The sequence below is a fragment of the Medicago truncatula genome, chromosome 2 (assembly GCF_003473485.1).
Source record: "Medicago truncatula cultivar Jemalong A17 chromosome 2, MtrunA17r5.0-ANR, whole genome shotgun sequence".
Taxonomy (NCBI): domain Eukaryota; kingdom Viridiplantae; phylum Streptophyta; class Magnoliopsida; order Fabales; family Fabaceae; genus Medicago; species Medicago truncatula.
Genome location: NC_053043.1, coordinates 36,784,652 through 36,893,683, shown reverse-complemented (window position 1 = coordinate 36,893,683; position 109,032 = coordinate 36,784,652). Strand labels below are relative to the sequence as shown.

Sequence of the window (109,032 nt, the reverse complement as noted above, 5' to 3'; positions counted from 1 at the left end):
TATTTTTTATTTTTTTGGTGTTTGCTGTTGATGCACCTGTGATCTGACATTATACTTTTTGGTGGTGATTATTTTTTGTATACCGTGCGGGATGAATCACCACATATAATTTAAATATTTCATTTTGGCTTGTTCAAAAAAAAAAAATATGTTCAAGAAGTCACACATAAATAGATAGAGAAGAAAAATAAAATAAAGGGTTAACAATTGTCTTTAGGGCACTTAAGGACACTTGTTATGAATTTGAAAATGGAAACAACTGATAACTTTATGTAAAAAAAGTTATTATATATATATATATATATATATATATATATATATATATATATATATATATATATATACAGTGACTGGTGAAGTTTAGCATGGGAAAGGCTAATTTTTCCCACCATGAAAAAGTTAGTTTTTAACTATTAGATCAAACCAAGAACACATCCTTACCATACTCCCTCATCATTAGATTTTGTAATTTTATTATTTTAAAACCATTTTTTAAAAACAAAAAATATATTTTGAAATTAAAATAAACATTTAAAAATAAAAAATAAACTTAATTTTGGAAATTAATTTTTCAATTTTTTTTTTGAGCAAGTTTTTTTCAAAAAACTTAATTAAATCTTCGAAAATCATAATTAAATTTTTTGAAAACAAGTTTATTTCAAAAAGTTTATTTATATTTTTTAAAATTTTGGAAAATTAATTTCCATATTTTTAAATTTATTTTTTATTTTTATATGTTTATTTTAATTTCGAAATATATATATTTTTTTTAAAATGGTTTTAAAATAATAAAATTACAAAATCTAGTGATGAGGGAGTATGGTAAGGATGTGTTCTTGGTTTGATCTAATGGTTAAAAACTAACTTTCCCATGGTGGGAAAAATTAGCCTTTCCCATGCTAAACTTCACCACAGTGACTACCATCACCCCGAAAAATTTATGAGGGTTCGATTATTTTAGATGCTAAAAACACGGGTGGAGTAAAAATCAGAAAGGGGTCTGCTACATTTACAAATCACTCTGGTGATGTTTTCATGGAGATTATTTTCGTTAGAAGTAGCATTAGTCGAAGATAAAATTTTTACTTTAAATTTTGATCAAGTATTCTAAGGACACTAGTTACCATTTAAAATAAATAAATAAAATATTCGGTGTTGACAAGTAATCACGACTCATGGTTGTTTTTTTTATCTAAATGGGCCATAACTGGAAAATCACCGACCACAAAATTCCAATTTAACCATCTGAGTTAGCCAGCTTATAGAGACAAGACCATAAATAGACCGAGAGCAATTTATGGGGTGTCACATGTTTTGTATGTGAGAATGATATGAACCTCCGCAGAAGATACTTTATAATTGATGAAGTATCGATATCTGATATGTATTCAGCACTGACATTTGTTCGATACGCTATGATACGAACCAGAAGTGTATATGGTTATTAAATTATTTAAAAAAAATATTGTCCAATACATTTAAAATAAGCCCAAGGTACAATTGTGGGAACCGATGCGTATGAGATACATGATTTTTCTTATTTCTTTTTGGTTTAATTACATTTTTGGTCCTCTAACTATTTAGTTGGTATCGGATTGGTCCTCTAACTAAAAATTGATTTATTTTGTTCCTCTAAGTTTCTCACCGTTACTACATTTAGTCATTTCTGTTAGTTTTATTCAAATAAACGTTCGGGTTTGTGTTATATGGGTACCTGATCCAGGGAAGATAAATGTCCTTGATGCTATCAATTTGGCAATCCCAGCTTGGACGATAGATGTTCGAAAAGAAACAATAGCGAATTGCTTCCGACACTGTAAAATTCGTTCAGCTAGTGACGTTGTAGGAAATTTGGATGAATCCACTTTTGATGAAGAAACTCAAGACCTCCAGACTATGATCAATCAATGTGGCTATCGTAATAAGATGGATATCGACAATCTAATGAACTACCCAGGTGAAAATGAAGCATGTTCGGAGGTTCAGAGTTTAGAAGATATTGTGCGTACTATCATTGAGAACAATGCAGAGGATGACGACGAAGATGATACGGTGTCTTTGGAGCCTGTTACGCGAAAGGAAGCACTTATGGCGTCGAACACTCTTCGATCACAACTTTATGATACAATACAAAAATACAACACCTCAGCTATTGGATGCAATAAGAAAAGTTAGAGATGAGCTCCAAATAGACTTGAACTTTAAAGGAAAACAAACAACTATTGAATCATATTTCAACAAAGTGTAATATTTTTTTTTCAATTTCTATGAATTATTAATTTATGATTTTCTTGGGACCGAAAATTATAAAGGTGTTATACCCCGTTTTTGGACCTAAAAATACTGGGCCCAATTTCATTTCAAACTTTGTCGATTATCAAATTTCAACTGCACAGTTCAAATTGTCTCTGCCTCGCAGTATTTTCAATCACAATTTTACCTATGTTTTTCTTGCATAAAACCTTTCGAAATGTCTTTACTTGTCTTGTAAGTCATTCAAAAGTGTCTCTGAATCATTACATTGCTTTTTCTACAGTTTATTTCAAAATTTGCAAAAAGTCATACAGAAGGGTATTTTGGTCATTTCCTGCAGTGGGACCCATTTTCATCCTTGTGACTGTCTCTGAGTCTTTTCAGATTACTTTTAAACATTTCATCAGTAAACTTTGTTAAAATTCATTTCAAACTTGCATCTGAGTCAATGTCAAGTCAATTTGATTCAGTTTAGGTCGTTTTTAGCCCTAGGGGCATTTTGGTCATTTCACATGAAATTTTGGCATGGGGAGGTTACTTTGAAGTACCTCATTTAAGCCATTGGTTCGTTTTAGTCCGTTTTGTCAGTTTTATTTTTGCTTCACTTTACGTTTGGTCAAATTACGTTTTTTATTCAATTTTATTTTTTTTTTTATTACATTTTGGTCCCTCAATTGAGGTCCCAAAATTACATGTCAGTCCAGTTTCTTTTCCAATTTTCATTTTAGTCCTTTTTTGGTCAATTACAGTTTAGTCCTTAAGTGTTGTTTTTTGCAGAAAAGTCCATTTTTTGTACAAGGCCGTGTCACTCTTTTTTTCAGGTCCAGGTGTCACTTTCTCATTTGTTCAGAGGCACACATGTCATGCTATAAAAGGTGCACAGTGCCACGCAGAGCCACGAACACACGCCAACTCACCAAAACAGAATTCAACTTTCTCTCTCTTTTCTGTTAGATCAAAACAGAATCAACAAAAAGCTTCAAAGATTCAGCAATGGCAGAAACCCTAACCGCCTCAATCCACCATTGATTTCCACCAAATCAACACAAAATCACCAAATTCAACAGAATTCAACAAAGTTTCTTTGATTACGCGTTGGTTCTCAGAGATTCGATACGGAATCATCATCACAGAATCAATTTCCTCGCAATTCAAAGTGCGAGTTCATCACTGAAACGCGACGAACTCAAGCACTGATCACGAGGAAACAGTGAAGAGAAAGGAGAGGGAAGAAGCTAGGTTTAAACCGGTGAAGAAGATGAAGATTCACGTGCAAAAATACTGATTTATTTTCAGTAGCTCAATAACAAAATCATCAAAAACGCAGCAAGTAGATCACGGTTTTCTGAAGAGGATTAACCAGAATCTCCATTAAAACCTCAGGTATAACTTCAAACACTTCGTTTTTCTCATAAAGATCATAAAGAAGTTCAATCACTGGAAAACGATGTAGAACTTAGTGATAAAAAAACGTTTTGGTTTAAGAAAATTCGAAAACCAAAAACACCTTTGAAACCGAAACTGAAATCAATAAGATCTACATCGTAAACAAAAACGTGTCCTCTCAGTTTTTCCTCATCAAGAACAGTGGCGAGACCAACGTGATGTGAATTTGTACGAATCAAAACGTTTCAATTCGAAAAGGATAAAAAAAAACCTCAAAACAGTTTCACGTCGCGTCAAAGTTCTAGATCCACATCGTTTAAAGCCTTTGTTCACTTCATCTCTTTCGGAAAATATCAATCCAAGTGAATCAACGAAGATCTGTGCCCAATCCATGGAATTTTATCAAAAAACGAAAACTCAACTTTCTGAAACCGTAAAAGAAAACATCAGATCTGCGTTGATTCACGATTCAAATGCGAAAACGGATTATGGATTCATGTTTAGAAGAAGGAGGCGAAGGATTTGATGCAAGTTTGGTTGGATTCTGGGCGCTGGTTCACCGGAGAAGATGAAGCTTCCGGCGAACCACCTAGGTTTCCGCCGTGGCTTCATCAACTCCGGTGAGGAAGACTGATGAGAGAAGAGAGGAGGTTCTTGTATGAAGAGAGAGAAAGGATTTGTAAAATGAAAAAAAACCGGTGCTCTCTTGTTTTTATAAGCTAGTGAACCGAACCGGTCCAAGACCGGTCCAGTCCCTTTGTTCCTGGCCGTTTGATCTAGGGTTTCAGAACCCTGGATCAATCGTACGTCCCCTGTGCATCCGGATCTTTTGAGGATTGGGCTTGAGTTTGGGTTTAGTTTTCTTTCACGTTTTTTTGCTTTTTTGCTACTTGCACCATACTTGCCTGCTGTTTGCACCTCTGTTCATGTTAATTTTTATCAATAAATTCCAAGAAATTTACTACGTCATTTTACTATTTTTCTTGATAATTTTCAGTGGTATTTTACTTGGAAAAGTTGATAAAAATTTTAGTGTTGTTTTGTCAAGGGTTTTTACTATTTTGAGTCACTTTTCTCGCATTTTTACCCGTTACCTCGTATGCATAATGTTTGTATTCGTCATGTTTGATTTGCATACTATTTCATATGAATTCTGCTACTGCTTGCTATGCGTATGTCACTGTTTTGATGTGTTAGGTTTTATTCTTGCATCATACGCATTATTCATCACATGTTTCCGGCTTATTTTCATCGTCACTCTATCGTCTTATGCCATACTTTCTTCCATCACTTTATGCCATATTCTTCTTTTACCATTTTCTACTAACATTTCCTTTCATGTTGATCACTTCATAGCACTTCATTATCTTCACTATTGTCTTCTTTAGTTTAGTTTTCTCTTTTACAAATTGTAATTCATTTGGTGATGTAATATTTTACCATTGGTTTGTAGCTTGGCAAAGGGGCCATAGAATGTATTTAGGCAATGTTGTAATATGGACTATGGACACTATGACGCACCGACACGCACACACTCACCTTAGATGTATGCATAGGATTGTATGGTTAAATAAGCGTTTAGGTTTTAAACACTTAGAGAAAATCCATCTTTTTCCAAAAAAAACAATTGAACTTCACTTCAAAATTTTCATAATAAATATGAAGTCAACACTTCATTTTTTTTTCCTTTCCTTTTTTTCTTAAGAAAAATTCAATTCATCTTAACCATTTAGACTTTCTTTTCAATCACTAATCAAACCTCACTTTTTTGCTAAATCTAACGCTCATGAAGCCTCCCAATCTCCTTCTTCAAAACTTCTTTTCAAAACTTAAAATCAAACAATTAAAATAAAAAACAAGTTTTTTAGTAAGAACTACGAACGGTTTTGATCCCTTAAAAGGGTACGTAGGCAATGAGTCAAAACTCATCCAAGCCGAAATAAAATCAAATTCTACTTCTTCTCACCCCCATTCTTAACTAATCATACCTTCTTTTTTACAAATAAGCGATAAAAATAAAGCGTAGAAATCAACTTAGGAGAGCGGCTCTTATGGAGTACCATAATCGCTCCGGGTGCCTAACACCTTCCCGTAGCGAAAACGACCCCCGAACTTAGAATCTAAGGGTTTTTCTCAATTTTGCCCTTCCCAAGAAAAAATAGAGAATATCAACGGTCAAAAGGTTCAAGTCCAATTAATGGCTTGGCACCCAAAAACCATGATAACAGAAATGGCGACTTCACTGGGGATTTTTTTTAGCGGGTCACGCCTAGTTTTCCTTAGTTTATATTTACACTTTATTTTATTGCTTACATATGTGAATACTTGTTTACTTTCATTTGACGTGTGGGGTGAGAATATCAAAAGTCCTATACCCGGGCTGAGTGAACTTATGTTTAGGTAGAGATATAATCGACAATTCGATCCGGGGGTTGCCTCGTGTATTGGATTATGCGATCAATCTCACATAGCTGAGGCATTTTGAAGGTGATATTGTCGGCGTGTGTTGTCATGCTTAGGCACTTCACTTTCAATTGTTCGACGAAGCTATGAACCGTAGTTACCAAACCCATCCTAGCCTTTTTAGGACGTAGTGCGGTGGCTAAATTGAGTGTTGTCTCAAACTTTAGTCGTCACGCGATACTACACTCAAACTAGATCTTCTCACAAATAATCATGGAACGGGTGTCGTCCTGTACTACCATGATATATGTGAGAGAGGTTGCAGTTTGAGAACTGTGTTAGAACCTTGGTTACTACTATCCAAAGCCTTAGTTCACCGGACGCCATGTCCATCCGTGGCCCCGTTACTTTGAACCTCAACCCACATTGTAACTAAACAACACAATCATGCATACATGCATTCATGCATAAACATTTTTCATGCATTCATCAAAGGGCTTAAACAAATAGAAATTTTTTGTAAATAATCACAGGTATGAAGAAGACTAAGTGCTACAAGTTCAAGGAAGTGGATTTGGTTAGTTTGAGAGAGTTGGCACTCAAGGTCAAGAGTCAAACAGGGTTCCGACTCCGGTATGGGGGATTGCTTACCTTGCTCCGAACCGATGTGGAAGAGAAACTAGTGCACACTCTAGTGCAATTTTATGATCCGAACTTCCGTTGCTTCACTTTCCCGGACTTCCAGTTGGTTCCTACTCTCGAGGCTTACTCCAATCTAGTGGGTTTACCTATAGCCGAGAAGACGCCTTTCACCGGTCCCGGGACTTCTCTTACTCCTCTGGTTATTGCAAAGGATCTCTACCTCAAGACTTCCGACGTCTCCAACCATCTTATTACCAAGTCTCACATCCGGGGGTTCACTTCGAAGTATCTTCTTGATCAGGCTAATCTCAACACTACTCGTCAGGATACACTCGAGGCTATCCTTGCTTTGCTTATCTACGGGCTCATTCTCTTTCCGAACCTCGACAACTTCGTGGACATGAATGCTATCGAGATCTTTCATTCCAAGAACCCGGTTCCTACTTTGCTAGCGGATACCTACCACGCCATCCATGACAGGACTCTCAAGGGCCGTGGGTATATTCTTTGCTGCACATCTCTTTTGTATAGGTGGTTTATTTCGCACCTTCCGAGTTCCTTCCATGACAACTCGGAAAACTGGTCCTACTCGCAGCGGATTATGGCCCTCACTCCTAACGAGGTCGTCTGGCTCACTCCGGCCGCTCAGGTGAAGGAGATTATCATGGGTTGTGGAGACTTTCTCAATGTACCTCTTCTTGGTACTCGTGGAGGAATCAACTACAATCCCGAGCTTGCTATGAGACAGTTTGGTTTCCCTATGAAGTCGAAGCCCATCAATCTTGCTACATCTCCAGAGTTCTTCTTCTATGCGAATGCTCCTACCGGACAAAGGAAAGCTTTCATGGATGCTTGGTCCAAGGTTCGAAGGAAGAGTGTGAAGCATCTAGGTGTGAGATCCGGTGTCGCTCATGAGGCTTATACTCAGTGGGTGATAGATCGAGCTGAGGAGATTGGTATGCCTTATCCAGCTATGAGATACGTGTCTTCATCCACTCCGTCTATGCCTCTGCCTCTACTCCCCGCGACTCAGGATATGTATCAGGAGCATCTAGCTATGGAGAGTCGTGAGAAGCAAGTGTGGAAAGCTCGGTACAATCAAGCCGAGAATCTAATCATGACTTTGGATGGTAGAGATGAGCAGAAGACTCATGAGAATCTAATGTTGAAGAAAGAGCTAGCTAAGGCCCGGAGGGAATTGGAAGAGAAAGATGAGCTGCTTATGAGGGACTCCAAGAGAGCTCGAGGACGACGAGACTTCTTTGCCAGATACTGTGATTCAGATTCCGAGTCCGATGATTTTCCGACTACTTCCTATGCTTGAGAGCTTCATTTGTTTATCTTGTTGAAATTTCAAAGTCTTCCTTTTGAAAATGCTATGTAGTTTTGATTATTTGCAAAATTTCTAATTTGTTTAAAAATCCTTCGATGAAAAAATGAGTCTTTTGCATTTGCATTTGCATATCATGCATCATATGCATCATGCATTGGTCACAAAGGCTTCCAAGTGCTTACTATCTCCTGGTTCCTCTGCCGCAGTGTGAAAAGTGGCTCGTGCTCAGAGAGTTTACGAACCAGATAGAATTGATCGAACCAGAGAATACAGAAGAAAGAAAAGGGCTATGGAAGAAGAGAACGCTCAGCTTCGCACCGAGTTAGCCTCTCTAAAGGAGGAATTGGCTAAAGCTAATGACGTCATGACTGCTCTACTAGCTGCTCAAGAGCAATCAGCTACAGCTATCCCTACAACCACAGCTGCACCAGTAACTACAAGCGTGCTCCCTACCACTTCTGCAGACAATCGCTTTACTATGCCAGTGGGGTTTCCGTATGGGCTTCCACCGTTCTTCACTCCCATTGCTACAGCAAGCACCTCGGGCACTGCTAACAATGTTCTGATTCCTGCAACAAATGCCGCCTCCATCATTGCTACTTTGCCACAAACAACAGCAGCTGTCACTGAGCCTCTGGTACACATTCTGCCTCAAGGTATTAACATCAACACACAGCACAGAAGCATCCCCGTAACCAAGACTATGGAAGAGATGATGGAGGAACTTGCTAAAGAACTCCGTCACGAAATCCAGGCCAATCGAGGGAGTGCAGACTCTGTCAAAACTCAAGACCTTTGCTTAGTGTCAAAAGTGGATGTTCCTAAAAAGTTCAAGATTCCGGACTTCGACCGGTACAACGGGCTAACTTGTCCTCAAAATCACATCATCAAATACGTCCGGAAGATGGGCAATTACAAAGACAATGATTCCCTTATGATCCACTGTTTTCAGGATAGTCTGATGGAGGATGCCGCAGAGTGGTATACTAGTTTGAGTAAGAATGACATCCATACCTTTGATGAGCTAGCCACCGCTTTCAAGAGCCATTATGGGTTTAACACTCGACTGAGGCCAAATAGGGAGTTTCTCAGGTCCCTATCTCAGAAGAAGGAGGAAAGTTTCCGTGAATATGCGCAAAGATGGAGAGGGGCAGCCGCCCGTATTACTCCTGCTTTAGATGAAGAAGAAATGACCCAGACATTCTTAAAGACCTTGAAGAAAGATTATGTTGAGAGGATGATCATCGCTGCCCCGAACAACTTTTCGGAGATGGTCACTATGGGAACCCGTCTTGAGGAAGCAGTCAGGGATGGGATCATTGTGTTTGAGAAAGCTGAATCTTCTACGAGTGCATCGAAGAGATATGGTAATGGACACCACAAGAAGAAAGAAACGGAAGTGGGGATGGTGTCAGCTGGAGCCGGTCAATCAATGGCTACTGTTGCTCCTATCAATGCAGCTCAAATGCCTCCGTCATACCCATATATGCCGTATTCTCAGCATCCGTTCTTCCCACCGTTTTATCATCAGTACCCTTTGCCGCCGGGCCAGCCTCAAGTGCCCGTCAATGCGATTGCCCAACAGATGAAACAACAGATGCCGGTTCAACAACAACAACAAAATCAGCAAGCTAGGCCTACTTTCCCTCCGATACCGATGTTATATGCTGAGTTGCTTCCAACTTTACTCCAGAGAGGGCATTGTACAACTAGACAAGGTAAGCCCCCACCTGATCCGTTGCCTCCAAGGTTCAGGTCTGATCTCAAATGTGACTTTCATCAAGGTGCCTTGGGTCATGACGTCGAGGGGTGTTATGCTTTGAAGTATATCGTGAAGAAGCTCATCGATCAAGGGAAGCTGACTTTTGAGAATAATGTCCCACATGTCCTCGACAATCCGCTACCAAATCATGCCGCTGTGAATATGATCGAAGTGTGTGAAGAAGCTCCGAGACTTGATGTCCGCAACGTCGCAACTCCTCTGGTACCTCTACACATCAAGCTGTGCAAAGCTTCTCTGTTCAATCATGATCATGCCAAGTGTCTGGGATGTCTCCGTGATCCTTTGGGTTGTTATACTGTTCAAGAAGACATCCAAAGCTTGATGAATGATAATCTTCTGACTGTCAGTGATGTTTGCGTGATTGTGCCGGTTTTTCACGATCCGCCTGTCAAGAGTACACCTTTGAAGAAGAATGCTGAGCCTTTGGTGATAAGGTTGCCAGGACCAATTCCTTATGTTTCGGATAAGGCTGTTCCATACAAATACAATGCTACTATGATAGAAAATGGAGTAGAGGTGCCTCTAGCCTCCTTTGCCACAGTAAGCAATATTGCCGAAGGGACTTCTGCAGCGCTAAGAAGCGGGAAAGTTCGTCCGCCGTTATTTCAGAAGAAGGTAGCTACACCGACCATTCCACCAGTTGAAGAAGCAACTCCAACCGTTGTTTCACCCATTGCTACAGATGTGAACCAGTCAGGCAAATCTATAGAGGATTCGAATTTAGATGAGATTCTGAGGATAATAAAGAGGAGCGACTACAAGATCGTTGATCAGTTGCTGCAGACTCCTTCGAAGATATCTGTCTTGTCATTACTCTTGAGCTCTGAGGCTCACAGGAATACCTTATTGAAAGTGCTGGAGCAGGCATATGTTGACCACGAAGTTACGGTAGATCGTTTCGGTGGCATAGTGGGAAATATTACTGCTTGTAACAATCTCTGGTTTAGTGAAGAAGAATTGCCGGAAGCGGGAAAGAGTCACAATCTGGCTTTACACATCTCGGTGAATTGTAAATCAGACATGATATCAAATGTGTTGGTGGATACCGGTTCCTCTCTCAATGTAATGCCCAAGACAACTCTAGATCAGTTGAGCTACCGTGGGACCCCGTTGAGGAGAAGTACTTTCTTGGTTAAAGCTTTTGACGGATCTCGAAAGAATGTGCTGGGGGAGATAGACTTGCCGATAACAATTGGCCCTGAGAATTTCTTGGTTACCTTCCAAGTGATGGACATTAATGCATCCTACAGTTGCCTGTTGGGAAGACCGTGGATACACGATGCAGGTGCGGTTACTTCCACCTTACATCAGAAGTTGAAATTTGTGAAGAATGGAAAACTCGTTACAATCCATGGTGAAGAAGCGTACTTAGTCAGCCAATTGTCTTCTTTTTCTTGTATTGAAGCAGGGTCTGCTGAAGGGACTGCTTTCCAAGGTTTGACCATTGAAGGTGCAGAGTCAAAGGAAGCTGGGGCTGCTATGGCTTCATTGAAGGATGCTCAGAGAGCCATTCAAGAAGGTCAGACTGCCGGCTGGGGCAAGGTGATACAGCTCTGTGAGAACAAGCGTAAAGAAGGTCTCGGGTTCTCCCCGTCATCAAAGGTTTCCTCGGGAGTCTTCCACAGTGCAGGGTTTGTTAATGCTATCTCTGAAGAAGCCACTGGATCTGGTCTCAGGCCTGTATTTGTTACACCAGGAGGCATTGCGACAAATTGGGATGCCATTGACATTCCTTCAATCATGCATGTTTCTGAGTAATGTGTCTTGTTGCTTAAATGCTTTGTTTTCAAAATAACAATCCTCTCGCTCTGCCCAAAGCGAGAGTGATATTTTCTGTAAGGGCATGTTTGTTTCGGCATTGCCGTTGATTAATAAAATTTTGTCGTTTCTTCCACGACTACTCTTTTAGTGCTTTTTCCCTTGGAAACAATGGTAATGCCAGAAAAAACCAAAACGTCTGTATTTTCTTATTAATTTCAAAAATCTGCATGAAAAAAAAAAAAACTCTTTCTAAAACCATCCAATCATTATATGCAGGTTGAACCATAATAAACCCGTTGAACACAGTAATCCTACGATTCCTCCAAATTTTGATTTCCCTGTGTATGAAGCCGAGGATGAGGAAGGTGATGATATACCATATGAGATTACTCGGTTACTTGAGCAAGAAAAGAAAGCCATTCAGCCTCACCAGGAAGAGATTGAGCTTATCAACATAGGTACCGAGGAAAACAAGCGAGAAATCAAGATTGGTGCTACTCTAGAGGAAGGGGTTAAAAAGAAGATCATCCAACTCCTCCGGGAATATCCGGATATTTTTGCATGGTCCTATGAAGATATGCCAGGTCTAGACCCTATGATCGTGGAGCATCGGATCCCTACCAAGCCCGAATGTCCTCCCGTCAGACAGAAATTGAGAAGGACTCGTCCTGATATGGCTCTCAAGATTAAGAGCGAGGTTCAAAAGCAAATTGATGCGGGTTTCCTCATGACAGTTGAGTACCCTGAATGGGTTGCCAATATTGTGCCTGTGCCAAAGAAGGATGGTAAAGTCCGGATGTGTGTTGACTTCAGGGACTTGAACAAAGCCAGTCCAAAAGACAACTTTCCGTTACCTCATATCGATGTGCTTGTTGATAATACTGCTCAGTCTAAGGTGTTCTCCTTCATGGACGGTTTCTCCGGTTATAATCAGATCAAGATGTCTCCTGAAGATAGAGAAAAGACATCTTTTATCACTCCATGGGGTACTTTCTGCTACAAAGTGATGCCATTCGGTCTAATCAATGCTGGTGCTACCTACCAAAGGGGAATGACCACTCTGTTTCATGACATGATTCACAAAGAAGTTGAGGTATATGTGGATGACATGATTGTGAAGTCAGCAGATGAGGAACAGCATGTTGAATATTTAACAAAGATGTTCGAAAGGTTAAGAAAATACAAGCTGCGATTGAATCCCAACAAATGTACATTCGGTGTCAGGTCCGGAAAGTTATTAGGCTTCATTGTCGGCCAAAAGGGCATTGAAGTCGATCCTGATAAAGTCCGGGCCATCCGAGAAATGCCAGCTCCACGGACAGAGAAGCAAGTCAGAGGTTTCTTGGGACGTTTGAATTACATCTCCCGATTCATATCTCATATGACTGCAACCTGCGGGCCGATCTTCAAGCTACTTAGAAAGAACCAGCCTGTTGTATGGAATGATGAATGCCAAGAAGCTTTTGATAGCATCAAGAATTACCTGCTGGAACCACCTATCCTTGTCCCTCCCGTGGAAGGAAGACCTTTGATTATGTATTTGGCAGTATTTGATGAATCCATGGGATGTGTACTTGGTCAACAAGATGAAACTGGAAAGAAAGAGCATGCTATCTACTATCTAAGCAAGAAGTTCACCGATTGTGAAACTCGGTATACAATGCTTGAGAAGACTTGTTGTGCTTTAGCTTGGGCTGCCAAACGCCTACGTCATTATTTGGTGAATCATACAACTTGGTTGATATCCAGAATGGATCCGATAAAGTATATCTTCGAGAAAGCTGCTGTCACTGGAAAGATTGCACGCTGGCAGATGCTTTTGTCAGAATATGATATTGTGTTCAAAACTCAAAAGGCAATCAAAGGTAGCATTCTTGCCGATCACCTTGCTTACCAACCTCTTGATGATTACCAACCAATTGAATTCGATTTCCCCGATGAAGAGATCATGTATTTGAAATCCAAAGACTGCGACGAACCGTTGATTAATGAAGGTCCAGATCCCAATGGCAAGTGGGGTTTAGTCTTTGATGGTGCTGTCAATGCTTATGGCAAAGGAATTGGGGCAGTCATTGTATCCCCGCAAGGGCATCACATTCCCTTTACCGCCCGAATTCTGTTCGAATGTACCAACAACATGGCTGAGTATGAAGCATGTATCTTCGGGATCGAGGAAGCAATTGACATGAGAATCAAACACCTCGACATCTATGGAGATTCTGCGCTCGTCATCAATCAGATAAAGGGTGAATGGGAGACCCACCATGCTAAGTTGATTCCTTATCGTGATTATGCGAGACGTTTGCTGACATATTTTACAAAGGTTGAGCTGCATCATATTCCTCGTGATGAGAACCAAATGGCTGATGCTCTTGCTACTCTATCCTCCATGTTTCGAGTAAACCATTGGAATGATGTGCCAATAATTAAAGTGCAACGCCTTGAAAGACCTTCGCATGTGTTTGCTATTGGGGATGTGATCGATCAGGCTGGTGAAAATGTGGTTGACTATAGACCCTGGTACTATGACATCAAGCAGTTCTTACTGAGCCGTGAGTATCCGCCAGGTGCTTCCAAACAAGACAAGAAGACCTTGAGAAGATTGGCCAGTAGATTTCTGTTAGATGGAGATATTCTGTACAAGAGGAACTATGACATGGTATTGTTAAGATGTGTTGATGAACATGAAGCAGAGCAGTTAATGCATGATGTACATGACGGTACCTTCGGGACCCATGCTACAGGGCATACTATGTCAAGAAAGTTGTTACGAGCAGGTTATTACTGGATGGCTATGGAGCATGATTGCTACCAGTACGCCAGAAAATGCCACAAATGTCAAATCTATGCTGATAAGATCCATGTGCCTCCGCATGCTCTCAATGTTATGTCATCCCCATGGCCGTTCTCAATGTGGGGCATTGACATGATCGGAAGAATTGAACCGAAGGCTTCAAATGGTCATCGTTTCATCTTGGTGGCAATTGACTACTTTACCAAATGGGTTGAAGCAGCATCTTATACCAATGTGACCAAGCAAGTGGTAGCTAAATTCATCAAGAACAATATCATCTGTCGATATGGTGTTCCCAGCAAGATTATTACCGACAATGGTACCAACCTGAATAACAATGTGGTGCAAGCTCTTTGTGAAGAATTCAAAATTGAGCATCATAACTCTTCTCCCTATAGACCTCAGATGAATGGTGCAGTTGAGGCCGCCAACAAGAATATCAAGAGGATTGTCCAGAAGATGGTAACCACTTACAAGGACTGGCATGAGATGTTACCCTATGCTCTGCATGGCTACCGCACTACTGTGCGCAGTTCAACCGGGGCAACCCCTTTCTCTCTTGTATATGGTATGGAAGCAGTTCTTCCTTTGGAAGTGGAGATCCCGTCTCTCCGTGTGATCATGGAAGCAAAGATATCAGAGGCTGAATGGTGCCAAAGCCGGTATGATCAGTTGAATTTGATTGAGGAAAAACGTATGGATGCCATGGCTCGTGGACAGTCATATCAAGCAAGAATGAAGACTGCCTTTGACAAGAAAGTCCATCCTCGAGAATTCAAGGTAGGGGAACTTGTATTGAAAAGGAGGATAAGCCAGCAACCCGACCCAAGGGGCAAGTGGACGCCTAACTATGAAGGTCCTTATGTTGTCAAGAAGGCCTTCTCCGGTGGTGCTTTAATCCTTACACACATGGATGGTGTGGAACTTCCAAATCCAGTGAATGCCGATATAGTCAAGAAATACTTTGCCTAGAAATGTGAAAAGAACAGCGTGGTAGGTCGAAAACCCGAAAGGGCGGCCTAGGCAAAAATGCGCTTCCCGGTGGATCGAAAACCCGAAAGGGCGGTCCAGGCAAAAATAAGGGACAAAAAAAACAAATATGAAAAAGCTCGCTGAGATTGTTCGCAACTCAGGCAAAAATGAGCGTCTCGATGAATCGAAAACCCGGAAGGGCGGTTCATGCAAAAATGAGATTGAAGCAAAAGGCAAGTAACTATATCTGGCTAACCACCGTCCCCTTGGGGCATCTGCAGCTGTTAATGACCATCTTCATCAAAAGCTCCTACACTTGCGAATTCAAAGTTTCCAGGAAATGTAATGATTGCTGTGTTCAATGTACCACCAACCAATAAAATTACCATTTTCCAAGCTTTGTGAATCCGTGGAGTCATGCCTTCGGCTGACCACCACTCTTATACATCAATTTGAGCTTGTGCTTTTGTTTAAAACTCTGTTTTCTTTCTACTTTCAAAGCTATATACAAAACATTTTCTTTCTATTTTGGTAATGACAATGCTTGAAACAAACATTTTGAAAATTGAAAACTTTTTGTCTATTTTGAAAAGCAAACCTGAGCAACAGGGTACATTCAAATGAAACATGCATGAGTGAGAGTATGTTGATGTCTATTTCAATACGTGTTACAAGCAGGTTCTCCTCCAGGATAGTCTGTGGTCAATGGCAAGAATGAAAAAACAGAATGAAAATGCATGAAAATGAAAAGGCTCGCTAAGTTGAAAACCCGGAAGGGCGGCTTAGGCAAGAATGAGCACCCCGCTGGATTGAAAACCCGAAAGGGCAGTTCAGGCAAAAATGGGGCATTGAAAAGAATTTATTTCCCCGGTGGATCGAAAACCCGAAAGGGCGATCCAGGCAAAAATGGGATGCAAAAAATGATGAATGAAAATGAGAATATAACATGCAAAAGCATTGACCACAGATGCAATGTCTACAACATACCCAGCGCTGAAATGCCCAGCACAACGGCGTTTTCCCCAGTCGGGTCTTCCAAGATTCTATCCCCAGCAAGATGCATAGCTACCTGCCCTCAGCCATGGTTCCGAAACGTCTCCCAACGACGTCATCTCCAAAGAGGATTTCCAAGAATGTGTAATATAGCACGAGCCACTACGTGCCCAATACTCTAATGTCTTGTCTTCCCCGTGAAGTCGTGCCTACAAAATGCCCACAGTCATGCATTACAAGCATTCATACATGCATAATCATGCATATTACGTGCCCATGCATTTAATGAAACTGTTATATCATCCATGCATATCGCATTTCCAATGTCAACATCAGTCTCAATTCAATACTCATGTCAGGTTCTCTGTCAAAACCTTGTGAGCCAATAATATCGGTCAATTTCTACCTTTCAAATCAAATCGATGTCAAGTCAATCTCAATCTATATTTGGTCAAATAAAAACCAATCCCCAGTGAATATGTTTCTGTTTGGTCAAGTGGCTAGTTCAAGTCCAAGAACAGCTTGTACCTATCAATTTGCTTATGTTATCGGTCGAGTGCCCAGCTCAATCCAAGAGCAGCTTGTACCTGTCAATATGTTTCCGTTTGGTCAAGTGCCTAGCTCAATCCAAGAGCGGCTTGTACCTATCTATCTGTTTGTCTCCGGTGGAGTAACCAGTTCGCATCCAAGAACAAGCTCGCACCTGTCTATTTGCCTTGCTTTCAGTCGAGTCACCAGTTCGAATTCATAAGAACAACTCGTACTTGCCAATTTTCCCTTTTTTCCAGTCGAGTCACCAGTTCGAATCCATAAGAACAACTCGCACTTTCCAATATCCCCAAGTGAGTCACCAGTTCGAATCCATAAGAACAACTCATGTTTGTCCAAGTAACCTCTATCCCCTGTGAAGTGACCAGTTCGAATCCATAAGAACAACTCGCAGTTGTCTGTTTGTTTCATCCCCGGTCAAGTGGCTAGTTCGAATCCAAGAACAGCTTGTACCTGTCCAACTTGTTTCTAGTTTCCCGTTACTCTGCTATTCACTATCTTTGTCAATGTCTATCAATCCCGCAATGGATACGACATATTTTGTTAATTCCAATCCCCATGAGGTCTTGCATTCATAATCCAAATGATGCATGGCATGCATATTATTTGAAAATGGGTAGGCGTATTTTTACGTCCAAACACAGTGCAAATGCTAATATTTAAGTATCTTCGTCCTGTCAAGCCAAAGACTCCGTCTCTTGACTCTCCAGACAAAGAAACTTAAATAGGGGCAGCTGTTATACCCCGTTTTTGGACCTAAAAATACTGGGCCCAATTTCATTTCAAACTTTGTCGATTATCAAATTTCAACTGCACAGTTCAAATTGTCTCTGCCTCGCAGTATTTTCAATCACAATTTTACCTATGTTTTTCTTGCATAAAACCTTTCGAAATGTCTTTACTTGTCTTGTAAGTCATTCAAAAGTGTCTCTGAATCATTACATTGCTTTTTCTACAGTTTATTTCAAAATTTGCAAAAAGTCATACAGAAGGGTATTTTGGTCATTTCCTGCAGTGGGACCCATTTTCATCCTTGTGACTGTCTCTGAGTCTTTTCAGATTACTTTTAAACATTTCATCAGTAAACTTTGTTAAAATTCATTTCAAACTTGCATCTGAGTCAATGTCAAGTCAATTTGATTCAGTTTAGGTCGTTTTTAGCCCTAGGGGCATTTTGGTCATTTCACATGAAATTTTGGCATGGGGAGGTTACTTTGAAGTACCTCATTTAAGCCATTGGTTCGTTTTAGTCCGTTTTGTCAGTTTTATTTTTGCTTCACTTTACGTTTGGTCAAATTACGTTTTTTATTCAATTTTATTTTTTTTTTTATTACATTTTGGTCCCTCAATTGAGGTCCCAAAATTACATGTCAGTCCAGTTTCTTTTCCAATTTTCATTTTAGTCCTTTTTTGGTCAATTACAGTTTAGTCCTTAAGTGTTGTTTTTTGCAGAAAAGTCCATTTTTTGTACAAGGCCGTGTCACTCTTTTTTTCAGGTCCAGGTGTCACTTTCTCATTTGTTCAGAGGCACACATGTCATGCTATAAAAGGTGCACAGTGCCACGCAGAGCCACGAACACACGCCAACTCACCAAAACAGAATTCAACTTTCTCTCTCTTTTCTGTTAGATCAAAACAGAATCAACAAAAAGCTTCAAAGATTCAGCAATGGCAGAAACCCTAACCGCCTCAATCCACCATTGATTTCCACCAAATCAACACAAAATCACCAAATTCAACAGAATTCAACAAAGTTTCTTTGATTACGCGTTGGTTCTCAGAGATTCGATACGGAATCATCATCACAGAATCAATTTCCTCGCAATTCAAAGTGCGAGTTCATCACTGAAACGCGACGAACTCAAGCACTGATCACGAGGAAACAGTGAAGAGAAAGGAGAGGGAAGAAGCTAGGTTTAAACCGGTGAAGAAGATGAAGATTCACGTGCAAAAATACTGATTTATTTTCAGTAGCTCAATAACAAAATCATCAAAAACGCAGCAAGTAGATCACGGTTTTCTGAAGAGGATTAACCAGAATCTCCATTAAAACCTCAGGTATAACTTCAAACACTTCGTTTTTCTCATAAAGATCATAAAGAAGTTCAATCACTGGAAAACGATGTAGAACTTAGTGATAAAAAAACGTTTTGGTTTAAGAAAATTCGAAAACCAAAAACACCTTTGAAACCGAAACTGAAATCAATAAGATCTACATCGTAAACAAAAACGTGTCCTCTCAGTTTTTCCTCATCAAGAACAGTGGCGAGACCAACGTGATGTGAATCTGTACGAATCAAAACGTTTCAATTCGAAAAGGATAAAAAAAAACCTCAAAACAGTTTCACGTCGCGTCAAAGTTCTAGATCCACATCGTTTAAAGCCTTTGTTCACTTCATCTCTTTCGGAAAATATCAATCCAAGTGAATCAACGAAGATCTGTGCCCAATCCATGGAATTTTATCAAAAAACGAAAACTCAACTTTCTGAAACCGTAAAAGAAAACATCAGATCTGCGTTGATTCACGATTCAAATGCGAAAACGGATTATGGATTCATGTTTAGAAGAAGGAGGCGAAGGATTTGATGCAAGTTTGGTTGGATTCTGGGCGCTGGTTCACCGGAGAAGATGAAGCTTCCGGCGAACCACCTAGGTTTCCGCCGTGGCTTCATCAACTCCGGTGAGGAAGACTGATGAGAGAAGAGAGGAGGTTCTTGTATGAAGAGAGAGAAAGGATTTGTAAAATGAAAAAAAACCGGTGCTCTCTTGTTTTTATAAGCTAGTGAACCGGACCGGTCCAAGACCGGTCCAGTCCCTTTGTTCCTGGCCGTTTGATCTAGGGTTTCAGAACCCTGGATCAATCGTACGTCCCCTGTGCATCCGGATCTTTTGAGGATTGGGCTTGAGTTTGGGTTTAGTTTTCTTTCACGTTTTTTTGCTTTTTTGCTACTTGCACCATACTTGCCTGCTGTTTGCACCTCTGTTCATGTTAATTTTTATCAATAAATTCCAAGAAATTTACTACGTCATTTTACTATTTTTCTTGATAATTTTCAGTGGTATTTTACTTGGAAAAGTTGATAAAAATTTTAGTGTTGTTTTGTCAAGGGTTTTTACTATTTTGAGTCACTTTTCTCGCATTTTTACCCGTTACCTCGTATGCATAATGTTTGTATTCGTCATGTTTGATTTGCATACTATTTCATATGAATTCTGCTACTGCTTGCTATGCGTATGTCACTGTTTTGATGTGTTAGGTTTTATTCTTGCATCATACGCATTATTCATCACATGTTTCCGGCTTATTTTCATCGTCACTCTATCGTCTTATGCCATACTTTCTTCCATCACTTTATGCCATATTCTTCTTTTACCATTTTCTACTAACATTTCCTTTCATGTTGATCACTTCATAGCACTTCATTATCTTCACTATTGTCTTCTTTAGTTTAGTTTTCTCTTTTACAAATTGTAATTCATTTGGTGATGTAATATTTTACCATTGGTTTGTAGCTTGGCAAAGGGGCCATAGAATGTATTTAGGCAATGTTGTAATATGGACTATGGACACTATGACGCACCGACACGCACACACTCACCTTAGATGTATGCATAGGATTGTATGGTTAAATAAGCGTTTAGGTTTTAAACACTTAGAGAAAATCCATCTTTTTCCAAAAAAAACAATTGAACTTCACTTCAAAATTTTCATAATAAATATGAAGTCAACACTTCATTTTTTTTTCCTTTCCTTTTTTTCTTAAGAAAAATTCAATTCATCTTAACCATTTAGACTTTCTTTTCAATCACTAATCAAACCTCACTTTTTTGCTAAATCTAACGCTCATGAAGCCTCCCAATCTCCTTCTTCAAAACTTCTTTTCAAAACTTAAAATCAAACAATTAAAATAAAAAACAAGTTTTTTAGTAAGAACTACGAACGGTTTTGATCCCTTAAAAGGGTACGTAGGCAATGAGTCAAAACTCATCCAAGCCGAAATAAAATCAAATTCTACTTCTTCTCACCCCCATTCTTAACTAATCATACCTTCTTTTTTACAAATAAGCGATAAAAATAAAGCGTAGAAATCAACTTAGGAGAGCGGCTCTTATGGAGTACCATAATCGCTCCGGGTGCCTAACACCTTCCCGTAGCGAAAACGACCCCCGAACTTAGAATCTAAGGGTTTTTCTCAATTTTGCCCTTCCCAAGAAAAAATAGAGAATATCAACGGTCAAAAGGTTCAAGTCCAATTAATGGCTTGGCACCCAAAAACCATGATAACAAAAGGGATCTCCCAAAAAATTATTATCTTATTATTTTATCGAATTATTCAATTTTTTACACTGGCCCAAGTTGGGACCGGACAAATTTATTATTTTAGAGAGTTTATTAATTTACCGAGTATTAATTTAAAGAGTTTCTACTGTACATCGAATCAATACTGCTGATTTTTATGAAAAATAGAAAACTTTTAAGTTATTTTGTATGGATGATAAGTTGAATTTGTAATCTCCTTATCAACTCAATCTGTATTTTTTTTTCAAGTAGTTAAGTGACTAGAATTCTCCTTTTTTAAGGTGAATAAGCGCAGTCGGCATTTTTTTTTTTTGTCCAGTAGTCTAGTGAATAAGCAGGATATCCGGAATTCGAACTCCGACCCCTGCATATAACAATACATGACCCTACCAACTAAGCTATGCTCACGGTGACACTCAATTGTATATTATTCCATCCCCAAAACAACTACTTTAGGTTTCATTTTTTTAATTTCTCATTCTGACAATAAAATAAGATACAGCATTATTATGAAAAATTGAATTAATAATATTATTATGTTTTACAAAATTAAGAAATATTGATTATCATTTGCAAAAATAACTTGACTACTATACATTTGAAGAAGAAAAAAAATCCAATCTTATCCTTTCTTCTACGTAGATAGTTATATTTTGATGGAAACTTTTGACGAGAAGAAGGATCCCTAAGAACCCTTGAAGTGCAAGTTGTTGATTTCACCAGAATAATTATAATAATATTTAAACAGAATATAAATTATAATTGTAATTATACTGCATATTTGTTTACTCCTTGACAAAATAATAATATTGGTTTGATCTTGATTAACAGAACATAAACATATTATAAAATAATGAAAATACCATAAAAGAGATGACCAAAAACTCAAACAATGGCGACAAAAATGATAGATGTTTACAACAACTTAACAAGAATGAGAAACTAAACAGTAAAAGTAAAATATCTCGTGAAGAAGGTGAAAAATATGTGATCGATTTTTCGTTCTAATGCAGAGACGACTCAAGGGTAAGGTTGCTAAATCTCTTGCTTTAGGTCATTAACAGAAATTATTTCTTGTTAGATTTTATAAACAAAAAGGCTTGATATATGCAGATAAAAAATGTCGCATAATTGAAAAAAAATTTAGACCTCACATACTATTAAAGGTTATTGGATCATCCCTGATATGATGACATTAGCTACTAAAATTAGGATTGAGAAACCAAGTGATTTGTATTTAGGTGATTAATTAATTTCATAAAAAAATGAATCGTTTGAAAGAGAAACGAATTCGATTCTTAAGTTGAACAATTTTCTGGTTAAACCATGCTTATCTCGTTATCGAACTCCACGTTACCAGGGCTATTTTCTATGAGTACAGGAGGATAAACGTAAACAAAAATACTAAAAACAAAAAAAGAAAAAAAGTAAATTGGGGTTGAGATAGCACTGTTTCAAACAAAAAAGGTTTGATGTTCTGTTTGGCTACTGTGTATGCGGCGCCCTCTTTCGTAAGTTGTTATTACTGGGAAAATCAGATTATTAGGTAGAAGCTATTCCCTTCCAAAAAAGGTAGAGGCTATTCATCATTACTAGCTAGTAATAGTATATACATTTAGCATGATCAGTTAATTATTAAGATAAAAATATTACATCAAAACATAATGATTTTTTCATATATAAGGTTGAAATTGAGTTTTTTTTTATAATTTTCAATATTGTTCATGTTGTTGTGGATGGTTCTTATTTTAATGAGATTTGTCTATTTTGTTTCATTGATAATTTATATAAAACGATAAAAATGATAAAATAGTGTAAAAAGTTAATAGTGTTTTATCCCCTTGAAAATTGTTTAAAGGGTTAATCGTACTTTATGACTAATTAGTGGAGGATTAAATTGACCGATAAAAATAATCCAAAAATTGATGTATTCCCGTTACATATTGGTAAAAATTTATAATTTTGTTAAGGTAGTTATGAAAAAACATCATTTTTTGAAAAGTTTCTTGATAATTAATGCATTAGAATATATATATATGGGACATATCAATTGAGAATGGATAAGTTATGTGAGAATGATAGGAATAATTATCAACCTTTGGATTAAAATGAATGGTTAAGATTAAAAGGCTCCAATTTAATACTACAGTACCTCTCCCTCTTCAATCTCTCTATCGTCTAATACCTTTTCTCCTTCCCAGTTTCACTCGACCCAAATACCAGATCTGTGTTTTCTATTTCGAAGGCTGGAACTCGAATCAATGGCTGCACACTTTATTAACATAATTAATTGACCCAATTTTCTTCTATTTTACGATTTAACGCAGTCTTTAAGAGGAAAAGGAATAATTTATGAATCAATTGAAGTGGCTAATAACAAAGCGTCCGAATTTGAGAGAGTTTTATGATAAAGATGAGAAGGAAAGAAATAAAAGAAGTCAAGGGTGAAGAATTAGAAAGGAAAATTAGAAACGAAAAAGAAGAAAGGGAGAAGAACCAAGAAGAGATCACGGGTGAGAGAAGAAGAAAGGTCAGAACACGTGGGTTTTTGGATGTTTTCACCTTAAATTGGAGCCTTTTAATCTTAACCATTCATTTTAATCTAAAGGTTGATAATTATTCTTATCATTCTCACATAACTTATCCATTCTCACTTGATATGCCCCTTATATATATATATATATATATATATATATATATATATATATATATATATATATATATATATTACTTCTCAGCACCACCGAAACCAATCCTCCTAGTGGCCTTAACGCCGCGTCGGTGGTGGTCAGTTAGGTTAGGATGATCGCATCAGCCCCCTGTTAAGTCTAGTTTTTTTTTTTTTACCTTTATCATTTAAAAATTGCAACAAACTAGATGAGTATATTTATATTGTATTTTTTTTTTTGTTATATTGTCGGTGTCATCAAATAGACAAATAAGATTAGTTTGGTTTATTATAATTTGAAAGTAACAAGCATTTATATTTTTACTTTTTATCAAAACCAAAATTTCATTAAAAACACAATTCATAATTTTCAAGTATTAGCGCAGTAAAAAAAGCGAAAAGACGGGCACGTGAGTGAATTTTCAAGAAGAAGAAGAAGAAGAAAGTCAACCCTAATTTTTTATATTGTCGGTTCCTAGCATTTTAGCATTGACATTTAGATTGTTGGTGTAAACTTTTGACCAATGTTAATTATAGATTTTCAAGAAGAGGAAAGATTTTTCTTGGTGAATAAATCATCCCTAAAAGAGTATTACAACCATTACAAACATTTTTTCTTGGTGAAAAAGTTTGTGAGAATCTAACCATAGACGACCAAACTAATCTCCTGAGGAACAACAAATGAACCCGACTGTCAACATGAAAACTTATCCACGAGGAAAAAATTCATAGAGGAATCATCACAACAATGTGGAAGTGTACCCGTTACTTGCAAAAAATATTATCCTTAAAATGATAATAATCTAAAAACTATTTTTTAAAATAAAATAAATAGACTTAAAATCAATAAATTAAATAAATAACTAGGGCAAACACAAAAAAACAAGTACATAAAAAATTATCACACCAGAAAAACACATATAATACTAATATATCACAAAATTAATAAGATAAGATAATAAGAAATTTAGGGTGTTAGACTGCCAACCCTAAATTTTTGTTAGTGTCAGATTTTAGCTTGTTTAGCATCGACTTTTATAGATTGTTAGCGTAAATTCTTGATAATTGTTAATTAAAGGTTTTCATGAAGTTGATAGAGGCAACATAATTTCAACATCGTTGCCATTCAATTCTAATTCATATTTCCATTAAAGTTTATGGCCTAAAATGATTTTTTTTTTCTCTCAATTATGCTGCAAAAAAGGTCAAATTGTTCTTGTCTATTAGTATACACGACTATGGCTTTACATTTTCCATGTGTCAGCTTTAATAATTAACTATTTGATTTTCTACTCAATTCAATATTAATGATCAATGTTTTGTCTAAAAAAAAAATTAATGATCAATGTTTTAAGTATTTTCCAAGACTGTGCAACATGCAGCTATATCCCATGCTTACCACAGTTATTTTGATATTATTCCTAGTTGTACTGCAACTATTATTATGAATGAAATATCAGAGTTTTCTTACGTAAAAAAAAATTCCATTTCTCATATAAAAGAAACACCATTTAATATTTTTTTTAGGAAAATACTTTGAAAATTTTTGAATACTCTCAAGCAATGACTTAACCATCTGAACCAACCGACCCTAACTCAAATGAAAGTCTAATTGCACACATGTGGTATTAGACTTTAATTCATCTACCTAACTAATTAATATTTCCACTACTTGCCATAGAAAATATACAATTTTTTTTTTTGATAAGGCCAAGAGAAAAGTTAGGCATCAGGAAGAAACTGAAGCATGTAGAAAATATACAATATCATACACTATAAATACTAAGCCATACATAGCTACAACATAAACATAGTCCAAAATCTCCTTTTAAAATTCACTTATACACACAACCATGACAACAAGAATGATCAAAATCACAAGCCTTAGCCTTATGTTATGGCTTTTCATGACCATACCAACATCAGCACAACCTGAAAATGAAGAAGTTCTCGACTTAACAGGTCGTCCTCTTGAGAGTGGCCGAAAGTATTACATAAGATCAGATGTATCCGATTTTGGAGGTCGTATCACTTTGGTAAATAAAAACGGTTCATGCCCTTTATATGTGGGTCAAGAAACTACTGATTTTGGACAAGGGTTATCTGTTATTTTAACTCCTTTAGAAAATGATGATACGGTTGTTAAGGTGAATAGGGATTTTAAGGTGAAATTTTCATCTTCTTCAAGTTGTGGACAATCTACGGAATGGAAATTGGGTGATAGGGACAATAGGAGTGGAAGGAGGCTTATTATAGCGGGGAGTGATGGTAATTCATTTAGAATTTTGAAGATTTCATTTGGAATTGAAGGTGTTATAGGTAATTATAATATTAGGTTTTGTCCCTCAGATACGGTTAATTGCGGTACGGTTGGTAATTTGCGTGAAAATGGTAAGATTTTATTGGCTTTGGATGATCGTAATGTTCTAAGGGTTGGGTTTGAGAGAGCATAGTATGTTCGTAGGGTAAGTTCTACATCATCGATCAATATTTAAAAATTGTCTAAATTGTCAATGAAGAAATCGTCTTCATAACATCAATCATCATTGAAGTTTTAGATGATTTTATAATATTGATCTATATTAGGTGTAGAACTTTACTTCTATTTATGTTTGTCTTTGTAATATTAATAATTGGAGCTACCCATAATAATTAGTTGGAGGATAGAAAGATGCATATGTCTTTTCTTTCTCTTATACTATAAACTATAGCTCCATAAAATGTTATGAATAAATGATTAATAATACTATTTCATAAGCAAAAATATTGTTACCCACTACTACATAGACTAATTAATAACACTCTAGCAATGTTGTTTACATGTGTAAATCATTTGATTAAGTTGTTATATTTATTGTAATACATAGACTATTATTTTTTTTACTTTTTATTGGTCTATTTATTCATTTATTATATATCTCTCTGATTAATATAAGTGCAAAATAATTGATGAAATAATAGTTTATATAATTATAATAAAAGTAGTTAATGTAACTTTGAAAATTTCAAACAAGAAGAAATTATATTTTTTTCTCAAAATTTGACATAAAATGAAAAGAGGAGTACATTTGTAGTGAAATCTTTAAAGCAGGGGAGCTTACCATTATATGTGCCTTGTGATTTAACAATTTTTATTTGATTTTTATTTTTTTGGTTTTTCAATTAAAAATATATTCAAATATTTAAATTACCACTCGATGTGCCCCTTGATTGTAACTAAGACGGGTTTTTATTGAAGAGGGGTGTTATTGGTAGCATGAGTTTGGATTTCCTTGAAGAAGGTGTGTTGCGAAAATTCAAATTTCATGTTTAAATCAACAAGAACAAAGAGATATTGCATTTTACATGCAGGGGTCAGGGTTCGAATCCCGGACACTCCACTTCTCCACAATTAAATTGTGTGAACTCTAACCATTAGGCTACTTAACAAAAAAAATAAAATAAAGAGAGGAGCAAAAAAACCAAGACAATCAAACTAAACGGTCCAAAAAACAACAGATTCAACATAGTACAAATCTAGCAACCCATGTGTATAATTAATCAACACAATCAAACCAAAACATAAAGATAAACATAGTAGATGAACAAACACACACCAATATTGATTATCTATTTTGGTTTAAATTGACTTACGTATGAGAAAGAGTAGCTCTCTAATCCATTATCAATAAGTCTTTACAAAATATATAAAAGTGTACTTACAAGAAATTAGCTTCATTTTATCCAAAAACAAATCATAACTTCTAACATTTTCCCAATCTCTTCGCACAAACAAGAACGTTACCAACGTGATCAAGAAATTGTTCCCAAGAGCAATCTCCAATTTATCTCATTTCTTCTCAACTCACTCAATGATAATCACTCTTCAAATATAGTTATACAGATACATGGAATATAGAATTAATGCATTCACAAGCATGAAGATAACACCACAAACGTTTAGGAAGTTCACACATATCTTCCGGGCCAGTGACGGATCCAGAAATTTTGATAAGTGGGGTCAAGTTATATCATAAAAATTTATATAAAACATTATACAAGCGTAAGCGTGCGAAAATTATACTAGTTATATTTATAATTACCCTAAAATGTTGATTTGTTTAAAATATTTGTCCATTTCTAATAGAGTATAAAAAATATAACCATAATTAAAATTTTTTCACCACCAACATAGGTCAATTACAACCTTTTTCAACAAATATAAGAATAATTTATATTATAATACTAGTTTTATGGTCTTGCCAACGATATGCTCTAAGATAATTGGTTAAAGAATTCATAAAAGAAAATTTTGTCTAAAAAATAAGTGTTATTTGTATAGATATAATAATTATAACAACTTTTTATAAAAAAATAAAAAATAAAAATATTTCTTTTGATTTATTAACTAGTGCTCTTAGAACACTCATTAGGATCCTTCTTAGTTTTGTAATTTTTTGTAGTGTAATAAATTATTAAAGAGGGGTCAAACTAGACATATATTTAATTTTGGGTTAAAAATGCAATACACAAGTGAAGGCAAGTGGGGTCACTTGACCCCATTGCCCCCACATTGTATCCGTGCCTGTTCCGGGCAATCATCCTGGTCTACGCATGGAATATAACCTGGATATAAAAAAATTTAAAAAAAATTATATTAGAACGTGGTGCAATATTTTGTATAAGATAAATTAAATATTTGAAAATAGCATGGAAAATGACTTACCACTTTCGGTTGAAAAAAAAAATACATAAAGAAAGATGATGAATGCATAAAATAAATATGGAATTTGATCCATATTTTTTCTCCTTTGCATGTATTAAGTAGAAAAATGTTTGATCACTTTATAAGAATTTTTTTTCTTCATGTCCGGTCAACTTCAGCTAAATAGTTGTTAGCATTTAGGAGTTGCAAAAAACCATTCATAAAAATGGATTTATTATTGAATGCCTCTAAGGTACGTCAATGTGTTGTGTTTGTGTCTTTCGCTCACTATGTTCATCACTTTAATTTCAAGGATCTTGTTAACGAGTGTCTCCAGGGCACTCTTTAAGCATGCTAAATTAAATTTATTCTTTAAAAATGTTAAAGTTTTCAATTTCTAATACACTGATAACACAAATTTTGATGATAAAAAAAAAAGTTACTATTTAAGGTCCTTAAGGTTGTTTTTCTTTTGTCTTGAAAATATATCATTCTTAACTGTGTGATACTTGCAGGATGAAATTGAAAGAAAGAAAAAAAAGTAACCACGATTGTACAAACATATAAAAAATTTCATTCCTTTTTTTTTCAACAAAAATTATTTTCATCAACCAATGGTTATTCCCAAATCAGATCTAAAAATGTTGCTTTGTCTAGAACACAACCGATGACATGGGGGAGCGGTGGTGTCTGGTGCTGAAATGGGAGAGAAAAAAGGGATAAATTTGAGTTGGAATTTGGTTATAAAGAAATTTAGATTGAAGGTGAATTAGATATTTTGTTCTGGATTCTTTAAGAAGATTTGAGATTCTAAATTTTATTCATAAATATCTGGATTTTTTTTTTCTAGTTTAAGGAAAGAGGAGATGAAGATGATGATGATCAAGAAGATGACTACTCATATGATTTCTGGGTTTTTAATATTTAATATAATGAAAATTAACAAAAATACAATTATCCTACATGGCTTGCCATCTAATCAGTTTTTTTTAATGAAAAATGAAAAAAAGGATTAATTTGTAGAAGTTTATAAAGATAAAGGACCTAAGTGGAAAAAAGAAAGAAGATAAAGGACTGATATGTTATAATTAAATAAGATAAAGGACTTGTAGTGTAATTTTTCCCCACACACACACACACATATATATATATATTTCACTTTTAACATTTAATAATAGACAACAAAAATATATTAAAAGAAAAATAAAAAAGATGAATGGTAAAAAAAAACTATTTGCAGAAATAATGCAACAATGAGGTGATCGATAACTCATTTATATAAAAATTTAAATTACTGTAGGATAATTTTTTTTTATTGACAAAATTATTGCTAACACTATAATTCAAAACTGAAACTTTATGATTAATTTTTATTCATAAAAGAATTCAACTTGTATAAAATACTTGCAGTTAAATTAAAGATTTACATCAAATTATAAAATAGTTGAAAAGTTTTAAGAGAAAGAAGCCTATTAAGAAAACTAGAAGAAAGGTAGGAAACAAAGGAAGTGATAGGGTGTCAGAGACGAAAGTTGAGAAAGACAAACCACATGTCTTAGAAGAAGGCAAAACCTTAGGTGGGTAGATAGGAGTAGATGAGCATCCAGAAAAATGAAAATTTTCAAGATCTCATCAAAGCTCTAGAAAAGTTTACGGTTAATATGCTCATAAAAGAAATGGTCGAAAAAAGCCCTTGTTGTATGAAATTCTTGTAAGAGATCCTGAAGCTGGTCGAGGAGGCTTCTAAGGAGGGATTTATTTCTCTAACAAAAACATGTTGTGTGGTTCAAGATTTTCAGATACCAAAAGAAGGAGATCCTGGATGCTTTAACTTTGTAGGAGAAGCTTTATGTGATCTAGGGGCAAATCGCAATCTGATGCTGCTATCCAGTTTTAATTGGATCGAGGGTCTAACATTACGTCCTTGTTTTATGAATGTCAGTCTTGAAGAAGGCAGGAAAACAGAACTTGTAAGCATGGTCATAAACATGATGATTGGCATTGATGGATTTCAATTCGAAATACATGTTATTGTTGCACATGATAAAGGAAAGCAAGACTGCCCATTGATTGTAGGAAGGTCATTCTTGGCAATTTGAAGATTTAATGAAACAAGTTCAACATATTGAAGTTGTGCTGTCTAAGTAGTCTGAAACAACTCGTGAATTGTATCGAAGGCAGTTGACGGCTTCCCTTGATTGCCTTCACTTTCTATTGAAGCAAGGATTGCCTTTTCGTGGTCATACTGAAAAAATAGAATCTTCTAATTAATAGAACTTTCTTGAAATGTTTAGATGGTATGCTTACAAAAAAAGAAAGTGAAGCGAGTTGTATTGAAAAATGCTCTTGAAAATGATAAAATGAGTTCTCCATCCATTCAAAAGAAAATTGTTAATGTTGCCTCTTTGAAAACCACCAAAGCTATTATTGATGACCTTGGTGATGAATTGTTTGCTATTCTTGTTGATGAATCACGAGACATATCTAATACTGAAGAAATGGTTGTTGTTTTGCGTTATGTTAACAAGAATGGAAGTATTGTTGAACAATTTTTGGGTATTGTTCATGTTAAACTTACAACAGCCATATCATTAAAAATGGCCATAGATGAACTATTTTGCAAATTACATGTACTTACAACTTCAAGAATTCGTGGACAAGGTTATGATGGTGCTAGCAACATGCAAGGGAAATTTTATGTTCTCAAAACTTTGATCTTAAAGGAAAGTCCTGTGCATTTTACGTCCACTGTTTTGCTCATCAATTACAACTTGCATTGATTGCTGTTTCCAAAGATCACCTTCTAGTTAATTCCCTTTTTAGAAAAATATCCACTTTATTAAATGTTGTTTGAGGATCTTGCAAACAGACTGACATGGTTCACGAAAGACAAAGAATCAATGTTAAGAAAGAATTTGAAGATGGAGAAATTGTTAGTGGAAGAGGTTTGAATCAAGAAAGAAAAATGGATGATACTCGTTGGAGTTCTCACTTTGGAACTTTAGTGAATTTGATATTGATGTATAGTTCTGTAATTGATGTTCTTAATATGTTGAAAGATGATGTTTTAGTTAAATATGGAAGAGGTGAAGCAAATGGTCTTTTACTTTTAATGAATAATTTTGATTTTGCAATCACATTACATTTGATGAAAAAAGTCTTGGGTATTTCAAATTATTTGTGACAATCATTGTAGAGAAAAGATCAAGACATTGTCAATGCTATGAACTTGGTTAACATTACAAAAGAGTTGTTACAAACTCTGATAGATGGGAACATTTATTGGAGGAGGTAACTTTATTTTGCAATAAGCATGACATTAGCATTCCAAGCATGGATGATATATACTTCCGTGGACAATCAAAACGTGGAGGTAATGTTGAATCTATCACAATAGAATTATTACTGCATTGAATTATTTTATACTGCTATGAACATGCAGCTTCAAGAACTTAATAATCGTTTTATTGAGAAAAATAGTCGATTTCTTATTTGCATGGAGTGTTTGTGCCCAACCAACTTGTTCTCTAATTTTGACAAGGCAAAGTTGATTGAATTTGCCAAGTTTTATCCAAGTGAATTTGTCCAACCTCATTGGTATTCCTTGATATGAAGATTGTGAAGAGAATATTGCGTAATCAAATGAGGGGTGAATTTATGAACGATTGTCTTATGACTTACATTGAGAGAGATGTGTTCAAAAAAGTTGATAATGAATTGATTATTCAATAAATTTCAGAACAAGAAACCTCGTAAGCAATTATAGAATATGCATATGAAGTATTTTGAGTGTTAGGAAACATGATATCCAAGGATGAAGGAGAGAAAAGCTTATGAAATTGTTCTATTGATAGTAAAATGTGATATTACAAATGAGAAAATTATTCCACTAATGGGGTTATTACAAGTATATATACTACTACAAACTAGTATTTATAATATTGAGTACAATGTAATTTTTTAGTTGTTGAATATATATAATTATAATTATTAGTAATTAAAGTTCACAGATATGAACCTCCTGATCCAGGTTCATGGCAACGCCACCAGAGCTAATAGTCAGCGTGGGTCGAAATGTGATCGTCAGATCCAAATCCAAAAACCAAGAACCATGACTTACTCGGTAAGTAACCACCAAGACACATGTTCAACTCTTTCCAAGACAAGACTTTGATTATAAATGAGAGTTTTGGTTTATCCATTAATTTCCAATAACACTATTTATTGTCGCGCGCCAAACGTCGTTATATGGTTATTTATTTATGTCCACACAAAACGACACGGTGGATGAAAACGTTTGCTTTATCCATTCAATCATTTCCACATATTCCACTACTTTACTTCTTATGCTACTTTCTTCATTTCTTCTCATTCTTTCAACAAAGTTTCCATTTTCTCTTTTCCCAAAAAGAAATCCCATTTTTCACATCAATTCCATTCTTATACATCATGCTTTCAACAATTTCTTGAGGTAAAGTGGTAAACCATTACTCTAACTTCCCATTTTGCTTCTTTCATAAACATTTAAGGTTAGATAACACTGCAAAACAGAACCATGTTATTTATATAGCATTTTATTCCATAAAATGTGACTATAGTTTATCATCCTTATAATTAATCAATACTTTTTCACTAGCAACATTAAGTTAGTAACACTGCTAATATGTTACTAAAAAGTGACAAATTTTTCATTTTTATTTTTTATAGTTCATGGAAGGTGTAGAAGCAAAATCTTCATCTGGGTATGGTAAGCCTCCATGGATATTTAGAGGAAGGTAAGTTTGAATTTTATACTTTATATTATGTTATGTTATTCATGTTGATATTTTACTAACTAGTTTTGTTATGTGTTTATCAGTGCCTTGTATCAACTCCATCTTGTGAAAGCAGAGAAAGCAAGAGCATGTATTCCAAAAGAATTCAAATTGGTTGAAGCTTTTGGGTATGTACTTTTACTCATTGAAGTTGCTTCAAAATTCATAATTTTTATATAAATTTCTTATTGTTCTCTTAAGGTTTGATTTTGAAACCTTGAATTGATGAATGTACTGATTATTTCCAGATATACTCTTGGTGGATTTTTTCTAGCTAGTTATGATGATAGTCCAGTCGGTGCCTTTGATGAGGTTCTGTTTTTCACTCTTTACATTTTTGTTCCCACTTTTCTTAAATACTAGTTTAACAAATACTCCCTCCAGTCTTATTTACAAGAGACAATTTACTTTTTAGATACATTAAATAATTTATGTATTTGGTTTAAGTTCTTGACTAGATACATATATTATTCAATGTATAATATATCTAAAAAGTCAATTTTCTCTTGTCAATAGGACCGGAGGGAGTATTATATAGTATCCTCATGTCTCAAATGTTAAAAAGAAAATAGTAAAATAAAATTGATGTATATGGTTCAAATTTTTAAACAAATGCGTCAATTTTGTTTAACTTATTTATTTAACTTATATTTGAGACTTAAGTCATGGAAACAGCCTCTTGTGTAAAAATAGGGTAAGGGTGCGTACAATATACCAAATGGTAAGATCCTTTCCCAAACCCTGCGTATGCGGAAGCTTCGGTGCACCGGATTATCTTTTTTTATATTTGAGACTGGAGTAGTACTTGCAAAATTCTTGAAAAATTGTTAATACTATATTTGGTTTATTTATTTATTTTTTGTATGCTGAAATTAGAAATTTGTGTCGGTAGCAGCTTGTTGTGATTGCAGGACTTGTTTGGAACCGCCCAACATCATGCGCGTATGTTCTATCTTTTCATTTCTATTTTTGCATTATTATATCATTTTTATTTTATTTTATTTCATTATTTAATTTAGTAATTAAAAAAGATGGAGAAGAATGAGTTAAATAGGATTGTAATGCATGATGGTTGCCCATGTCATTGAACAAATACATTTCAAAACTCAAAAGATCTTAGTACTCTTTTTTAACTTCTTAACTAGTGCTTCGGAAGTACCGGTTAACATGACCATTTCTTTTATAATAGATACCAAAGAGAGTATCTTATTTGCCAATGGCCATTAATTTGCCAACACATTCGGATACTGTTCACGAATTTGCTTTTCGCTGAATCTATTATTTCCGTTTAATAAATGGTGGATATTGTCTATAATATATATCAGATACATCATTTATTGAGTGAATTTTGAAATAAATTTTCTCTTGTAAGAAAGATAAGAGCATCCTACATGATATTCTCCATTTATTTTAAGGAAATGAAGAAGATTGCTATCTAGTTTTCCACATGAGTTGATGTTGTTGCATGTTAGTTGCCCAATCAAAATTGGTTTTGGATTGATCAAATGGATAAGTTCCACCAAGCCTACATAGTGGATAACAAATCTTATCTCATTCAAGTTCCAATGCTTCACTAGTGCTACAACTTTATATTCAAGTAGCACACACTTTGGTATCAATTCAAATTTTTGTATTGTATGCATGCCTTTTGTAGGACTAAATATTTCTAGAGTATTATCAAGGCATAATCTTTAAATTCCTATTTATATCAAGTTTTCTATGATTTTCAAAGTTCAGCAAAACATTGATAATCAAAGCTATAACATTTGAATAAAATACATAGCCAGATACACCGTATTTGATATAAGAACTTAGTAAGAATATAAAACATTTTCTTAACAAAAAAAAAGATATAAAACATTTAATAAATTTTTCTCTTATTTGATAATATAAAACCTAGATCCATCCATAATGAGTACATCACTTTTTAACGATTTTGTCATCTAAAAATTTATTTTATCTTTTCATTTTTGACAAAATATTTCTTTTTTGTTGATATTGACAAGTTTTTAATGATCATGGGAAAAAATATACACCAATTTTTAATACAATCTTTTTAAATTCAGATACATTGATTCTACCTGGCCATTGCACCTGGTTGAGTTATTATATTTTGGTTAAGGTTATTAAGTAGATTTAAGCACTTTTCTAAATAGTTGTTGTAACATTGTAAAATCATAGTGGCCATAAACTTTTTTAGCTATTGGAATATGCTATTTTGTCTTCTTCTCTTTTTCTTTCCACCATATAACTTTTTTGGAAATTATTTTTTTATAATACTTTCAATCCAAATCATTGCATAAGATTAAGCATTTCAATCAGTCAAGATTTTATTTTTATTTATCATATTTCCAGTGGCAGCTACAATTGGAAACTTATGTGTAATTTTTTTCCCCTTGCTATATAAGTATTTTATTTTAGAGACTTATATCTATTTATTTTTTCTGAAAAGATGGGCAACAAGGGTGTACGTGAACAACAATGAGGCTTGCTCTCATGGAAGAAAGGTGAGAGAAAAATAATTTATGGATGCATCCAAACAAGTATTATCAATTGTTAATTTTTTTTGTTGAATTCTACATTAAACTGAAGGGAGATTATAAAGTTTAATAAATGTCTCAAAATAATCCATTGATGATGATAGATTTTCCAAATATTTGTGTTGGGTGTTGTAACTAGCATTTTTTTTTTCTACAGGATGTGGGGCTTCCAAGTCAAGTGGCTAGATTTTCCAAGGTATTTTCTTTAACAAGTGCATCATTGCATTTAACCTTTTGAGGTTGATAAATTTTCAGTAAGGCTTTGTTTGCGAGTATAGAGAAGAATGGAGGAAGAGTACTTGAAAGAAATAGACGATTTTGAGAGAGGAGGATTCTAGGGGGTTTATTTTTCTTCATAAAACAAAATACCCTTTATTTGGGGGATCTCAAAAGTTAAATTTGCGAAGATTTTAAATGGTTTATATAATTTCTTCAAATTCAATCTATGTTTTTATTACAATTCTTAAAATTAAAATATATTAATGTTAAGAATTAATTTATCATGCTCTAAAAGAATATCCTTTCAAACAATGTAAAATAGCCTTCCATTTTCCTCTATATTTCTAGCCCTCTAAAGCCCTCTCCTCCAAGGCAGTGGGAGTCGAGATCTTAGGCAAGATTAGAGAGGGATCACTAGATTGTAATACGGATTGTAAGATCCTACTAAATTTAAAAATATTATGATCCTAGTATCCTACCAAAAATATGCATATGAATCAACATAATTTACTAGAAAAAAACTTCAAATACCATTTAACACTTGACAGAAACTGAAATTTAGAATCATAATATTCATAAAACAACTTTAGAATAATATTCATAAAACAACTGAAACAATCAAAACCGTTGCATATCACACCAAACAATTCTTTAAACCCCAAAACAATAGCAAATGACAGTTACAAACATTGAAAAACTCCCAATGCAGCCACCAGACTAGAACAGGAAAACAAACAAGCTTCAAAACATAATAACTTAATCATAATTCTCTCAATTCCCAAACAATTCATGTTGGAGAAGGTCATAATCACTTAAGGGATCATCATTTCCTCCATTTTCATTGTCTTCTCCATTATCTCCATCTTCACTTTCATCTTCCAATTCATCTTCGCCTAAATATTCCTCATCCTCTTCAATTTAATGTTGATTCACTTATACGAAGTCTCCATCCAAAATTTTAGTGCCACCATCTTCTGCACTTTCATTCATAACCCAATCATCATCGGAACCAAGGCCATCAAACTTCATTTCAGGTGTTCTTCTCCCTTTCTTTTTCTTGGCCAATCTTGAATTAGCGGTGACAAATACAACGTCATTCATCGGCTTTTGCTTCAAACTGTTCCTTCTTTTTGTATGAACATTGAACAATAAATTTATAGAAATTAAGGCAAGCAAGATGAAAACATTTTACAATTTAATTATAAGTTTTTGAAGATTTACCACCTCGAATGCGCTCCAGTTTCGTTCACACCCTGAGGAACGACTAGTCAAGCTTAGTATGTGAATGGAAAACCTTTGGAGCTCTGGATACTCAAACCCACGGAATCCCACCAATCTGCTGGTGTAGATTTTCAAGTGTTAGATTTTGGCACATCCGCATACTAAGCTAGACCTGCAGTTCCTCAGGGTGTGAACGAAACTGGAGTGCATTTGAGATGATAAGACTTAAAAAAATTATAATTCAATTGTGAAAGTAAAATGTTTTCATCCTGTTTGCCTTAATTTCTTTTCAATTATTGTTCCTGATGCATACAAAAAGAAGGAACCGTTTGAAGCAGAAAACCATGAATGACGTTATATTTTTCATGGCTAATTCGAGATTGGCTAAGAAAACGTTAGGAAGAGGAACACTTGAAATGGAGTTTGATGACCCTTGGTTTTGATGATAATTGGATTATGAGTGAAAATGTAGAAGATATTGGCACTGAAATTTTGGACGAGGACTTTGCTGAAGTGAATCAATATCAAATTGAGGAGGATGAGGATGCCATTCTTGTTCATAATTGAGAAGATAAACATTACGGAGGTAGAGATGAATGTGTAGGCAGAGATGAATTGGAAGATGAAGAAGATAATAAAATGGAGGAAATGATGATCCCCTGAGTAATTATGACCTACTCCAACATGAAGTGTTTGGGAATTGAGAGAATTATAATTAAGTTTTAATGTTTTGTCATGGAGTTGTTTCAGTTATGTTTTGAAGTTTTTTAAGTGTTTTATTTTCTTTCTGTTATAGGTGTTATTTGCCAATGTTTTGCGTCTCTTAAGATGTTTTTAGGTGTAATATGTTACTATTTTAAGTGTTAGAGTTGTTTTATGAATATTATGATCCTAAATTTCAGTTTTTGTTTAGTAATTTAAGTGTTATTTGGAATTATTGTTCTAGTCAATTATGTTGATTCATATGCATATGTATGAATAGATATGCAATATATAAAGTTTAAATTTGGTAGGATCTTATGATCCGTGTTACGATCCCCTGATTCACAATCTAGTGACCCCTCCCCGATCTTGCCCAGGATCTCGACTCTGACTACCTTGGTTTCTACCATCTAATTAAAAATGAAAACAAACATGGCATGTGTTATATATAAACCATTTTTGTAAGGTCTTCTAAATAATTGATTATGTCATAAGATAAACTCCATTTAACTCTTCCAAACACCTTCTACGACAAGAAAATGTCCAAATTCTCTTAAGTCTAGACTATATACTTGGCATTCATATAATTGAAATGGTTTTAGCAGACTATTTCAGCAGTCTCAAGACAATCAAGAGGCTGGAATGGATTTTCAAATATGGTTCAAATAGGTTCCGAGTTCCGCAGTCCCAATGATCATCTAAATGTTCAAGTAACTGAAATCAAATCTCTGGATGCAGCAGATCCTTGTCATATAAGTCTCACAAGTGCTGGTAAGTGAAATTTGATTTGGATGATTCGTCATACATCTTTTGTTATAATGCTTATGCCATTGTCTCTTGTGGTTTAGTTAATTTCAGAATGACTTATTTCATACCTTTGTTTCAGTTTTCATAGTTATGCTTTATACGGTGCTTTAGCCCTGTTTTTGTAAGATGTGGAGATTAACAAATTGATAAAAATGTTATAGGGACTAAAAACAAACTAAAACATTTTAGGAATGGAATAATAATGCTTCATAAAATTGTTTTTCATTGTGTTTTATTCATGTTGCTTCCCTTCTAAATGTAATGACATAAGGTTTTACTGATTACAAGCATGTTGATAGCAGTTCCTGATTTGAGGTTCGACCGTTGGATGGGGCCAACAATTAAAATGTCACTTCCAAGTTTTAGGTAAATCATTTCACTGACTCATCTTTCGACATTCTGCTACAAGTGTCTTCAATTATCAAATAGTAATAATCATTTTCTTTGAAAATTGCAGTGGAGGCACAGAGTTTAATCCTAACCTCCTTAAGTACTCTTGCCAGATTGAATGCAGGTTTAGCCCCTACTTACAATAACACTGTGAACCGATGATGAATTTGGATTGCGTTCAGTCATAATCCTATGAATTCAAGCAGTCAGCCACATCGGTGGCGGTTGGATCAAAATCGGATGATAAAAAAAATCTTGGTGTTGAAATTTGGACCGTCTGATCTTGATCTAACGATCACTAATGTGACTGACTACATGACTGCACACAATCCAAACATTGCGTACATATTTGCAACTGGTATGGCTGTAATCGCATTCACGAATTGTTGCAAATACCTCCAAAACTTTCATATTACGGCCAGGATTTTAAAGAAAACCCAGTGCTTCTAACCTGTGCCGCGGCACAATGGATTTTAATATCACCAAAATTGCAATGTAACTTCGATTGAGGCCACATTGGCCACATTTGAACACGATTCTCTGCACTGCCATGGATTGTCACATGACCGTTATTTAAAATTCTGATTACGTCCACCATATAGTTTTGACTACAAATTCGGACCATGATTTAAAACTTTCAATATTGCATAGAATACTATTCACATTATGTGTTATTTGACATATTAAAATAGGGTGCAAGCAGTGAAGCCTTTGAAGGTTTCAAGATCATTCCCTTTAACAAATGTTGATGACAAAGATCAACAATCTTTACAAGACTATGAAGGAAGTATCCATATGACTAAAGATCATGAAAAACAAAACTTCAGCACCTATGTGATGTTATCAAAACCTATATTAGCACTCAAGTTTGATCAAATGAAGATGCAGGTAGAAGCTCCTATTGTTCTTTACCATTGCCCTAATTCTTTAGAACCTACTACTTTTAGCTCTGTTCCATAAACAATATTACTAATGTAGTAAGCCTTCTTGCTTATGAATGTAATTCTTCAGAAATAGATGCATCATGTATGCACATTCATTCTTGAATTTTTGAGTCAATCACTATTTTGATCCTTAGAACATACTACCTCCGTCCCTAAATATAGGAGTCTTTTGCCAAAATTGCGGAGATTAAGAAAGTTGGTTGTAGTATTAAATTTGTATATAATTACTATTGTTTTTACAATTTTATCCTTAAGAGAGAGAGTTAATTTATATTTTCAATATAATATTTATTGTTGATTGAAGAAAAAAATGCAAAATAAATAAGGGTATGTTGGTAAAGAAATAATTAATGTACATGGAAATACCAAAAGAGTCTTATAAAAAGGGACAAATTATTTTTTCAAAAGGGTCTTATAATTAGGGACGGGGGTAGTATATATTATCTTATTTGGTCCGTACATTTAGAAAATAAAATTAATCTATGAAATTGAATGTCATCAATCCATTCACTCAGTTCATTATTTGATTTGAGTAAGAACACATTGTTTAAGACATGTTCAATTGGAGCATTTTTGTGGAAATTTATTGAAGACTTTCTTAATAGTTTGAAAAAAAATATAAAATAATTAATGATGGTGTGATCCATTTAATAGTAGGATCCATTATCTATTTTTTGTGTCTACCTCTCTTCAAATTACATACTCCATTTATTTTGTGAAATGGAGAGGATCCTAATCCGACTTTCTTGATCTTTATTTTCCTATACAAATTTATTACAATTCAAAACTTTTCTGGCAAGTGTTGATGATATATGTTCTAAGACATTGCTAATTTAAAGTCATAGATACAAGTTATGACTATGCATTATAAAAGTTTTTCATGCTTCTCATTTAAAATTCCATTTAATTTTTTAGTGTTTTTTTACAACTACTATTAATTTGGAAAATGTTGTGAATTTTGGTAACTCCAATTGTGAATTCTTTATTTAGTAATTAATTGTATAAATTATTATTTATACTTGAATAGAAGGTAAGCAGGCAACAAACTATGTCGTTATATGATGTAACAAATTCAAAGTGAAAAGACTTAAGCAATCACATTGATGTTAACAAATTCAAAGTGCGTGCATATATGATGCAACAAACATGACTTTCTTTATCAACCAAAGACCAATGTAAGAGTGGCCAATTTGGTTTTTTTAATTTATTACTTGACTTATATTTCCTTACTTTTCTTCACGATAATTTTGTATTGAGGAATGTTTACCCCACAACTGTCCACCACATTCTTACAAAAATGTGCTAAAAGATTCACACCAAACCAATTTAAAATTCTCGAATGTCACAATCATAATCTTACACGTTTATCACCCTAATTTTATTTGAACAATGATATATGAACAACCATTTGGTACAATTTATTTGACAACCTTCTTTTTCTCTCTTTTCATTGGTCAAAAACAATGGATAGAGAAAAAGGAAGAGAGTGAGTAAGAATATAATGTGAGTATGAGAGAGAAAGTTGTCTAAAAGTTGTCACAAAGTGGTTGTACAAATATCATTTCTCATTTTATTTTTCTGAACATAGTTTTATGAGAAAGGAAGTCTTGTAACACGAGGATCTACGTATGAGAAAGTCTACTATGGTCACAACCTCAAATCAAAATTATTTGGGCACACTTATAATATTGAAAAAATTAAAAGAGAAAAAAATTAAATGATATTAATTGATGTGACTAAATTATTTTTGTTTCTGTCTTATGAGATTAACTCAATTGATAAGGGATAATGCATAATATAAGCAAGGGGTGAGGTTCGAACCCCAGACGCTTCACTTATTCACATTTAAGATCAATTTCTTTAGTCAATAGGCAACTTGAATAAAAAAAAATTGTTTAGTAAGACTTTCTCTCTACATACATATTAGTAATGTTTGACCAAAGATTTTTTAGTTGCCGATATGAAGTTGATTTGATGGTTGGCATGAGAAAGTTAAGGAGCAAAGTGATATGAAAGTCGAGGGTTCTATTTTCAGTCTCAACATAATAATAACAATATTAATATCAGCATTGCTAAACATAGCGAAGGAAATTATAGCGAAAGTATCCTGGAATAAAAATCAACCAATTAAAAATTGCTTCAATGCTTTCGTGAAATTGAGATTCATGTTATCTAGCATTTTTCTATTAATATTGACCAATTCAAAAATCAGTGAAAATTGAACTCAAGTACTCTCTCGTGTCCCAATTGATTTAACTCGTTGACTACTTGAATTCAACTATTTAACTTCATGGAAATAGTTGTAAAGTTGATTTGGTGATTGTAGTATAGAGAAGTTAAGGAGTGAAACCCACAACATAACATTATCCCACATTAACATACTAACATTTGTCTTTTAAAAAAGTCCGTCTGCAAAAATTAAGATTAAACAAAAAAATGTCTTGTCGTCAATTATTGATCATTTAGATTATAATTCCATATTTTATTCTAATATAAAAGTGTACCATTTGTCATTAATCAAACAAATCATCATTGCGTAACAAAAGAAAAAGTCATCATTGATGTGAGTTCTATGCTCACCCACTAAATAACACTATAATGTATCTAGTTGGTTTTTGAATTTCTAAACTGTTGTATTTAGATTTTTAAAGTTTATTTTGAAAAAGAAATTTTTACCACCAAAGTTACTACTGAGTTGAATCGCGACCATATTGTTCTTTTTAAGATGTTTGTCGACGGTGGTTTTTTAAATTGTGCAAGCTAGACTATCAACCATAGCTACTCTATAATAAAACTAGTTCAGTTACAACTGTATGATTAAACACTACATTGTAGCTAATCGTTCGAGAATATCACATATGTCATGGTATTAAGCTAACTACCGTGGATAAGAGAAAATAACCTGTAAAAGTGGAGGAAACAAACTAATTGGATTTTCAATCTTATCGCAAATAATGATTACTATTTTTTTTGCAAAAATATAATTACTATTTTTTAATCATTATCGGATACTTTAAAATTAAGTACTACTCCCTCCGTTTCAAAATGAGTGTCGCTTTAACCAATTGCACGCATATTAAGGAATTGAATAAAATAGTCAAATGTCTTAACAATTTTACCAAATTATCCTAATCAACTATTGGTTTGTTTTTCATTAAAGAAAAAAATAATGTTTTGGAAGTAGTGTAACATAGTATTAATTAAATGGTACAATTGAAAAGAAAAATTATTATTGCATTGGAAACTGAGAGTGACATTCATTTTGAAACTATTTTTTTTTACTAAAACGACACTCATTTTAAAATGGGAGAAGTATAATATAAACACTAATGTGTTTGTATTTTATGTGGGACCTCACACTATATTTTTCAATTTAGACAACACATACTAGCTCAAAGTCTAATGATTTATGTTTAATCTTCAAATCTTTCAATTTTCTTCCCACATCACATAAATGTTCCAACATATTACTCATGTTTTTTATTTAAAAAAAAATATAAAATAAATTATCCACAAGTCCTAACTCAACTGATAAAAATGTCGAAATTGTTAGGACGAATGTCATGACCGGGGCTCGAACCCCGGTACCTTCACTTGTGTGTGTGAGTTTATAATTGTTTTGTCATTTCGTCTATGTACCAAAATATATATATATATATATATATATATATATATATATATATATATATATATATATATAAAATAAATTCATTTTGATAAATTAAGATTGAACCAAAAAAAGTTAGTGTCCTGTCATCAATCATTAATTGTTTGTATTATAAGTCTAGATTTTATTCTAAATACAAAGTATACCACTCTCATTAGACGTAATTTATTTGACTTGTTTAGTGAGAACAATTCAGAATATAGAGTAGAACCATGGAAGAGATCAAGAACCCCTCTGGAACTTCTCTTCTGGTACCATCAGTTCAAGAGTTGGCTAAGGAAAAAATTTCAACAGTTCCACCAAGATATATTCAGTCTCAACACGATGAATTGGTCATCAATGAAGCTAATAGTATACTTGAAATTCCAGTTATTGATATGAAGAAATTGCTTTCTTTAGAATATGGGAGTTTAGAATTGTCTAAGCTTCACCTTGCTTGCAAAGATTGGGGATTCTTTCAGGTCTCTTCTCTTAACATATCTTTCAATGTCTTAACTAAAATCATTATTTGAAATTATGGTTGCCTTGACTTGCAAACTTTTATATTGCGGGAAAATGTTCTTGTTGTAGAGACCTCAAAATTCTCTATATTGAGGCGGAAATTACGGTTTTCAATTGATAGTATAACACTTATGACTATTGGATTTTGATTTCAAGAAATTTAGTTATAAGTGATTTAATTATTTGTTAATGTGTATTGGAGTAGCTGGTAAATCATGATGTTAGTTCTTCCTTGGTGGAGAAAGTAAAGTTGGAGACTCAAGATTTCTTCAACCTTCCAATGTCAGAGAAGAAAAAGTTTTGGCAAACTCCTCAACATATGGAGGGATTTGGGCAAGCATTTGTTGTGAGTGATGAACAAAAGCTTGATTGGGCAGATATTTTCTTTATGACTACCCTTCCTAAACACTCTAGAATGCCTCACTTGTTTCCACAACTTCCTCTTCCTATCAGGTTCTCTCTCTATTTATCTTTGATTTGAGTTGAACTTTACTCGATCCTGAAAAAATTTGTTTGTAAAGTGAGGATTGTTTTCCACTTATAAGCTTATTTTCTCTGGAGTAATAATGACAAAATAGCGGGTGATTCAACCAATTTTAAATGAGAAATACTTACATGATCACAACCTTGAGTAAAATATCATTGGACGCACACACACATAAAAAAAATTAAAAGATGAAATGATTAACTGTTGTGACTAAAGCCTCTAAAAGTAGTGATGTGACCAAATTGTTTATCTCTTAAGATAAATTTCTTAGATATCATTTAAAAATATTTTTGTTTGGCCCAACTCATATATAAAACCTAATTGTAAGGTGGAAGTTGCTTCCTTTATAAAATCATTTTTGGACCATATCTCATCCGGTGTGAGAGATTCTTTAACAATTTAGATATTTAAAGTACGAAGAGCGTGGTTACTTAGTCTCTATAACTAATTCAGTTAATTAATTTTATTTTAAATTATTATTGATGTAGACGTGTCAGTGTCGACTCGTATACCGTGTTTGTGTTTGAATCGTGCTTGCTTAACCTATGTTCTTTGTCATGCAGAGATACTTTTGAGCTTTACTCAACCGAACTAAAAAAGTTATCTATGGTTATTGTTGACTATATGGGAAAAGCTTTGAAAATGGATGAAAAAGAAATGAGTATGTTTTTTGAAGATGGTGTCCAATCAATGAGGATGAACTATTACCCTCCATGTCCACAACCAGAAAAGGTTATTGGCCTAACACCCCATTCAGATGGATCTGCACTCACTATCCTTCTACAACTCAATGATGTAGAAGGGCTCCAAGTGAGGAAAGATGGTATGTGGGTTCCTGTTAAACCCCTGCCTAATGCCTTCATTGTTAACATTGGGGACATTCTTGAGGTAACCATATATACATATGTATCCATTCATCAAGGTTTTTGAGAAAAGAAATGGATTCTCTGCGGTTGAAGAGTGACCGTAGGAAGATACTCCCTCCGGTCCTATTTATAAGAGAAAGTTAGATTAATAAAAGTTTATGTATCTAGACTGAATATTGAATCAGATACATAAACTTTTGTTGTCCCAATTTTCTTTTTATAAGTATGATCGAAGGTAGTATTAATCATTCGATTTTGATTAGTGTGATTTATAATATTTTTATTAATCATCGGGATTTTGTTGCTAGGTTATAACTAACGGAATATATCGAAGTATCGAGCATCGAGCAATTGTAAACTCTGAAAAAGAAAGAATGTCAATTGCAACATTCTATACTTCAAGACATGATGGAGAGATGGCTCCTGCAAATAGCTTGATCACTGAAGAAACACCAGCACGTTTCAAAAGAATTGGACTAAAAGAATTCTTGAGGAATATGTTTGCTCGTAAACTTGATGGCAAGTCTTTCCTAGATGAACTGAGGATATAGCATATCAGTAATTCAAGTGATTGGAATTGTTGCACTCTCATATGTCAATGTGTGCTTCGTTACTAATATACTATAAAGTATGGATACTCTTCGAATTAAAAGTATGATCGTATTAATATCATTCATACTTCTAACGACAATAAATGATGTTGCTTCTTTTTGATATCATGTACACGGTTTTTTCTATAAGCAAATAATATATTTATGGGACTAGAAATCATTGGATCCAACCACAAATCAGAGAAATTTACAATGTGTTTTCTATCCTTCTCTCCAAATGAATCAACCCACGATAGAAACTTGCTGTATATTATTAGATTTTTATTCAATTTTTCTTTTTCCGGATTAGGTTAATGTCCCACAATTAGGCTTGTAAATATTTTTTTTTTTTAAAGTTAGTCTTATCTAATGGCTATATTTTTTTGGGTGGTGGCCAGGGGTTCGAACTCCGGACCTCGCATATAGTACGCATTGTCTCTATCAATTGAGTTGAGTCCACGAAGACATCTGATGGCTGTATGTAACACCTAATTGCGCAATTGAATTTTTAAAGAAATTGCTTTCATAAAAAGTCAAAACAATGTAAATAAACATAAGTATGTTTTGAAAGGAAAAAAAAAACGGTTCAAAGATATTACATCTTTAGAAGGAACTTTTAGGTTAGGGGAAATTAAATAAAAGTCATAATCTTGATTCTGATTCGGTTATGAATCAAGATGATATTAGAGGGCTGGTGAGCAACATGGATACTCCTCCGACTTTTAATGTTTACATGTTAAGTGGAAAACACCACCCTTAAATATAACAAAGGTTTTGCAATTCGAGAATTTACCTCAACTCTTTTTGCTTAGGTAAACTCTACTGGTAAAGTCGACTCGAGAACTCGTATGAGTTTACCTAAAATTAAAATTATATAAAATTTAGGTCAAATATCTCCCTGAGTCCTTTAAGTTTAACGTTTGTTTCAGAATATGTCCTTTAAATTTCTAAGGTTTCAGATAGGTCCTTTAAGTTTCGAGTTTTTTCGGATAGATCATTTAAGTTTCTAAGGTTTCAGATAGGACCTTTATTTCGAGTTTGTTTCAGATAGGTCCTTTCAACCAAATCAAGTTTGGCTTAACGGAGGTTGATAGAAAGGACCTATCTGAAACAAACTTGAAACTTAAAGGACCTATCTGAAACGTTAAAAACTTAAAGGATCTATCTGAAACAAATATGAAACTTAAAGGACCCGGGAAGGTATTTGGCCTAAAATTTATTATATGCATGATATATATATATATAAGCTAATATAATATTATAAATGGGTCAATAGTGCAAAATATGACTTAATTACAAAGACAAAATATATGAAACTACCATAATAAAACGTTATGCTCAACTTAGCATCAAAATACAAAAATTAACACACAAAATCATAAGTTTCGTAAATCTCTAAGCCATCCAAAAACGCAAGTTTCTAAAGTTGTTAATAAAACTATCCATAAAATAACCAAGTTAATTTATTCAAAAGTTCAATCCTTCTAAAGAATAAAGGAAAGGAAAAATAAAGTTTGAACTCTAAGTAGTAAGTTACTAAGTACGGTACCTTTTGAAGCTCAGTTTTTTGCTGAAATTTGAAAAGACACCTTCCACCACCGTTGAACACAAACACCGCCGCAACCCTAACCGACATCTCTATCTCCAGCATCACAATCGCCGGCGTCAGAATCAATTTTGAGAAGATTAGGGTTTCAGTTTAAACAACGTTGATGAAGGAGAAGAGAAGAGAAACCTTGTGTTGTACGTTTTTGAGAAGAAGAAAAAGAGCGTCGCGCGTCCGTAACACTGTGATATTTGGCTGGGCTTTAAAAATGAATTGGATTTTAATTGAAAACCGGCCCATTGTGTTTTTAAAAGATAAACTCGGACGAGTTTACTCAATTTTACCGATTTTAAGCCGTGTTAACTCGGTCAAACCGGTCAACTTTATGATTTTACCAAAAAACGAATTTACCTCCGAGTTTATACGATTTTGGCACCTAAAAACGTAAACGCAGGCGAGTTTACGTTTCAATACTCGATTTGCAAAACCTTGAATATAACAAGTATAAAATTTAGTAACATAGAGTTTATAAAAAGGATAAACAACTATTTTAATCCTTGAATGTGCACCTCGTTTTCATAATACTCTTGATTCTAAAATATGTTAGCCTCTAATGATGTTGTTGGAAGAGATGAAGGGTGTTTTTTCATTTTGGTCTCTGGTGACGTTTCAGAGCTTATGTCTCTCAAAAAATATGTCAACTAGGCATTTTTGTGGAATTAGTGGCAAAATATAACGTTGGGAACTAAAATGGGTAACAGATTCTGAACTCAATGACCTTTTGTGTTTTTTTTTTCTTCCGAGACTAGACTATTATGAAAGCGATGTACATATTCAAGGTTCAAAATGATTATTTACCCTTTATCAAAATAGTTTAAAGATATCTCCGTGAGCTTAGCTCAATTGGTAGGGATATTATATGTAGGGGCCGGAGTTTGAACCCCAAACACTCCACTTCTTCACAATTAAATTGTGTGAGCTCTAATCAATGGACTACGAAACATTCACAATCAAATCATACCCAGATTCTGATTACTTCCTGGAAGACATAAACATTCACAACATGTATACATCGGTCAACTATAGAATATAAAGGAGACATTTAATAAATGTAAAGGGATAAACGACATTTTTTCATCCATTAACATAGAAAAACAATTACTACTTTCCATTTCCGAATTCATTTTTTCTAAGCCCTTAAGAGTGAGCTTCTTAAGGACTTGAACCTTTTAATAAGAAAAATCATTTATCGACCACAAGTGGCATCTTATTTGATATAACTAACACTATTTTGTATAAAAGAAGTGTTAGCAACACTCTTTTTTGATACTCTTTTTAATACGCACTTTCTTATTGATTTAAATCATTGTGGATTTATCCTTTAAAAATAGAACCCATACAAATTGGTGGGACGTACATTGATTTCATCTAATAAAAAGGTAACTGACAAGAAAAGTGTTAAAAAGTGGGCGTTGCTAGCATTATTCCTTTGTAAAATGAGAATTCCTAACCTATTGATAAATTCTACGCCCTTTTATAGAAGGATAATCTATGACCTATTGATTAATCCCAACATTTTTCACTCTAATCATGCATCTATATGCTTCTTATCTTATCGACAAATTATATATATTCTTTATAGACGGAGAATGCATAAGTTATGCATATTGTGAAACATGTGACGTAAAGGATTCGAAGGATTTTTCTCAAGTACAAAATATGTGAGGTGAAGTATTTGACAAGGATGGTGAAAGACCTAGAAAAGGACAAAGAGGCTGTTTGAGTGAAACTCTTAAGAGTCCAAAGGGGATGGACTTGTAAAGGAGAAGGCCATGTTTGTTTTCTCAACTGAATCAAGCCAAGGGGGTTCATGGTGGGAGTCCAAATAAGGTTTTTATAGAAGAAATGACAAAAAATACCTCTGATATATTTGGATATTTTCTTTCTGGCACCCATCCCAGTACTCTCTTATTTGTTATGCTGAATTTGATTCTCTAAGGTTAAGATAGACTATCTAGTTGGTAGATAGTAATTTGAAGTTGTTGTGGTGATTTTTTTTTAGATGAAATTGTATATGACCTTTTTCAGTTTGCAAATTTTAATTATAATATTTAGTTAAGATTAATCGTTCTCTCGAATATTTTGGATAAATCCGCCAGTCTCTGTCGCACAACGATATTTGGAGGTTATTACCTAGATTGTCCTTGTTGAAAAGGCCTCCGTTGAAGATTTGAAGACTTTATTTGGTGGTTTAAACATGAGTTATTTCATTAAAATTTGGAATTCTTACATCAACTGAAAAGATAAAAATTGGGTAAATTATATTATTGGCCCCTTTAGTTTTTTTTTTTTTTATTTTTAAGAAAAGATGCTTATAGCATTTCATTAATAATAATAGATTCAATACATTGTGGGATTGCATAATAAATAGTGGGACTAGCTAAGGAAATGGCTTCTCTTGCTAAGGCATGAGCTGCCATATTCGCTTGTCGCCTAATAAACTCGACCGTAGAGTTTGTGAAAGAAGGGAAAAATTGCTCTCGACACTCATCAATAATATTGCCAAATTCTGTGATATCTGTCATACGGGAGTGGAAAGCATCTCTCGTTATTTTAGAATCAAGCTCAAAATCTATGTTGTCGAATTGCATGTCTTACATCCATTGAATGACATGATAAAGACCCAAAGCTTCACCAACAGCTACCGGATAAACTTGATCAAAAGGCATCACATTAGCTAAAACAAAATGGTGAGTCTATCGATGGAAGCATCACAGGAGGCTTCTATGTTCGTGATTTCAAAGTCCAAAGTTTGATATCTGAGCATGGTAAGCGGTGGAATGTGCCTCTAGTTCGACAAGTTTTTAGTAATGACATAGTTGATGCCATTTTGAACACACCTTTGTATGATCAAGTACATCAGGATCGTCTTATTTGGAAAGCAGAAAGGAATGGTTGTTATACAGTGCGAAGTGCTTATGGTTTATGTGTGGAAGAATTAGTGGATGTTTCATATCTTCATCGTCCGGGTAGTTGGAATAACATTTGGCGCTTGAAGGTTCCACCAAAAGTTAAAAATTTGTTATGGCATATGTGTCAGGGATGTTTACCGACTAGAGTTCGCTTGCAAGACAAAGGAGTTTCATGCCCAACGAATTGTGGAAGTTGTGGTTCTGATTATGAGGATTTAAATCATTTGTTGTTTGAGTGCCGATTTGCTATTCAAGTTTGGAATTCTGCTGGTGTGTGGTATGATGTTCAACATGCTGCCAAATCCACATATTCTGCTGTTAATTCCATCTTCCATATGCTTCAGAACCTGCCTCCGAACATTCAACAACGCATTGCAGCAATTTGTTGGAGCTTGTGGAAGCATCGAAACCTCACGATTTGGGAGAACGTAACATAGAGTAGTGCACAAGTGGTTGAGAGGGCGCGACATCTAATTGAGGACTGGCAGGAAGCCAAACTGCGCCTCTGCAGGCGGCCGCGCAGCAGGCTGCTAACACATTGCAGCATAGTGTGCAGCCCCAAAATTCCCCAACTGGACCTGCTGTCCCGCAATGGTTTCCGCCTAGTAGGGGGAGGTTCAAATTAGGCATGGCAACAAAACCCATACCCGTGGTTACCCGCCCGAACCAAACCCAATTTGACGGGTTTTCCCCGTTTTGACTGGGTTTGGGTATGGGTATGGGTTTTCCCCGATCTCGAAACACGGGTATGGGACGGGTAACGGGTATATAGGTACCCACCCCGAACCCATACCCAAACCCGTCCCAATTGTAAAAAAACTACTTTATGTTGATATGTTATGTTATTTTGTTTGATAATTGTCATGTTAATAAAAACTACCATTGATATTTAAAGGATCAACTAAATAATTTTGTCTAACAAATGTGAAAGTGAGCTTATTGTTGGATAATGTATTACAACGTTGCTCTTGGGGATGCAAAAAAAACTTATATTTTTTATTAAAAAAATTATTCAATGCGAGGACGGGGATGGGGCGGGGATACCCGAACCCGTCGGGGACGGGGATGGGATTCAATTTCTCATCCCCGTTGGGTATGGGTAGGGTAACGGCTAAGTATATGAGAATCGGGTATGGGGACGGGGAAGGTAAAATTCGTCCCCATCCCGCCCCATTGCCATGCCTAGTTCAAATGCAATATTGACGCGGCTTTCTCTGAACAATTCCAACGGACAGGTATCGGAATGTGTCTTCGAAATGATTCTGGAACTTTTGTTTTAGTTAAAGTGATGCATATTAACCCCTTCAGTTAATTTTAAGTTTTGCTTTTATCCCTTATATTATTGTGGATGATAACAATTGTAAACCCCCCCACCCCCAACCTCCCACCCGGAAAAAAAAAAAAAAAGAAGAAGAAAGTTTAAAATAACTGTTATATGAGACAAATTGTTATTGACAAAAAAAATTAAAATGACTGTATACACGAAAACCTTATCGCTTATAATATATCTTTTAAATACTATTGTTGACCGGAAAAAATAATTAAAAATTTAAAATAAATAATATATAAGGGCCAGTTGTCACTGATAAAAAAACAAAAATATATACTCCATACAAAATAAGTTGTCATTGATAAATTTCAAAATAAATATAATAAACGAGATAAGTTATCATTTATAAAAATTATAAAATATGTTATACACGAAAGAAGTTATCACAAATTTTAAAATAACGATTATATACAAGATAAATTGTCGTAGATAAAAAACCTAAACTAACAATTTTACAAAGGGTGATCATTGGTAAACCTAAACTGCACCGTAGAAATTTTTACCCGATGCTTCCCATTTGCATTTCTTGTACAAGGTGATCATTGGTGTTTAAGTAATATAATTCCATTTTGATTTGTTCAAAAAAAAAATTACAAAGGAGAAATTGTCTCTAATACAAAAAAAAAATAAAAAAATCAAACAATATTAAACACAATCCATGTTGTTAATGAGAAAGTTACCGAAATAAAATAAATCATCCACACATTCGGATAGTCGTGCATGCATTGATATTTGACTGGTAAAAAAGCCTATCACTAGAACTAAAATATTTGGGGGCCTACCCTTGGGCCAGCTTTGAACTAAACAAATTTAAAATCCTTAAAAGTCACAATAATCATATCTTTTAAATAAAAGAAAGAAAGAAAAAACTCTAATAACTAATAATACTAATCATATCTTTCACGTTTATCGATTATATATTTTATTAGAGTATTTCTACGGTGCAGTTACAAAACTGATTTTTTTTAAATTATTTAGCCAATAAAATAACTGTTGATGTCATATCAGATAACGTAGTGTTGGTGGACCATTGTAGGTCTAATATTTCCCTTATAATAGGATAATATATTGCAGCACTAATAGTTATTGCTCTTCGATTTTCGTCGTTGGAGCCTATGTTTCAAAATCGGTTTATGCACTTCCTCAAGTCAACTCACACACATTCAGAAGAAAAATTCCTTTCAAGAGATTGTACTTTTGAATATAAGCATCATCATCAACCACAACACACAACAATAAACCTTTTTCCAAAAGATTTGAATCCTGACGCAGACAACATGGAAAGAAAAAGATTTGATAGCTTAGAATCATGGTCTATGATTGGACTCTAAGAATTAATTAACGATTTTTATCTGATCCTTAGGCAAGACAACATGGAAAGAAAAATGTTTAATTTTGATTTAATTAGAGACTCAAATGCAATAAGTAAAGATTTAATGACACATCTTATGGACAAATGTGCAATATATCATATAATCTGACGTGACATGGATTAAATACAGAATGCTCAATGATTGATCATGGGATTAACTTCACCTTAAAAGTCATTCTCATAACTTCACCATAGAACTTTTCATTTTATTTTTGGGGATTGAGATAAGAGTTAGGGAGTTTGAGGTCTTCAGCTCAAATTTAAATAAAGGAGAAAAATATACTATAATGACTAAATACTAATGATTTCTTTTACGTTTATCAACCATATATTTTATTTTTGGAGATTGAGCTAAGAGTTAGGGATTTTTAGATCTTCAGCTCAAATTCAGATAAAGGAAAAAATATACTATAATAACTAAAAATACTAATTATTTGTTGGCTAAAATATGTTTTTGGTCCTTGCAAATATAACGAGTTCGGGTTTCGGTCTCTGGTAAAAAAAAATGAAATTCATCCCTGCAAAATTATTTATTTTTTAAAAAAGTCCTTGACCCTACTTTATTGATGATTTGGCGCATTTTTGCCTTCGCTGACTGTACAAAAACATACATGTGGCACATAAGTGGCAATTGTCTTATTTTAAATATTTAAAAATCATTTTAATTATAATTAAATTTGGTTTTCAGTATTAAAAAAAAAAGTTTTAATTAAAAAAGGTTTAATTTAATTAAACTTTTTTTAATTTTGAAAACCAAATTTAATTATAATTAAAATGATTTTAAATGGGTCACGTTTCAGATGACGTGTGAAGAAGTTGCACATTCAAGACCTCTCTTCCTCACGATCTAGATTGTTGTCATAGTAGTATCTTCCTTATACGTCTTCTCTGCCTTATACACTATTCTTCTACAACCTCTTCAGCTTGGTCCTCTTTTCCTCCTCTTTCAAGTAACCCACTCTCTCTTACTTGAATTTTAATTAAAGGGGTTTAATCAAAATCATAATAGAATATTGATGGATGAATGAAGAAGATTGAGGATGGACTGAAGATGTAGATCGAAGAAGAGGAAGAAAGGGGAAAAATCTCCCAAATTCTTCAGTTATATTTTTTTTAATCAATTAAAATTAAATGTTTTATTTTAATTTTGAAAATATAATTTTTGTTTTTAAAGAAAGGTTTTTAAATAATTAAATTGAAATAATTGCAACATGGCTGTCAACTGTTCAAATTTACACAATCAGCGAATGCCACGTAGGTAAAAATGTGCTCAGTAAAGTAAGGCCAATGACTATTTTAAAAGACAAAAAATTTTGCGGGGATGAATTGAAAAAAAAAAAAATTTACCAGGGACCAAAACCCAAACTCGTTATATTTGCAGTGATTAAAAGCATATTTTAGCCTTATTTCTTTCAAGTTTATCAACTAAAGTTTTTATTTTTTTTTTGGGGGTGGGGGGATTGAGCTAAGAGTTAGGGAGTTTAAGGTCTTAAGCTCAAATTTAGAAAAAAATTATACCTTCGTCCTTAAATATAAGACCCTTTTATGATAAACACATTAATTAAGAAATTTGATTATTGTATTATTTTGTTTACAATTGTTATTGTTTGATAAATTTACCCTTTACGAGAGATAGTTTGTCAATGTTTTCAAGGACAAAAAAAAATATATATATACTTATAAAAAATGACAAAAAAAACTCAAAAGGGTCGTATAAGAAAAAGATTATTCTCTTTTATCCCACTTCTAAGAAGAAAAAAAAAGATACATCCATCCTTAAATATAGGACCCTTTTATGAAAAACACATCAATTAAGAAATTTAATTATTGTATTATTTTGTTTACAGTTGTTATTGTTTGATAAATTTACCCTTTACGAGATATAGTTTATCAATGTTTTCAAGGACAAACAAAAATATACTTATAAAAATGACAAAAAAAAACTCAAAAGGGTCGTATAAGAAAAATATTATTCTCTTTTATCCCACTTTTAAGGAAAAAAATGATACCTTTGTCCTTAAATATAACACCCTTTTATGAAAAACACATCAATTAAGAAATTTGATTATTGTATATTTTTGTTTACAGTTGTTATTGTTTGATAAATTTACCCTTTATGAGAGATAGTTTGTCATGTTTTCAAGGACAAACAAAAATATACTTATAAAAAATGACAAAAAAAAAATAATTCAAAAAAGTCGTATAAGAAAAAAATTATTCTCTTTTATCCCACCTCTAAGGAGAATTAGAGCCTCGTAATATAAAGACCGACAAGTTGATATAATAAAGTCTGATCAAATATTATTTTAGTAGAAGATCAAACTTAAATACTCTACACCAATTTAACTTATTTATCATTTGAATTCAATTATTGAATTTCATTAAGCTAACTATGAGTTGATTTGATGATTGAAGTATAGAAGTTAATGATTTAGTCATAAATGGGTTGAGAGTTATATGCTCACCCACAAAATAACACTATGATATACCCACGTTTTCCTTTTAAAAAAAATAAACTCATTCTGATAAAGTTAAGATTAAACAAAAAAGTTAGTATCCTGTCATCAATCATTGTCTCATTGATCATTTAGATTTTTTTTAACAAGTTGATCATTTAGATTACAATTCTAGATTTTATTCTAAATAAAAGTATACCACAAGAAAAAAAAATTATACTTTTAGTCCCTTAACTTAATTTTAATAAATAGTTTGGTCATTTAATTTTTTTTTAATTTTAATTTTGTCCTATTGGTCTATTTTTCATATGGATTTTCAAGTTTCAAATCTAATATTCTTATGTAAACATCAATGAAGACCATAAATTTAAAAATTGAAATGTCATGAGAAAATAAAACTATGAATTTGAAGCTTGAAAATTCATATGTAAATGAACCAAAAAGACAAAATTGACATGAAAAAAAAGATAAAGGATAAATTGTTATCTTAAATTAAGTTAAAGGTCTAAAATTGTAATCTTACAAAAAAAAAAAAAAAAGTATACCACCAATGAGACATCATCTATGTTGCTTATTTATTGAGAACAATTCAGAATATAGAGTAACAATGGAAGAGATCAAGAACCCCTCTGGAACTTCTCTTCTGGTACCATCAGTCCAAGAATTGGCTAAGGAAAAGATTTCAACAGTTCCAGCAAGATATATTCAGTCTCAACATGAAGAATTGGTCATCAATGAAGCTAATAGTATACTTGAAATTCCAGTTATTGATATGAAGAAATTGCTTTCTTTAGAATATGGGAGTTTAGAATTGTCTAAGCTTCACCTTGCTTGCAAAGATTGGGGATTCTTCCAGGTCTCTTTTCTCTCTTAACATATCTTTCAATTTCATAATCAGAACTTAAAAGTGTTAAAAGTTGGTTTTGAAGTTGTTAATAGTTTGTTATTTGTTCCACATTCTGGTTCCCGAACTATTAGCATATAAATATGTTTGAGTATCCTCATCCTTTAAACTAACTTGTGGGATGAGATCCAAACCTATTTAACTTAAATATTCTATTATTCTATAAATTTATCATTTTTTTGTTTAGTCGTGGTTATTTATTTCGTGTTTAGTCCTTATTGTTAATTTTTTATTTTTTTTTATTTTTTTATTGTTGCAGCTTGTAAATCATGATGTTAGTTCTTCCTTGTTGGAGAAAGTAAAGATGGAAATTATGGATTTTTTCAACCTTCCAATGTCAGAGAAGAAAAAGTTTTGGCAAACTCCTCAACATATGGAGGGATTTGGACAAGCATTTGTTTTAAGTGAAGAACAAAAACTTGATTGGGCAGATCTTTTCTTTATGACAACCCTTCCTAAACACTTGAGAATGCCACACTTATTTCCACAACTTCCTCTTCCTTTGAGGTTTATTTTCTTTCTCTCTTGTGTGTCCCATTTTGCATATGAGAAATGCTAGCAATACACATTATAACACATATTTTTTAACACACTCTCTTTGACATGAGATTCGCATGATTTGGTAGGACCCATATGAATTTTAACCAATCAAAAAGAGTATGTTAGAAAATGTGTGTTGCTAGGGGTTAAGATCTTTTTCATTTGTAAAAATAAATTGAAGTTGCAATTTGAAGAAAGATAAACACGAAAAAAAAAATAAGTGGTGGGTCCTATCACTAAGTGAGTCTCACCATATTAATTATTTTTTACTTTTTGTGTGTCTTTATCCTCTCCATCGGTTCAACGAACAATTTTATATACATCCTGGAGTGTAGAGCAGCTCCAATTTCTTTGTATTATCATAGGGACAAATCCAAGTGTATATTATTGGGCAACTAACTCCACTATCTTATTTAATTCATTAATTATTGTTGAATAATATTATTCATTCTCGCTAAAAATTACATTAGATAATTTTATTTGTGAAAACCTAAATACTCAACAATATGAAACATAAATTGTTGAATGAATGTTTGGTCTCATATCCATGAAATTTTATATTTAAGGGTTAATCCTTATTTCAGTCCCTATAATATAAATCAAATCTAATTTTGATCTCAGTAAAAATAAAAGTTTAGATTTTATACTTGAAATATTAGATTTTTCACCTTTGATCTCTCATCTAACTTTGCCTCGTGGGAACATGTTGATGTGGTATGCTAGGTTGGATTATATAATTATTATATGCATATTTTAATTTCATGTGGCATTTAAATTTTCCTAACTTTAAATAAAAGTTTAATTTTAATAATTTCATGTTAATTGTAATATTTGATATTTAAATACTATGTTCAGTTAGCTATGAATCAAATTTTAACATGTTGATTTCTCTTTTATCATGCAGAGACACTCTCGAATTATACTCACAAGAAATTAAAAATCTAGCCATGGTTATTCTTGGTCATATTGAAAAATCTTTGAAGATGGAGGAAATGGAAATAAGAGAATTATTTGAAGATGGGATACAAATGATGAGGACGAACTATTACCCACCTTGTCCTCAACCAGAGAAGGTTATTGGTCTCACAAATCATTCAGACCCTGTAGGTCTCACTATCCTCTTACAACTCAATGAAGTAGAAGGGTTACAGATAAGGAAAAATTGCATGTGGGTTCCTGTTAAACCCCTTCCCAATGCCTTCATTGTCAACATTGGTGACATGCTAGAGGTAAAATTAAATTAAATTTTGTTTTAGGGTAAAATAAAATTCTTCACACTTGTTTTTAATACTTAATTTTGCCTTTTTTTTCTTCTACTTTTTCATAATGATATACATTGAAGATTATAACCAATGGGATATATCGAAGTATTGAACATCGAGCAATAGTGAACTCGGAAAAGGAAAGACTTTCAATTGCTACATTCTACAGTTCGAGACATGGAAGTATTTTAGGTCCTGTGAAAAGCTTAATTACTGAACAAACACCAGCTCGGTTCAAAAAAGTTGGAGTAGAGGAGTACTTCACCAACTTATTTGCTCGTAAACTTGAGGGAAAGTCATACATTGATGTTATGAGAATAGAACATGACGATTGAATGTGATGAATTATAGGGAATAAACACAAACATATGGCTTTCGTTAGTGTACGTCCACAATAAAATAAGAGAGTTGTATGACCAAAGATGATTAAGTTTCATCCTATTGTTTGTATGATATGCATCTAATTATAAGTTAGACAATATATAATATTATATTGTTATCGTATCATATTGTTATTGTGCATCATGTGTTAGAGTATTAAATAGTAGTAGGATATTATACACTACAAGAAAACAACGTTTTAGAGTTGGCCAGAAACCCACTCTAACAGGGCAAAAGACAACGTTTTAGCGTGGTAAAAATTCTATAGTTAAACTAGACTTTTGACTCGTACTGACTATAAAATACACCAATAAATTATATTGTGAAAAAACCAAAAATCAATGTCAAATAAGTCATATGATGAATATAACATTAATCATATCATGATAACATTTTTAAGTATGAGTTAGAAGTTTCACATTGATGAGAAAATTGAACTCATAGCATGAAAGGACTCATAAACACATTACCTTAAGATTTTGGATTAAAATTTGATATCTCTATCTCACTCTCTCAGACACACTTGTGTGGTTACTCTAGACAAAAGTTGGTGATTTGTCGGACTCCTCTCATGACCCAACACATTCATATTTAATTATATCAATTTTTTGTTTTAATCTCTGGAAAAATAATGTAATTCAACTTAAAGCATGATTGTTGAACAAAAACATATAATCAAGAGTGATGATACATGTACCACCCCATGTGGCAATACACCTTTTACACCTACACAAAATTCTGACACGTGGCAACCTGGACCCCACACAAATAGAAGATAAAGTGTGGTTGTGAGATGAACTTACCAAAATATCCCTAATACATGGGGTGTACAATAAGATGTAGAAATAAAGGGTGTTCATGTAACATTTTCCTACAAGAATTCAGGCCCTCTAAAGACAATGTGAGACAAAAAAATCATGACAAATATATCATTCTGTTTCCCGACATTATTTTGTCTTTAACACCTCCTTACTCAAACAAAATGGTTTAATAGTTTGAAATTCGATTAGAAGTAACTAAAAATTGATCTAATATTATGTTGGCTAGATATCAAATTAAAGTACTACTTATGAATTCGAACTTTAAATCCCATATTGACCATTTGAGTTAAATGACTTATTTTGATATTGAATATAAAGGATTGGAGATGGTACACTATATTTATGGATTATATGTAGGAAACCAAATTAAGGACATAAACTCTGCATCAATTTACCTATAAACAAACTTCAGTAGAAATAAATTATATATGATTACTTAGCTGAATAAATATATAAATATAAAGGATCAAATTACAATAGTATAACACCTTCGATAAATTTTACATTAATATTTATAGATCTTAATGATGTATCAAATAATTTCATATTTAGATGACCTTGAGGAGGAGAACATTCCCAAATCCCAAACCAATATCACCAGACCAACCTAAGTGTTAAATAATATATACTTTTAATTCTATAGTGAGTATTTTATTTTAAAATATTTACATGGTATGCCTTCTAACAAGATTTTTCCATGTCAGGACTTTCAAAGCACCGTACAATTTAAAACTAATAATTTCTTCTTCTTTTTTATTTTATTCTATATATGTGTATGTGTCTATATATTGCACCCTCACTTCTTCAAATTATTTTTAATACTTACTTCATACTTATACTTTTGGCTTTTTTTATTATTATTAAAGATTATAACAAATGGAATATATCAAAGTATTGAGCATCGAGCAATAGTCAACTGTGAAAAGGATATAGGTCCTTTGGAGAGCTTAATCACTGGACAAACACCAGCTGGTAAAATGTGTTGAACGCGAGCAAAATGTGTTGGAAGATGAACAAAATTCAATATACTAAGTGCACAAATTTAAAAGTTAGTGTTATCATATGGCTTTCATTAGTGTATAAATGTCCACAATAAAATAAGAGAGTTGTATCACTAAAGATGATTAACTCTCATCCTATTATTTGTATGATTATATATTATATTATTATCTTATCCCGTGTTTGAGAATTATCCATGTAAGTGTTAAATGTAAAAATATGATATTTTCTTTGAAAATTAGATGAAATAAACATTTTAACCCCTCAACCTACATACTACCGCAGATAACAAACTACACAACTTTCATACTTAAACGCCCCATCCTCACACCTAAATAAACATTTCTACATTGAAGAAAGTGCTCGTACAATGAATATATAATTTTTTTTTTTTATGGAAAGACTAAATAATTTCCTATAACTAATCTTGTAAAATCAAATCATACTTCTTATATTAATCGTATAAATAGAAAAACAAGAACTTAATAGAAATGATAAGTGATCTCTATCAACTTAACAAAAGTTTTAGGTTCGAACTCAATCTTAAAAATTCAACCGTACTAAATATTTGGAGGAAGAGTTTTACAACTCATTGATGTCCTACCAAAACTCGAGAGATTAATCCCTGTAATTGAATGCAAAGATATCCGATTTAAAAAGAAAAATATCTCGCAACATAGGGAGAAAATGAATGGAAACAAAATGTTAAAACAGACAAAATTCGAAGTAGGGAGAGGATGATTGATGACCTCTAGTCCTCCATATTACATATGTCAAATCTATCAAGATTCAAACAAAACAATTGATGCGGTGGGACTTGATCGATCCAAACAAATTTCATGCGGTTTGCATTCTATAAATAGGTTTAATTAGGAGAAAAGAGGCCATATCTTATTTTGCTTGTTATATACATTGCGAATTAATAACAAAGAAAATGGAAGGAATCAAGAACCCATCAGGTACTTCTCTTTTGGTACCATCAGTTCAAGAGTTATCTAAAGATGGAAATATTTCAACCGTTCCACCAAGATACATTCAGCCTAATCATCAAGACTTGATTCTCTCTGAAGTTGATACTAACCTTCAAATTCCAGTTATTGATATGTATAAGTTGCATTCAGAAGAACTTGGGAGTTCAGAATTGGTTAAGCTTCACCTTGCTTGCAAAGATTGGGGTTTCTTTCAGGTCTTTTTCTCTCTTCAAGCTTCAATATCTCAAATATAAGACATCTGATGATTTTGGGTTTCTTAATTGACTTTATAAATTTATTTAAATAAACACTAAAAAAGTTGATAACATTTTTAGCCTTCTGATTTGTCCTCGTAAGCTTAGCTCAGTTGGCAGAGACAATGCATAATATTTACAAAATTCAGGGTTCAAACCCTGACCACCGCAAAAAAAAAAAAAAAAAAAAAAAAAAAAAAAAAAAAAAAACCATGTGATTTGATATATAAATTGTCTTTTAAAACATTATATATGATATGTCAAACCCAAAATAATATCGAAGATTAAATTAGAGATTGAAAAAATTGAAATTGATATTCAATTGATAAATTTGATGCTTTTCTGTCATAAATTCAACTATTTGGTATTATTAATTTAATTTTTGTATATTCTTAATATACTATATAGTTGGTAAATCATGGTGTTAGTTCAAATTTGATTGAGAAAATAAAGTTGGAGATACAAGATTTCTTCAACCTTCCAATGTCAGAGAAGAAAAAGTTTTGGCAAACTCCCCAACATATGGAGGGATTTGGACAAGCATTTGTTATGAGTGAGGAACAGAAACTTGATTGGGCAGATATGTTTTATATGACAACCCTTCCTAAACACTCTAGAATGCCTCATTTATTTCCACAACTTCCTCATCCTTTAAGGTAACTTTTTTTTACTTATGTGTTTAATTTTTATATTAGATATATAACTCGTCCCCCTTAAATAAATGTTTTTGTATTGTAATGTCACTTTTAATAAACTCGATCAATGTTTTATCTCTACTCAATATGCGACTTGAGCTTTTTGTCAACATTGATTGCTCTTTATCATGCAGAGACACACTCGAGTTATACTCGCAAGAAATGAAAAATAAAGCTATGGTTATTGTTGGTCATATTGAAAAAGCATTAAAGATTAAGGAAAATGAAATAAGAGAGTTATTTGAAGATGGGATACAAATGATGAGGATGAACTATTACCCTCCTTGTCCTCAACCAGAAAAGGTTATTGGCCTCACAAATCATTCGGATCCTCAAGGTGTTACTCTCCTCCTACAACTCAATGAAGTAGAAGGTCTCCAAATAAGGAAAGATGGTATGTGGGTTCCTGTTAAGCCCCTGCCCAATGCCTTCATTGTCAACATTGGGGACGTGCTAGAGGTAAAAAAATTCATTCATATATCAAACAATTTATAGTACTCAATGATTTAAATAGAGCTTGTTGAATAAATAAATAAATAGCATTAATTCAACGTTGACTAAAGATAAGGTGAGGATAGAGATAGTGTCTGTTTGAATTGACGGTAAGATTGACAAAATTACGGTGATTTTGATGAAAATCTAAAGTATAATTCTAGTTTAAATGGTCATAGCCCATCGTGATTTCACTGATGTCGCTCAATCCAAACATGCAAGTAATAAAGTGAACAAATGATTAAAAAATCTCATTTGTGCAATTTTCCAGTTCCTTGAGAAAATATCTCTTGATTATCTAGAGTTTAGTTAGGACATAAGTTTTATCTATTTTCATCAAGAGATTGATTTCAAGTGTTCTAGATGAATTCGTTTCAAGTGTTCTAGATGAATTCGACCTTACCTAAAAATAATTATTTATTGCAAAATGTTTCATAGACACTCATCCATACCATTGACACCTGGAGTGAGAAGGAAATAGAGTAGTGAAGATGTGATAGATGTGACATGTTAATGATGTGATAGAAAAAGAGAGACAAAGAGAAAATGAAGTGTTGAATTAGTATATGGGAATCATGGATGTTTAACTATCATCATTGTTATTTATTTGAGTCAAACCACTTAATTGTTGGTTTGATATCAGATATAATGGAATAAATTCATGGATTGTAAAAGAGACCGAATGACGGCTAATAGCTTACAAACTCTGCATCAATTTACTTTGGAAAATGCTAACCAGTGCCTCTGGGCACAAGTTAAGGATGCTAAAAAAGGAAATTATATAATAGTTATTGCATTGAAAACTGTGTAATTAATACTAAAAAAATAAAAAACATTTTCTTTTATGATAATAATTTTCTTTTTGGCATTCTTAATCAGTACACAGAACACCGGTTAGCATGACCCCTTACTTATAAACTCTTTGTTAAAAGTAAATTCAGGTTGCAAAGATGAATAAATTATTAAAGATATTGCCATGGCATTTATATTTTAAAAATTTTGCACTGATATTGTTTTCTTTTTAAGATCTACTTACATCACACTTACTATTGGTTTTGTTTTTCATGCTTTACATCGAAAGATATTAACAAATGGAATATATCGAAGTATTGAACACCGAGCAATAGTGGACACTAAAAAGGAAAGGCTTTCAATTGCTACATTCCACAGCTTGAATCAAGATGGTATTGTAGGTCCTTTGGAGAGCTTAATCACTGAAGAAACACCACCTCGGTTCAAAAAAGTTGGAGTAGATGAATACTTTAAGAACTTCTTTGCTCGTAAACTTGAAGGAAAGGCCTTCATCGATGACATGAGAATAGAGCATGATGATTGAATTTGATAAATTATAGGGAATTAACAGAAATATACACAAATTGGAAAGTTTGTGTTATCATATATGGCTTTCATTAGTGCATGATATTATAAAATAAGAGAGTTTTGTCACTATAATAGTATAGGCTACCATAAGAATAAAGATGAATTACTCTCATCCTAATTTATGTTTGATGCATTTGCATTTAATTATATAATAATCCTATGTTCCTAAATACATTGTTTTGAATTCCGGTCTCAAATCACACCAATACGAAATATGATGTGTGGAGCAAAGGAAAGTAGTAACCAACAACAATGTGAGTGCAAGCAATAATCAACAATAACAACACCTAGATCTAATCTAGGAAACAAAGTGAAAAGCACAAACCACAAGCACAAGATAAAAGGAGAGGGAAGAGGAAAACAAAGACACCAAAGATTGTTCACCCAGTTCAGTCCAAACTTGACCTACTCTGGAGGAGAGATTGAACTCTCCAATCCACTATCAATGAGTTCTTACAAAAGAGATACAAAAGGGTTACAAGAAATTAACTTTGACAAGTTCACAAAGAACAACCCTAATTTCTACCCTTTTCTCCCAATCTCACCAAGAACAAGACACTCAATGATTTACACTCACCAAAGTGTTTACAATGTTTCCCAACCCAAGATAAGCTCTAATCAAAAACCCTAAACCCTAGAGTTACTCCCTTTGATTTCCCAAGTTTCTTTCTCTTCCAGCTCACCTTCAAATCTGCACAAGAACACTTAAATACTAGTCTTCCACTGATAAAATCGTGTCACGATTTCCAAGTCGTGTCACGATTGGTACGTACGTCACAAGGTACGACCAGTCCTTATCCTGGAAACTTAACGAGCAAGTTTGAAAATCGTGTCACGATTTCCCAAGATCGTGTCACGATTTGGCACCCTGCAAACCAGCTCACGGCATCACGAAATCGTGTCACGATGTCAAATTCATGTCACGATTTCTCTGTTCTTCCAGACCACAAATTTGAAGCCAAATCTCAACATACATATCCCATTTATGTTCCAAGCATCTTGTACAATATCTTTACAAGATCTTAACCCATACTTGAGTAGAAGGGTTGTTTTGAAGTTTTAGGGTTAAAATCTTTCATCCAGAGAAATAATTTTAGAATACTAGGGTTTATATTCCATGAAGCTAAGGATCCAACCCTCTAACATTGAAAAAGTAAATTCAAAGAAACCCTTACTTAGAAATATGACTAAAATTTATAACTTTGATAAATCCTTCCAATATGTAAAAGCTTTGTTTTCGAAGAAGTCGGACTAGTCCATATTTTTTATATAAAATTTATTTATTTTGATTCATATTAAGCAATATCTTAAAGGTATTTGTTACTCTGTATGTATCCTTTTAATTGTCACATTTGAATTATGCACGGTTCTTTAAAGAATGATTAGTTTGACTGATTTTAATAGTAAAAGTTATATCATTTGCTAAAATAATGTTATTAATAGCAGTTAGTGGGGTGGTTAAATGAAGTGAAATTCAATAAATAAATGTATATGAATGAAAAAAAATTACATTGACAACTATTTTGAAACCGATAAAAAGAATAGATGTGACAATTATTAAAAGTCTTTTTTCTATTTTTTCTTGTCTCAAACTATTTGTCCATTTTATATTATCAATACAATATTTATTATTATTTTCCACTAACATACTTTTATTTATTTCATTTCAATTATCTATAGCTATTTCATTAAGTATAATTAATAAATGTGTTTTATTTACTGAATAATACCACATATTTTGCCATTAAAATCAACACTATTAATTATTTTCTTTATAATCGTGTAAAACTCAAATGAAACACCTAATATGAGACAAAGAGTGTAGTTTAAAAAAAAACAAATTAATCTATTGGGGTTAACACAAAAAAGAATCAAAGCTAAGACCTTGACAGGAACATATTTTAAAGTACTAAACCAACAACACCAAAGACGGAAGTAGTTAGTTTTATGGAAGATCAATGTTATTTGAACAATCATTTATTGTGACAACTTCTTATACAATCAAATTATACAAAGGGATTTAGATAGTGGCACAAAAATCAAAGTAATAGAGAGAGAAAGTAGAAGAACAATGTGAGTATGAGAGAGAAGTTGTGACAAAAGTTGTCAAAAATGGTTGTTCAAATATAATTTCTCTTTATGGAAAATGTTAAACAACGTCTTTAGAACATTGGTTAACAAAATAAAAATAGAAATATTGCATTAAAAAATTATAAAAAATGATGAATTTAACTTTTTAAAAGTAAAAATATTGTTAAATCTTATACAAATTAACTACTTTTAAATTTCTTAACAGATGTCATAAGGACACACGTTAGCATAATTCTAAATCGCGAAAATTCACCATAGACAAAAGTAGTTTTATTTATAATTGAGACCACAAAGAGAGTGTGTGTTCAACCAAGATACAAACAAAATAGATTTCTCTTTCAAATCAATAATGCATGTGGTGGTCATTCGATAAAGAGGATAGGTTAGGAAAAACTAGGCCATAAATTATTACTCGTCTTATGTCTGCGAAAATAACAAAGACACATCTTGATAAAATAAAATATTAACAAAGGGAAGATGGAAAAATTCAAGAATCCATCAGGAACTTCTCTTTTGGTACCATCAGTTCAAGAGTTAGCTAAAGATGGAAAGATTTCAACCGTTCCACCAAGATACATTCAGCCTAATCATCAAGACTTGATTCTATCTGAAGTTGATACTAACCTTCAAATTCCAGTTATTGATATGTATAAGTTGCATTCAGAAGAATTTGGAAGTTCAGAATTGCTTAAGTTTCACCTTGCTTGCAAAGATTGGGGATTCTTTCAGGTCTTTTTCTCTCTTCAAGCTTAAATATCTTAAATATATGACATATGATTTTGGGTTTCTTGATTAACTTTATACATTTATTTATATAAACAAAGGTTGTTAACATTTATAGTCCTTCCTTCAAAAAAAATTTAGTCCAGTGATTTGATAACTACATCTAACATTTTCCATATCCTATAACAATATACTAACAAGTAACAACAAACTTATTTTCTTCGTTCCAAAATGAGCAAAAAAGACAAAATTTTATCCTAGTTAATCTTAATTTTTTAAAAAGCCATCTTTTTCAAAAAAAAAAAAAAATTTTTGATTATTCTCATGAAATTAAATGCAAATTACATACAATTTTCTCTCTTTTTCATTTTCTCAATAATCAATAACCAATGAAATTTTTTTTTAAATCTTCTCATGAAACTTATTTCAAAAAAAACACAAAAAGACATACTCCAATTTCTTATGTTTTAATTTTCTTAATAAATGTAATTTTTTTTTTTCCTAATAGACACACATAAAAACTAACAAAGTTTTTAACAACTTAACATGCCCATATTGCACTTGCATCACAATGCCTTTGTATTACGATGATCTATAGCTAAATATTTGCAATTACAATAGACATTAGACACACACACAACATCGGACAAACCTTGACACCACGGCCACATCAAACAATTTTTTGGGTTTTGCTAATTACTACCTCCGTTCTTAATTATAAGACCTTTTTGAAAAAATAATTTGTCCCTTTTTATAAGACTTCTTTGGTGTTTCCAAGTACATTAATTATTTTTTTACCAACATACCCTTATTTATTCTGCATTTTTTCTTCAATCAACAATAAATATTATATTGAAAACATAAATTTACTCTCTCTCTTAAGGATAAAATTGTAAAAACAATAATAATTATATACAAATTTAATACTACAATCAACTTTTTTAATCTCCCCAATTTTGTCCTAAGAGCGTTGGATAGAAAACTATTTGTCCTAAGACAATTGGTTAAGAAAACCATTACTAAAAATTTTGTCTTGAAAATATATAAGTTTGAACTTTTGTCTTACCAATAATTACACCACTTTTTAATATAAATTTATTAATTTTAACATTTTAAAATACACTCATTAACATTCTATTTTTTAAAAAAATGATAGTGTAATGACATGTCCTAAGGGGTAGTAATTCGTTGGGTTTAAATAATGGTTGACGATAATAAATTTAAAATAAATTAGTTTTAAATTATTAGAATATAAATATATTTCTTTTTTTTTTCTTTCGACAAGATATAATTCTTACTGTTGTAATGTAATTATATTGCATTGAATAATTAAGTGAAAGAAATGTAAATATATTCACATAAAATAACCATATAAAAAATTAATCCATTAATTTACAAAAGGTTGAATATGTTTTTAGTCCCTATAAATATATCAATTTTAGGTTTTAGTCCTTTTAAAAATTTTCTTCAACTTTTAGTCCCTATAAAATTTTCCATCTTCACTTTTGGTCACTCCTTTTAAATAAACTCATGTGTAAAATTCATACTTTTTTTATAGATAAAGGTACAATATTATATTATAAGAATATCTCTCCTAAAAAAATTAGAATTTTTTGAACAAAATATGAATTAAATATATGTAACAAAACATGAATTTTTTTCTTCCAAAATATTAAAAATAGATAATCATTGTAGTCCATGTAAATATCTTAAATTTTGGTGTTAGTTTTTTTACCCACTTTCAATTCTCTACAAATAACATACTTTTAGTACCTCTTTGAGTGGAAAAAAAACAAAAAACATGTAGTTTTATATTTTGCGTTGGCTAAAAAGTGGATAAAGAGACTAAGAAAATTTCTAAATTTTATAAGGAATATATTTAAAAATTTTAAAACAAAATAGTAGTATTAATTTACTCTTTTTTTTACAAAGTATTAATTCACTTTTTATTTTATTATACAACAGCTGATAAACCATCCAATCAGTCTTTCCTTGTTGGAGAAAGTAAAATTGGAGACTCAAGATTTCTTCAACCTTCCAATGTCAGAGAAGAAAAAGTTTTGGCAAACTCCCCATCATATGGAGGGATTTGGACAAGCATTTGTTATGAGTGAGGAACAGAAACTTGATTGGGCAGATATTTTCTTTATGACTACCCTTCCTAAACACTCTAGAATGCCTCACTTGTTTCCACAACTTCCTCTTCCTATCTGGTTCTCTCTCTATTTATCTTTGATTTGAGTTGAACTTTACTCGATCCTGAAAAAATTTATTTGTAAAGTGAGGATTGTTTTCCACTTATAAGCTTATTCTCTCTGGAGTAATAATGACAAAATAGCGGGTGATTCAACCAATTTTAAATGAGAAATACTTACATGATCACAACCTTGAGTAAAATATCATTGGACACACACATAACAAAAATTAAAACATGAAACGATTAAGTGTTGTGACTAAAGCCTCTAAGTAGTGATGTGACCAAATTGTTTATCTCTTAAGATAAATTTCTTAGATATCATTTTAAAATATTTTTGTTTGGCCCAACTCATATATAAAACCTAATTGTAAGGTGGAAGTTGCTTCCTTTATAAAATCATTTTTGGACCATATCTCATCCGGTGTGAGAGATTCTTTAACAATTTAAATATTTAAAGTACGAAGAGCGTGGTTACTTAGTCTCTATAACTAATTCAGTTAATTAATTTTATTTTAAATTATTATTGATGTAGACGTGTCAGTGTCGACTCGTATACCGTGTTTGTGTTTGAATCGTGCTTGCTTAACCTATGTTCTTTGTCATGCAGAGATACTTTTGAGCTTTACTCAACCGAACTAAAAAAGTTATCTATGGTTATTGTTGACTATATGGGAAAAGCTTTGAAAATGGATGAAAAAGAAATGAGTATGTTTTTTGAAGATGATGTCCAATCAATGAGGATGAACTATTACCCTCCATGTCCACAACCAGAAAAGGTTATTGGCCTAACACCCCATTCAGATGGATCTGCACTCACTATCCTTCTACAACTCAATGATGTAGAAGGGCTCCAAGTGAGGAAAGATGGTATGTGGGTTCCTGTTAAACCCCTGCCTAATGCCTTCATTGTTAACATTGGGGACATGCTGGAGGTAAAAAATATATATTCATTTATTAAACATTTTGTAGTGTCATATGATTCTAGAAACCCTATCGCTTTCACAATATATCTAGAAACCCTATCGCTTTCACATTGTGTAACTTGAGGATTTGGATTCTCTTTAATTTATTGAAAATTCTCTCAGGTTTTCTCAATTGAAATCTCAACCATCAAACATGTGAGCGAAATTGTTTGGTAAAATGAATGATGGAGATTGAAAATGGAGAAAACTTGAGAGAATTTTCAACGGAGATAATCCATATAAGTACTGTGATTATGTACCGTGTTCGAAATAAAAAACTTCTTTGAATTCTTTTTTCTTGTTTGTCTAGGTCAAAACACTTCTCTGAATTTAACGGTGAGAAAGTGGAATTAGGTATTTGAAAGTATAATTTTTTTTATTCAATTGGGTATTTATCATTTCACCAAGATGGGGTATTCTTGCATAGCTCCAATTTATTAGAGGATAGTTCTTTTGCCTTGAATATTTCATGGATCGAAACATGATATCGACGGCCGTCTCAATCAAATCGGAGGCTCTGCTATAATATTATAAATGAGACCCTAATAAAAAAACGCAATATTTTTGAAGTTCGTATAAACGCTTTATTAGTTCGCACACTTGATTAGCTTTGATTGAGGGATACTGGGTGGTATAAGAATGTATTAGCTTATTGCACATCTCCATGGAATAAGGAATTATTCACATCAAGTTGGTGACAGAACCAATGGTTGATAGATGCTAATGCGATTTCTAATCTGATAGTTGTAAATCTGGGTTGTAAGTTTGTTATGTGGGATTAAAGGGTGGAAGCATAACACAAAAACCTAAAGTGTTCGTTATAGTGTCAATAAGAACCTGATAGCATGGTTTGTGGTCAAGTAAGGTTGTTGTAACTCAGTTAGTGAGGAACACAACATGTAAAATATCATAAGACCAAAAAGAATTATGTAACTTGGGTTGAAAGAAAAGTTTTCAGGTTTATGTCTCTTAAAAAGCTTGAACCAAGAGCTCGTTGCATAGACCTGCTCCAATCAAGTTAATTGGATCAAATGAGTAAAGGAATAATGGTGATTGAATTTCATCCTTCACTCGGATGAACATAGAAGATTGAATAAGCATAGGCTTGTTGATGTTGAACTGCAACTAGAATTTGGCGAGGAGGCATATAATTGATAAGGAAAACGTTTGAGAAAAGTGTTTTCCTAGCATAATTCATATATATAACTTTCAAATCACTAGAGATTGTCATTTATTTTTACAATTTAGACCTAATTTTCTTTTTAAATATGATATACTTACATCACACTGTTTTATTTTTCATGCTTTATATCGAAGATTATGACAAATGGAATATATCGAAGTATTGAGCATCGAGCAACAGTGAACTCTGAAAAGGAAAGGCTTTCAATTGCCATTTTCCATGGCCTAAAACAAGATAGTATTGTAGGTCCAATGGAGAGCTTGATTACTGAAAAAACACCACCACGGTTTAAAAAAGTTGGAGTAGAGGAATACTTAAAAAAATTCTTTGCTCGTAAACTTGACGGAAAGTCATTCATTGATGACATGAGATTAGATCATCATGATTGAATTTGACAAATTGTAGAGAATAAACACAACTATGTACTTGTAATTGAAAAGTTAGTGCATGTCATTATAAAACCAGAGAGTTGTATCACTATATAACATAGTACAATGAAAATAAAACTGTTTAAATTTCATCCTAATCACTTTATAGAGTCTTGGAAGTTACACAAAAAAAGGACAATCTGGTGCACTAAAGCTCCCGCATATGTAGGGTCTGGGAAGGGTTCCACCATTTGGTGTATTGTACGCAACCTTACCCTATTTTTACACAAGAGGCTGTTTCCAAGACTTAGAAGTTACACAACATGTGGATAAATTGTTTGTCATGTAATCTCCAGGTTGTTCACTCACACACACACACAAGGAAATGAGTGTGCAGATAAGCTTACAAATCATGATCCCTCTATTGTTGGTACATCTTAGAGGGATGACCGTTCTCCTTTCGTTCAGAAGGATTTTTTAGGGATCGGTTTGGTTTTCCAATCTACTGTTTCCCATAGTCTTCTTTTATTTTTGCTTTATTTTTTTTTTCCACCGTTATGTTTGGCCCCGTCTTCTATTGTATTTTCTCTTTATTTATATATGATATAATATTAGGAGTATGTTTGCATATAACTTTTGATTGTTACGAGTGTCAACTTAGTTGGGATATGTCTTTCGACCAATTTGATGCATGTACATACTTTTGACTTACAGAAAAAAATTACAAATTAGATAATATTATGTACTTCATCTCTGCCTTTTTTGGCCTTTTAAGCGATATTAAAGCCACTGCTATTGTAAGTGTACCTTCTTTATTATCCCTATTGTAGGATAAATTTTGGCACTTTAAAAAAGGTTTTTTGTATATAATTCAATAGAAGTTTGAGAATAAGAGCAATTATAGGCCCTATGTTTAATAGTTTTTCTTTTAAAAGCATTGTCATAGGATGTATCTTTAATAGCGCTTACCTTACAAAGTGATATTAAAATGCCACTTTTTTTTTATTAATGTAGTTTGCAACCCAAATGCAGTCATATTCTTCTCAGATTGCAAATATAAAAAAACTGCATTCAATTTTTAATATCAAATAAGATTTCAATTACTGATTGATCTGAAAACTTGTCTAAAAATATTTATAATAACAATCATTTTGTTTAGTAAAAGTTGAAATAAATTAGTCATTTATTTCATAACAGTGGGAACAAAAGACATAAACTCATTGAGCTAACTTATATGTCATTCTCTATTTGTTTAGTCAACGGAAATATTATATCAACAATACTACAAAAAGATCCTCTCAAAGTAAAACTCTAGAAAAAGATATCCATTTACTTTTTACGAAACAAACTAGATTTCAAGAATAATATTTTTTTTAGATATATCCATTTTCTTTTACGAAATAAACTAGATTTCAAGAATAATATTTTTTTTATAAATAAACAAAATCATAAAGTCATTATAAACTCACACGTAAGTGAAGGTAACGGGATTTGATTCTGGTCATAATGTTCAGCCTAACAATTTTGATAATTTTATCGGTTAAGTTAGGAATTTTGGACTCAAGAATAATATTTAAATAAGAAAAATAATTTTTATCAAAAAAATCATAACGATTTTTAAAAGCAGTATAATTATTAAAAAAATGTCTTAACAAAAATATATTTTTATAGAAAAAGTCAAGCATGTAATAAGACACATGTTGAGAGAAACAAAAGAATAGATAAAACCCCACACATAAATAGGACTAAAATTTAAAAGAGAAAGCATTTGTTGACACCACATCCATCCAACTCACATATGTTCTCTCTTGATTTCTCTTCACTCTCTTTGTTTTGTGTCTATCTCAAGTGTAGGATTAATGGATGAGGGTTCTAAGTATCACCATATAGCAAAATTATGTGCATTTGCATGTTTATTTCTATTGTTGGAAGTGAATGCTTTATTGAATGATCAAGATTATATATCAGCCATTGGAGATCCTGGTATGAAAAGAGATGGCTTGAGAGTTGCTATTGAGTCATGGAATCAATGCAATGAGGTTGGAAAAGAAGCACCAAACATGGGAAGTCCAAGAATGGCTGATTGCTTTGATGTCAAATACGGTAAACATCAAAGTAAGTGACCATTTAAAATATAGTTTTTAATTATAAGTTTATTTGCATTGTTTATTTGAGTATTGCATTAATTATTTTTAAGATTTTTTGTGTCTATATCTCTCTAAATGGAAGAAATGGAGAAGAGATTAAATGGAAAGGATCTTAACTCATTTTGAAGCGGTTTAGGTCCCTATGTTTTTCCTTTGTGATTTTGATAGTACTATTCCCATGGTTTTTCCAACATTACGTTGAGCTATCAACGTTAATTGATACGATATCCAACACTCGTAGTCAGCATAAGTTTTCTTCAAAATTAAAAACAAAAATGGGCAAAAATGAGCTTGTAGACATGAGAGCGGATGGAATTTTTAAATATGGAGAGATGATTGTCACGTCAATTAATAATATGACTTAGTATAAATTGTGGAGGAAGTTGAAAAGAAGAGCAACACTTGCTTGATTATAATCACAAATATAAAAAATTTGGACACACATAATCATACATATTAATTAGGCCAAATACCTCCCTGAGTCCTTTAAGTTTTACGTTTGTTTTAGATAGATCATTTAATTTTCTAAGGTTTCAGATAGGTTCTTTAAGTTTCGAGTTTATTTCGGATAGGTCATTTCTGTCAACCTCCGTTAAGCCAAAGTTGTTCTGTCCGTTAAGTGGGTGAGGTGGTTCTCTCTCACACTTGACATCAATTTTTCCCCAACCAGATCAACTTTGCTTTAACGGACAGATCAACTTTGGCTTAACGGAGATTGATAGAAAGGACCTATCTGAAACAAACTCGAAACTTAAAGGATTAATCTGAAACCTTAAAAACTTAAAAGACATATCCGAAACAAACTCGAAACTATCTGAAACCTTAAAAACTTTAAGGATCTATCTAAATCAGACATGAAACTTAAAGGATCCGGAGAGGTGTTTGGCCTATTAATTACTATTATAAATACAAAGTGTGCTCTATCTAAACACACAATCATTCGCACAAATCTACCATTTTTATATGGTACATTTCTAATTATGGGACATGTCTTTATGCTCACTACCACCGCAAGCGTCGGCATTTGCGGCCAATTCCAACACCTTTGAGTTTTTTCAATTTTCGCCACATACAACCGTTTGTGGTTATCAACTCCTGGAACGGAAACCACACCACTACGTTAATTGATATTTTGGTCACATAATAACGAGATTAGTATTAAAATAAATCCAAGTGTCGCATTGGATTGGATAGATAATAAGAATTTATAAAAATAAAATAAAAATTGAGATACATTTTTATCACACTTTTCACTTTATAAGTCGGTTTTGTAAAGATGGATTATATTCAAATTTCAATAATTAGGACTTCAAAAAAGCTAACTTTATTTGAGTGGTTAGCTTGATATGTTTTGTTGGGTCTTGTTAACGAGTGTTTCGGAGCACTCTTAAAGCTTTTTAAATTAAGTAATTATTTTTTGAAAATGTCAAAGTTTTCAATTTCCAATGCAATGGGCTAAGCTCACGGGAACAAAGTGTGTGAAGAAATTACTTTGATATTTCTATCTCTATGTTTCATAAGACCATCTACAATGGTTAAACACAATAATACCATTCAACACCCACTTTTTCAATTCCCAACACTCCACATCATTTTCTCTCTCTTCATTCAACACTCATTCAATTTTTACCTCTCCAATGGTTTTTTCATTCAACACCCTACCCCACCACCTTTTATTTCTTATTATTTATTTAATTTTATATTTTTGTTTTTATAATTACATAAAATTAAAATTATCGATTATAATTAAATTAAAATAAAGATACACTTAATTTTTTTTTGTTTCTAAAAACAAAATTTATTTAAATAATTTATTTATATTTTCTTAACTTAAAATGCAATACAACAAACTAAGCACGCAACACACAAATAGCTTAAAATGCAAGACAACAAACAAGCACACAACACACAAGTAATTTATTTAGTACGATACAAATCATCTTCAATCATGAAACATTCCAAACTTTGTCCATATGTGCTTCACTAGATCTGCTTGCAATTCGTGATGAACATTTGGATCACGCAACTCGGATCTAGCACGCACATGATTTGCAAAAGTGGGTAACACCTCGGTCGAGTATGGTTGCTGTGTACTAGATCCACTTCCCTCAGATTGCTCAAAATCGGTCCAACGTTGAGCATATGTATCTCGTTCATCCTCAACAATCATATTATGTAATATGATGCATGACCTCATGATTATACCCAAATCAGCTATGTCCCACAAGCGAGCTGGTTCACGGATGATTTTAAATCGAGCTTGAAGCACACCAAAAGCACGTTCGATGTCCTTCCGACAGCTCTCTTGATGTTTTGCAAATAACTTATCGGGTTCACTTTGAGGAAGCCTAATTGATTTGACGAAAGTTGGGTAAGAAGGGTAGATACCATCAGCTAGATAGTATGTCATATTATAGGGACGTTGATTCACAAAGTAATTCACCCTTGGAGTCTTTCCCTGTTCCACATCATCGAACACTGGTGACCGGTCTAGAACGTTTATATCGTTCAACGTTCCCGGACATCCAAAAAAGGCATGCCAGATCCATAGATCATGAGATGCAACTGCTTCAAGAATAACTGTGGTGGTTCCCTTATCCCCCCTGGTGAATTGACCTTCCCATGCTTTAGGACAATTTTTCCACTCCCAGTGCATGCAGTCAATACTCCCGATCATCCCTGGGAACCCTCGCATTTCACTAACATGTAGTATTCTTTGAAGGTCATCTTGGGTTGGTGCTCTCAGATACACTTGCTCATACAGTCGTATGATTCCTTTACAGAATCTACGTAAGCACTCCAATGCTGTAGTACCTCCTATTTTTATGTATTCATCTACCGCATCTGCTGCCACACCATATGCTAACATTCGCATTGCTGTGGTACATTTTGCTAACGGTGATATACCTTCTTTGTTGGCGGCATCAACTCGCTGGGTGAAGTAGTTATCACTACTTGAAAGGTCTCCAACGATTCGAAGGAAGACATGTTTTTGCATCCGGTACCGACGACGAAACATTGCATCGTCATATGTAGGCTCATTGGCAAAGTAGTCGTCAATGAGTCTTTGGTTTGCCCCTGCATGATCTCTCTTTAAATATTTTCTACTACGAGATCCACTACCTTCCTCTATTTGTTTTCGACGCTGAATAAATCGGTTGACTATATACGTGTCTTCAGCATCACGTTTTTGGAAGTAGGCTTCCAAATCAAAAGGATCCATTGATAGGTTTTTTGGAAGAAGATATGAATGAGATTTGTGAAATTGAAAGTAGATTTTAATGAGACTTGTGAAATTGAAAGTAGATATGAGTCCCTATATATAAGTACATTGTGTGGTGGACATTGACGGATTTGAAATAAGTTATAGTAGGTGAAATAATGGGCACACAGTGGACATAATTATTAAAGCAAATAAGTCACGGGGACTAGACAACACTGACAATTATTAAAGTAAACATTGGGGACTAGACAACACTCTGATAATTATTAAAGCAAACACTACGGACTAGACAACACTGACAAATAATGGGCACACAGTGGACATAATTATTAAAGCAAATAAGTCACGGGGACTAGACAACACTGACAATTATTAAAGTAAACATTGGGGACTAGACAACACTCTGATAATTATTAAAGCAAACACTACGGACTAGACAACACTGACAAATATTAAAGCAAACAGTCGGGACTAGACAACACTGATAATGTTGACTGAATACAAACAAATATTTGATTAAAATTAATTTTCAAACAGCTCACGCTCCAAATTCTCCAACAGCTCCTTCTTCCGGTCATCGAGATGCTCTTCGTCCCTTAACTTTAGATACATTTTCATTTTTTTAGCTTGAGTCTTTTCTTGCAGCAACTTGTTTTTCTGTTTTTTCACCAAATTTAACTCTTTCAATTGTTCAATCTCTTGCTCTTTTAATTCTTTGAATTGAACCCATTCCTTTTCCACCTTCTCCAATGTCTCGCCCTTGCTTTTCATTTTACCTTTTTTTTTAGCTGCCTCCCTACCCATTGGACGAGCACTAGATCCTACAGAGTCCTCGTGAGATCTCTTAGATCCACTACTCCCTGACCCTACATTTCCTCCCATCTGACTACCATAACGTGGTTGATCACGGAGAGCGTGCCATTCTTCTTTCAAAGTAAATTGAATATTCTTCCCACCTGCAAACAATTCCTGCGCTTTTGTCAAAATATCATCTTCCGACCAACCGCTTCCTTGCATACGCTTAGCGCTTTCATAAGCACCAATCCATTTATTTATTATTTTGCTCATATAATTAAAACGGTTTCGGCAGGCAACTAGATCGCGGGGAGAATCGAATGAGCAATACTCATTACAATACTCAGCAATTTTACCCCAATATGTTTCTCCTCTCTGGTTTCTCCCGACAACACTGCTTGTTCCATATTTAATCCATGCACTTATTAGAACCAAATTTTGTTGAGTGTTCCATGCTGGTTCCTTACTTCTCTTGCTCTTAGGAGTTGAATCTTCTCGAGTGACTTCATCAGAAACTGCCATGCCACCAGGAGTTATTTGTGTTGAAAATTCAGGATATTGGGTTGCATCAACACTAGGAAAATTTTCGTTCCCCATTGGCATATAACCATTAAACGGGGGTGTTTGAGATGGATATCTCATCATAGATCCATGATATGGATGAAAGTTTGGAACAGAGGATGACTGGTTGAAATTTGGTGAAAAACCAAAATTAGGTACGTTTTGATGTATGTTTTGAGGACGTTGGTTATAAAATTGATTTGGATTTGGATAATTGTTGGGATTTTCGTAGTTATATGGGTAATTAGAAAAATTTTGGGTGTTGAAATGGTTATTATTGGGATCCATTTCACAAAAAATAAGATTAAAACTTCACTTAGTTTGCTAATAGAAAGATAATAATAAGATGAAGATAGTGAAAAACTTGATTTTTTTTTCTGTGTCCAAATCAAATGATCCAAGTCTCTATTTATAGAGGAAAAAAAATCATGAATTTTGGTATTTTTTTTTTTTTTTAAAATTAATTTACAACGAAATAATTGAGGTCAAATTATTAAAATGATAAGAATCCGGACAGCCAATTAAAACGTGCCACGTGTCCTTATCTTTCAAAAAATCATTTTCTCTCTCCGCGCTCTGCACGCTCACGCGCCCTGTCGGCGCGTGTTGCACACGCGCCAGTTTTCAGCCAATTCCGCGCTGCCACGTGTCCTGCCCGGCTTTGTTCAATTGTGTTGAATTGGTTCACCTTCTCTCTCTTCTCTTCCCTCATTCAACAGCCTTTCAACACACCATTGGAGGGGAAATTGATGTTGAACCCATCATTAAACAAACCATTGCATATGGTCTAATATATGATAATTAATATTTTTTTTATTAGATTTGATTGATATGCATTGACATTGTAAATGTTTTTACACCGTCAATAAATCAAAATTGTTTGGTCACTAGAAATATTTGATTTGATCAATATCTTCCTTAAAAGTAATACAAAAGATGATTTGTCATTGATTGATGGTGCAAAAAAAATTACACAATCACATCAAAATTAATATCTTTCTGAACTTGGATAAATTTTATGATCACTAGCAGAAAATATGAAATTAGTTCACAAGGTGCAAGAATGGGAGAACAGGTTAGGCATATCAAGCAATAATAATGAACTCCTTTTGAAGACAGAAAATGCAGACATTTATGCACCTAGGAAGGAGTTATACTTAGGTAAAAAATGTGAGGTTTTAGATACTCCAAGACCATGGCAATTTTGGATGATAATGCTAAAAAGTGGAAACATGGATACTTTAGCTGCAATTTGTCCAAAAAATGGCTTCAAAGCTGAGCCATTTCCACAACATGATTTTCCTTGCTTTGGAGAAGGGTGTATGAATATGCCATCAATGTACCATAATTATACACAAGTGTATGGTATGGAGAAGATCATGAGAGGAATTTTCTATGGTTCATGGGATTTGAATGCTACTAATGATGCAAATTTAGGTTATATGAATGATACTTCTTATTACTCTGTGACTTGGGAGAAGGAAGTTGGTAATGGAAGTTGGATTTTTCACCATGTGTTGAAGACTTCTTCTAAATATCCTTGGTTAATGCTTTATCTTAGATCAGATGCTACTACAGGATTCTCTGGTGGTTACCATTATGAAACTAGAGGCATGACAAAAATTGTACCAAAGTCACCACATTTTAAGGTAAGATTCACACTTGATATCAAGAAAGGAGGGGGTCCAAGGAGCCAATTCTACCTCATGGACATGGGAAGTTGTTGGAAGAACAATGGAAAGCCGTGCGATGGGGATGTCACATCTGATGTAACCAGATACAGTGAAATGGACATAAACCCGGAAGCTGAACCGTCGTGCAAACCCAACCATCTTGAACAATGTCCTCCTTATCATACCTTCTCAAATGGCACCCGAGTTCACAGAACCGATGCGACCAAGTTCCCCTATGATGCGTACCTTCTCTATCGTGCTCCAGGAAATGCAATGTACTTGGAGAAACCGGTGATACCATCCGATCCGTATAGCAACCCGCAGCCTCAAGAGATACTCCAAATTTTGCCGCACCCGGTTTGGGGCGAATACGGATATCCAACAAAGAAAGGTGAAGGATGGATTGGTGATCCAAGAACTTGGGAGCTTGATGTTGGAAGACTCTCTCAATCTCTCTATTTCTATCAGGCAAGTTCTCATGTTCCTTGAAATTTTCTTGAAATGATGATTCAAACAACTTAAATTATGAGTTCCACTATCAATTTTGGAATGATCATTGATGAAAGTAGAAGAAATGAGAAATGCTTCGTATTTTTTATTAACAATATTTCTTGTTATTTAATGCAGGATCCAGGTACTGAACCTGTGGAGAGACACTGGCCATCAATTGACTTAGGGACTGAAATATACATTAGTGGTGGGCAACTAGCAGAATGGACAGTTAGCAACTTTGATATTATCATCCCAAAAGAGTATGCTTATTGAAATTTCAAGATTAATTACACGTTTAGCTCAGCAACACTGCAGCTTTGTAGCTTGTGAGATTTACTTATTAGTCAATTTTATAATGGCTAAGTTCACCTATTGTCATGTTTTAGAGCAAGTGTATGATAGCCATAGCAACATATCCTTCACAATTTAAGGATCAAATGTTGTAGAAAGTTGAAATAGAATTCATTTACAATTTTAGGTTCTCCTTTTACCATGGATAATTTATGCATCAAAAGATGGAGAGAAACAATCAAATTTTTTATTAATTAATTAAATGATGTACATATAATTACAAGGATGACATTATGAAAGCAGAAATAGAAAGGAAAAAAAAAACTAAACCCAACTAAAAGTTAACCAACTTTCTTCACTCCTAACTCAGACAAAGCAATTATGGCAAATCTCTCTGAGAACTCCTAATCTATGTCAATCCATACTGAAAGCCTGCAGAATGCCTGTGAGCAGCAACGGCTACTGCTGCAGCACCAGCTGCACCAAATTGAGATTGAGCCTGCAACAATTTTGCGTCAATAACGGTAACAGGATCGTTAAACAGATCATTCTTGCCCTGTTGGCGGTATGGATTGGTGTTAAGATCGATAGCTGGCCTAGTTGGCACGTTACACTTCTGCGGTGAGTGTTGATGTTTGCCTTGTGAATTATCCTTGTATGTTTCTGGTGTAGTTTTTGTGCTAGTTTGGTGCGCGTGTGCAACCCTTTGGAAACAGTGGGGAGAGATTGCTTGAGGAATAGCATTTTGGTAGAAGATCCTTGCGTCATAATTATCTTTTGTGCTTCTTCCATTGTCATAGAGAACTGGCCCTGTAACTCTTCCTGATTTGGCTGTGAGGAAAGAAAACCGGTTAATAATTAGATAGAGAACAGAAAAATGAATGCAGCCTTCATCAATCACATATGTCGGCTTTTACCACAATATAAATGTCTGCACCATAACCGCAACTGCAACTTAAAACCATGGCAAGTACCATGCCACTTATATAGTTCATACCTGCTGGCGCTCTTGGAGGTGGTCGTAAACCCTTTGATTGACTTAGAGAATTTGATTCTGCAGCTCTGGGAATACTGAATGCCTCTTGTGCGATTTGTCTGTTCGCATATGGAGCAAAAGACGATTGTGTACTGGGAGGAATTGTACTAGAGAGAACAGTGGACCTGACAAAAACAGAACAAAAAATATATGATTATATGACATATTCATCCAAAAGTATGAAGTTTAAAAAAGCAACCAATATCAACATGCAAACCAACGCTTTTTTTGAAACGACCAAATTTTATTGACACAGCTCAACCCCACGTACAAGACGTAACAAAAGTAAATCAGAAGACTACCAAATTCAGGAAAGAAACAAAAGCTAACTACAAACCTTAGACTAAAAACAACAGGAAACTAAGGCAAAACTCCAGAACACATGGAACAAAAGCCACCACCAAAAATCAAAAACAGCAGACTTAAAACCACATGACCAAAAGTGCACACACCAACCCAGGGATTACCAACAAGCCATAATAAAATCAATCAATCCTCCAAGCAAACAATGATATATAGCAAAAATTGAAGACAATAACTACAAAGCCTTTCATGGTTAGTGCATGTCATTCTTACCTAGGAAGGGAGACATGCTTCCTTTCTGGAGGAATCACCGGGCCACATTTACCATTATTCTCCTCAAGATAAGCAAATTGCTTTCTAAATTGGTCTATTGCACTGCAAGGAAAATACATCAGTCAGTAACAAGCAATAATTGTGCAACTTTGTTACATTGGGAAAAAAAGATAAGCATTGTTAGGCTGACCTAGGGTACATGAAGTTTGTGCCTTCAGTTCCATTAATGTAATCTTTAAGCAGCTGAGGATGATATTCAAGTATTTCCCGATATATTAGTTCCTTAATATCGTCTTTTGACACCCGCCTTCTCTCAAACTCAAACTCCATTCTTGAAATTGACTGAGAAGAAGGTTCTCTCTCAATTTTTGCCAAACCCTTGAAGAAAGGATCAGCTAGTGCCTGCAAACCAAACACGCAACGGTTTCTTTCCGATTTATATTGAAAAAAAGACAAATTCCATACAAAGATATTGAAAAACACTCTGCTAGATAGGGGAGGCATAACCTATTCCATGTTAGATGAATAAATACCTCTTGGGCTGTTGGTCGATCCTTTGGATCAAATGCTAAAAGCCTTTGCAATAGACGAAGGGCCAATGGATCAGCATTTGGAAATTTCCGTTCAAATGGCACAGGAAGTTTCTTCCGCATCTCCATCAAGTACTTCCTTGCCTTCTCATTTCGAACCTACAAAAAAGTTGAATAAATTAATCATCAAACACTAGATTTTTTCATGAATAAAAAATAATGACAAGCACATGAGAATTAAGATTAAGTTAAAAAACAAAAGAGTGGTCCATACTCCAGAGATAATTTCGGGTGGTGGTGTTCCAAGAAGATCAGTAATCAAATCTAATTGATGCACAATACTTTTACCAGGAAACAATGGCTTTCCTGTAAGCACTTCCGCAAAAATGCAACCAATGCTCCATATATCAATTGCAGGTGTGTACTGCACAAAAAATGCTAACGATATCAGAATATTAAAGATGAGAAATTACACATTTCAACCAAACCACTTCAGGGAAACAGGACAAACCGACACAGTTACCTGAAGGACAGATAAAATCAACTTCCAGGAGAGATAAATAGTCCTCCCTGAACAAGAATTATTATAATCTAGGCATTACTCTTAACTATTAAACACACAGAAAGCATTTCATACAGAAATAAGTGCAACATTTTTACAAGTTAGGCAAACACATTTTCAATTTCTCCTTATTTGATAAATATAATCTACCACAGAGAAAATTGGAAAATGTAATGATCAACAGAAAATATACCATTTTGCTGACATAAAATCTCATGAACATTCCAATCTTTCTATGACTAGCTGTTAAAGTCTAATGTCATGTCATGTCATCTATATGCCTTCCTACAAGTGTAAGGACTTAGGTCCTCAAAAAAGAGAATCGGTAAGATTTTATTCAATTTCCCTTCATCAACAATTACTCAACTTTTACATGCCAAACATCCAAAATGAACATGATACTCAAAACGCTCCACTCTGCCTTACACTCCAACCTCAAAATGTGGATGGTTTCAATAATAATAAAAACCTAAAAAATGTGGTTAGATTTTAAATTAAAATTTCAGGGGATTCACATAGTTATGAGTGCAATAAATCAAAAACTCAAACCTTAGAAAGAAAACCAGTTACAAAAGCTCTACATGATATGCAATGACAATATCCAGAAAATCATTATTATTTGTTCAAACTTGTATCAGTAAAGAAGTCAACCAAATAGCTTATTGTCAAAGCTGAGAACAGATGACCTCGTAGCAAATGTTGTGTCACAGACTATAACCATGGATGGGTTAAATACAAATTTTTTAGACAAACTATACCTTAGCAAAGAAAGACCCGCATAGTTCAGGGGCTCTATACCATCTTGTAGCAACGTAATCCTGCAATATGCAACAAAAGAAAGCTTTGAAAACCTCAACGTTTTTCAAAAACAATCATAACTTCCACATGCTCTATTAAAAATTCAAATCGAATAAACCACATTACCGTCCAAAAAGTTGTTGTTGGGGTATCATTGAATGCAACTCTTGCCAGTCCAAAATCACAGACTTTGAGTTTGCAGTTTGCATTTGCAAGTATATTCTTGGGTTTAAGGTCTCTGTGATATACATTTGCTGCAGTAGTACGGAAAATATTAGCGATTAAGCACCGCGTTTTATTGAAACATGACACAAGGGTAAAAAGAATACAAATAAAGGCCAAAATGAAAGAGTAAAGACCTGTATGCATAAACTTCAGTGCACGAAGCATTTGATAAAGAAAAAACTGTTGGTGTTCACGAGTCAAGTCATCATTAGCTTTGATGACTTGATGGAGATCAGACTCCATGAGCTCAAAGACAACATAAATATCTTTAAATTCCCTCTTTGAAGGCGGCAACATAATCCGTTTAATCTCAACGATATCAGGGTGTCTTAAAAGTCTTAGCAACTTGACTTCCCTGAGGATTCTAATGGCATCAGAGATATGTTCAAAAACATCATGAATCTTCTTGATCGCAACTTTTCCTCCAGTGTGTGTGTCAATCGCTGCACAAACAACTCCATAGCTACCTTTACCAACAACTTCAAGAATTTTGTATCGGTTGGCGTCTCCGTAATCAGTGAAAAACTTTACCTCTTTAACATCCTGCACGTCAATAAATTTCCAAAATATTATGATCTATAAAACTCTTCACCAAAGCTAGAAAATAACTCAAATCAACTGGTAGAGAAAAATGTAGGAACCAGACATAACTACATACAAGATGATTAACCTAGTTGAAGCATTATGATTTCACAAAACATCACAGCAAAACCACAATAATAACCACCGGACACACTTTCGATCAGAAGTATCAATGCTATGGCCACTGAATAATATCCATCCTTACAAAACCACAATTAAACAGTGATAACTACTGCTCAATCAAAATTCAAAACTAGAACCTCTATCTAAACTAAAATCACATAAAATAGAAAACATAAAATCCTAAACTTCAAATCCAGCAGCCACTTTAAAGCAAAATAAAGCAACAATTTTTACAACAAAATTCCCTATAATCAAACACAACTGCTTTTGACAATTACATCCTTAACCCAATTTTAAACAAACAAATAAAAATATCATTTTTCACACACCCCAGTTTCCAATTTTCCATTTTTTCCACACCATCAAACTCCATATCAGTCCAAAACACAGTAACAAACCCTAAACACAAAAGGGTCAATCTTAAATTCAAAAATCATAATAAAAAAACAACCTTCTTGAGTTGATCTTTCTGCATCTTGTTCTTCTTTCTTTCAGGAGAAAAAGATCAAACAAGTAATGTTACTTTAAAACCTAGATCGAATTTTACGCTGACAGTTGAAAATTGAGCAAAACAAAACGAAAATTCCGAAATTGTTGTTCCGATAAGGTGAAGAGTTGAAGAAGAAGACGTTGAGGTATTGCAGAAGAAGAAACGCGTTGAGTTCAGAAGATCTGAAGAATTCAGAGAGAAATTAATTGAGAAGAAGCAAGTACGAATATTCCAATTTATTCATTTCTTTGTTAATTTGTTGTATATATAAGATAGGAAATGGATTAAATGTAATAGTCAAAATTGACCAGATTTTAATTTGATCTTAGCCATTTGCTTTGCTTTAATGGTCAAGATTTCATTGACGGTGCCAATTTATTTAGAATTTCCATGCTACAACTACTTTAAATTGATAGTGTATGAGTCCCGTGACCATAGCTCAGTTAGTAGGACAATGCATTATTACATATAAGGGTTGGGATTCGAACTTCGGACATCCCACTTATTCACCTTATAAGATGAATTTAAGTCAATAGGCTACCTGACAATGCATTATTATATGCAAGAGTTAGGGTAAGAACCCGGACACCCTACTTATTCATCTTATAAGATGAATTCAAACCACTAGATCAACTAACAAAGAAAAATGACATTGTATGATATTCTACGCATAGAGAAACCGTAGTAAAATAGAATCGTAATATTGGGTGAATCGTAATACCAATCTTTTGTATTTATCATCATGATGATATTTTTTTAGTTTTTGTAAAATTAATTCATATTTAAGTTGGTGCTTTTATTTTTTTTGTTTAATGAGAAAAAATAAGACAAAAAAGGAGAAAGAATATGCTGGAGAAAAAAACCTAAGTATAAGAGCATGGAACTCCTATGACATTCGCAAGAAGGATTAGCTCAAGCTTAATTAGAGGATTGTTGGCAATCACCAAATTACTAGTAGTTCTAGCGTCAAGTTTAGCAAGAATGTCTGCAATCATGTTACCTTCTCGAAAAGTATGATAAAGTCTCTCGTAATAATGATGTGTATGAAGGGATTAAAATCAAATATTCTATTTCAAAATGCGTAAAGTTTGCCAAGAATAGATCAAATCAAGAATGATCAAAGCAAAAAAAAAAAAATTATATTTGTAATAAATAAAAACAAAATTTTATAAAAACTAAAAGTAAAAAATGATATATTTGTAAATGTTGGGGACATTCGATAATAGTGTGACTCAAGGTATGACATTGTCATTTCAAACATTGGAGATCTCACATTTTAGTATCTATACTCGCTTTGTTTTGCATGTGTAACACTCTAATTATCATTTATATATGTGCTTAGAATCCACATACAATAATGTAGGCCCTTAGCGTATAGAGTTACTCTAGAAAAGCTTTGAATTAGTAGTCAATAGATATTTGATACCTAGTCGTCTTAATCGTTAGAAGAATTTCATTTTTCTTTTTTGTCGCGTGAGCGGCTCGCGATTATTGCGTCTCTTCCACGTGTGCGTCTTGAGTCACTGGACGCACATTGTTTTTGTGTCTCATTTGCGAGTGTGAGATGAGATTCCGCACACATAGGTTTAGCATTTTTAGTTCAGCGAGAATCAAAATGCACTAAATGCAAAGCATATCATATCATATCAAAACTCAAATTTTATTGATTCTAGTGTCTATGTAGGTCCATGTTTATAAATCCATGATATGAAATGTTTATGTAGGTCCATTTAAAAATATATATATATATATATATATGTTTGTCGATATCTCCATGTGGGAAAAATGCTAAAAATAATAATCATTTCCAAAGAGAAAAAAAGGGTAATTAAGTCTTCCACTTGCATCCTCACTTGACAAAAAAGAGAGAAGGTTAAAAGGAATATTTTCATCCTTGAACGAATTTTGAGAATGATTCCATAAGTTTAACATTTCTATATTTAGTAGCATAGCATTCAAGTTGAAGTAAACGATGAACTTGAGGTCATTGAACTAAATTTATGGATATTTTAACACTTTCTCAAAAATAAAAGAAGGTATTACAAATAAAATAATCCTACCTGCCCCCACACCCTACCCAAAACCAAAGAGTTAATTGATGTCTCTTTCGTTAACATTTCAAAAACCAAATAATTTCAATGCTACCTCTATTGTAGACCATTTTAATAGACAGTCCACTTTGAACTATAATTTAAAATCACTAGATCAAAATGAGTTTTCTAAGGCAAATAATTGCATGAGCCACCATCATAGGTGGTCTACAATAGACTACCATGTTCTAATGTTATTTGGAACATTAGATTTGCAATGCATGATTTAAATGTTGTTTTTGGGCTTGGTTTCCATTTTCCATGCTATATTTTGTAACTTCTTGCATGATTGCCATGTTGTAATGTTATTTGGAACATTGATTGAATGTGAAGTTGTTTATATTTAGATATATTCATGCAAGAGTTTAATTTATATACATTGTCAGTGTACAAATGTTCTTACGCATGTATGTGTTACCACATTTGTTAATGAACTATTACAAATCATGTGTTTTTAACTCATTAAATCAGGATACCTCAAAAAAAAAAACTCATTAAATTAGATAAATACGTATAAAACATTTGTATATTGACAATGAATATAAATTAAACTCTTCATATAAATGTGAATCGAACAATATATGAATAATTTTGAATGTAAAGTCATGTTTGAAGCAAAAAGTTATAAATCTTAATTTTGAGTTAGAATTTATTCGAGAGACAATCAATTTTATGTCTGAAAAATCAAATTTTCATCTCTTTGCCGTGAAACCAAACACATACTTAATCTTTGTTTGATTGTTAGGTAAGTTAAAGAAAGCATAAAACACCTAATTTAGTCGAAGATATTTTCTTTTTTACTTTAACTTGTGAGGAGAGGATAGATAATTTAATGTTAGAACTAGTGGAACTTTAAGATCTTATGGTTGACATTGAATAAAAATGTGATCTATTGTAGACCAATTAACTAAAGTAGTTGTTTAGTGATTGTCTTCAAATTTCCAATCAATTGGTATCTTTTTTGAAAGTATGTGCAATTATAACCGTTAAAAAAAAAACTTTATTTTCTATTGATTTAGTGCTCTAATATCCGATTGTGATATGATTTGGTGGACCACTTCCTTTTGTTCAATTATATGGTTGGATATCATGCTCTGTTAACATCACAATTCACAACGTCTATATCAGCTAAAATGACAACACAACAAGTCAACAACGGATTATTTCCCTTGCTAGTCAAATAATTTGTTGTATTGTAGAAAATAATTTGTTTTAGATTAAGAAGAATACTAGTCAAATTCTTTTTGTTGTAGATTCTTTTCTCTGTTGATTATAAGAAAAAATACTAATGAAATAAACACAAGTCTCACATTACATAATAAGATTCTTAATAAGAGTTTATATAAATGAGACATTTTTCATCTTACAAACACACAAGTATTAAATATACTTTGGGAAAAAAGTGCTTTTGTTAAAAATTAAACTTCCGAACCAAATAAAAACTTTTTTTTTTCTTCAAGTATGAACCGAGATGCATGTTGTGGAGTGGAAACATAAGTTTTCTTTTTTGAAATGAATCATTATCGAAAGATTTAAGCTCTAAACCCACTTGGGTTGGTCTGGTGATATTGGCTTGAGACCTGAGAATATGCTCCTCCTCAAGGTCTCAGTTTCGATTCTCTTCGGTACCAACTTAGGTGGACTAATTTAGCTTTTTCAAAAAAAAAAAAAAAGATTTAAGCTCTAGTAAGTCAAACCCAAATGCTACAATTGATCCAAAAAACATGTTTGGAACCCAAATGTTCCAGCAACCACTTAGAAGGTTTTTAGTGAAATAAAATAGTATACAACTTGATTGTGCCTCTTTATCAAAAACTTTTAATGAATTGTTTTGATCCATCAATTACCATTCAAATTCATCCAATCAATCCACTTTGTCATCACTAAATGTTCACATCACAGTTGATGAATAGTCCTTTAACAAATCAACAGATTGTATTGAATAAATATTATATCATCTCATCCCATCCCATAATTTTGACATTCAAAACTTGGACGTTTCGACAAATAATTAGTTCAAATTAATACTCATAATAACATAATGCAAAAGCCAAATAAAAAACTTTGAAGAAATAAATGAAGACAAAACGAAATTTTAGACAGAGAAGAGATTTTACAAGTAATCATTCAAGTGCAACTTCATAATAAACTTATAAAACAAGTTTCCAAAATCAAACTTGAACCATCCATTTTATACAATTTACCTAAGGGTTGACCTTTCAAAATCTAACCATGACTATTAGGTGAACCCTTTAAACTAACCTTGTCTTATTGAAATGACAAACAAACTACAACCTCGAGAAGTGCCCATCTACAAAAAAAGCTTCTTCATAAAGTTTTGTTTTCTGTCATTTACAAGGGTCTTCTCTTTGCCATGCACAGTTATCCTGTTCCTGCTACTCCTTAATAAGGAGTCCTTATTGTGATCTCTAACAATCAAAAGTTATAATATTTTTATCAGTCACAGAAAATCAATTGTGTTAATCTACACGGATTCACATGTATAGCTTAAAAGAATAAAGGTAGGAAAGAGAAATAACATATTTAAGCACTAGCAGGCAGCAGCACATTATCTGTGTGTTATTGAAACAAATAAAAGCACAAACCAGGATCAACAGTGTAAAGAATCATTTTTATAACTGCATGTGTTAATTGTACTGGGAGTGCATGTAAAGAAATTTAATAAGAATTATTAAAAAAGAATTAATAAGAATTATGTAATTGAATCATGCAGGAAACAGTATAGCATAGAGCATTTACTTACAGTCAGGAGCATAAAAAAATTATTTAAATTAGCATGTAAAGATCCGGACACCAGGCCCGTCCTCTATAGAAGTCTAAATTATAGTTCTTGACTAAACAGGAATAAAAGAGTAAATCACAAGAATGAAAGAAATGAAAAGTCTTAAGCAGAAATTGACCTTTTGCATGTACCTTCAATGATGATTAAGAAGTTCGAGAACAGATTTCCTATCCGGCATGCTGGGAATGGCTCCCTTGACTTGCACACATAGAGAAGCTGCAGCAGCTGTTGTGGTAAAATCTCACATATTAGTTAGGCACATTTTCCACAGAGAAAAGTCCAAGAAAATACACGGCAAAATACATTCTGCAACACATACCAGCAAATCTGAGGCATTCCTTTTTGGACTTGCCCTCCACCAAGGCCACAGCAAAAGCAGCAGTGAAAGTATCACCAGCTCCAGTTGTATCAATGACTGTTTTAGCAAAAATGGCAGGTTGCTGAATTGGTTCTTCTCCATCTATGAAAAGGGCAGATCCTTTGGCACCAAGTTTCACGAGAACTTGCTTAACACCCTGAAATTTCAGAATTTTTTGATTAAAAAAACGCCAGAGAAATAACCACTGAGACTCTTGTAATGTCACGGAGACAAAAGCAACATCAATCTCTTGTTCAAAAAAAAAAGCAACATCAATCTACAAGCCTTCAGGGATCAAACAAGACACCTGAAGAGACAATGTAAAATCGATGGCACAGTCAATAAATAGAAAATTTAATTCAATAGTTTGAAAGGGAGTTTTAGTGCAATAGTTGGAGTTACCACCATGTGATTGGAGGTTACGAGTTTGAGTTGTGAAATCAAACTTTTGCAAATGGAAGACAAGGATGTCTATAATAGGTCCACAATGGATCCAAGTCCAACCCTTCCCTGAACTGCACCATGGCACGGGCCGTATAGTACCAGGTTGTACTATATTAGCAAATTCAATAGTTTATTTGTTGCTAGTTACCTTTTCCCCCCATAATTTCACCTTATGGTGCATTTAATGGATTTAAGGAAAAAGTGTGTCAAATCAAAATTATATAATCCTTCTCCCCCTATTTTACCCCAGCAGGTTGTAAAGAGCATTAGGACAAAACTGCTCTATTTCCCTCAAGAGTCAACACAAAAGAAATTTCAAAACCTTGTTTAGGAAGTAGGGCTACCAAACAAAAGCAAGCAGTGAGAATCTAATGAATATCTACACCATGATCATTTCTTTCATATCTACAAAAAAAAAACATTTCATTCTTATCTACACAGATATACTTCCTTTCTGCTGTGACACTTCTAATGCCACATATGTGTGCATGTTAATGAATATGGCAATGGATATAGCATTCAAGTAGAACAATGTGCAACGAATTTCAATGTGATCCGTAAGGCACTACTTCAACTCACCAATTTATGGCATTTGGCAGCAGCCTGTGTAATCTCTTCAAAACTTTCAGTCGGAAGTCCTGTAAGGCGACCAAGTTCACTTTCATTGGGACTAAAAATATCAACGAAATCTAGTAATTCTTGTGGAATAGGTGCATCCATTCCCCCGGCATCAAATATTACTGGCACACCAGCACTCTTTGCAGCCTGTATGCACGAGAGCAAAATACATTTTGGCTAGTTAAGAATCTTGTGGATGGAACATGTAATTTATGTGAAACATATCATATAATCACCGTACAAAGTGCATAGCAGATGAGTTTCTCCACTGGACTTCAATAAAATAATAAAAAAAAAATAGACCAGCACTCTGGCATTCAGATCTGAAGCAAATACGCTACAAATTTATTTGCAACACGGTTGTGAATTCATGACTCGTGAAGGACACTATTTTCAAGTGGCCTCTTCTTATAAAGGGGTCTACAAAATCACTCCCAGTCTGTTTCTCCAACAAACTGTGTCCGGTTTCACAGTAGAAAATATTAGAATTAATTGTACTTCTGCCTAGTATAAAAATAAATGTATTTTTTTGTTACTCTCAGCCTCATGCTTACTACAATGGTGAAAATTGATTTTGAATCAACGGATTTTATAAATTTCATTTTTATTAAATTGCATATAAAGTAATTTTTATGTTTAGAGGAAAAATTACAAAAATTTCAGCTTTAGATCCAAGTTTGGAAGCAAAATCAACTTCACCCAAGAAAACTCAAACACAACAGTGAAACCAAACATGCACTTATCTAACATAATCAATTTTGAAGAAATGTTCAACAATAGATCACTTCAAACTCAGTTTTAGCATAATCATATCTACAAAATCAATTCTATTCAAATTAACCTCTCCTAAACTCGCTCAAACACACACGATTCAAGAACTATCTATTGCAATGGTCAACAAAAAGTCAAAAAAAAATAAGAAGACAATTTCACATTTTCTCAAAAGAAAATCTAAAGTACCAACCTTTGCCACTTGAACATTAACAAAATCAGGGATCTCCCTCTGCAACAGAACAATCCCAGCGGACGAAACAACCTCCAACTGCTTAGGTGGCAGAGTCTGAGGCCAACAACTCACATTAGCACCACCAACAATAACAATAGAATTCTGGCCACTAGACTGAAGCATAACAACTGCATGCCCAGTCGGAGCAGAAGACACAACTGCGAGATAATCGAGGCGAACACCACCGTCTCGAAGTGCATCGGCGACGAGGTTTCCATGAGCATCGTTTCCAACCTGTGTCGAGAATAATTGTAGAACTAAAATAAAGCAAGATATAAAAATGATAGAAAGATTGATTTTGAATTTGATACACGAAGTTGATACAATGAGGATGCACCTTATATAGTGATCATAGAGTATAACTAATACAACCAACTTCTAACTAATCACGACTAATTCTACTTTAGGGTTTGTTTGGCAAGCAGAATAAGCTATAAGCTCATGTGACAAAAAGTCTTGTTTGATAGCAGTCATTTCTCACTAGTTTATAGCTTATTTTCAATAGCTTACAAAACATATTTTGATAAGATACTTCAAGTACCTTCTAGCTTAAAGCGTTATATTTTTTTAAAATATTAAATAAACATATATGTTCATGTCATTTCATACTTATAATCTAGTTCAACCGCTAATTTTACGAAACACTACAAATTCAATTAGTTAGCTTATCTGCTATAAGCTCATCCACTTTAAGCTAATTTATCAAGCATCCCCTATTTTTAACCAAACTGAGCCAAAGTACAAATAATATAACTAACTTCTAACTAATCACACTAATTAGTAAACTACTAATATAACCACCATATTGTAACTAATCAAAACTATTTCGTAAGCTACTTTAAACAATATTCTAATTGTAATTAATATTGAACAATATTTATCTACCAACCTGACCGAGGAAGTAAGTCGGATGAGATAATTTAGCACCACAGCAAGCCTGATTAGCACCTTTCCCACCGGCTAACGTCTGCCCACTTTTTGCGGAGATTGTTTCGCCTTCTTTTGGGAGGCGGTCGATCTCTACATAAATGTCTGCATTGGCGGATCCGACAACAACGACCGGTGGAACCTGTGATGATGGGTTTACAGCGAAACGCAACACTGGGAGGTTTTGTTTGTCATTTTGGCGGAATCGAAGGAATTGAGTTGGGTTTTTGGTGTTTGTGTTTGGTTGATTTGTAAGGTGGTAATGGTGTGGTGATGAAAGAGTTGTTTGGTTCATTGTTAGACCTTTGAATTTTGTTTTCGATCTTACACCGCTGCTGACTTTGTTAAAGCAAATTTAATTTCTTCTTTTTTTGGATTTTTTAAAGAGATTAATTTCTACTCCCTCAGTCCCAAATTGTATGACGTTTTGGGCATTTCACATATATTAAGAAATATAATTAATATTGTGTGGGAAATAAATATTATGAGTTATTTTACAAAATTGTCCTTAATAAATAATATGGAAAAGATAAATGAAAGAAGAACGAGTAATAAATAGTTAAAGATATAATAGAAAAAGTAATATTAATGTTTCATTGGTATTGTAAAGTGACTAACAATTTGTGACAATTTTTTTCCTAAAACGAAATACAATTTGGGACGGAGGGAGTAGTAATTATATGTAATGTAAAGTTACTTTAGAGAGTGTATCCCATTTGTAGAGAGATAGACGCCTAAAATAGACAACGAATCCTATCAGTAAGTGGATCCCACCATCATTAATTGTTTTTCACTTTTTAAAAAAAAAAATTGAATCTATATTTCTCTAAATAGAATAAATAGAGAGGATCTTGACTCCTTTAGGCATGCGTTCGATCTTTCCTCCATTTGCTCATTTTTAATGCATGGATAAATGACATGTGGCAAAACTAAATTTAATTGCTAACATTAAAGAAAATTGTTGTTCCCACATTTGGTTTGGCTGTGCCACACGAGTAAATTACTCAAATGTCCCTCGGCAGTTAACTGCCGAAGTTTTAGAAATACGGCTGCAGTTAACTGCCGAGGAAAACTTCGACAGTAAACTACCGAGGAAAACTGAAAACTTCGGCAGTTAACTGCAGAGGAAACCTCAAACCTATTTTTTTTTTTTTTTGACAAAATTCATAAATTGTCATTAATAACAAACCTTTTTTTTTTGACAAAAACCATAAATTGTCTTTAATAATATTTATTGATTTTGAATGTTTCAATCATTATTTTGGTACGTTTCAAATAATTGCAGTATTATACTTATGCGTATATATCTTAATAAGAATAACATTTAAATCAGTTTAAAAATTAAGCATTTGAATATTGTTTTGCACATTACTTAAATATAAATAATAATAAAAAAAAATCGTTAAAATAATTGTGCACAACGATTTTTTTTAAGGTATAATATGTTGTTATATTTTCTACATTAAAATAATTGTGTACAAATATTATTTTTTTTTATTTAAGTAATTTTCAAAACAATATTCAAATACTTAATTTTTACACTTATTGAAATGTTTTTTGAGGACTTAAATGTTAAGCCTAAAACAAAGAAAAAGGAAATAAAAGAAGAAAATTCCGTGAAAGTTCTTTGAAAATAAAATAGGCAAAAAAAGAAGAAGATCAAATGAGTAATACAATTAAAATAATTGTGAATATTTCCGTAAAAAGGAAATAAAAGAAGAAAATTCTGTGAAAGTTCTTTGGAAATAAAATATTCACTATTGTTGAAGATCAAAGCAGTTATAACAAAAAAAAAAAAAAGATCAAAGGAGTAGTACAATTAAAATAAATAAGGAAGGCAAATCAATAAAATTAAAAAGGAATTATTAAGAAAAATCAATCAAAAATGATAAAGACCGCGAAATATTCTCAAAGAATATTTATGGTTTTTGTCAAACAAAAAAAACAGATTTGAGGTTTCCTCGGCAGTTAACTGCAGAAGTTTTCAGTTTTCCTCGGTAGTTTACTGCCGAAGTTTTCCTCGGCAGTTAACTGCAGCCGGTTTCATAATTCGGCAGTTAACTGCCGAGGGGCATTTGGGTAAATTACTAGTGTTTCTCAGCCAAAGGTAATGTGTCAACAGCAATTCTCAACATTAAAATGTCAAAAAAAGGACTAGTTCGTCTATTCTCTCCTTTATGAAGTGATATTGTGCCTATAAAAGGCCTTGTATTGTGAAACTTCAAAACTGAATGAAATTCATATTGCAAGCTTAATTCTCTCTATTCTCTCTTCCTCCTCCTCCTCCTTCTTCTCTTTCTTCTTCTTCTTCTCCTCCTCCCCATTCTCCTTCTTTCTCTTCCTAGGCTTCCTTGAAAATTTAAGCAACTAACTTATTCAGTCTTTCATCGAAACAAACTAAGAAATAATATTATGCCTAGAAAAATAAAAGTTAAAAGAAGAATAAAAAGTCATCTAAAAAAAAAAACAATCAAAAGCAAAAGTAAACTAAACCACGTAAAAAAAAAGGGAGAGAAAGAATCAATTGAAAGCAAAACAGATCATCAAAATTGGAGTCATAGTCTTCTATCTTAATTTTGGGAGGAAAATTTGAATTTGAAAAAAAAACATTAAATGATGTGTTTTTAGCTTGTATAACACATTTTTAAGGATTGCTTAAGGCATTAAGTGAGGTAATTGGCAACTCAATTAAGGCTTATGAAAGGACATTCATATCTAGGAGGAAAATTTGAATTTGAAAAAAAAGCATTAAATGATGTGTCTTTTGTAGAGCTGTCAAAACGGGCCGGCCCGTTTAGCCCGAATAAATAAAGAGCTTGGGCCTAAAATATTGAGCCCGAATTTTAATAGGGCTTTTTAGCCCGGCCCTTAAAAGCCCGGTACCCGTTAGGGCTAGCTCGAATAGGCCGTGGGTAGTCAGTTAGCCCGCATAACAAAAAAAATTCTATAAATTATATATATTTTTCAAATAATTATTTACTTAGTTGATTATCAAAGTAAAAAACAAAAGTGAAAATTCAATGAATTAACACAAATATAAATGTAATATAAAATTATATTTATTCATTTCGTTATTTATAGTTTTAAAGATCGAATATATAAATATCTATAACCATAACATATCTAATTTATTTAAAATCATTTTTCTCGTCGTTTTAATTTACGATGTTTGTACAAAAATGTTTAAAATTTACTTTTGTGCTAGACATTATTTAAACATATACAAAAATATTATTTATAAAAAAAATATAATTTTTCATACGGGCCGACCCGTTTTGACAGCTCTAGTCTTTTGTAACGCCCTATTTTATTTATTTAATTATTTTATTTAGTTTAGAGTCCTTTAGAATAATTTATTTAATTTATTGTGATGTGTGTTATTTATGCGTTATATTTTGGTGTTTTTAGTAGCATATTATATTATGTTATTTGGTGTAGAAATATTACATTATTTAGTGTAGAAATATATATATATATATATATATATATATATATATATATATATTAAAATAAAATATTGAGGTGTGAGGGGGCAGAATAGGAATAAGGAGAAAAAGTTAGTATAAGAATAAGAGAAGTGAGAGTTAGAAAATCATATTACGTGAAAACTGCTTTTGGAAAAACGGGGTGTTACAATTGATATCCAGAGTTGTTTGAATGAGGTACATTTTCGAGGACGAAAATATTTTAAGTGGGGGAGAGTTATAACGCCCTATTATTTATTTAATTATTTTATTGGGTTTAGAGTCCTTTAGAGTAATTTATTTAATTTATTATGATGTGTGTTATTTTTATGTCATATGTTGGTATTTTTAGTAGCATATTATATTATATTATGTTATTTGGTGTATAAATATTACATTATATAGTGTAGATATATATATATATATATATATATATATATATATATATATATATATATATATATATTAAAATAGAATATTGAGGTGTGAGGGGTATGAATAAGGAGAAAAAGTTAGTATAAGAATAAGAGAAGTCAGAGTTAGAAAATCATATTACGTGAAAACTACTTTTGGAAAAATGTGGTGTTACATCTTTAGCTTGCATAACACACTTTTAAGGATTGCTTAAGACATTAAGTGAGGTAGTTGTCAACTCAATTAAGACTTATGAAAGGACATTTACATTTGGGAGGAAAATTTGAATTTAAAAAAAAAACATTAAATGACGTGTCTTTAGCTTGCATAACACACTTTTAAGGATTGCTTAGGAGGGAAAAGCCAAAAGCTATTAGGCTTTAGCAAAAGCTTAACGAAATAAGCTTTTATAGTAAGTATGATATGATAAGTAAAAAATAATTAATATATTTTAATTCTTTTAATATTAAAATTTTGTCTTTTAGTCTGTCATGTGGTGTGATATAATTAGGTCACATGACACTCTGTTAGTTTTGGATTTTTTTTAACTTTGAATAGATAGAAGGACCAATAGCAACTTTTTTTAACAAAGTGTAGGGACCAAACCCAAACAAAAAAAAGTGTAAGGATCAATACCAGAAATTGTAGCAAGTGCAAGAACTCATCACCTAGTTAACCCTATTTTTTATATTGTTAGTGTAATTTAAAAAGATAAACATCTTGTTACAATTTGAAATCACAAACATTTTTTGTTTTTGTGGTGAAATCGCAAACATTCACGAGAGTATGAGTTTTCTATTGGGGGCTCCCCATCTATCCTAGCCTAACACTTCTTGTGCTGGTTAAGATTCATTGCGATTTTAATAAATTTCATTTTAACTTTAAAAAAAAAAATTCATTTTTTTATAATTGAAATGACAATAATAGTTAAATATCTTGTTATTAATTTTATAATTTAGAGTAAAAATTTCCTTTTTAAATAACCAAACTTTGTCTGTGAACTTATTTCAGTTGGTAGAAACAATGCATAATATATGTAAGGTCTGGTTCAAACCCCAGCCACCACCCAAAAAAATAACCAAACTTTATCGACTATACGATGGATTTGAGCAAATTATTAACTTAACTAATCCTCCAAAGAATCTGGACATTTGGTATTTATGCTTCTTGCTGTTCTCTACTTTTCTTTTCTGCCGCACTTACCATGACTTTTTCTTACTTACTACTTGTTTCTTGTCCAGTCATTATATTCTTAAACTTGTGCGAAGATCCTTATTAGACTAACATGAGATATTCCGGATTGAAATAAAATGATTGAAGATTATAATTAGGTGAAATAGACACAGAAGATATAGACATATCCATTGTTATTGTAAACTATTTATATTGTTGAAAAAATACAAAAATATTTTTGATATTATTCTTCCAAAATGGAGATTTTATGTGTTTGGTTTGCAAAACAGCAAGTACTGGACAGAACAGTATAAGATAGAACAGTAACATAAGACAGAACAGCACATGACAAATTTTGTATGGTATTTAGTAATTTTTTGTTTTATACGATTTTTGAGGGACAAAATGCTATTTTGGTATTTTAGATAACTTGTACGTGGGATAAAAAGTTGTGATGTGGTTTGGTGAGGGACAAAAATATGAGTTTTTTTTCCTGTCCCTTGCCTCCAGTTTGTCATGTACCTGAAACAGTTTTACAAATCAAACACTGGACAACTAGAGTTGTTCTGTCTGCCCTTCATTTTTTAGCAAATCAAACGCACCATAGATGAAGTGGATTTCAACACTGTTAAACTACTATGTTATTATGAATGACCAAACAATTGAACTTAAGTGGTTAATGAGTTGATCAAAAGACGAATTGTTCAGTAGAATCTGTGTTTAATTTTTGGATGGAACAATTCTCAACCAAACTTTATTTACTAAGGCCCTTTTCCCTAGAAGCCGGAGACATAAAGAATGAGAGGAAACTGAGACATTGCAAACTAGAGGGAGAAACATTTATGAAAACTAGAGGGAGTGCCGGTTAGGAAACCAGAAGTTAGAATGAAAACTAAAATTGCTGATGAGAGAAACAATGTGTCCATGCATTGGTCATGCGTAACTGTCACTTCTAATTTGCTTTCTTATGTAAAATACCACTCAAGCAATTAAGCAGGTTGGTTCCTCCTAGATACTCTTGGATACATTCAGAAATATACTTCTGAATAAGAGCAGAATTTAAAAGATATTGAAAGAAAAAAAAAATCAATGAGTATTGTCTCATCATTTTTCGGAGATCAAGGCTATTTGATTAGCTTTTGACTCACTAATTATTTTATTATTGAACATTTAATTTAAGTAAAAGGGAACAAAAAAAAGGTTCAAACCACCCCATTTTAAAAAGATTTAGGGTTCGGAGATTAGTTACATAAAAGGAAGGTATTAACACACTTTATGTCCGTAGTATCCTACGGGAACCTCTTGGTTTCATTTAATTAATGTGCTATAAATTTGCTTGCTTTTAAAAATGGAATTTAAATTGATAAAAAGGAAAAAAAGAGACCTATTCTATTTACATTTTTTTGTGATTTGGAAAGACGAGTGTCCTCTACCTACGTACCCGTGAGGGATCAAAACCTCATAGTTCGGGGTAGAAATTGACGTTTGATTTATTTTGTATTTTTTATTAGTTTTGAAAAGGTTTTAAAAGGAAAGAAAGCCAAAGTGGCAAATGAGTATGTTTGTATTTTTTATAATAAAGGAAGATATCACAAAGTATGATTAAATAGATTAATGTTTGATTTAAGGAAAATAAAAATAAAAATATAAAAACGGTCATTTGATTTAAGATTAAGGTTTATTTAAGAAAAATATTTTTGTGTTTCGTTATTTAATGTTTTTTTTTTTGTTGTTTTTGAATGATCGAACTAAAATATAAACTAACGAAGCAGAAAAGTAAAGCGTAGGTACCTTATGGTGGCGTTGGACCACCACGAGGACCTTTAACCTAAACTACCATGCGTAAAAGGTAAACATACACACACACACATGCACCTAAAACTATTAAATTAAGCCTATTTATACATTCTAAGATTTGCGGAAAGTAAATGACAACAGAAAAAAGAAATATGCATAATTTACATTAAGTCTATATTTACATTTTAATATCCTTGCTATAAAATAAATGATGTAATAAATTAAAATGCGGGATGATCAAACTAAACTAGAAAATGCATGAATGAATTACATTTAAGCCTAATTTATACAAACTAACGATAAAATAAAAAAACTTAGCAATAAAAATAGAAATGTAAAAGCAAACTAAAATAGTATGAAATGCACTAAATAAAATGTAATAAAAAAAAAGTGTGAAAGAATAAACCTGATAAAAAATATAGACAAATGAATGCAGGGGGGTGCAGTAATTAAAAAGAAAATGGGCTTGAAAGACACACAGAGGTGCGGATGGGCCTGGGTTAAGAACCGGTTCGGTTCAAAGGGAATAAATGGGTCGGTTTGTTGATACGGGTCGGGTAAAGCTTAGCCTAAATGCATCAGGGCCGTTGATTTAATCAAACGGCCCTGATCTGATCACTTATGTTTCAGTTTGATGACTTTTCTATGATAATGGCTTCTGTCTCTTGTTTTTCGTTATTTGCAAAACTAAACTTTCCTTCCTCAGATAATATAGGTGCTGAATGCTTGATCCAATGTTTTTGTGTATGAGATCAATTTATAATTATTGACATTGAATCAGTGGAATTTACCAATTTTAGAGTGGCACTGTTATAGTGAGTTAATTTTCCATACAGATTGTATATGTGGCTTTTTGCAACACCTTTTTTTCTTTTTGGCTTAAATCCACTTTTGACCCCCTAAGTTTTAAAAAGTAGCGATTTTGACCCTCTATTAAAAAAAATGGTCAAAGACCCCCTCCAAGTTTAACCCCTTTTGCAAAACACCGATTTTGACTTAGTCAAACCTATGTGTCATGCCACATAAGTTAAAAACTCGTCAGCTGTCTATTTTTTGAATTAAAAATAAATTTAAAAACCACATGTATATTTCTAAAATTAGAAAAATAAAACTCTTGCATAAATTCATCCTTAAATCCAAAAAACTCCTTAAAAAAATCCATCCTTCAAAAATTCATCATTCTCTTCTTCCCTGTTACATCAAACCCCAATAAACTTATAACAATCAAACCCAATAAACTCCATAAATTCATCCTTAAATTCCAATTTACATCAATCCTAAAACTTCAAAACTCTTTCATACTTTCTTCTTCTTATTCTTCAATTAGATATGATACAGACGGCGGCACTCACGATGGTGGATGGCTGGAGCGAGAGAGAAGATGTGGTTGTTGGATTTGTATAGCCTATACAGTATTGTTTGGGCATTTATAAAGCCTGAAAGTGAAAAGCACAGAATCAATCAAGAAAGAACAGTATAGGAAGGTGGTGGTGTGGATCATTTTCGATTCTTTTTGGGTTTCCAGATCTGATTGGAACCTTCAAATCTATTTTCTCAACCTTCATGTTCGTTTTCTCCATCCTTTCTCAACCTTCAGATTTTCCAGAATTTCCATGGGGCTAAGAACGTGATTGAGCATCATGGTTTTCTAGAATTTCCAGAATTCCTATGAAGCTTTGTTTTGACCTTTGTTTGTTTGTTCTGATGATTGAAAATATTAGGAGGGAATTTAGGGTTTTTGATTATGGAATATGTTGGAACAAAATGTGTTTCACAATGGACCTTAATGAGTTTTGATGATAACAAGGTATTAAAAATTGTCAATTGGTTATTGCTAATAATTGTTCAAGTATACAGGACCAAATGCTAGTCAAGTAATTTCAATAGGTCTTGGAAGAACAATGGAAAGCAAAGGAATTCATAGCATCTGAAGAAAACTACGTCTGAAGCTTGAAGTGCTCCTGAAGCTGAAGTGCATCTGAAGTGATGACGTCATCAGAAGCAGAAGCTCATCAGAAGCAAGGTTTTCATCAGAAGCGATATAATCACCAGAAGCTACATTTTATACGTAAATTCAAACTGAAGATCAAAAGTAGCTGTTTCTCATTTCAACATTATCTAAGAAGAACGAAGAATTGAAAGGGAGGTATGAACGGTCATTTGGATAGCACTGAGTATTTGTCCTTCATTAACAGAGTTGACAAAGTACAAGTGTACAACCACTACCTCCACTACTCTGTTTTGTCCACGCTACAAGACAAGACAACAGCTATGCCTGCAGAATTTGTGCCTTCAAGATGGGAATGAATTTGAAGCTAATTCTTCAAAGGACTACACCCAAATCAGGCAAAGGATTACTGGTGAATGATCAAAGGATTCCAAACGACTCTTTAGACGTGCAAATCATCTCAACGTCTCTTTCACACCTCTATATAAAGGAGTGAAGACTTGAAGATTGTAGATAGAGATACACAAGTTAAAAAGCGCCAAAACTCTGTCAATTTGATTCTACAAAGCACACTGAATTTCTGCACTGATTTGATATATCTTAGAAATTCAAAAGTCTAGAGTCTTTAACGTATTGTATTGTGAACACCACTGATTATATATCAAGTGTTCAAGTCAAACTTATTTCATTGTATTTTTGTTTGATCAGAAGCCTCTTGCCTGCGTGCTTGAGCATTAGAAGACTCTTGCTTAGTGCTTGAGCATTGGAAGACTCTTGCGTGTGTGCTTGAGCATTTTTGAGAAGTCTCATACTTAGAGAGTATTGAGCATTTTGTAATCTTTGTGATTATAGTGAAATCTCCTTGGAAGTGCAAGGGGGACTGGACTACTTCCGATTTGTGGAAGGAACCAGGATAACTGCTTGTGTCTTGCTTTTCTTTTCTCTGCTTTGATCTTTTCCGCTGCATATCTAATTCTGATCATTTCATCAGAAGCATTCACAAACTGCTTCTGAAGTTTTATCAGAAGAAGTATTTTTTTTAAAGAGAGAAAAAAAACACAATTCAACCCCCCCTTCTTGTGTTTTTCTCACCTTCAGAATATAGAAGAATTGAGATGTGAGTAGGAGGAGGTAAAAGGAGAAGCTGATGATGTTTTTTTTGTTTGAAGGAGAAGCTAATCATGTTGATGCGTGTTGTTGTTCTTGCTAACATTTTTAAATTTTTTTCATTTATTTAATACTTAAATGATTATGTGGCTTTTAAAAAATAATTTAATTTAAAAAATACACAGTTGGCATGACACATAGGTTTGACTAAGTCAAAATTGATGTTTTGCAAAAGGGGCTAAACTTGGAGGGGGTCTTTGACCATTTTTTTTTAATAGGGGGCCAAAATCGCTACTTTTTAAAACTTAGGAGGTCAAGAGTGGATTTAAGCCAAAAAGAAAAAAAGGTGTTGCAAAAAGCCACATATACAATCTGTATGGAAAATTAACTCACTATAACAGTGCCACTCTAAAATTGGTAAATTCCACCGATTCAATGTCAATAATTATAAATTGATCTCATACACAAAAACATTGGATCAAGCATTCAGCACCTATATTATCTGAGGAAGGAAAGTTTAGTTTTGCAAATAACGAAAAACAAGAGACAGAAGCCATTATCATAGAAAAGTCATCAAACTGAAACTTTGTGATAGTTGTAAACGCTTCGTGCCATAAGCGATTAGCCTCACGCCCTAAACATGTGGATACATCCTAGGAAATAAAAAAGAAAGAAGAGATGTTAAGCTGAAACAAAAAAAAAAGTAATGTATAGCAATGAAACAGTAAAATATTGAAGAACATGAAATATTATTAACGAAAAAGGGTGAAAGAAAGCCCCATGTGCTGTTTCTGAATTACCAGGCGGTTGTTAAGAATTACTTGAGCCTTCTTCAAATTTTGACGACAAAATCAATCATCCTTAGAGTCCTGGATATTCACAAACAAGAAATTGAAATAACAATATGAGCCAATGGAAGCCGTAATATTCGAATTATGATTGGAGATATTGTATAAACGTAACATTACCGTTTTAGCTACGAATTTTCTTATTGTACTATTTAGGTCACCATTCCAATGCCATTCATCTTGTTCCTTAACATGTACTTCTATGAGCTTTGGTGCGTTCAACGCTCCATGTGAGAAAGTTTCCATCATTGGACAATCTATTACAAATAAGTTCTGCAGCTGTGGAAATTTGAAGCCATGTCTTCCCATGCAAAAACTTCTTAGCATTGGTAAGTTACTCAACTGCAGATGCTCCAATTTCATAAAATTTATCTCAAAAGCATCATTTTCGTCATCAGTTGCAACTATTTCTTCTATCTTTTCACAATTATATATCCATAATTTTCTAAGTTTTTGTAAACTTGTAGCTGTTGACGATTTCATAATATTTTCCAATCCAGCACAATCACCCACCTCCAATTGCTCTAAATTCTCAAACAGCATTCCGGATGGAAATATATTCTTTAGTCTAGAGCATATATATACTTCCAATATTTCAATGTTTTGAAGAACCGGTTGCACCTCAGATTTCTCTTTACATATAAACTCAAGGTTTTTTAATCCAGCAAGTACTAGTCTTCTCAACTTCATAGTTGTTTCAGAATGTTCAGTGCAAATGCTTCCACTCAAGAAAATCTCTGAGAAGGAACTACATGACACCTTAAGATATTCCAGGTGGATAAATCTTTGGAGGAAACCAGATGGAAATTTTTCAGTCGTGTCATGAAAACATCGTAGGCGAAGAGCTTTTACTGTGTAGATCAGCTCATCATTAAGTTGACCGTTGCATAACATGGTGACGTCCTTGCAATTCAGAATAAGCTCCCTTGCGGTGGTGAAAATCTATGAAACACAATTAATCAGATTTGATCTAATCGCTGTGTAAAGAAAAGAATAATGATCACTATTTTAAAGACATAATCATATAAACTTTTGTGCACATATAAGCATGGAACCAAACTTGGACTGATACAAGACTATTTTTGCATAAAAAATCTTGTGAATTTCAAAAGAAAACGTAAAAGTTTAACGACTTATAAGATATTTTATAAGCTTTTTATACAAAACTTTATAGATTGCATTTATATCATAAGAATTCATAGGATTTCTTATAAGATTTCAAACAACCCATTAGATTGTTTCCTAGACATTCAAAGTTACAATAGTCAATGAAAGCAGATAATAACCTATTACTTGTCTACGTGATCAACTCTTTCAATAGCCATTGAAATATCATTTGGTAGGGAAATACTTCTTACTAAAAAGTCTTGATTGAATACCAAGACTCTATTTAAAAAATCTGGATTATCCCAATTGAACACTACAAGACTTATTTAAATTACGTTAAAGACTTGACTGAACACAACAAGACTTTTTCATCACAAAAAATCCTTTTAAACTCCTCATTGAATAGATCCACTAACACTTACATTTTGTTTACTTTTTCAATACAAAAAGAACATGCTGCATACAACTATAAAAATGACATTTTTTGTGCGGCAACAACTAAATATATGCATAAAGCAATATTCAATATGTGGGTAGAGAGTTGAGATGTAAAAAGTACCTTTTCAATTGAGAGAAGGGGAAGTGTATCAACTGGGACACTGTCTCGGTAATATAGAGTCTTTGGCTTGAATAGTTCAAGCTTGTCACAATGAAGCACATCCAGATCTCTTAAAACTGGACAATCCAAGGTATGAAATCCATAGTAGAAGCTTCGAAGTTCTGTCAAATCTTGGAAACTCAAAGAAGTTAATTCTGGGAAAATAAGTATTGGAACTCTGTCAACCATTTCATCATGTGCTACAATAATTTCTACGCCACATTCTTCTATATAAAGCTCTTGGAGATGTTGAAGCTCTTTAGCCACAGAGAAGGGAAAAACATGATTAAGGCTTCTGCATTCAGTAACTTTCAATATGCAGAGGTTTTCAAACGTGAAGCTGTCATTAGGATTCCCACTCCATATTTGCTTCAGCATTGGTAAATTTTTCAAAGTGAGAGTTCTCAATTGCATTTCCAGCCGCGTCTGTCTACCACTATTTGCTTTTAAACCTTGTGTTTCAAATACAACTTCTAGTGTGGGACAATTAGATATAGTCACAATCTCCAGATTCTGTAATTTATTAAGCACATAAGATGGAATTACATTTGAAAGTTCATTGCAGAATTCAATTTTCAACTGTTTCAGTTTGCATAAAGATTTTGGAGCAAGTTGATTGTGCCATACTGACTTCAAATGTTCCATGTGGGATATTACCAATGTCTCCAAGTTTGGAAATATAACCTACAATCAGTGATAGACTTAGGTCTTTAAAAGTTAAATTGCACTAGTTAATAGTTAAAGAGTTGGAGACAACACTCACCTCATCATTATAGAATGGTTTCTGAGATAAAGGAGGATTGTCAAGCATTCCATCTGAGACAAATATCTCCTCCAACATTTGGCAATTACTAATCGCAAGATGCTTCAAATTTACCAACTCGCCAGCCACTGAGGATGAGAATGCGTACGATATGTTACAACATCTGTCAAGTGTCAAACTCTTCAAGTTTTGCATGCAAGAATGACCTGGAAGTTTGTCATCCCACAGTTTCCTAGAATTGATATTAGAAAGCTTCAAGAGTTCAAGGTGGGGCATCCCAACCTATTAACAAAAAGGATTATCATGAAGATCTTATTTTGGGATCTATTTTTCGTAAAAAGACAAATAGCAAAGTAGAAGCATTAAATCATGTTTTCACCTTTTCATCAACTAGGGCCACAGGTATGCACTGTGTACCATCATTATATTCACCAAACTTTTTGAGACACTTATCAGCTATCAATGGCATGGAACAGAAACTAATGAGACTAGGCAAATTCTCAAGTTCAAGAGAACCTAACTTGGGGAACATAATCTTGTCGATTTCTTTATCAGCCTCAGATTTTTGCTCAGCTATGATTTCTGTAATCATTTCACAATCAGAAATTTTTATTTTGAGAAGTTGCGGAAGGTTTATAACAAGGGAGTACCATAACAGATTCTTCAACTTGTTACAACCTTTGACTTCAAAAGATTTTAGTTTGGTAAAAGATTGAATTGGAATTGGGCCACGACATATTTCTTCTAGATTAAACAGATTTTGAAGAGCCAAAGTCTCTAAATTGGGGAAAGCCGGATAGGAATAGACAGATTTTGAGTTAATGATGTACATTAGCTCACTACTGTCCTGAATGTGCAAGTGCTTTAGTTGAGGAAAACCTTCCATGTTCAGTTCATAAAGGAAATTTCTAACACATTGCATTTTCGCAAGACACATGTCCTCAGCTGAATTCAACAAGAAATTAAACCCACGATAAAGAAAAATGCTTGAACTCCTACTGTCCCTGAGCTTAAGTATTCTTGAAGATTCAGAAGCACCTCCAGACCATTCCAAAGACCATCTCCACATATCACCAACAAATATGTTGTATCTTTCAAGCTTTGCAAAAACCTGCAAGTCCTTGGGCAAAACTGAAGCATCTTGAATCATTATGTCTAAAGTAGTCAATTGAGACAAATTCCTTAGCTCTTCTAGACTTGCATTCCTGCTTTGATCTTTGCTTTCCTTGACATCCCATTGGATAAAGCAATTCCCCATGTACAACTCTTCCAAGCACGTTAAGCTTGAAATAAG

The 109,032-nt window shown here is 33.2% G+C and overlaps 10 protein-coding genes and 1 pseudogene across 15 annotated transcripts in view; 8 read left to right on the top strand and 3 right to left on the bottom strand.

The window, feature by feature from the left end:
• Window positions 1–25,629: 25,629 nt before the first annotated feature.
• On the top strand, window positions 25,630–26,614 carry LOC25487173 (kunitz type trypsin inhibitor 104-like). Its single transcript, XM_013609039.3, has one exon. The coding sequence runs from the start codon at window positions 25,692–25,694 to the stop codon at window positions 26,289–26,291; it is 600 nt and encodes a 199-aa protein (XP_013464493.1). The 5' UTR covers window positions 25,630–25,691; the 3' UTR covers window positions 26,292–26,614.
• A 4,268-nt stretch (window positions 26,615–30,882) lies between these two features.
• LOC112419428 (uncharacterized) lies at window positions 30,883–31,302 on the top strand. Its single transcript, XM_024777100.2, has one exon. It carries the CDS (start codon window positions 30,883–30,885, stop codon window positions 31,300–31,302), a length of 420 nt encoding a protein of 139 aa, XP_024632868.2.
• A 1,531-nt stretch (window positions 31,303–32,833) lies between these two features.
• Window positions 32,834–40,302, top strand: LOC25487171 (protein NEOXANTHIN-DEFICIENT 1). Of its 4 annotated transcripts, none has more exons than XM_039830676.1 (11): window positions 32,834–32,993; window positions 33,230–33,297; window positions 33,381–33,464; window positions 33,585–33,648; window positions 34,232–34,278; window positions 35,789–35,843; window positions 36,034–36,072; window positions 38,624–38,789; window positions 39,128–39,191; window positions 39,283–39,339; window positions 39,908–40,302. In XM_039830676.1, the coding sequence occupies exons 2-11, from the start codon at window positions 33,233–33,235 to the stop codon at window positions 40,173–40,175; spliced, it is 909 nt and encodes a 302-aa protein (XP_039686610.1). In that variant the 5' UTR covers window positions 32,834–32,993; window positions 33,230–33,232; the 3' UTR covers window positions 40,176–40,302. The 4 variants fall into 4 exon arrangements, with proteins under 4 accessions (XP_039686610.1, XP_013464487.1, XP_039686611.1 ...); XM_013609033.3 differs by having other exon boundaries at window positions 39,125–39,191; XM_039830677.1 differs by lacking the exon at window positions 36,034–36,072 and having other exon boundaries at window positions 39,125–39,191; window positions 39,908–40,225.
• A 3,670-nt stretch (window positions 40,303–43,972) lies between these two features.
• LOC25487170 (protein SRG1) lies at window positions 43,973–46,399 on the top strand. Its single transcript, XM_013609032.3, has 4 exons — window positions 43,973–44,287; window positions 44,533–44,780; window positions 45,378–45,702; window positions 45,989–46,399. Exons 1-4 carry the CDS (start codon window positions 44,039–44,041, stop codon window positions 46,229–46,231), a joined length of 1,065 nt encoding a protein of 354 aa, XP_013464486.3. The 5' UTR covers window positions 43,973–44,038; the 3' UTR covers window positions 46,232–46,399.
• A 10,143-nt stretch (window positions 46,400–56,542) lies between these two features.
• On the top strand, window positions 56,543–59,136 carry LOC25487169 (protein SRG1). The gene is made up of 4 exons (XM_013609030.3): window positions 56,543–56,802; window positions 57,110–57,357; window positions 58,295–58,619; window positions 58,733–59,136. The coding sequence occupies exons 1-4, from the start codon at window positions 56,554–56,556 to the stop codon at window positions 58,985–58,987; spliced, it is 1,077 nt and encodes a 358-aa protein (XP_013464484.1). The 5' UTR covers window positions 56,543–56,553; the 3' UTR covers window positions 58,988–59,136.
• Window positions 59,137–61,736: 2,600 nt separating this feature from the next.
• LOC25487167 (protein SRG1) lies at window positions 61,737–64,829 on the top strand. Its single transcript, XM_013609028.2, has 4 exons — window positions 61,737–62,039; window positions 62,487–62,734; window positions 62,908–63,232; window positions 64,347–64,829. The coding sequence occupies exons 1-4, from the start codon at window positions 61,788–61,790 to the stop codon at window positions 64,599–64,601; spliced, it is 1,080 nt and encodes a 359-aa protein (XP_013464482.1). The 5' UTR covers window positions 61,737–61,787; the 3' UTR covers window positions 64,602–64,829.
• Window positions 64,830–67,146: 2,317 nt separating this feature from the next.
• On the top strand, window positions 67,147–72,070 carry LOC112419137 (protein SRG1-like; annotated as a pseudogene).
• Window positions 72,071–73,950: 1,880 nt separating this feature from the next.
• On the top strand, window positions 73,951–81,675 carry LOC25487164 (uncharacterized). 2 transcript variants are annotated; one of them, XM_039830674.1, is made up of 3 exons: window positions 73,951–74,284; window positions 79,928–81,036; window positions 81,196–81,675. In XM_039830674.1, the coding sequence occupies exons 1-3, from the start codon at window positions 74,029–74,031 to the stop codon at window positions 81,331–81,333; spliced, it is 1,503 nt and encodes a 500-aa protein (XP_039686608.1). In that variant the 5' UTR covers window positions 73,951–74,028; the 3' UTR covers window positions 81,334–81,675. The 2 variants fall into 2 exon arrangements, with proteins under 2 accessions (XP_039686608.1, XP_039686607.1); XM_039830673.1 differs by having other exon boundaries at window positions 79,925–81,036.
• Window positions 81,590–86,526, bottom strand: LOC25487163 (mitogen-activated protein kinase 19). Its single transcript, XM_013609022.3, has 10 exons — window positions 86,235–86,526; window positions 85,213–85,621; window positions 84,980–85,107; window positions 84,814–84,873; window positions 83,768–83,917; window positions 83,497–83,652; window positions 83,154–83,365; window positions 82,964–83,065; window positions 82,349–82,512; window positions 81,590–82,182 (listed from the first exon to the last, which is right to left on the bottom strand). Exons 1-10 carry the CDS (start codon window positions 86,256–86,258, stop codon window positions 81,761–81,763), a joined length of 1,827 nt encoding a protein of 608 aa, XP_013464476.1. The 5' UTR covers window positions 86,259–86,526; the 3' UTR covers window positions 81,590–81,760.
• Window positions 86,527–90,440: 3,914 nt separating this feature from the next.
• LOC25487162 (ribokinase) lies at window positions 90,441–94,863 on the bottom strand. 2 transcript variants are annotated; one of them, XM_013609021.3, is made up of 6 exons: window positions 94,482–94,863; window positions 93,551–93,826; window positions 92,548–92,733; window positions 91,486–91,681; window positions 91,298–91,391; window positions 90,441–90,792 (listed from the first exon to the last, which is right to left on the bottom strand). In XM_013609021.3, the coding sequence occupies exons 1-5, from the start codon at window positions 94,812–94,814 to the stop codon at window positions 91,300–91,302; spliced, it is 1,083 nt and encodes a 360-aa protein (XP_013464475.1). In that variant the 5' UTR covers window positions 94,815–94,863; the 3' UTR covers window positions 90,441–90,792; window positions 91,298–91,299. The 2 variants fall into 2 exon arrangements, with proteins under 2 accessions (XP_013464475.1, XP_024633285.1); XM_024777517.2 differs by having other exon boundaries at window positions 90,475–90,792; window positions 91,285–91,391.
• Window positions 94,864–104,795: 9,932 nt separating this feature from the next.
• LOC25487161 (probable disease resistance protein At4g27220) overlaps window positions 104,796–109,032 on the bottom strand; it is an 11,194-nt gene continuing 6,957 nt past the window's right edge. The window contains exons 3-8 of the mRNA XM_024777355.2: window positions 108,118–109,032; window positions 107,739–108,020; window positions 106,937–107,659; window positions 105,391–106,212; window positions 105,223–105,291; window positions 104,796–105,075 (exon numbers count right to left, since the gene is read on the bottom strand). The exon at window positions 108,118–109,032 is cut by the window's right edge and continues 1,920 nt beyond it. Of these exons, the coding sequence (XP_024633123.2) occupies window positions 105,274–105,291; window positions 105,391–106,212; window positions 106,937–107,659; window positions 107,739–108,020; window positions 108,118–109,032 (2,760 nt within the window). The 3' untranslated portion in view covers window positions 104,796–105,075; window positions 105,223–105,273. The remainder of the gene's footprint in view (window positions 105,076–105,222; window positions 105,292–105,390; window positions 106,213–106,936; window positions 107,660–107,738; window positions 108,021–108,117) is intronic.

Excerpts from the sequence above, each read along its gene's own strand:
- LOC25487173 (XM_013609039.3), top strand. The coding sequence starts at position 25,692 with ATGACAACAAGAATGATCAAAATCACAAGCCTTAGCCTTATGTTATGG.
- LOC112419428 (XM_024777100.2), top strand. The coding sequence starts at position 30,883 with ATGAGTTCTCCATCCATTCAAAAGAAAATTGTTAATGTTGCCTCTTTG.
- LOC25487171 (XM_013609033.3), top strand. The coding sequence starts at position 33,233 with ATGGAAGGTGTAGAAGCAAAATCTTCATCTGGGTATGGTAAGCCTCCA. Across the intron at positions 39,192-39,282 it reads ATGTCACTTCCAAGTTTTAG|TGGAGGCACAGAGTTTAATC; the intron begins GTAAATCATTTC and ends TGAAAATTGCAG. Across the intron at positions 39,340-39,907 it reads TCTTGCCAGATTGAATGCAG|GGTGCAAGCAGTGAAGCCTT; the intron begins GTTTAGCCCCTA and ends ATATTAAAATAG.
- LOC25487170 (XM_013609032.3), top strand. The coding sequence starts at position 44,039 with ATGGAAGAGATCAAGAACCCCTCTGGAACTTCTCTTCTGGTACCATCA. Across the intron at positions 44,288-44,532 it reads AAGATTGGGGATTCTTTCAG|CTGGTAAATCATGATGTTAG; the intron begins GTCTCTTCTCTT and ends GTATTGGAGTAG. Across the intron at positions 44,781-45,377 it reads CAACTTCCTCTTCCTATCAG|AGATACTTTTGAGCTTTACT; the intron begins GTTCTCTCTCTA and ends TTTGTCATGCAG.
- LOC25487169 (XM_013609030.3), top strand. The coding sequence starts at position 56,554 with ATGGAAGAGATCAAGAACCCCTCTGGAACTTCTCTTCTGGTACCATCA. Across the intron at positions 56,803-57,109 it reads AAGATTGGGGATTCTTCCAG|CTTGTAAATCATGATGTTAG; the intron begins GTCTCTTTTCTC and ends TTATTGTTGCAG. Across the intron at positions 57,358-58,294 it reads CAACTTCCTCTTCCTTTGAG|AGACACTCTCGAATTATACT; the intron begins GTTTATTTTCTT and ends TTTATCATGCAG.
- LOC25487167 (XM_013609028.2), top strand. The coding sequence starts at position 61,788 with ATGGAAGGAATCAAGAACCCATCAGGTACTTCTCTTTTGGTACCATCA. Across the intron at positions 62,040-62,486 it reads AAGATTGGGGTTTCTTTCAG|TTGGTAAATCATGGTGTTAG; the intron begins GTCTTTTTCTCT and ends TATACTATATAG. Across the intron at positions 63,233-64,346 it reads ACATTGGGGACGTGCTAGAG|ATATTAACAAATGGAATATA; the intron begins GTAAAAAAATTC and ends TTACATCGAAAG.
- LOC25487164 (XM_039830673.1), top strand. The coding sequence starts at position 74,029 with ATGGATGAGGGTTCTAAGTATCACCATATAGCAAAATTATGTGCATTT. Across the intron at positions 74,285-79,924 it reads CAAATACGGTAAACATCAAA|CAGAAAATATGAAATTAGTT; the intron begins GTAAGTGACCAT and ends TATGATCACTAG. Across the intron at positions 81,037-81,195 it reads AATCTCTCTATTTCTATCAG|GATCCAGGTACTGAACCTGT; the intron begins GCAAGTTCTCAT and ends TATTTAATGCAG.
- LOC25487163 (XM_013609022.3), bottom strand. The coding sequence starts at position 86,258 with ATGCAGAAAGATCAACTCAAGAAG. Across the intron at positions 85,108-85,212 it reads ACTGAAGTTTATGCATACAG|CAAATGTATATCACAGAGAC; the intron begins GTCTTTACTCTT and ends GTACTACTGCAG. Across the intron at positions 82,183-82,348 it reads ACCTCCAAGAGCGCCAGCAG|CCAAATCAGGAAGAGTTACA; the intron begins GTATGAACTATA and ends CTTTCCTCACAG.
- LOC25487162 (XM_013609021.3), bottom strand. The coding sequence starts at position 94,814 with ATGAACCAAACAACTCTTTCATCACCACACCATTACCACCTTACAAAT. Across the intron at positions 91,682-92,547 it reads CTGCCAAATGCCATAAATTG|GGTGTTAAGCAAGTTCTCGT; the intron begins GTGAGTTGAAGT and ends CTGAAATTTCAG. Across the intron at positions 91,392-91,485 it reads GGAATGCCTCAGATTTGCTG|CTGCTGCAGCTTCTCTATGT; the intron begins GTATGTGTTGCA and ends TTACCACAACAG.